This window comes from Sminthopsis crassicaudata, chromosome 2, assembly GCF_048593235.1.
Source record: "Sminthopsis crassicaudata isolate SCR6 chromosome 2, ASM4859323v1, whole genome shotgun sequence".
Lineage (NCBI taxonomy): Eukaryota > Metazoa > Chordata > Mammalia > Dasyuromorphia > Dasyuridae > Sminthopsis > Sminthopsis crassicaudata.
Window position 1 is genome coordinate 137,015,585 of NC_133618.1, and position 144,179 is coordinate 137,159,763.

Sequence of the window (144,179 nt, forward strand, 5' to 3'; positions counted from 1 at the left end):
TAGATGCCATTTTGGTGGTTGAATTCAACCTGAGAGCATTGTTAACTCTATATGATACCTACAATCATTTAAAAAAAAAAAAAAAAAAGTTCAGCCTAACCATTCCTGAAAGAAAAATCAAATTAATGAAAAATAACTGTTCTGTTTCTATATTTATTTGGGAGTTTGAGGGGTTTATTGATGTTTTATTTTTACATCATAAACATGTACAGGCTCCTACTCTGTGAGAGATGCCAAATCAAAATAAAATAACCAAATAAAAATAATAACACAGTGACCTTATTTGAAAGCATATGCAGCATTTCACATATGTTGTGCCCATACCACCTCCGTATTTTAAAAAAATGAGATGATATAGTGGATAGAGCACCAGCCTTGGAGTCAGGAGTGCAGGAGTTTAAATTTAGCCTCAGACACTTGATATTCACTAGCTGTATGATCCTGGGCTTGTCACTTAATTCCAGTTGCTTCACACTTCCCCTCCAAAAAATGAATCAAAAGTCTCTCTCTATCTCACATCCTATCCAACTAAAAAAAGAAAAACAAATTTCTTGTAACAAATATTCATGGTTAAAAAACAAAAATTTCCTCAGTGTGTGTGTGTGTGTGTGTGTGTGTGTGTGTGTGTGTGTGTGTGTGTCTTTTATTCTATCATCTCCCTATAATGGATAGCAATAAAATAATGGATAACATCATTAGTGTGCTAGAATCATGGATGGCCAATATATAGATCAAAACTGTTTTAGCTTTCAAAACTATTTATTTTTACAGTATTATTGTTATTGCATAAGCTGTCCTCTGGTTCTACTCATACCATTCTTCATTGACTCATAAAAATCCTCAAAATTGTTCATTTTTGTCATATTGATATTATAATATAAATACTTTATTCTGTACCAGTTCATATAAATCTTCTTATGTCTTTTTGAAATCATCAATTTCTTTATTTCTTACAGCATCTTAGTTCTGTATAAGTAGTAGCATATGACTTTGATGTTGTCATATATAATTTGGATGAAATAAAGAGCTCATCCATAAGTTCATATATGTTGGGAGGATATTGCTGATGGACCATGAACTGAAACCAGATTTGAACAGGACAAAAAGATCAAGTGCAATGATTTCAATGACTCCAAACTTCTTGAAACAAAAGCCCACAGTTTCAATGGTCTTGTGAAAAAGAGAGCCATTTGTATCCAGAAACAGAACTGTGAGGACTGACTATCAATCACAATATATAATTTTCACCTTTTTTGTTGTTGTTGTTTGCCTGCATTTTGTTTTCCTTCTCATTTTTTTCCCTTTTGATCTGATTTTTCTTGTGCAGCATAATAATTGTGGAAATATGTTTAACATATTGGATTATTTGCCATTTAGGGGAAGGGGGAGAGGGAAGGGAAGGAAAAAAAAATTGGAACATCAGATTTTGCAAAAGTGAATATTGAAAATTTAATCTTTAATCAAAATAAAATAAAATGAGAAAATTAAATTTAAAAAAAGAAACAAAAGCCTATCTTTTAAATATTAACATCTTCTGGCAATTTTAAATAGCTGCAAAGGTCAGAATACCATGCTTTCCAAAATACTTAAACTGTGGGTCACTCAACAAATAATAGAGATATCGATGTCAGGTCTCAAAAGACTACATCATATTACCCACGAAGAAATGTGGAGCAGAAGTGGTATAAAAGATGTTGATGCAATGTATAATCAGAAGTTATGGGCTAGTCAAGTAGCAAAATCAAGGAATGGAGGGATTCAATTAATCCTCTTGAGATTTTAAGAGCTCTAGAGGAAGATCCTTGGAACACTGAGCAGATCCCCAGTGGAGGATTCATGAAAGAACATACAAATGAATCAAATAGGATGAGAAGGCATACGTGAATTATGACTTGTACAATTGGAGAGAGTAGAATCCACTTATATGGGACCACAGATACATCAAAGTATCAAAGTTAAATAGAACTTCCAATTTTACTATCAAAATATCACATCAATACTAATACTTTATTACCAAAGTTGCAACTTGATATCTTTCTCTATAAGAATATGTGTATTTCATTGTTGGTGGAATTGTGAATGGATCCAACCATTCTGGAGATAAATTTGGAACTATGCTCAAAAAGTTATCAAACTGTGCATAGCCTTTGATCCAGCAGTGTTACTACTGGGATTATATCCCAAAGAGATCTTAAAGGAGGGAAAGGGACCCGTATGTGCAAAAATGTTTGTGGCAGCACTCTTTGTAGTGGCTAGAAACTGGAAACTGAGCGGATGCCATCAATTGGAGAATGGCTGAATAAATTGTGGTATATGAATGTTATGGAATATTATTGTTCTGTAAGAAATGACCAGCAGGAGAATTTCAGAAAGGCCTGGAGAGACTTACATGAACTGGTGCTAAGTGAAATGAGCAGAACCAGGAGATCATTATACAGGGCAACAACAAGACTATACAATGATCAATTCTGATGGACGTGTCTCTCTTCAACAATGAGAAGATTCAAACCAGTTCCAATTGTTCAGTGATGAAGAGAGGCATCTACACCCAGAGAGAGGACTGTGGGAACTGAATGTGGTTCACAACATAGCATGTTCACTGTTTTTGTTGTTTGTTTGCATTTTATTTTGTTTTTTTTTTTTTTACTTGTTTGATTTGATTTTTCTTGTGCAGCATGATAATTGTGTAAATATTTGTGCATATATTGGATATAACATATTTCTACCATGTTTAACATATATTGGACTACTTACCATCTAGGGGAGAGCATGGAGGAAGAGGGGAAATTGGAACCCAAGGTTTTGCAAGGGCTAATGTAGAAAATTGTCTACATGTATGTTTTTTAAAATAAAAAGCTTTAATTAAAAAAAAGAATATTTGTATTTGTTGTCATTGTGTCATTTAAGCCATGTCCAACTCTCTGTTATCTCATTTGGGGTTTTCTTGGCAAAGATACTGAAGTGGTTTGCCATTTCCTTTTCTAACTCATTTTACAGATGAGGAAACTGAGGGTCACATAGCTAGTAAGTATCTATGACCAGATTTGAACTCAATTTTTCCTGACCCCACAATCAGCACTCTATCCATTGTGCCACCTAGCTGCCCCCCTGATACTTTTCTATAAAAGAATATATTTATAAGACAGAGCTATCCATGGTTACCAAATATTGAGGCTTTTGATCATAATTAAAACTAACAATATTTCAATAAGATGTGTCCTTGGAACACAACTTCCTAAGCAACCTTTTCCCCAGATTGTTGACTGTGTCTAGGAATGTAATTTCAGTTTTCTTGACTAATGGTGATAAGCTGAATATTTTGTACAATGATGGTGCATCATCATTGTATTATTGCTGGTTATTTTTGCTAGGCAACCACTGGATGAAGATCAAATACTGATGAAATAAGATGAAAAATAATGTTCAAGTCAGCATTGACTTTCACTACAGAGCCTGTCATCACTGTTATTCTCCTATTTCTGGTTACTATAGACATTAGTGTACAGTGTCTGACCAGTCTCCATATTGTATAAATATACCTTTCTCTAGAAAATTTGATACAGAAAACCTGGACTTGCAAAATAGTTAAAGAAAGGAATAATTATTCCCCTAACAAAAGAACTCACTGAACACTTCCTTCAAAAAGCAACATTTCTTCCCCCACCTCATCTGTTAAGAATAATTCAAGCCATCATTTGGGCAAAATGTTCTATGGGTTGCAATATTCTTTAGATACATCATTCTTCTCCCAATTTTATTCGAAGTCCCTAGACTCTACCAAAATGCCTCAGCTACTTCCTCACCCTAGAAGATTCCCCTTACCCCATTACCTCTTTTTCATATTGGTGAGATTTTCCTAGAACTTTCATTTTGAGGAAGGGCCCAGGCATCTCCAATTCTGGTTCTCTAGATTTCACCACCTTTCTATTCCTTAACATGGATATATCCCTTCTCTCCCCATGTTTTTCATGCTTCTGGGTTGTCTTCCCTCTTTAGAATGTAAACTCTTGGAGGGCAGGGATTGTCTTTTTGCTTATGTTTATATTCCTAACTCCAAGTATAACAATCTATCCTTTGAACTACACTGACTATTCGAAGTTCTGTTGTGAACTCCAAACTATGCCATTATTAGAAGTAATATAGTGTCCTCACAAATCTAATTTCTACAGGAATCAAGATATTATCCCCTGATGTCACTGGCCCTCTTTGAAAATGAAGAACAAACACCAGAATGCTATGAATTCAAAGAGCATTGATTTTGGAATCAGAGGATGAAGATCATTCCCTTGACACTTCCTGTATGATCTTTTACAAATCCCTCATTTCCTTGGACCTCAGGTTACTCATTTGTAAAATGTAAGTGGCAGGAGATTAAATGGCCTCTGAGTTTTCCAACTTCAGATCAATTATCCTCTGAAGTAAACTAAATAATCCTTTCTAACTCTAAGTGGAACATAAAACATAACGAAGTCTTTTTTTTTTCTATTTTTTTCCTTTATTATGAATTTAACAATCATCAACAAACACAAATACATGCAAAAACAAAAAGGAAGGTTGTCTATAAAACCATTTGTTACGTGTAATTTGTTTTTTAAAGTGTTTATTACATTTAATACAATGATAACAAAATTACCTTCTTTATGTTCCCTTTTGAACTTTTATCTGTGTATCTTTAATTGTTTTACTGATTTTTTTCTGTCTTTATCAGTGCCTACTAATTCTTCTCTAATCTCCAAAATACTTCATTGTGAGAAAAAAATTAATTAAAGCAACTCGATACATTAGTTATGTCTGAAAATAGAGGTCTCATCCTATAATTCTAGCCCATCACCTCTCTATAAAAAGGTAGATAGAGGGGCAGCTGGATGGTGTGTGAATAGAATGCTGGCCCTGAATTCAGGAGAACTTGATCTCAAATCTAGCTTCAGACATTTAATACTGTCTAGCAATCACTTAATCCCAATTGCCAAAATAAAAAGTAGGTAGAATCTTTCACTATTAGTCTTTTAAAGTGATTTAGTGACTTCATAGTTTGGAGTTGTAAAAGCTGTTATTAAAAAGCTGTTTTTCTTTACATTGTTGTTGTTATCATGCAAATTGTTTTCTTAGTTATTATTTTGCTGTGTATCAGTATATGCAAGTTTTCCCAGGTTTTTCTGAATTTGTTATACTTGTCCCTTCTTATGACACTAATATCTCATTATTCAGTCATCCAAGACTAAGAGGATACCCATTTACCAAGGGAGTAACTGCTCTGGATTCACTCTGGATTGGTAGTGAAATGAAAAACATTATTTTCAGTCCTAGGGCAGACTAAAGAGGAAAATTAGACTTTTTTTCTTAGTTTCTGACTCATTATGCCCCACCCTGTAGTAGAACTCGAGGGTAAAGTTTCTTAAATAAATTTGGCTCCATCTGGGATCTTCCTAAAAGGGATTACAAGTTTTTCTCTAGAAAAGTTACTCATTGTACAAAGTATAGGACAGCTATTTATTTCATCCATCACAAAAGAAATATTTAAAGAACAAAAGACACATAAATGTATATTGAAAATATTTAAAACTGGAATCAGTAAATTAATCAATCAAATAGCACTTATTAAAATCCTATATATGCCAAATACTTTACTAAGCACTGGAGATATAGAGAAAGGCAAAAAATAATTCCTACTCTCAGGGAGGGGCAGCTAAGTGGTACAGTGGTTAGAGTGTTGGGCCTAAAATCAGGAAAACTTTTTGTGAGTTTAAAACCAACTTCAGACACTTTTTAGCTATGAGACCCTGAACAAGTCACTTAACCCTATTTGCATCAGATTTGTCATCTATAAAATGATCTAGAGAAGGCAATGGCAAATCATTCTTTGCCAAGAAAACCCTAACTGAGACTTGAAGAAAGTCAAGAAATGAAGGAGATGAAGAGAGGTATGATTCCAGGTATAAAATAGAGCTGTGAAAAATGCTGAGAATGAGAATATGGAGCATCTTGCTTGAGGAATAACAAAGATATCAGTGACACTGCATTACAGACTATGTTAAGAGCAAAGTATAAGATTAGAAAAGTAGGGAAATGCTAGATTATAAAGAGCTTTGAAAGTCAAAAATTGTTTTTACTGAATTAGAAAAAATAATAACAAAATTTATTAGGAAAAACAAAAAGTAAAGAATATCAAAGGAAATAATTTTTTTTTAATGTAAAAGAAGGAGTACCATCATTTGTAACTTAGAGAGGAAAGGATGATCTTTCCCAATGGTGAAATTCTTAAATTTTATTATAAGGCAATAATTATTACAACTACCAGATACTGGTTAAAAAATAGATATATCAATGGTATAGAATAGACATACGATCTACAATAGCAAAACAAACATGATAATCTTATATTTAACAAATGTAAAGACAAGATTTGGGGGTATGAATTCATTATTTGACAAAAATTGTTGGGAAAACTGGAAAGCAGTATGGCAAAAACTGGGCATAGACCAATATCATACATCATTTACCAAGATAAGGTCAAAATGGATGCATGAAGTAGATATAAAGAAAGATTTTACAAGATAATTAGAGAAAATGAAACATATTACTTATATTTGTGGATAGGTGAACAATTTGTGAATAAACAAGAGATAAGAGAGCAAAGTTAGGTATAAAATGGTTAGTTTTGATTACATTAAATTTGCAACTTTGTACAAATAAAATAAATGTAACAATGATCAGAAGGAAAGCAGAAAATTAGGGGGGAAATTATAGACAGTTTATCAGATAAAAGTCTTATATTTTAAAAACATAAAGAACTTTGTCAAATCTATAAGAATATAAGTCATGTCCCAATTGATAAATGGTGAAAAGATATGAACAGGTAGTTTTCTGATGAATAAACCAAAACAATTTATAGTCACATAAAAAAATTCTCTAAATAATTATTGATTAGAGAAATATAAATTAAAACACCCTTTAGATATCATTTTATGCCTACCAGACTGGCTAAAATGATAGGAGGGGAAAGTGACAAATATTGATGGGACTGTGGAAAAATTGGGATACTAATTCATTATTGGTGGAATTGCAAACTGATTCAATAATTTTAGAGAGCAAACCATCAAATTGCTTATACTCTTTGACCCAGAAATACTAATACTTGATCTATTTCCAGAAATAATTTCCAAAGTAAGATAAAAAGGAAAAGAACTTAATGTATTCTAAACTGTTCATAGGAACTCTCTTTGTGATGGCAAAAAACTGGAAATTATGGAAATGCCCATCTGTTGGAGAATGGCTGAATCAGTTGTGGTATATGATTATGATGGAATATTATTGTGCTACAAGAAAATGATGAACTCAATTATTTTAGAAAAACATGGGAATACTTGGAGGAAATAATGAAGAATGAAATGAGCAGAACCTAGAGAACACTGAATACAGTAACAGCACTGTTGTTTTAAGAACAACTCTGAATGAATAAGTTATTTTGACTATTAAAAATACCCAAATTGACTATAAAAAATATATGAAGAAAGATGCTATCTGCATACAGAGAACTGATAGATAGAAGAAGTGTGTAGAATAATGTTACAGATATATACTTATTTATATCTATTCATAGCTATCTCTAGATTGGAGGGGAAAAGGAAAGAAAAAAGAAATTTACATGATAATTTTGTGTATATTTAAAAGGAATAGTAAGTTATGCATAATAGATTTGCAGCTTCATAGGCAATCATCTTTTTATTGCACCATTATGAAAATGATTGCTTTATTCTATAAATTAAAAATAAAATTTAATAATGATTCAAAAGTGGTAAAGCCACTTGCAAGGGCTTTGGCAAAGGCCCAATTCCATGGGAAGTGCCCCCCTCAAAAAAAAAAATAATAATGGTAGATTTCAAAATGTTTACAGGACATCCAGATCAAGGTGTCTAAGAGTCAGTTGGAGATATGAAATTGGGGTTCAACAGAGAATTCAGAGGTAGACAAGTAGATTTGAGAATTATCTTCATAGAGACAGCTAGGTGGCATAGTGGACAGAGTACCAAAAAGCAACTGAGTTCAAATCTGGCACAAGACACTTAACACTTACAAGGTAACCCTAACTGCTTCATTCAAAAAAGAAGAAGAAAGATAGAGAATCATCTTTATAGGGAGGGTAGTTTAATCCCAATGAGAGCACCAATTGAAATAGTATAGAAGAGGCTTAGTACAGAGCTCTGTAGGAACATAGTAGATACGACTAGGATTAAACTCCAGCAAAGAAAACTGAGAAAGAATAGTCAAATAAAACAGGAATAGACTCAGTATCCCACAAACCTAAAGAGGAGAGAATATCAAAGAAGAAGGTAACATAGAAGTGTCAAACTCAAATAGAAAAATTCTCAGCAGGCTACATATTGACCTCAAAAACCACAAGTTACTATTATCTGTGTTGCATTTTATTTTTTTCCTAAATATTTCCCAGTTACATTTTAACGTAGTTCAGTCTCACTCAGGAGGTTTATTGTGGTTTTGACTTGATGTGAGTTTGATACTTTTGGCAACAAGGGCAAAGACCATAGAAATGTCTATAAAGATGCTGATTAAGAAAAGGCCATTGGAATTGGCAAGTAAAAAAGAGATTATTGATAACTGCAGAGAACCAGATTGTAGAGAGTTAAGAAGAGAGTAAGAGGAAAGGGAGTCAAATATTGTAGACAGCCTTCTCTGAGAATTTAACCACAATAAGCAAGAAAGAAATGGGATGATAGTGGAAATGAATGGATCATCTGAGGGTTTTTTGAGGATCAGGGAGACAGAAATATTGGTAGGAGTTAGGGAAGCAGCCTGTAGGCAGGGAGGGATTGAAGATAAGTAAAAGAATGGGGATGATAGAAAGGGCAATTTGCTGAAGAAGAGATAGAATAAGATCACGTGCATCACTTGACATAGAAAGGGCCACCTCATTATGGGAGGCAGGTGAAGAAGGGAATAATGGCAGAGACATTTGGGAGATGTAAGGTAAAGAGGAGGGAAGAAGTGGGATTCCTCCGCTCTCTGATTCTCTGGGTCATGAAAGCTAAATGAGCTTCTGTGGGTGATCTAATGATATTTTTCAGAAATTTCCTTTTTGATGTAGGAGCATGTAAAGAAATTGTATGCTTCAAAGCAAAATGGAATATAAATGAAAGTTATTGATCTGTGCTATTAAAGTAAGTTTTCTTGCCTGGAGTTCCCTATGCTAATGAAATGAAAGTTAAGAGGAAAACAAAGTTTTGTGTGTGTGTGTGTGTGTGTGTGTGTGTGTGTGTGTGTGTGTGTGTGTGTGTTTGTGTGTTTATATATAAATACAGATAAATTTATACATATATAGCTATATGTTGTATAATCCTATTAAACTATGAATGCCATGAGGGCAGCTCTAGTTTAGCAATCCTCTTTATCATCTCTAGCCTTAGACCATAATCTGAATATTTTTTCATTAATTCAAAGAGAAAAAATAAGAGATTGATGGAATATAGCAATCCCCTGATTGAAAATATTGAATATAGCAATCAATTGATAATTTTAAAAAAACTCATTACCATTTTCTCCAATCTTCTGATGAGCTCAGAATTTAGTTCAATTAGTCCTCAGCCAATAAATTCATGTAGTCCATCATCTTGTTTATGTCCTGAGCTCTGCAAGCATAAGCCTTTGAGATTCCTGGGTCACATCATGACAAAACATTCAAGTACAACTTTCAAGGAAAGCCTAAATACAGTTAAGTACTTTTTAAAATGTTTGCTGAATTGAATTAAGAGAAAGTTCTGTTACCTAAAGGGCTCTGAAGAAAGGTATATCTCCCCTCTTCCTATTATATGTTGCTTCCTGATTGATGATCATTTCCCACCAACTCTGCTAAAAGAGAAAGTCCATTTCTTTATTCCTTTCAACTAAACAAGTTTGTTTTTTTCAACTTTTCTGGTTATATAAGATCAAATACAGAAAAGAATTTGAATTTTTATGAAGAAACAGGTTCTGACTTGCATGTTCTTAAATATTTGCATTTGGATGTCCTGGAGGAGGGTGGGCTAGCTTGAACTCTTCACAAGAACAAACCAAAAATTGCTGAAAAGTTGGCAGAAGATCTGGTTTCTACCTGGTATTCAAGGACTATTAGGGTCCTTGGCACTGATGGGTGGATGAGGTAGCATTCTCCCTGAGCCTGGATACTCTCAACTTTGTTTTCTTGACTTGAAACTGGCTCTTGTTACTATGACTCAGCTCCTGTGTGGCTCCAAAGGCAACCTGGCTGCCTTCCCTCACTCAAAAGGAGGCCAGTGTTGCTTTTCCCTTATAATAAGATAAGGGGAAGTCCACAAACTCTGAAGCAGAATATTCTGAAAAGGTGAAATAACAAAATCCTCCTCCTCACCTACACCCACCCACCCACTCACCCACCCACTCACCCACACACACACCCACACACACACACACACACACACACACACACACACACACACACACACACACAGAGAAAATGTAATGCACTATGCCAAGGCCAATGATAGGATAGGAATATTTCACCAATCCACTTAAAATAGATTTCTAAAGGAAAAAAAAAAAAAAAACTCCAAGAAAGTTTCCATTATTTAGTTATGTGTTCATCAATGTGTTTTTTCCCTCAATGAGGCAAATCCCACTTTATTCACGTCTCCTAAATTCTGTTCAAGCAGCTAGGAGGAACAGTGGATAGAGGGCAAGTCCTAGAGTTAGGAACATTCTGATCTGGCTTTAGATACTTACCAGCTGTGTGACCCTGGGCAAGTCATTTAATCCTGCTCACCTCAGTAACCTGAGGCATCTGTAAAATGAGATGAAGAAGGAAAAGGCAAATCACTTTTATCTTTGTCAAGAAAACTCCAAGTGAGGTCACCAAGTCAGACACAACTGAAATGACGAAAAGACAACTTCTAATATATTCTCTTTATTGTCAATTAATCTAATCTGATCTTTTGGGATTTCCAGGAATCATAGAATTTAGAGCTGAAAGGGATGTTAGAGACATTCAAAATGATCCTTAAGAGAATCATTTCTCTCCAACAAGATTTTAAATTCCTCTGAGGAATGGAATTCTATTTTACGTTCCTTTTGTATCTGCCCTGACTCCGCGCAGGCACTGTGATACAGTGAGTAGAGTTTTAGATTTGCAGTCAATAGCCTTCTCAATTCTTATCATTGATGAACTTTCTGTAATATTTTATATTATTCACCATGAATACCCTCTTCTCTCTGGATTTTCTCAACATTGCTCTCAGTACTCCTGCAGTCTGGCTTCTCAACCAGTCACCTTTGCTGGATTCTGAATCCTGTCCCAACCCTCTAACTATGGGTGTAATCTAAGGCTCTGTGCTGGGCCCATGATATTATCTTCTCTCACTTGATGATCTCATCAGTTATAGTGATCTTATCATCTGTATGAAAATGATTCCCAGATGTATATATATATCTTGCTATAGATCTCAAAAACTCCAGTTCTGCATCATCTGTTTGTGGAATATTTCCAACTAAAGATTCAGTAGGCATTTACAGGGGAGTCATCAAACATTTTAGAGAAGGCCCAGAGAAATTGTACTCATTAGTGCTTCCAATTAGAAAAACAAATGCTTATTTGAACCCCCAGACTCCCACTAGTCCACTATACCAAATTAAGAAGCAGTCCAATTATAAAGTCCAATGCAGGTCTTAATTAGAATTCATTATATTTTGTTGTTTTATGTTGTTTTCCCCAAACCCATCCTTCTTTCTTACTTCTTTATTTTTGTCACCAACCTTTCTGTTTAGAGCCAAGTTTAATGGCTTCAGAGAGAACTAACTTAAATTTTCAGCATGCACAGTTGTTGTTTTTCACTCATTTCAGTTTTGTCCCACCCTTCATGACCCTATTTGGAGTTTTCTTGGCAAAGATACTGGAGTGATTTGCCATTTTCTTCATAGTCCGTTTTGGAAATAAGAAAATAGGACTAATAGAATTAAGTGATTTGCCCAAAATCACACAGCCATTAAGCATCTAAGCATTTATAGGTCAGAAAGTGAAAAATATAATAAATCAGTAGTTGATTGATGATTGTCTAGACTTGAGAAAGTAAAAGAGAAAATGGAAATAATGCAGATCAACCACAAAAGTTTGTCCTAGGGGTTTAGATAACTGTTAAAATCACTTACCTTCAAAAGGGACCTGCATGTGGAAAAATGTTTGTGGCAACCCTCTTTGTAGTGGCTAGAAACTGGAAACTGAATGGATGCCCATCAATTGGAGAATGATTGGGTAAATTATGGTATATGAATGTTATAGAATATTATTGTTCTGTAAGAAATGACCAGCAGGATGATTTCAGAAAGGCCTGGAGAGACTTACATGAAGTGATGCTGAGTGAAATGAGCAGGACCAGGAGATCATTACATACTTCAACAACAATACTATATGATGATCCATTATACACTTCAACAATGATACTGTACGAGGATGTATGCTGATGGAAGTGGATTTCTTCAACATAGAGAAGAGCTAATCCAATTCCAATTGATTAATGATGGACAGAACCAGCTACATCCAGAAAAGGAACACTGGGAAATGAATGTAAACTGTTATTTTTACCTTCTGAATCCAATTCTTCCTGTGCAACAAAAAATTCGGTTCTACACACATATATTGTATCTAGAATATACTGTAATATATTTAACATATATAAGACTGCTTGCCATCTGGGGGAGGGGGTTGGGGAAGGAAGGGAAAAAATCTGAATAGAAGTGTAAGGGATAATGTTGTAAAAAATTACCCATGCATATGTACTGTCAAAAAAATGTTATAATTATAAAATAAAATAAAAATTAAAAAAAAATACTATATGATGATCAATTCTGATGGGTGTGGCTCTCTTCAACAATGAGATGAACCAAATCAGTTCCATTTGTCCAATAATGAACAGAACCAGTTACACCCAGTGTGGGAAACGAGTGTGAACCACTACATAGCATTTCCAATCTCTCTATTTTTTCCGCCTGCATTTTTGATTTCCTTCACAGGTTAAGTATACCTTATTTCAAGTCCGATTCTTCTTGTGCAGCAAAATAATTGTATGGATATATATACATATGTTGTATTTAACATATACTTTAACATATTTAACATGTATCAGTCTACCTGCCATTTGGGGAGGGGGGGGAATTGGAACAAAAGGTTTTGCAATTGTCAATGCTGAAAAATTACCCATGCATATATCTTGTAAATAAAAAGCTATAATAAAAAAAGAATATATTAATAGAAACAATGAGAGCAAATTGGTGACAAATTTAAAGAAAACCTTTCTAATACTAAGGATGGTTCCAAAGTACAATAGGTTGACTTTGAAGATGATGGACTTTTCCTCACTGGAAGTCTTTATGCAGAAACTGGGTGACAACTTTTGGGGATATTATAATAAAGGTGTTTTTTGAAAAAAAATCAGTTATCTTCTGATTCAGACCAATTCCAATGGACATGATAGAGAGAGCCATCTTCAACCAGAGAGAAGACCATAGGGATTGAATGTAGATTATAACATGGTATTTTCACCTCTCTTCTTGTTGTTATTGTTTGTTTGCTTTTTTTTTCTCTCATTTTTTTCCCTTTTTGATATGATTTTTCTTGTGTAACATAATAAATATAGATAAATATGTAGAAGAATTGTACATGTTTAACCTGAATTGAATTACTTGCTATCTAAGGGAGGATGTGGAGGGAGGGAGAAAAATATGGAACACCAGGATTTGCAAGGGTGAATGTTGAAAACTAATTTTGCATGTATTTTGAAAAATAAAAAGCTATTATAAAAATTAGTTACTATCAAACCCCTACTCTATATCCTTTCAATTATCAAGTATTTATTGACTCCTCTTCTAAAACATCTCTTGGACATCATGTACTTTTCTCCATTCATATACACCAGGACTTCTTAAAACTTTTTCACTCACAGTTCCTTTTCATCCAAGAAATTTTTGCATGACTCCGGGTATATAGATACATGGAATAAGTATACAAATTGAATATTTACTTATAATAAATCATAATTTCACAAACTCTACTTTCAGTTATTCGACCCCATATGGAGTAGGAACCCACAGCTTAAGAAGCTTTGAATTATACCCTCTAGTCCAGATCTTCATAATGTTTCTACTAAATTATCTCAATGGTTAATTTTTCTCCATGACTCTCTTCTCATTACTATAATCTATCTCTCATAAAGTTGCCAAAATAATCATTCTAAAACACATGACAGACCACGCCACTTCCCTATTTAAGAAGGAATTGCTTTTCCAGTAAAATACAAATTCCTTTGTTTGACATTCATAGCTCTTCACAAACTGGTTTTAGTTTACCTTTCCAGGTTTATTACATATTACTTCCCCTCATGTACTTTTTGGTTCCAGTCAAATCCAATGTTTCCTGTTCCCCTTGCATTCCATTCCATTTCCTATCTCTGTTGTCTTTTTAAAGCTCTCACCCCATGCCTGGAATTCATTCTCTCCAAACCTCTAAAAAAAAGTGTTATTTTTTAATAATCTCTATCTTCTATGAATGTCAATTCTTGTGCCATCTCTTATGGAAAGACCTCCTCCCCAACCTAACACAGTTCAGTATTCTCCCCTGGTTCAAAATAGTTGATATTTATTTATATATGACTTGTCTCGGACACATACTGGCTGTGGAACTTGGAAGATATCTGTGCCCTAGGCACTTTAAAAATGTAAAGTACAGAGAAGGGGCTAACCTTTGTTGTAACCTTTGTTGTCCATTAGTTCTCTATCCCAATGAAATCACACATCAAGTCATTTTCCCTCTGTATCTGATTAAATATATTCTTCCCAGCAGAATGTGAGCTCTTTAAATGAAAGCAAGGGGAGCATTTATTAATAATAGCTGACATTTATATAGCACCTAAGATTATTAAATTTCACTAACACCAGAGTTCAAATCTCATCTCAAGCACTTATTAGCTGTGTGACCCAAATGTTTCCCATCTCTCTCAAGTTTCCTCATCTGTAAAATGGAGATAAGAATAGTACCTATCTTCCAGGGTTGTTGTGAGGATAAAATGAGATAATATTTATAAAGTGCTTTATAAACCTTAAGATTCTAGATAAAGGTTAGGTATTATTTGATTCTTACAACAACCTTGTGAGGTAGATGTTATTCCCATTTTTACAGATGAGGAAACTGAGTCTAAATAGTTAAGTGACATACAATTAGTTCATCAGTGTCTGAAGCTGGATTTAAAACTAAGGTCTTCTAAACCCCAAGTACTTACCTCTATCTACCATATCACCTGGAATACTGGGAGTGGTGGGGAGATGCTGGAGGAACTCTCGGAGGGAGGAGGGAGACAAATATTTATGACATTATGTCAAGCACTTTCCAAATATCATCTTATTTGATCCTCTGAGATAGGTGCTAGTCTGACTCCTATTTTGCAGCTGAAGAAATTGAAATAAACAGAGGGTAAGTGTTTCCCCCGGGGTCGCGTAGCTCATAAGTTGTTTTTCAGTCATGTCTGACTCTTTATGACCCTTTTTGGGGTCTCCTTGGCAAAGACACTGGAGTGGTTTGCCATTTCCTTCTCTAGCTCATTTTACAGGTAAATTGGATCATACAGCTAATAAGTATCTGAAGCCAGATTTGAATGTTCCTAACTCTAGCCTCTGCCCTCTCTCCACTGAAGATACTCCCTGTCCTCAAGGAATTTACATCCTAATTAGGGCCATAGGGAAAAATAACACAAGAAACAGTGGTATCCAGGAAGGGGCACCTATCTGGTGGTAGACATATAGGGGACGAGGTTAACATTCTAAATTGATTTGTCATATTTCTAGAACTGAATAAGAAGAAAGGGGAGAGAAAAGGAACATCAAGGGTACTCTAAGAGGAAAGGCTGTTTGTTGGGTGAGAAAATGATCAGGGAGCACAGAATGATCTTAAGGGAGAGATTTCTCCTCCCTGAGTTCATGTGGTGGGTAATTGCTGCCAAATATATATTTACTACAAGGCAGAAATTATAGAGGTAAAAACCTAAATTTTATTATTATGTTCAAGTGGAGGTTTCAGGCCTGCCTCAGGGAAAATCTGAATAATTATTCGGATTCTGACAAGGCTTCTTACAGGCAAAATTATGTCAGAATAACAGAAATAATTCATCCACATATTGTAATCTTGTACTTTTCTCTTAGGACATAAAAATTAAAGAGAAGATTGAGCCTATGCTTCTTTCAATTTCATAAAAATTGAACAAAATTAGTTTAAGCAATCATAATTTCATGTACTCTTTAAGGAAACAAACCTCATCAGACAAACTATATAAGTAAACTAGGTCAGGTCACAATTTAAAGTAGAGAATTCAGAAATAGGCTGATTAAAGAAGAGAATTTACATGTCCAAAGACTCAGTTGAGACTGTTGAAAACTTTTTTTTTTTTTTCCTGGCTTCTTATTTAAGAAATGTTTAAAGTTCTAAGGGTCAAATGATTCAGCTAAAGCACTAGGCTTAGAGTCAAGAAGATGTGACTTCAAATTCTACCTCAGTTACTTAGAAGCTATGTGACCAGGACCAAGTCACTAAACCCCTATTTGCCCTAATTCCCCATCTATAAAATGTGTACATACTAGAGGAGGAAATGGCAAACTACTCCAAATATCTTTGTCGAGAAAATCCCTGTTATAAGTCAGATATGCCTGAAAAACAACAAGGCTCTAAGTAAACTTTTATATTCCATGGGACAGGTTTTGGTCAGTTGAATTTAATATTAAGACAAACTTTTAGTTAACCAAAATTTGCATAAAGAATGATACCATATAACAGAAGGAAATAAAAAAAAATTCCCATAACAAAATGAAACTTGAATGGTGTCTATAATAATGGACCATTCACCAACATGGATATTAGAGAAACTGAGAGCAGGAACTATTTCTCATTTTGTCTTGTGTCCCTAGGACCTACCTAAGCACAATGCTTTGTACACTAAGTGCTTATGAAATATTTATTAAATGAATGAATGGATAGATGGATGAAATTATCTAAACTAATTCTCTCATTGTATGGGTGAGGAAATTAAGGCTCAACTAAGTTGTCCATCATCATACTGGTAGTTCTAAACCCTGAGAAATTTAGATGTAAGACTTTCCCACTATATCAGGCTGCTTCTCCATTTATTAAAGATAATTTTCTTTTGAATTTCCTTATATTCCTTGGGCTACAAATACTGGCTTACCAGTATTTACTTAATTTCCCTTAGATCAACTCCGTCATTTTTTAAAAGGAGAACTGAGCCTCAGAGAAGAGAACTGATTTGCTCACAACCATCCAGCTCATGCAGGAGGGTCACCACTTAATAGAAGCCAGGTCCTCTGACTCTCCTTCCAGTATTTTTGAATTTATTTTTCTTTCTTCTTTTTGGCAGGGAGGCAGTTTCTTCTGGAATAGGATTTAGCTGTGATTTATCCTTCCAGAGAAAGGGCAGAGAGCCTTTAAAAGGAAGGAATAATTGACTTCTAAGAGTAATGAAAATGTGGTAAAAGCAAATTCTTGTAAATCATCAATCAATCCATCCTAAGCAGGGATCCAAGGAAATTCCACCTCATGCAGTGTCAGAGGAAATAGAAAGAGCCCTGCCAGCTGAGGAAATCCCCATCATTGCTTCCACTCCCAGAACCTGCTTGTGGTCAGTTTCATTTGTCTTCGCAGGGACTAGAACTTTGTGGCATTCATTCCTTGTTAGGGGATGCTGGGGTGAGGTCCCAGAGAGTACCTCGAAAACACTGTCCTTCCTATCTCCCCCCAGCCCCCACCCCTGAGATTCTGGTTTTTGGACAGGGAACTTGTTTTTAATTTGTAGGACAATATGCATCTTCTCAAGAAATTCTGGGGGCTGGGGAGCACTATGGGAAGAGCCAGATGGGTTGGAAGGGTGTTTCAGAACGTCCAATCTAATAAAAGAAGCCAATAGCAGGCCCGTGGCCCCTTTAAGAGCCTGCCCGTCCCCCGCCATGTGGCCCGCTGACATCAGAGCAGGAAGTGTTTGAGGAAGTCTAGAGCTGGGAAGCAAGCTGTTTAATCCAGTTCCCCGAACCCTGATGTGGTTAGGGGGGCATCCACTGACCTAAGTCCCTCCAAGTGCTCCCCGCCTCCCTCTGGGGATCCCTGTTCCCTGCCCTGACAACTGCTGCTTCCCCCTCCCCAGCCACCAGGCAGGTGAGTCACCTTACCCCGTCCCCCCGGACCCCGAGCTGGGACAGGTGGCTTAAAGCGAAACAGATCTGATCTCCCTCTAATCCCTCATCTTGGTCTTCTCTCCCTGACTTCCAGGGAGATAATCGATCTCAATGGTTTCTGCCTGGAGGTTTGGGAACAAATTTCTCCTGAGTTTGGGAAGTTTGCTTTTCCCACTCACTCTGTTTTGTCTCTGGCTGGTGAAAGTTAAAATCCTAGAGATATTTGTAAAACCCAAAGAGAGAAAATCCAGCTACTGTGGGTTCCTCCACTGATCCTTTTGAAGTGGGTGGTTCAGGTTGGGGGTGGGGGAGGATTCATTCATAAATTCCCTATACCATATAAAAGCATATATGATTTACCAGGAGGTAAGAATTGACTTTAAATTTCCCCTCTCCCCCCCCCCCCCGGGAAAGGGGAGGGGGGAATAAAGAGGGAGTCTTTAAATGGAATTTTAGATGGATTCCTTTGGTGACTGAGGGATCTCTTTGAATGAAGGAGGTGGTAGGCTGGGAGAGATCTTTAAAAGATTTGTTAGAAAAGACTTTCTTTTAAAAAGAAAACAAAACCTACTTGTCCCTTCTCAGTCACACCCAAAGGCAGAAAATTTTCTGTCCTATTCCATGTGTCCAAGGTGTCTTGTTTTTCTTCTCCTCTGATTCCCACAGCAGCGTCTTCAGAATGAGCTGGCCACCTTCTCTTCAGATACAGACTTGTGGGTCCTGGGAAATGAAAGAACGGCTTGGAACTGGGGGATTTGGAAATGTCATAAGGTGGCACAATGAGGTAGGACTTCTTTTGCCTGGGAAGAAATAAACAGTCATGGAGTGAGGGGCATTAGTGCATCTCACACTTCAATTCACTAGTGAGACTCATTCTATTTACTTTAGGTGTTCCTATCCCACCATGCTCCAGGTTTTGACCAAGTGATAGAGTGATCTCATTTGGCGAGAGAGGGACAAGGAGACAGAAAGAACATAGATTAGAGCAGGTTCCTCAGATTCGCTTCCCTTGTCTACCTGTCAGAGGAAACTTGGACATGTTATGTACCTAATTTAAAAACTGCCATTTATTAAACTTTTACTATGTGCAGAGGAAACAAAGAAAAAGTGAAGATCCCTGACTTCAAGGAGTTTATAGTCTAAGATTCAGTGACTGGATTTCATCATAGAGAACAAACAAATACTCTGAGAAAATCCTACCAAAAATTATTTCCTTAGAGTCGTGGTTTACTTTCCACATCAGAAAGTTCAGCAAGTTCTTCACCATAATTCAAAAATCTCGTTGAAATGAGTGGTTGATTGTTTGCCCCTGAAGTTCTTTACTGGATAGTCATGCTCCATGGTTACACAACTCCAAATGTGAAAGTACACTGGGTCTTGTCAGTTCCAAGTGGACAGGACACCTGAATGTTCGGAGGTTAAACACAAACCTTGGAAACATTGCTCAGGAGAGAAGCTCTCATCTCTGGCAGAGGGTCAGGAGTGCAAGCCAACCCTATCCTGTAGATGAAAGGACCCTTTGGAAACAGATTATCTCTCAAACTTACTCAGATCTAAAAAGAATGGTCATACCTGAGATTAACCCCCCCTCCCTCTACCATAGTCTAGTATGAAATTCACATCCCTTCACAGTCACCAAATTATTCTTACATTATAACAGAAAGGACAAGTAAATATAAAAATATTTAACCTGAAATGTTGGAAATGAGTGATATCCTTTCAAAGAGTAAATAAACAAAACATATAGAATCTAGACTCCCTGACTGTCACAGGGCTCTATGGCTCACACTTGTATAGTATCAGCCAGCATACAAAGCCCTTTCCTTACTGTAACCCTGTAAAATAGATAGTATAAGCATTTTTTAAACTAAAGTTTTAATTTTATTTTATAATTAAATCTGATAGGAAATATTCCATACCTAGATAGATTTGCACATTAGTTACCTAAGATATGGATGAAGTAACTTGCCCAATGTCCTATGACCCATTTGTGTAAAAAGTGGGACTTAAACTTATCTTTTGACTTGGAGACCTGCTTTCCATCCACTGTGCCATAGCAACTCTCAAATATTGTAAGTATTATTGTGGCCATTTTACAAATGAAGGAGGTTTAAATTTCTTGCCCAAGATTAAATGGCTACATGGGTTTTATCTGGTAATGTTCTTGCTATTCATCATTCAATTGTGCCCAACTCTTCACAAACCGCAGCACACCAGTGCTATCCAATGGGTTTTCTTGGCAAAGATATTAGTGTGATTTGCCATATCCTTCTCTAGTGAATTAAGGCAAACAGGACTAAGTGACTTGGCTAAGGTCACACAATACTAGTAAGTGTTAGAGGCCAAATTTGATTTCAGTTCATCTTGACTCCAGGCCCAGCACTTTATCCATTGAGCCATCAAGCTGTTTACACGGTAGTACTAGGACCCAAATCTTGTTCAGGTCTCATTGTTTCGCCATACTCTCCATCATAAGTTCCTTTTCAAATTGACCAAGGGTAGTTATTCTTGCTTTAAAAAAGAAAAAAAGGAGGGAAAGGAGGAAAGAAGGGAAAAGGAGAGGAAGAGAGAGAAAAGGAAAGAAAAAGGCAGAGAATGAGAAATAATTTCTCTGAAAGTATTCCAGCTGTCTGTCATATCCAGTTTGAAATGGTCTCCACCTGCTCTCTCCACTCTGAGTGCCCACACAGTTCTAAATACCATTCCTCTGCAGCCACAAAGAACATTTTGGTTGACTTAATCGTGGACATATGGGCAAAGTCTGTAGGCTAGAGATGTGTGTGACTGGAATTTGACCTGCATATTACTATTAAGTTATTTTTCTAAAATACCACTTTCCTACCATACATGCATGCTTGTGACACACACACACACACACACACACACACACACACACACACACACATATACACACCCCAGTTGGTTTTTCTTTCTGGGTGTGCCCTGTTGCCTTCAGCCACCTATATGGGTGCCGAAATACTGAGTAAGTAAGGTTAGGATATGGCTTCCATTGAAAGCTTTCTCATTGGAAGGACTCACCCCTTAGTCACTATGAGGAAGTTTCTTTTTAGAAGCTTCTCTGCCCTCTCTTTGCTTAACTTAAAGGTTCTCCAAAGGACACGTCTAAATCTACTAGACAGGAGCTGGTCTAGCCTCTTCGTTTTTTAGATGAGAAAGCTAAGACCTAGAGAGAAGGGTCAAAATCAAGGTAACAGTGAGTGGCAGAGTCAGGATTTAAATTCAATGACTCTGACTTCAAATCCCATGCTCTTTCCACTGCACCACACTGACTGAGATACTAGAACACTATTTAAGGTCAGCTAAGAGCAATCAGAAAGTGAGAGGAACCAGTCTGGCTCTATGTTCTGGAGCAAAGCACTAGGGTAGGTGCTTCCAAAGGAATCACCAGGGTTTTGAAATAAGCTTTAAACATTGTTGGGGGCTAAGCCTAAACATAGAAAAGTGGAATGACTCTCTTTTCCAGTCCTTCCCATCCCTTAAATACCTTGGTATGATTACATCATTACAGCATACTGATTATGTGTGAATTGGAGAACCATTACATCACTATGCTAAGTACTAAGTATATGTATACTAAAGAACCATCATCTCATCAATTCCACTGAGTTAACACCTTGTTGTAAGTATCCTTCTTTAAAGTATACTTCCCTAGAGTTCTGGCCCTCTACAGTAGGTGTTTAATAAATGTTTGTTCCTTTCCTCCTTCCCTCAAGTAGTTCTAGGTCTTTCAACTTCTATACCTTTTAAAGCAAGGGAGAATTAAGTTTCTTTAAAAATAGGCTTATTCCTCAGAGTTTGGGGATTTTGTTATTTTTTTTTTTAACATAACACTACCATTTCTTTTCATAGTTTCCCATTATTTTTCTCTCTCTTTGCATCTAATGTCATCTGTCACCATGGTCTATTGCCACAATTTTTTTTTATCCATCTTCTTCTTAATCACTCCTACTGTCAGTGACCAAGTTCAGGCCCTCATGTTGCTCTCTTGGGATGTTGTAATAATCATTTAATGTGTCTTCCCCCTGTGTTTCCTCTCATCTCCCACGGATTTTGGATTAGCTGTTCTAATGCAGTGGCTGCTCCAATTGTGAATAATCAGTAGTGGCTCTTTAGACAGAAAGGATCAATTCCTGAAGTCCCTTACCTTGAGAGAGCACTCCTTTTAAGAACATCTAACTTGATCCAGCATGGCACCGCATACCCATAATCTTGCTGCTAGAAAGACTGAAACAAATGGAATTCTGAACTGCAGTGGGCTACGCTGATTGGATGTCTTCACTAAGTCTAGCACCACTATATACTGGTAAAGAGAGGACAAAAGTGACAAGTGGGGCATTGAAACTCCAAATAAGTATGGAGACAGTAAGAGAACACCTGGTGCCCTTGATAAGTCAGGTCACCAGAGCCACCAATGGTCAGGAACAGCACCAGAAATTTCATGCCCTCAAATGGATGATAAGATGTCCAGCTTTATCATCCCATCATAGGTCTGGACCATCTGAATTAAAACCTCTAAGGTTTTAATTCTTGCAAGCTTCCCTTGATAAGAGGTCAATCCTGAATCAATAAACATTATGGAGAATGGAAAAGGTAGTAGAGGAATTTATGAGGCAGGAGTGCTTAGCCTCCTTTTATGTCATGGTCCTCTCTTATTTTGAAGAAGCCATGCACTTCTTCTTTAATGATACTTTTAAATAATTGGAATAAATGCTAAATTTCAGTTAGAGATTAATAAATTAAAAATGTATATATTCCTATCCAAGGTCATGGTTTCCCTGAAAATTATCCTTGGACACAATGGAGAACTCTACACCCCAGATTAAGAACCTCTCATATATCTAAAATATAAGGACCTATGTTGTTAACATTCTTATTTTCAAAATAGTGAAGAAAGGCCTGCAGACCACAGGCCAGTGAACTTGACTTGATTCCTGGTCAAATTCTGGAACCAGTTATTAAAAGAATGGTTAAGAAACATCTGCAAAAGGACTCAGTAATTACAGACTGTCAAAACCAGAAGAAGCCATTGAGTTATTAGGCTGGCAAATCTGGGGAATGCTGGGATCATAGTTGGCCTAGATTTTTGTAAAGCATTTGACAAAATCTCTCATGTTTTTTTCATCATGTTTCTAGTTCATCTTACAGACTAGATGGAGAGATATAGACTAGAAAATAGTACTGTTAGGTGGTTTCAGAATTGTGTTGAATGGCCAGATCCAAAGAGAAGTTATTATGGGTTCAAAATCTTCTTGGAAAGAGCTCTTTAATGGAATTCAGGATCTGAGCTTGACTTTGTATGGTTTAATATTTTTATTACTATCCTGGATAAATAAGAGTAATTCACATTTACACATTAAAAGACCTACTTATAATAAAAAGGTACTTTATAAATGTTGCTTTGAAAAGGATTTTTCTTACAACAACCCCATAAGATAGATATTACAAGTATTTTAATCCCCATTTTACAAATGAGGAAACAAGTATAGAGATGTTTGATTTGCATGCAAGGTTACAGAGCCAGCAAGTGTCAGAACTAAGGAAAAAAACAGATCTCTCCTGACTCCACATCCAGAATCTTTTCTCTATATTACTGGTTCTCTAAAGGCACAGAGGGCATACTTCTCCAACCTAAATCTTAGCTAAACAGATTAGCTATTGTGGCATTGCTAATATTATTGTATGGTTTGGGATTATAACTATATTATAAATATATAATATTCATTCATTGATTTTATATTTAAATAATATATATTTTATTAATCTATTATAATATTAAGGCACAAATATATAATATTAATATAATACAGATTTTTATAAATATATAAGATATTTTATAATTATATCTTTTCATATAAAATAATATAAATAGAAAATAAATGTAATGTGTTATAACATATAAAATATGATTATATAAACAATCTCAGCAGATAGAAGGAATATTGTGTTCAGTTTTCTGTATCATATTTGAGGAAGAAAGTTGATAAGCTGGAAAATGTCCTGAGATGGACAGCCAGGATGTTAAAGGGCAATAATAATAATAATAGCAATAATATTCATTACAATATTATTAATATAATGTTAGGATACCCAATAATTTACTACTACCACCACTACTATCACTACTACTACTACTACTACTACCACTCCTATTACCAGCACCACCACTACTACTAATATCACTACTATTACCACTCCTACTTCAACCACTACTAGAGTGTCATGGGTTGCTTCAGAAGCTAATGAGTATTCCTTTGCTGCAATTCCCTGAGGAAAAGCTAGATAACCACTTATCTTATATAACAATAATACCTGGAATCTATAGAATGCCTTAGACATTCTTAAGGTAGAAGGAAACTGTGTAGCTCAATAGAGTGAAGAGCTAAAGTCAAGAAGACTTTAAATTGAAATTTAAGTTCAAATTTAGCCTCAGATACATAGAAACTGCATGAACCTCCCCAACTTATTTAACCTCAGTCTGTTTTTTCCTCATTTGTAAATGGGGATAACAGCATCTACCTCCCCAGGTTGTTGTGAGGATACAATGAGATGACATTTGTAAAATGGTTTGCAGTTCTTATAGTGCTATATAAATTCTAGCTGTTATTAATATTACTATTCACATCTTACAGATAAGGAACTTGAGACAGATTAAATAACTTGTCTTTGGTAACATAGATAATAAATGTCAAGGCAGGGTGTGGGCCTAAGTCTTTTTGACATTAGATCTAGCACTTTAGCTACTGTGCCATACTAATAGGTGGGAATGAAGGGTGAGATTGTTCAAATACTGATTGGGTTAGACATCCTCTGGGGCCTCTTCCAGCTCAGGATTCTATGAATATAAAAGCATGATTCCTACCTTCAGGAAGTTAACTCTGAAGGTGAGCTGACAAAACAAACACTTATGTGACAAAGAATAATTAGATTATCAATTGAATAATGTTGATTATAACTCAATAGGAATTGGGGAAAATCAGAAGACAAACTGGAGGAGTGGGAGATGGATTTTCTAGAGAGGCTGGGACTTGTCCTGGTCCCTGAAGATTGGATAGGATGTTCAGATGTTATTTCTGATCAGGGGCTACTCCATTATCCACCTTTTTAACCCTTTTGCACAAACTTTTCTTGCAGGAAACAGGAGAACAGATCGCCATTAAACAATGTCGGCAGGAATTAAGTCTTCGGAATCGGGAGAGGTGGTGCCTGGAGATACAGATCATGAGAAGGTGAGTTCTGAAGATTCTGTCCCATCAAAGAGAGTCTCATAAAGCTTAGAGATAATACCAACACTTGTAAGTAACCAAGATCTAGAGTAAAAAATATCACAAGTTCTGAATCTGTGATTTAATTGTGGGAGCAGGTAGAGAGGAGGGCAAGTGATAAGTATAGATTCCCTTTATGATACAAATGAGCTACTCTGTATTTTACAGTTTTATAATTTAGAAAGTTATCTGAAGCAAAGTCATTTTGATTGGTTAAGTGTGCCAGAGGCAAGATTAAAACCCAAACCTTTGGTTGATCATCCATCCCCTTTGCCAAAAATACTTTGAAATAGTCATTCTTGATGTTTCCTTGTCCCCTGTGTTTTTATACAATCAAGAATCCCCAAGTTGCAAGGGACTTTAGAGATTGTCTATTCTAATCCATTTAGGCAAAAATGCTCCATAACATCACCAACAAATGGTTATCTGACATCCATTGGTATTCATCTTCTGAGATGGAATCTATCCATTTAACTTTTAGACAGCTTTAACCAATAGGAAATTTTTCTTAAATCAAGATGCAAATCACCTCTGCCCTTACCTTCCCACTCACAATGGTTTGAATTTTTCCTTCTTAGGGTCAAGAGTAATTCTGTTCAATTTAGCAAATATTCAGAATAAAATTGATTTCTCTTTCATAGGACAAGTTTCTATATGGATGTGTATATATATAGATATATGTGCATATGTCTATAAACAATGTACATATATACATGTATGTAATGTAAGTGGGACATAGATACATAGAGAAAGAGAGAGAGTTCCTTGAATATTGTATCATTGCTCATTAAAATCAACTTTAGATAACATAATGTCAACAGTATCACTCTGGAAATATGGCCCATTAATCATTTCAAAAGAGGTAAAGAGAGAGGGGAAGTTGGCTGAGAAAGCTAGTTCTTCAGGCAGGTCAGGAGGCCTCCCTCAAAGCTAGCTGGTGGTGTATGTAACAACTGCAATTCACATTCATAGAAAGATAAGATAATGCTAAAAATCACCCCTAATAAAACATTCCCAGAAAGGTAGGAGGGGGGAAGGGAGAAGCATGAGTATTATTGGATATGAACTGAAAAAAAAAAAAAAAAAAAAACACAAACCCTCTATCATCTGAGTTGCATTAAATATCTTCATCATTTCATTACACTATAGAAATCTCAAATCTATATATTTTCTTCTTTTATTTTTTTATAACTAGCATCTTTAGTTTTCTAGATATTATTGAGCTTACGTATATTTAACCAGAGTCCTACTCACCTTCTTTGGGGACTATGTTGCATTTTCTTTTGTATCATTTTGACTATCATAGCAATATTTGTATATTCAATAATTGTTTGCTGAATTAAGAGGGAAAACAGCTAAAAATAAGTATAGCACTTTAAGATATGTAAGGCACTTTCCTCAAAGTAACCCTGTGATGGTATTACCATCCTTAATTTACAGATGATGAAACTGAGATTTAGGAAGTTTAAATGATATTATATAAATATATCATATATCATATCTTCTTGTTCAGTTGTTTTTCAGTCTTGTCTGACTCTTCATGATCCCAGTTGGGGTTTTCTTGGCAGAGATATTGGAATGGTTTGCCGTTTCCTTCTCCAGCTTATTTTACAGATGAGGAAACTGAGGCAAATAGGATTAAGTAATATGCCCAGGGTCACACAGAATCTAAATGTATGCCACCAAATTTGAACTCTGGAAAATGAGTCTTCCTGACACCAGGCCCAGCATTCTACCAATGCACTACATAGTGCTTTATAAAATATTATCTTGTGATTCAGGCCAGTTCCAACAGTCTTGTGATGAAGAGAGAGGACTGTGGGAACTGAATGTGGATCACAACATAGTATTTTTCTTTCTTTTGTTGTTGGTGGTCTGCTTTTTGTTTTCTTTCTCACCTTTTTCCTTTTTGATTTTTCTTGTGTAGCATGACATTTGTGGAAATATGTATAGAAGAATTGCACACACACACACACATATATATATAGGATTACTTGCTGTTTTGGCAGGGGAAGGAAGGAAAAAATTAGAATGCAAAGTTTTGTAAGGTGAATGTTGAAAATTATCCATGTATATATTTTAAAAATAAAAAGCTTTAATTAAAAACAAACAAAAACAAATATTATCTCATTTGAACCTCATAACCCTAGAGATAGATAGATGCTATTAATATTCCCATTTTAACAATGAGAAAACTGAGCCAGACAGAACAATTTATCCAGGGCTCAGAGGTAGAAAGTATCTGAGGCTTCTTCATTCTGGTCTAGTGCCCTAACCACTGTACTACCCAACTGCTTCTTCACCTCTCCCTTCAGATGGATTGTTTTTTCCCCTCTGCTAGGATGATTGCTGTCAGTCTCAGGATGGCAGCTCTCAAAGCATGCTGTTGCAGAGAAGCAACATTGCATTGCTTGAGAGTCAGTAGCTTCCTGTTGCTTGGGAACCCAGTTTTTAGACAGTACAAGGTGGAGAGTTTACTTTGTTTGGATTTAGTATTTGGGTACTTGTGCCCGGTGAACTCATTCTTTAGTGTACTGAACTCCCCAAATATAAAGAATATAAAGTTGCATTAGTTCTAACAGCAGTTACCTTTGATGTGTGCTGCATTGGGGAGAGGAGGAATAGTCAGGAAAGACAAGGGATTTGTGAAAATTTGAAAATATGAAAGAGAAGCAGGGTAAAGGTTGATTGTCAGTTGTGGTCCAAACTGATTCCAGTGTTTGGGAATGAGGCGGCTGAGATACTGTGAGAGGACATGCAAAAGGACGTCGGATATACATTGAATAAACAATTCTTAAATGCCTGCTGGATGCCAGAACTGTGCTAAACACTGAGCATACAGAAAGAGGCAAAAGACGGCCCCTGTTCTCAAAGGGCTAATGAGGTCATCTAGTGTGATCTCTAGGCAAAAATTCATTCTCAGACACCCCAAGCCTCCAGAAGAAGGCCTTCTGAAAGCCCTCATTACCCTTGGAGGCGGCTCAGTCCACTTTTGGATGCCTCTAATTTATTTTGAAGGACAGCTGGATGGCACAGGGGATAGAGCACTGGACTTAGAATCAGGAAAACTCATCTTCACTTGTTAGCTGTGTGATCCTGGACAAGTCATTTAACCTTATTTGCCTCAGTTTTCTCATCTGTAAAATGAGCTGGAGAAGGAAATAGCAAATCATTCCAGTATTTTTGCCAAGAAAACTCCAAATGGAATCGTGGAGAGTCAGACATGACTGAACAGTAACAACCAAAGTTTATATATTGATTTAAAATCAGCATGCCTGTAACTTCCTCTTAGTACTTTCATTAGACTATGAGCTCCATAAGAGCCAGGACTGTTTTTGTCTTTTTTTGGATCCCCAGCATTTACACAGAGAGTATGTATTGTCAAAATGGAAATATTAATAATTTTTTTTAGGATTGTTGGGATCAAATGAGATAACATTAATTTAAAAAAAAATTTAAACTATTTTCAAAATATCTGCATAGTTTTCAACATTCACCATTGCAAAACCTTGTGTTCCAAATTTTTTCTCCCCTCCTTCCTCCACCCCCTCCTTTAGGCAGCAAGTAATCCAATATGTGTTATATATATGCAATTCTTCTATATATATTTCTACAGTTATGAGCTAACATTTATAAAGTGCTATATAAGAGCTGGATATATCATTCAATTTCTAAGTCTCAATTTCCTTATCTGAAAATAAACATGATAATATTTGAAACCAGGGTCTGTGGTTCCAAGGCTTAGTTCTCTGTTCCCTGTATCATTCTGTGATTTTTTTGGTGGAGAGAAAAGAAAAGTTATATACAAGGCTACTGCTAATGAGGTAGTGTAAAGAGTACTTAGTACTTCTGTGACCTTTAACCAGTTAAGCCTTTAAAACTCAGTTCCTTTATCAGTAAAATGAGAGAATTGCACTAAATTGAATTCTAAAATCCAGTCAAGGGCTAAATCTGTGATGTCATGGTCTTCTTTAAAAGGCAGTCTATTGGGAAACATAGAAAAATAAACAAGATTCTATTCCTGCCCTCAAAGAATTCTAACAAAAATGATTAGATGTTGATAGTATAGAGATAATAATACATTAGCTTTCTTCTTCTCAGACTCAATCATCCCAATGTAGTGGCTGCCCGGGATGTCCCTGAAGGGATGCAGAAACTGGCACCCAATGACCTTCCCCTGCTGGCTATGGAATATTGCCAAGGTGGAGACCTCCGAAAGGTAAAGTGCTTGGATTAGGGGCCCCTCTAATGTACCTGAAGGGAGCCATGGAGTGAGAAGGGGTGTGTGTGGAGATTTCTTTATTTGAGAGGATTAGGATGACTTTTAAAAATTTCAAAATGAGGAAATTCAGAATGACTAGAATGATTTCTCCCAAATTTCATTAGCTTCTCAAGTGTCCCTGGGCACTGTCCAGTTTGGGGGTGATATAAGATTGCTCTTGCATGACTTTATCTGAAAGTTGTACAACAAAGATGCGAAGTGATTTCTCTGCATCCTGCTTCTCAATTAGGTTGAAAACACTGTTGGGGATTGTAGCCAAGGAATGGGACACCAACTTTGTAAACATTAGGGAAAAGCCTTTTTTGTTTTTTTTAACTTTTGGTGCCTCTTCCCTGTTTGAGTTTCAGAGGACCATATCAAGAGTTTTTTTCTTCTGCAGACCCCAAAAGACCAATAAGAAATTTGCAGTTTGAGCTAGGGGTTAACAGTAGAGCAAGAGTCGCCCAAACAGCTGCCCTTTCTGTTTCTGGCCTTCACCATGGATTTATTGTGTGATAACTGTCTCTTTCTTCATCTGTGAAGGAGGACAGGACTATCTCACCAAAGATCAAATAAATATATGAGCCATTCTAATAAGATAAAAGCATTGTGAAAAGCAAATACTACCATGAAAGGTAACACAGTCATCAGCATTTCCTTGAACGTAATTTTCTCCATTAGTCCAAATTTCACTGAAGTCATCCCACTTTACGCAGAGGGATGGGCTTACTAGGGCACAGTGCCCTGCCCTTTATTCTATCTCTACTCTCCATCCTGGAACACAGTGTTATTCATTAATTTCTTGTGTCAGTCAATTCCACAGAAACTTCCCCATTTGATTTTGTTTCCCTAATTAATCCACTCGTGGGAGGTGGGCACAAGGATGGTAGTTTGTGTCAGAGCAGGATATGAGCAAATCCATGGCATGACAAAGTGGGAAGAGGCTATGGGAAATCAGGAGATCTGCTTATAATGTGGATTTGGGCTTTTTTTTCTTTCTTTTTTTGCCCCTGTTTTGCTAACCTTTGAAAAAGTTCTGAGTATAGACAGGACTTATAAACTGATTTAAAAAACTACTCATTGTTAACAGGTTGAATTACTTGGTTTTTGGAGAAGAATGGTGGGTTTTGGTGGAGTGGAGAGAATATGTTGATGATTAGTTTGGATAGGAATAAGATCAGACTGTAGAAAACTCTGAAATTGAGCCAGAGGGGGAAGCTTAGACCCAACATGGTAGACAATAGGGAAAAACTGAGCAAGGTAGTGACATGGCAAGGTAGTGACATGGCAAGAAAAGCACTTTAGGAATGGTCAGTCTTGTACTGAAATGGCTGAAAGGAAGAAATACTTCAAAGTAAGAAACTTGTCAGGATGACCTGACTTCAAATCCAGTCTCAGGTATATACTAGCTATATGACTTCAGGTAGTCACTTCACCCCTGCCTCAGTTTCCTCATCTGTGAAAAGGGGATAACTATAGCACCTATTTCCCACTGTTGCTATGAGAATTAAATGAGATAATATGTACACAGTTCTTATCACAATGCCTGGCATATTTGCAAAGTGAGTTTTATCAGTTCGCCCAAGATTAATGAAGCCTCTAGCTACTGAATTCTGCTCTGCAGGCTCATGAATAGACTGGTAAATGCCAATTGATTAATTTAAAAGGGTGTGAGAACTACTGATTGTCATCTGCCCAACTTGGTCAGACGCAGTGGTAGAGGAGCCCACACCCTTTAGACTATTTCTGTCTACAGTCATGGTGTTGGTGATTCAGAATTATGGCACCCCTTCCTCTGGACATTACTGGAGCCACACTAACCAAGTGGTATCATATATAATATATTTTTAAATGTTCCTTATCAGTTGCCAAGACAACATACTTCCTCATGATATTCTTTGTTGTTTCCGAAATCCCAGCTTATCTTCCATTAATCCTATTTTAAATTGATGCCTTCCCTTCAGGGCAGTTCCCTAGAGTGCCTTACTGAGAATTATGAACCTTTTCCTGGGATCATAGATCTGGCTCTGGAAGGGAATTTAGAGGTCATCCAGACCAATGCCTTCATTTTAAAAGTAAAGAAATCAAATCCTGGAAGTCAAATCCATACAAGGTCCAAAAAGGCCTCAAAAAAGGTAGAGCTGTCATTCATACTTACGACCCAGGATTCTCTCATTTTTGCTCTAAGTTCAACATTAGGAGAATAGATTTAGAGCTAATAAGGGACCTCAGAGGCCAATTAGTCTCTTATTATTAGATTGTAAATTTCTTGAGGGCAGGAATAGAATCTATAGAATTTATTTTTACCTGTCTCCCAGGGGACTGCCCTCAAAGGTGGGATTGAGGATCACAGATTTAGACCTGGAATGGATTTAGACCTACATAAATCTAATCCAACCCCCTCCCTTTACAGATAAAGAAACTGAGACCCAGAAAAATTAAGGGATTGCCCACAATCATACAAATAAAAATAGTAACCAAACTGGGATTCAAACTGCGGTCATTTGACCCAGATACTCCATCATGCTGTCTCTGAAGGGTGAGGTGACCTCTGTAGGTGGCTACTTGTCCATTTATGTTGATTCTCATTAGCTTCACTACCAGAGGATGACTTTTTTAGATTTTATTCCCATATTCTGGGAAGAGTAAGGGATCCTCTTTATTTATGAAATGAATTGATATTTATGAAGCAATTAGCCCAGTCCTTGGTGCCTAATGGAATTTAACAAATGCTTATGCTCTTCTCTGAGTCTGACATACACCATCTTTGTGTGTCAAGGAGGCAGGAGCCAGAGTTATCCATTCTCTTCTTCCTCTGGGGAGAACTAGTGAGAGCATTCTGCAATTTACATGTGATCTGTTGATCTCTTAGAAGTTTGCCAATGAGTTAGCTTCTATCACTGTCACATAATATGCAGTCAAAATAAAAAATCAAAAAATGGAAAATTAAAAAAAAACCCTGACCACAAAACCAAGTTCTTTACCCATGAACATAGACAAGCCTAGCTAACATGAAACAAGTATAATTATCTGAATTAATCTGTACAAATATCTGTTAGCTTTCTAAGTAAATGTACTAAAATACTAATAAAGTCATATAATGGAAAAATAATAAATCAAATGAGATAAGATTTGTGAAGCACTTAGCACAATGCCTGGTACCTAATAGGCATTTAATAAATGCTTGTTCCTTTCCCTTATATACTGATTAACACCATCTGTATGTTTCAGGGAGGAGGCAGAAATCAGATCTGTCCATTCCCTCCTTCCTTTGGAGAGAACTAGTAACAGCACTCCCTGGTCTACATGTGATCTGTCAATCTCTTAGCAGTTTGCCAAAAATAATAAATCAAATGAGATAATATTCATAAAGAATTTAGTAAAGTGCCTGGCACATAGTAGGTGCTTAATAAATTCTTGTTCCTTTCCTCTTCAATCTAAAGTTCAGCTCATATAGCAAAAGATATAGGGAAACTCTTGTGGCACAGAAAGGTGATTTTACACAAATCAAGTAGGTTGTAAATGACAGGGACCAAATCTAAGTCTAGAGCTCTTTTCTCAAAAGCATTCCCTCTTCCTCCTTCTCTTCCTCCCTTCCTTCTTTCCTTTCTTCCTTTTTTCCCTCTTTTCTTCCTTTTTTCCCTCTTTTCTTACTTTCTTCCTTTTTTCTTTTTTCCTTCCTTCCTTTTTTCTTCCTTCCCTCCTTCTTCCCTTTCTTCTTTTTTCTTCTCTTCTTTCTCTTCCTCCTTCCCTCCTTCCTTCCTTTTTCCTTCCCTCCTTCCTTCTTTCCTTTCTTCTTCTTTTTCTTCCTTCTTTCCTTCCTTCCTCCTTTCCCTCCTTTCTTCTTCCCTCCCTCCCTTTCTCTCTCCCTTTCCTTCCTTCCTTCCTTATTATGAGACTCTGAGTTTAGCTGGGTCACCCTACAGTACACACAGAGATGTAGTCTGCCTTCAGGTCCATACTCAAAGCCTTTCTAGCTCAGAGGGACATATAGCATCCTGATACCATCTATCAATCATACAGTACCTTCCTTAAACAACCCTGTGAGGGAGGAAGAACAACTATACCTCCTTTATAGACAAACAAAACAAAAAACTGGAGGCTTTTAAGTGAGATTCTCATGGTCACTAATAACAATAACCATGATGGAAATAGAGACTGACCTGCAACTTCACTGATATGGGATACACTCTCCTTTGCAATTCAGACTTATATAGTCTCTGAAATTTATAGTACTAAGAGGAAGAGACAGAAAACTAGAAACCCTAGCCAAATCAGGCCTATCTTTGTACAATCCTTGATCATACAGATTGTGCATTACTTGCTCAGAGTCTGTACAGTCAGAATGGGGCATTTAGCCAGCACTTATTAAGTACCTGCTCCTTGCCAAGCACTGTACTAAGTGCTGAGGATACAAAGAATGGCAAAATGACATTTCTTGCCCTCGAAGAGCCTACTGTTTAATGGGGGGAGATAATTTACACACTTCCGTGGACAAGCAAGCTCAATTAGAGATAATAACTGAGGGCCCTAGAATTAAGAGGGATTGGGACAGGTTTCTTGCAGAAGGGAGGACTTTATCTGGGACTTGAAGGAAGCCCTTGGTGGCACAGTGGATAGAGTTCCTGGCCTGGAGTCAGGAAGATTCATCTTGCTGAGTACATTCCTTTCTGATTCCCTTACTAAATGTATGACCTTGGACAAGTCACTTAACCTTGTTTGCCTCAGTTTCTTTATGTGTAAAATGAGCTAAAGAAGCAAATGGCATAGTGCCTGGCACATAGTAGGTGCTATATAAATGATTATTCTTTTCCCCCACATTCGGACATTGGTTAACAATGGGTTCATTCTCATTAACCTTCATCCAAAAATGCACTGGGCAGAATGGGTAGAAATACCAGAATAATATTCACTCTCCAGAATGTTATCTTAGTGGTAAGCTCTTGTGTAGGAGTATAAATGAAATGTGGGTCCATCCCTGGGAATATTTGAAGCCTGTGCAGTTTCTATTCTATAACTGTCCTCTGCTCCTTAAATTAAAGTCTTTTATCTAGTCAATTTGGAATAAATACCTGGGGCAGTTCTGAAAAAGGCTGGAAGAAGAATCTTCTTGGAGAATTGATTTAGAGATAGGAGTCTTTGAGTCATACAATCTAACTCCCTTCTTAAGGAAACTAATCCAAGGTTACACAGATAAGTGTGAGAAGCAGCATTCTCATCCAGATCCTGTACCTCCAAATTCTTTCTGATGTACTGTGTTGCCATCCATGGAGTTGTCACCAAAGAGCAGAGGTGACATTACATTTGGATACAGCCCATTTCCTAAAAAAATCAATAGTGCTCAAACTAGGATATTGAGACTTTAAAGGCAAGACTGTTCAATCTGGGCAGGAGTAGAGTCTGGTATAAAGCATTTGGGAGCTTTCAGATATTTTGCTGTTACCTATAAAAGGCTGATAGTCTGATATTCTTTCTCCCTTTGAAACCCTGACAGTACCTGAACCAGTTTGAGAACTGCTGTGGTCTTCGGGAAGAAGCCGTCCTCACTCTGCTTTCTGACATTGGTAAATTGGATTGTAGAGTATGTTGGGTTGTTGAACTTAGGAGGATGTTGTGTGGGTCAGCTGTAAGCCCTGGGGAACTGAGGAACCATCTCAAAGTATTGTACCCTTACAGAGTGAGGGGGGAAGGGAATGAGGCAGGCTAAGCAGACAAATGCCAAACTTCCTTCTTATCTAAGCTATGAGGAATTATGAAGTACACATAAAAGCTAATTTCCTTTCCCATTAAAATAGTTCCACTCCCTCTTTTCCTGGAAGAGCCAAAGATAACCCAAGCTATCATTTAAGTGCATTTTATTTCCTTGTGATAAATTCTTTCTCTTCCAAAGAAAGGAAATTTATTTATACTAATAACTCATATGTATGAGGAACCCAAACAGGGATCCAGGGAGGCGCTAAATGTTAATGACAGCTTACAGAGGCTCCTCCAAACTTGGTAGCTCCCAGAGGTGATTTGGAAGTTTGAAGGCTTAAGACACTTACTAGCTGTGTGACCCTGGACAAGTCACTATTTGCCCCCAAATAATCATTTAAGGATAATGCATGAGTAAGAAGGAAGTGAGAAAAGAAGAAATGAGTGTCAGTACATGGCACTTTTGAGGAGAGAAGACTAACAGTTCAATAAACTTTCACTTGTCTTGTCCAGGGAGGGGTCACCCTTTTTGCCCTTCCAGCAAACATAATTTGGTATTATGACTGTCTTATCCAACTCCAGTGTTTTGTCTTCCTCCAGTGACCACCAAGTGTGGCTCATTACCAAAGAACTCTGATAAAGGAGTATTGGGAAGCCCGAGAGGGAGTCATTCCGTGAGGGTGGAAGCCCACTATCATCTTGGTATCTTTTCACATGTGTATTGTTTATGTCATCAACATTCCAGTCCTGACCAAATCAACAATATGTTGTGGCCAGTGTTCCACACCCTAAATCACTAAGATGAAGTAGTGACGTTGGAAGGCTTTCTTTGTGCCCTTTTTTAGTAACTTGTTTTGCTATCCAATAAGGTAATTTTAATTTTGTTTAGCTTACCCTAGTCACTATCTTTATTTGGTGGTAATTTCTTTCTTTTTAAAAAAAATTTAATGATTTTTTTTTTCATTTAACAAAGACCTACCTACTTCTTCTCTCACCCCTCCCCTTCACCAATTGAAAAAGATAAAAAAATTAAATCCTCATAACAAATACACTTAGGATATTTCATTTATCCTCACAGCCACCCTGAGAAGTAGTATTATCCTCAATGAAGGATATTGTAAATGAAGATATTGAACTGCACAGGTTAAGTGACATGCTCAGATCACACAACTAGTAAGTGTTTGAGGTCACATTTGAACTCAGGTCTTCCTAGCCTAGAGCTCTATTCACTGTCCCACCTACTTCCCTATTATCAAGCATATTGCGCACATTCAAAAAATATCTCTAGGTCTTCACCCTGAGTCCAATAGTTCTCTGTCAAAAGGTAGGTAAATGCTTCATCATCAGTCCTCTGGAATTGTGATTGGTCATTGCTTTGATTAGAATTAAGAAGTCCTTCAAAAGTGCTTGTTTTTACAATGTTGTTTCTATAGATTGTTCTGGACCTGCTCACTTCACTCTATATCTATCAATTCCTACAAGTCTTCTGAGGTTTCTCTGAGACATTCCTTTTCATCATTTCTTACTTCATTCCATTTATATGCCATAATTTATTCAACCAGTCCCTTAATCTTCCACTTCTTTCCCACCATAAACATATTTTATGCTGCTAAAAATATGTTCTGTACAGCAGGGTCCTTTCCCTTTTTCTCTGATCTTTGTGGACTTGCCATCATTGGGGAGAATCCAGCCTTTTTTTGAAGACTCTTTGGAGGTCTGTCATCCTTCACATATGTCAAAATTTGAGATTGGGATCCAGTGGATCAGAACTGACTATTGTTTTGCTCTCTTCCTTCAGATTTTTAAGAATAGTGATTCTCTGACTTCCTCTGTCCTTGGTTCTTCTTATGATAAAGAAATTCTTCCTTATTTCTACTCCAAATATCTTCTAGATTCATGTAAGAATATTCCTTTTATTCAGTCCTCTGACAATAAGGGGGGGAAAAGCTGGTCAGCATCCTCTTCAAAAAAACTCATCTGCACTTTTTATACTTGATGAAATGCTGAGCAATATCTTTTCCTAAATGGTTTAATGATTACAGAATTAGTACAGACATTTTCCATGCTCTGTATATTCCTAATTGCCTATCTTCACATTATCTTAGGGCTTGTTCCTATCAGTTCAGAATGGATTGCAGAGAATTAAGATGAAGTCAACAAAATGTGTCCAGCTTCTCTGCATTAGCCTGAGCAATCCCCAAATCTGAAATGAACTTCGTCCTCCTCCCCACATCTCAGAAATATTTATCTTCCTTTGAGGTACAGATCAAGTTCTGCCTTTTCTACATATAGCCTGAAAATTTTCTCTGCCTCCTCCAATATTCTGGGAACACACATTCCCTTCATTCCCTACACTGTAGTGTGTTTACATATGTTCAGGAAGTATTCTTTCCTCCCCCATAAAATGTAAGCTCTGAGAACGAGGATTATTTTTATCTTTGTAACTAGTGATTAGCTAGTACATTCTCTTATTTGATGTTGGCTTACATCAAGTTGAATTAATTAAGAACAAATAGAATTCTATGCAATTCTCATTTGTCAAAACATTGCTGTCCTTATGTTTTTATAATTTGAAGAATACGTTGTGCCAGATTTTTTTGTTATTGTTATTGAATCTTTTCAATCATGTCCAATTTTTCATGATCACATTTAAGGTTTTCTTGGCAGAGATATTGGAATTATTTGCCATTTCCTTCTCGCTTATTTAATGAAAAGATCAAGTGACTTGTCAAGAGTCGCACAGCTAGTAATTGTTTGAGGCCATATTTGAATTCACATCTTCCTGACTCCTAATCTTCTAGCCCTCAACACTCTGCCTCTTAGCTACTCTATTCTAGATTTAGGGAAGGGAATAAGCATTTATAAATGTCTGTTTTCTGTCAAGCATTGCACTAAGCATTTTACAAATATTTCATTTGAACATAACAACAATGATAGGGAGTTGGGGCTATTACTATCTCCATTTTGCTAATGAGGAAACTAAGGTGGAAAATAAGTGCTCAGACAGAAGATAAGTGTCTGAGGATGGAGTTGATCTCAGGTCTTGAACTTTAGAATCAGCATTTCATAAGCTATTTGCTTTAGGCTTTCCTTTTTTTCTTGGTTTCCACCTTCAAATTCTAACATTTTGCTTTTTTAATCAAACACTTACTGAATACCAGCTACATATGTGTTCCTGTGCTGTATAGTATAAAACTTGGGCTTCAGTCTACAAGGAGATTATATTAAAGCACATAAAACTAAAAGAATATATCAGTGACAGGTAATTAAATGATCATTAATAATAGGAATTCAAAAAAAGGAGTATATTTAATAGCTAAGATGGTCAATTTTTTTCATGGATATTTCTAAAAATTAATTTACCTTTGGTGTACATTTTTAAAATTTTTTGAGTTCTAAATTCTTTCCCTCCCTGTCACTCCTCATTCCCCACTGAAAAGTCAAGCAATATGATATCAATTATACATGTAAAATCATGTATATTAGCCCTTTGAGAGAATAAAAGACCAAAAAAAAAAAAAAAAAGGCAATGAAAAAATATGCTTTGACCTGCATTCAGAGTTTATCAGTTTTCTCTCTGGAAGTGGATAGTATTTTTCATCATGATTCTTTGGAAGTGTTTCAAGAAAACTTCTTAACTATAAGAGGTGTTCTATCCCAGTGTCAGCAAGTCACTTGAGCCCACCACAGTTAGATGCTGCTGTTTGAAAGCAGGGGCAATTTTTTTTGGTCCACAAGCACCATCTTGGGGAGACAAAACCTCAAAACTTTCTTTAGATGTAGTGGCTGATATAAGGATGACAAGTATTTTTCAGAAATCTTTGGCATGGAACTTTGGAGAAATCATTCCCTATACTTAGGCTTCTTCCAGCATGTATGGGAAAGGAAAATTTTCTTAAAGTAGAGAAAAGTTCAGATATTTGGGGACAGGTTGGTCAGCTCCATGCGTTCTTTCCTCAAGCCTACTATATAGTGATCTATACTCAGTCCCCACAGCCCTCTCTTTGGATGCAGATAGCTCTCTCCATCATATCTATTAGAATTGGCCTGAATCATTGTTGGAGAGGGCCACATCCATCAGAGTTGATCATCGTATAGTATTATTGTTGAAGTGTATAATGGTCTCCTGGTCCTGCTCATTTCACTCAGCATCAGCTCATGTAAGTCTCTCCAGGCCTTTCTGAAATCATCCTGTTGGTCATTTCTTACAGAACAATAATATTCCATAATATTCATATACCACAATTTATTCAGCCATTGTCCAATTGATGGGCATCTGCTCAGTTTCTAGTTCCTTGCCACTTCAAAAAAGGGCTGCTATAGACATTATTGTACATGTGGGTCCTTTTTCTTTTTTTATGACCTCTTTGGGATATAGGCCCAGTAGAGACACTGCTGGATTAAAGGATACGCACAGTTTGATAGCCCTTTGAGCATAGTTTCAAATCACTTTCCACAATGGTTAGATCAATTCACAAGTCCACCAACAATGTATTAGTGTCCCAGTTTTCCCACATCCTTTCCAACATTCATCATTATTTGTTCCTGTCATCTTAGCCAATCTGAGAGGTGTGAAGTGGTACCTCAGAGTTGTTTTAATTTGCATTTCTCTAATCAATTATAATTTGTTACAATTTTTAAAAAACATAATTTAAAGTCTTCAGAAGTAGCATAGGCCACTTCTCTCCTTGAAGGTCTTCAAGCAGAGTTCGAAGGGTCCCTGTCCAGTGGCTAAATGGGCATCAGGGATCTTTTCAATTCTCTAATTCTGTGAAAAAAAATTAACAGGACTTCATGACTAACTGAATATGGTAAATAAAGGAATCAGTAAAAAATTATTCCAAGACAGGCATTGAATGTGACTCCCACCCTCATCCCAATTATACTCTTCCTCTTAACAAAGAAAAGCAGCTAAGCAAAAACAATTTTGTGGCATGGTCTGATCCCATATGAGGATCTATCCTCATAGGTCCTGCTAAGACAGGAGAGGGACAAAATGAGACTATATGTGTAAAACACTTTGCCAACTACCAAGTGCTATAAAAATGCTAGCTAAGGGGCAGCTAAGGGATATAGTGGATAGAGCATCAGCTCTGAAGTCAGGAGGTCCTGAGTTCAAATCTATCCTCAGACACTTAACACTTCCTGGCTGTGTGACCCTGGGAAAGTCACTTTGTCCCAAATGCCTCAGCAAAAAAAAAAAAAAAAAAAAAAAAAAAAAAAAAAAAAAAAAAAAAAGCTAGCTCTCATTATATTTCTTTTTTTTCCAACTCCCAAATCCAAATCTCATATCTATTTATTTATTTATTTATTTATTTATTTATTTATTTATTTATTATTTATTTAGAATTTTTTTTCCACAGTATATATGCATGAGTAATTTTTAAAATAATATTATCCCTTGTATTCATTTTTCCAAATTATTCCCCCCCTCCCTTGACTCCCTCCCCCCGATGACAGGCAATCCCATATATTTTACATATGTTACAATATAACCCAGATACAATATATGTGTGCAAATACCATTTTCTTGTTGCACATTAAGTATTAGATTCCGAAGGTATAAGTAACCTGGGTACATAGACAGTAGTGCTAACAATTTACATTCGCTTCCCAGTGTTCCTTCTCTGGGTGTAGTTATTTCTGTCCATCATTGATCAGTTGGAAGGGAGTTGGATCTTCTTTATGTTGAAGATTTCCACTTCCATCAGAATACATCCTCATACAACATTGAAGTGTACAGAGATCTTCTGGTTCTATTCCAAATCTCATTTTTTAAAGTTAATTTTATAATTATAACATTTTTGACAGTTCATATGCATAGGTAATTTTTTACAACATTATCCCTTGTACTTCCTTCTGTTCCGAATTTTTCCCCTCCTTCCCTCTCCCCCCTCCCCTAGCTGGCAGGCATTCCCATACATATTAAATATCTTATAGTATATCCTAGGTACAATATATATGTGCAGAACCGGATTTTGTTGTTGTTGTTGTTGTTGTTGTTGCAAAGGAAGAATTAGATTCAGAAGGTAAAAATAACCTGGGGAGAAAAACAAAAATTGCTAACAGTTTACACTCATTTCCCAGTGTTCCTTTTCTGGATGTAGCTGATTCTGTCCATCATTGATCAAATGGAATTGGATTAGCTCTTCTCTATGTTGAAGACATCCACTTCCATCAGAATACATCCTCATATAGTATCATTGTTGAAGTGTAAAATGATCTAGTTCTGCTCATTTCACTCAGCATCAGTTGATGTAAGTCTCTCCAGGCCTTTCTGAATTCATCCTGCTGGTCATTTCTTACAGAACAATAGCATTCCATAACATTCATATACCATAATTTACCCAACCATTCTCCAATTGATGGGCATCCGTTCATTTTCCAGTTTCTAGCCACTATGAAAAGGGCTGCCACAAACATTTTGGCACATGCAGGTCCCTTTCCCTTCTTTAGTATTTCTTTGGGATATAAGGCCAGTAGTAGCACTTCTGAATCAAAGGGTATGCACAGTTTGATAACTTTTTGGGCATAGTTCCAGATTGCTCTCCAGAATGGCCGGATTCTTTCACAACTCCACCAACAATGCATCAGTGTCCCACTCTCATTATATTTCATCATCTGTTCTTCCTAACCATTACTGGATTTTCAGTTACTCAGAATTCAATTTTTTTTTTTTTAGTCATTTTGAAATTTATATTGCTTTAGTCTGTGTGTATTTCCTGCTTTTAACATAACTCTACAGCTGGAAGGTACCTCCAAAGCCATTTATTTTGAAGATGAGAAAACAAAGCCCCACTTGAGGTTAAATGACTTTCTCCAAGGTCTCAGAGGTAGGATTTGAATGGAATCCATAGTTAATGCCCTTAATGTATCATACCAATAAGAGCAGCTTTACTACAATTTAGAGTCTCAGAGAGTTCAGGGGGCACCTTAGGATGTGTCAGAGATAAGACTTGGACCCAGATATTCCTGTCTCTTGTGCCAGCTCTCTGCCAGTATCTTGCCTTATTAAGCACTTTATGTTGTTTTTAATTGAACTGGACTTGTGCCAGCCTGACCAGCAGTGCCAATCTAGCATCAAGGCAGCAAATAGTTAAAATATGCCAAAAGAAAGGGGGCCAGATGTCAGGGAGAATTATTCTGATTTTTGAGGGAATGGGAATATTACTAATTACAGTTGCTTGTTTTGCTTTAGTGGGGAGAGGGAGGAGGTAAGCAAGGAGAGGAAGAGTTTTCTAGTCAGCCCCCAGCAATCATGTAGTCATAGTAGTAGTGATGTGAAGAGATCATTTAAAAAGCAGTCACTCAATCAGGAGATTTCCTGTTTGTCTGAAAGTGAGAAAGAGGGAGAGGGGGAAGGAAGGGGGAGAGAAAGGGGAGATGGATGGATCTAGCACACCCCAAATCAACCTGATGGTCATCTGGGAGAGAAAATGCCACCCTAGATCCAGCTGCTCCAAAATTGCCAGGGAGCAGCCAAGATCTGAAAGTCCTGGACTTCAAGCTGGTACTTAGGAAAACCAGGCTAGTGAAAGAGTCATTTAGTGCAGTGAGGGTGGCAGAGAAGTGGTTTTGTGGTATTTCCACAGGGACTTCCTGAGGTGAGCTGAGAGATGCTTACTGCTGAGAAGTCAGAGGAAGAGCTCTTGTCAGACACTGATAACATCACTTGCCACACCCAAGATTCCAGCCACACCTACTACAGCACGGAAATAACAGACCCTCTAAGGATATAAGAACAAATAATTTTTCAGATGAAGAAATTAAAACCATTTCTAATCATATGAAAAAATGCTTTAAATCACTATTGATTAGAGAAATGCAAATTAAAGCAACTCTCAGGTACTGCTACACACCTCTCAGATTGGCTAAAATGATTGGAAAAGCTAATGATAAATGTTGGAGGGGATGTGGGAAAACTGGGACACTGATATATTGTGGGTGGAGTTGTGAACTGCTCCACCCATTCTGGAGAGCAAAATGTAATTATGACCAAAGGACTATCAAACTGTGCATACCTTTTGATCCAGCAGTGTCTCTACTGGGTCTGTATCCCAAAGAGATCATAAAGGAGGGAAAAGGACCCACATGTGCAAAAATGTTTGTTATGGCTCTTTTTGTGGTAGTAAAGAATAGGAGAGGCCTATCAATTGGGGAATGACAGAATAAGTCAAGGCCTATGAATATAATGGAATATTATTGTTCTATGAGAAACGATGAGCAGGCAGATTTTAGAAAATCCTGGAAAGACTTAGGTGAACTGCTGCTGAGTAAAAGGATAGTTATAAACTATCTTTGCATATATTTTGAAAATAAAACGCTTTAAAAAAAAAAAAAAGAAATAACAGACCCTTCCCATTGCCAAACGCAGTTTATAATGTTCTGCTGGTCTTCCTTATACGCATTGTCCCTTGTTTCTCAGAAGTCTTCATAATCATTTCTCCCCATCTTTCCCCAAATATCTCATAATAGTCACTCTCAACAAAACACATTTTTGTCGACTATAAAAATGAGAGAATTGGTATTCCCAGATTCTGACTAGACAGATTCTGAGAACCCTTCCTCTGGGATTAGTAATAGTAAAGAAAATTTACAGTCAATAAAACACTCATCTCCCTGAGTTCCATTGTGACCTCAGACATTCACTAGCTCTGTAACCATAGACAAGTCATCTTACTCTCTTTGCCTCGGTTTCCTCATCTGTAAGTGAACTGGAGAAAGAAATGGCCAACCACTCACTCTGATATCTTTGCCAAAAAAAATCCCAAATGTGATCATGAAAAGTGGCACACAACAACTACAGAGCACTTTAAGAATATTGTCTCATTTGATCCTCACAACAAGAGTAGGTGCTATTATTTTTTTCATTTTACAAATGAGGAAATTGAGGCTGATAGAGATTGTGACCAGCTCAAGCTCACAGGATTATAAGTGCCTGTGGTCCATTTTGACCTTCTTCCTGACGCCAGGCCCAGAGCTCTTTTTCCTATTCTATGATGAAAGAAGGATTTTTTAAAAATTAAAGCTTTTTATTTCCAAAACATATGCATAGTTTTCAACATTTACCCTCTCAAAACCTCATGTTCCAAATTTTTTCTCCCTCCCTTCCCCCTCTCTCCTCCCCTAGATGGCAAGTAATTCAATATATGTTAAACATGTGCAACTCTGAAATAATTTTTTTATCTTAAATAATACTTTATTTTTCTGAATACAAGCAAAGATGATAATTTATAACATTCACCTTTGCAAAACTTTTTGTTCTATGTTTTTTATCCCTCTCTCCCTTTTTTCCTCTTCTCCTAAGAGAACAAGTAATCTGATATAGGTTAAAGATGTGCAATTAAAAGAATTTTTTTTAAGAAAACTCTTAGACTGCCTAAGTAGAAACTATACTTTTTAACCTAGCAATAAGCAATGTAAACAGAATTCTATTTCTATCTATAAATTAGTCCATAATCCAGATTTTTCAAAAATAGACATTTCTTTAGATTAAAAAGAAAGAAAGAAAGAAAGAAAGAAACTTTGTGGTCTAGGAGCTATCTTTAAATCTGGAAAATCAGGATTGAAGTCCCCCTTTTGACTTAGCCTTTGTGACTTTACTTGTAGGTAAATTCTGCAAATTTAGGTAATTCTGTGAAATTAAATTGTTTAATAGTTGCTGATCTATGTTTTTAAAGGGAATTTGGTCATTGAAAGTTTCCATATTCTTAAAAAACACTGGCTAGGCCCCCCCAAAGAAGACATCACCCTACCCCATTTTGATGCTAATACATGAATATGAATGGCCTTGAAGACCCCACCTATAATCTAGAAGGGCCACTTTTCTGACGCCTTAATGAGGAACTGACCAAGGATTTCATGGAAAACCTTCCTGAAATAGCCAGAGGAAGTCCTGTAAAGAAGTCTATAGAAATACTTCTTGATCATTCTAAATATATTTCCTTGTGCTTGAAAAAAGACCCAGTTCTGAGATCTCAAGGGTATATGACCAGGGTCCTTCCTTACTCTAAGAGCTTTGTCTCAGCTTCCTGAGAATGGCTGCTGCGGTAATTCATCTTTCATCAAAATTAGCTCATATTACTCTTCTGGGCTTGGATGAGTCAGGGATGAATAGTTTGATGTAGTAGCTGTTCCCTCTTCTCTGAACTTATAGGAGGCTTCCCAGTGCCTAGGAAACTTTAAAGTGCTATAAATATCAGTTATTTTTAACACCAGAAATCAGGAAACTTAGGTTCTGGTCCCTAGTTCTTTTATGCAATCTTAGATAAGTTACTCAGTCATACTTCTGTTCAACAAGCATCTGTCCAACCTATCTGGAAGGTCACTGTGTGAATCAGATGAGATTATGTAGTTCTTGAAAATTATGACTTTTAGGCAAATACAAGGTATTATTATCTTTAATGGTAATTTCATGAACTCTACTAAAAGAAATAGTAGAGTGGAAATAACATTGGACAAGAAGTCAAAAATCCCAGGTTCTAGGCCAACCTCTGTCCTATACCTTTGATATGAAATAATATTTGAAAAAAAAGTCAGTATCTGGCATATTGTAAGTACAAAATAAATGCTTATTCTCTTCTCCTTGTGCCTCAGTTTCTTTATAAAATAAGACTATTGAAATTAGTGTTCTATGTCCCTTTTGTTCTATTTTTCTTGTGCAACATGCTGAATATGGAAATATTTGGGAAGAGGAAAAAAGGAAGGAGAGAGAAGAATTTGGAATACAAGGTTTTGCAAGGTTTTGTTGAAAACTACCTTTGCATGTATGTGGAAAAATAAAATACTATAAAATTTTTAAAAAAGAAATAGGTGCCTTATATGGGCCCCATACTGATTTAGAAAACCCCAAATTAACATTATCTATGTTGTATCATATTTTTATTTTATTAAGCATTTCTCAATTGCATTTTAACTTGACCCTTTAATTTTCATTTTCTGAACTACTAAATGGCCTATATAAAATGTCTCTTCCTACCTTCCTCATATTTTTTCTACCTTACTCTCACACACACATTTTATTGCCCAATAACACTGATCTCCCGGCTGTTCCTCCAACCAGACACCCTAACTTTGGGCATTTTCAATGGTCTTCCTCCTCATCTCTCCCTCCAGATTTTCTTCAAATCTCAGATAAAATCCCAACTCTACAAGAAGCTTTTCCAATTCCTTTTAATTCTAGTGCTTTTCCTCTATTGATTATCTTCAATTTATCTTGTAGATACTTGTTTGCATATAGTTGTTTGCCATCATCTTCCTCATTAGACTGAGTTCCTGAGAGCAGGGACCTCTATCCTTTGCCTTTCTTTGTTTCCCCAGCTCGTAATATTGAGAGAAATTATTTTTCCTCTCTTATATTAACAACCAATTAGAAATAAGGTCTTTCCCCTTTCTGTTTCCTCATTCAGAAATCAACCCCTGTAGATTCTTCAGAAACTTATCCAACTAGAAAAAAATTAAGTCTGATCAAAAGGTAAAAAACTGGTGAATTCTGGCCCATTCTGTTTTAGCCAGACAAGTCTGGGTGGAAGAGGAGTCCCCTTTTTGTTTAGCTAACCCTAGTCTAGAGTGATCTGGGAAGATAAAACTCTTTGTCCAGTACTGTGATTGGAGTCATGTTTTCTCTCATTAGAATAAGCCCACATCTCCTTACAATATTCATCTTCTCATTATTTGTTAACCAATCGAAGATGATTTCTACCCTCAGATTCACCCCTTTTTCCAAAGGCTCCATAAGTATTCAAGATACTTCACATTAGGTCTCTGATCACCAAGAGGAACAACTGAGCCCATTTTATTGATTAGCAATAATTAGCAAAAATCAATTATAACTTACCCAGAAACTTTGTTTCTCAAAAGTTTTCACTCACCACAATACCGTACCCAGCACATAATAGGTGCTTAACAAATGCCTATGGACTGATTGATTAAACTTCTGGCAATGATAATGACATAGTGTTTTAAGACTTACAAAACATCTTCCTCTTTGATGTACAGGCTTTTGTCATCACTCACTGTGTCCTGAACATAATTATGCCTCATAGTATCCTCCTCAACTTAATACATTCCTTTGTCAAATGCCTTTCTTGTTCCATCTCCTATTTTGTGGTCATTCAGCTTTGCCTTCAACACTTCTACCATAGGAGAATCTCTTTCTCTAGCCCTTTACATTGTTAGAAAATTGAATGACGTATGTTGGTACCTTCATCTGTAAAATGGGCTAATGAGACTGCATTTACCTCATGGCATTATGGTGGGGAAAGCAATTGTAAAAATGGAAGCATTATCTGGAGAGTGACAGCAGCTTACTAGAGAGATGCCCAGTCTTAGAGTGAGGAAGGTCTTGGATTCAGATCCTGCTTCTCTCACGTACTGGTTGTGTGGGAATTCACTTAATTTCTCAGGGCTATGCTGCTCTCCAAATTATAAATTGCAGAAGTCATTGACTGGCATCTTTGGAAAGGGCTTCCTCCCCAGGAATTCCTAATCCTAATACCATCAAAAGTATGTTCAGAGAATAGCTCACATTTTAGGATTTTTCCCATTATTTCATAGCTCAACCTAGAGCTTTTTGAAATTGCATGAAGTGTTAAAGAAGAAAAACACAGAAGGTAGAGGAGTGACATAGTCTCACTTTTGTTCTGTGTAATTTAAAAAAAAATAAAAACAAAACAACTTTTTAAAATTAATGACAAGAATTTCTGACCTTTATATATTCTCTAAACAAGTGCTTCCTTTCCAAATCACAGCCTCAGCACTTAGATATCTTCATGAAAACCGAATTATCCATCGGGACCTGAAGCCAGAAAACATCGTTCTGCAACAAGGAGAAAAAAGGGTGAGTGGAAACTAAAGTCTTCTGACTGACGGTGTTGTATGTGGACTCCATCGCAGGGAACCCATTCTTAGTGGGGAGAGGAAATGTTTTTCTTCCTCTTTATTTATATTTTAATTTCCTTGTATGAAGCTTTGATTTTCTCTGGGACTCCTTTTTAATAGCTCAGTATGAAACTTCTGCAGATTATAGTGCATTTGAATAGGTGGCATTGTGAAGAGACCAAGTTGCACAAGTCTGATAAGGAAAATATTATTTACCTCTTATCCTCAAGGGCCTTACAGTTCTTGGAATCAGACCTCTATTCCCAATTGATGTTGAGAGTCCCCACACTGGTTGCTGTACTGGAAACCAATTGAAAGCCAGTTCTGGATCCTGTTGCCAACAGTGAGACTTTTAGGCATGAGAACGGCTGTATGTTTGGGCCCAAGAGAGATCTGGGTGGCTGGGGATATTTGGAGGAAGTGTCTCCCCACCCATGCAGCTATCTGAGTGTTTCAAGGGAACATAAGAAACTTGTGTCGCTGGGTCAGATCCAGGATCCTGCCTTCCTGGTAGTTATTCTGCTGTTTGTAGCAGCCTCAAAGGCTGCAAAATGGCGGTCCTCCCTGCGCATGGTGGCCAGAAGGATATATTGGTTTAATGTTTGGAATTTAAAGGGATGGTGAGTGAAGTCCACTGCTGGCAGGGATTTGGTCTTTTGATAGCTAGGAGGTAGTAGATAGAGCATTGGACTTAGAGTCAGGAAGATCTGAGTTCAAATATAGCCTCAGATACTTACTGGCTACGTGACCTTGGGCAAGTCATTTAAATCTCAGTTTTTTCATCCATAAAATGGGAATAATAATAGATCATGCCTTCCAGGGTTGTTTATAAAGCTCAAATGAGATAATATTCGTTAAGTACTTTGCCAGACTTCAGTGTTAGATAAACTTCAGAAGCCAGAGTAGAGAGCAAAAAATACAATATAAATGGGACAGTGAAGTAAGTAGTGAATAAAGGGCTGGTTCTATTGTCACGAAGACCTGAGTTCTAATATGGCTCAAGATGCATTCTAATTAGGATGGCTAGTTGATGTAGTAGATAGAGTACCAGCCTTGAAGTCAGGAGGACCTGAGTTCAAATCTGGCATCAGACACTTAACACTTCCTAGCTCTGTGACCCTGGGCAAGTCACTTAATCCCAGTCTCTTCAGGGGAGAAAAAAAGATATATACTAATTATGTGACTGAGCAAGTCATTTGATTCTGTTGCTTCAGTTTTTTCATATGATAATGATAGCATCAAAGTCCCAGGAATGGTTTAAAGATGAACTGAGATGATAATAATAATAATAAGCACAGGCCTGCCACATAATTTATTATTTTTGTTATTTTCCATTGCTGTTCAGTCCTGTTTGACTCGTTGTAACCTTATTTGGGCAGAGACACTGGAGAAGTTTGCCATTTCCTTCTCCAGCTCATTTACAGATGAGGAAACTGAGGTAAATAAGGCTAAGTGACTTGCCCAAGATCACACAGCTAGGGAAGTGCCTGGGACCCCATTTGAACTCAGGAAGATGAGTCCATCTCACTCCTCAGCATCTTCTGCCAGCCCTCTGCTGTAGGGAAGTCTTTGATCCATTAAAAAATTAGCCTGTCATTGTATTTGTAAAAGGTGGGTCCATCTGTACCCCTGTGCTCCTTCTAGGCCCACTACCTCCTCTCATCTTCCCTTTAACCTTCCAAACCCAAGTAGCCTCCCAGCCATCACTCTCCTATATGTGATCTCTCCCTATTAGAATATAAACTCCTTTAGGGCAGGGATTATCTTTGCTTTTGTATTCATATTCTCCCATGATGCTTAATAAATTCATTCATCCATCTAAAACAGCCAGTCATATTTTAATAAAAATAGGCTGCCCTGAGGGCTTCATGTTGACTTAGAAAACCCACAAATTAAAGTGATGTATATTTTAGGTAATTTGTTGAACTTTTCCCAAATATAATTTAATCTGGTTCCACCTGGCTACTGCAACCTTGATCTAAAGGCTAATCTTGAGCTCAAAGAGTTTTGGGGTGGGGATAGGGGAAATGGATATGGGAGTGAGGAGGGACCTAACAAAATCTACTCTTGGGCCAAGAGAGTTAGTTCATACTTAAAACTGCTCTGAGTTCATCTTGAATAAGAAGAGTCCCTTCCCTAAGTCCCTGCCCTACAAAGCCCAATCTGGCCACATGATGCTGACGCCATTTTGGGGGGGGGTTCAACTTGTCCCCGAAGCTCCTACCTGAGAAACAGGTGAGTAAGAGGAGCCATGGGAGGAAACTGGTTTTTTCAGGTGAGAACATGAGCAAATACTGCCTTTGGCCATGCTGGGACGCCTCTGCTGGTATTTTAGGATTACAGTGACAGAACTTTCAAGCCTCCTAAGGTCTCCTGGATGACATTTATTTTGGGAAACCAGGATGCCAAAGGTCAAGCTTCCCAAAGGAGTCAGTCACCTCTGTCCCAGTGTATTGTACTGTACACTCATTCTTGCTAATTGTTCTGACATCAGGGCTCGCTGTATCAGACGGGGGAAGTTCACATTTACGATCTGGATGACTTCACTGTAAATATCGCTTCATTCCAGCACAAAAATGTTTATGCTGGAACAGGGACATGGTCTGTAGTTGTCATAAATCTTGACTGGTTTTTTCTTTCACTCTTTTTTTTTTTTTTTTTTTTTTCAGTTAATACACAAGATCATTGACCTAGGATACGCTAAAGAGCTGGACCAAGGCAGTCTTTGCACTTCCTTTGTGGGGACACTGCAGTACCTGGTAAGAAGCAGGATTGGTCTTTTCTTGTGATATACCATATTTCCTAGAACCCCAGACATTCTCAGTTTATCCCCATCCCAGCCATCTGGATATTTCACAGGAACACAGGAAAGATATCTTGCTGGATCAATCCCATGAACAGTCATCCAAATATTCTGTGCTTTGGCAGCCTCAAACAATGGGTCATAGGGGTCCTTCTGTGAGCCATATCCCAGATTCTCTTAGAAGCCATTTATGATTTTGTCCCTGCCTTAACTCCCAGCGTGGTTGGGAAAGTAATGGTCCAAGTTTCTCCTTCTCTAATCTGAGGAAGTTGGATTTAGTCATCTCTAACATCTTTTCCATCTAAAAAAAAAAGTTTTACTTTTTCACCAAATTCATTTATTGTTATTATCACCTCTATTCACGTATTACCTACTCCATGGAGTAACTTTTTATTTGTCCTAACTGTATCTCACCCATTTTTCAAAGAGGATCATCTCATGATTAGATTTGGGGATCTGATAATTCTGTGAACACATAATATATGTTCAGGGCTCCCCTCATCACACCCACCATCAATTGGTTTTCTGATGGCTATGAGGGCACCCCTAAGAGATTTTGTTGTTTTTAATTTTTTAATATCTTTTGTTTTTGCATCCTTTTAATTTTTAAATATCTCCCTTTTTCCTTTCTCCCCAGTGACCCATTTCTTATGATAAAGAATTTTTCAAAAATACAGTTTTAACAAAATCAACTAATACATCAGCAGAGTTTGACAGTGACTGTAGTATGTTATGGCTAGAGCTCTCCACCTATGCTCACTTGTTCTGTAGGACCAGGACTCTTAATCATTATTATTATAGAGCTTTCAGGTTCAGATCTTATGTCCTTGCTGTAGTCATTACATATGTTGTTTTCCTATTTATATTTATTTACTCTATGTGGGTCTTCCTATGTTTATCCAAATTATTCATATTCATCCCTTCCAGGGATATTCCTTCACATTCACCTATAGTTTGGTCATTTTCTAGTCTATGGAGATTCCCCTTACTCTTTATCTTGTATGGCGGGATGTTCAGGGCATGTCAAAAATCCAACTATCTGGGTACCTTTTAATTATTGCTATCTGACCCCATACCATTTTTCTTCCACACATCTCCAACTTGATATGATCTCTTATCATCAGTTCTAATCAACGTGGTGATAAGACCTGCTTATCTTTCCTCCACACTTTTCCCTATGGGTGGATTTCCCTTCCTAGAATTAGAGTCAAAGAATTTTGGCCTTTCACAGTTGGAAGCAGTTCAGAGAACAACCCATTCTTAAATAATAATCTCCTCTATATCATATCTAACAAGCCATTGTTGAGCCTTCCCCCTCTTTCCAAATTTCAAGTTGCCAAAGGAAAAAGATACAGAAAATTTGTAGCAACTTTCTTGTTCCTGGTTACATAACTAGCAAGGACCTAATGCAGAATTAGCCAAGTCTCACAATTCCCAAGTCCAAGAGCATTCTTTCCATTAGGCCATGCAATCTTGTTTATATACTTTCAAATATAAAATCATTATCATGCTCCTCAATTGTAAAGGACTAGGGATCAGGGCTATGATTTAACTGGTAGAGCTCAGGGAATTCCTAATGAGAAAAGATCTCCCAATGCTGTTAGACAAATGGAGAAGATAACTGACTTGCCTAGGATTGTAATTCCAGTATGTGTCAAAGATAGGACTTGAAGTGGTTTTGAGACCCTCTCCCTACCCACTGTACTCCTATCACTTCATTTACATAGTTTGACTCCATCAGTTCTCTATCTGGAGGTAAATTTATATAGTAGTTTAAAAAGCACTTTTCTCACAACATCTATCCTTCTCCTTTAGATTTATGTTTCTTTTCCTTTTTTTTTCTTTTTTTGCTGAGGCAATTGGGGTTAAGTGACTTGCCCAGGGTCACACAGCCAGGAAATGTTAAGTGTCTGAGACCAAATTTGAACTCAGGTCCTCCTGACATCAGGGCTGGTGCTCTATTCACTGCAGCACCTAGATGCACCAGATTATAAGTTTCTTGAGGACAAGAATCCTTTCTTGTATTTTTCAGCATCAGAAGCAGAACAAGGCATTTGTATACTCTGAGAAATATTTAAAGGCACTTCCTCTCTCTCCTCTCCCCACTCCCTTGTTCTTCTCCATGTTGTTGTTTAAACCCCAAAGGACCCCATATCATGGAGATCAAACTTTTCTGGCACTTAAAAATGCATGCATTTCTTAAAAAAATCATAATTTTAAAATGTTGCCCTTCACCTCATTTAATAAAGTTTTTCTCTATTTAGGGGTGTTGCCCTACCCAACAACATTTTTGGTGGCTTCCTTATCTAACCCATTTCCCAGGTATGACTAACCCACTCATTCAACCTTTGTTGATGGTGATAATGATAATGATAATGACAATGACTTCATTTAAAGAGTAGGGATGCTGAAGCATAAGGAGAACTTATCAGGTGTGTTATACTGAAGTCATAGGACTCTGTGTTCCCCTAATCTTTGTGGAGGGTGGGCCACCTGGCCTAGGGAAATTCCTAAAAATGATTCCTACCCACCTCAATCTCCCAGCTCTGGGAAAATTACCTGCTTCCTATGGGAAATTCTCATTTCCAATTGATCAGGGAATCATCTTTACTGATTTGGAAATTATCCCTTAGTGGCTCTTTAGCCCCAAACCATAGAAGGTTAAATAAAAAACAAGACTCTGTACTCCAAACTTCAGGGTCCACTGAGAGAAAGAGTTGCAAAACAATTAGGAACTAAGACAGAACAATTTAAGGGAAACTGAGGCAGGACAATTAAGGAAACTGAGGCACAACATCTTTACCCACTTCTGTACAAGATCAGGGGTGACATGGCACCTTCTAGTACCTACTGAGGTACACAAGAGGAGAGTGAAAGTGTGAATGTCCTACCTTTCTCCATGAGCTTGGAGAACAAAAGAACTTCTCTTTCCAACTCAACAGTTCTCTTCTCTTCTCAGGCTCCAGAGCTGTTGGAACAACAGAAGTACACGGTCACCGTGGATTACTGGAGTTTTGGGACCCTGGCCTTTGAGTGTATCACGGGGTTCAGGCCATTCCTCCCCAACTGGCAGCCAGTGCAATGGTAAGTGAGCAGACCTGAGAGATGCTTTTTCCTTCATCAACTATCTCCTCTCTATCAGCAGAAACATAGTTGACCTTAAGCCTAGACTATACCAATTTTATAAAAGCTCTCTGAAATTATTTTTTCAGTAGTCCAAGCAGTATTTGCTATATGCTTTTTTTTTTCAAATTTTTGCATATCTGAATTTTATTTAAAGGCAAAATAAAAGTAACTTAGAAACTAAAATAGGATTTTCTTCATGATTTCATTTTATTGACATGGTTGTTGTTTTCAAACTGAGCTTTTGCTTTTTTGTTCTCCTCTCTAATTACAGACTCTCATATTAAAGCATGGAAATAGACACAAACACCCCCTGACTATGTGAAACTGGGTGCTACAAATTCCTCAATAAACTATACATAGGGAATGTTTTACCATATTAGCAAGACAGATATTTTTTGAGTATCCATATTTTTATCATCTTGTGTTCTATTATTAATATTAAAACTTTAAAGATCCATATGCCTTTTTATTTTGGTAATTTCTCACAATCAATTTTGTTTTGAATACAAAGGTTAAATAATATTGTGGAAAGAGCCTTGGGGTCGAAAGCCCTGGGGTCAAGTCCTGGACTATTCCATCTTAAATTATGTTACCTTGCTCAGACCAAGAAAATGTTAATAATGTAGATTAAATTTTAAAGTGTGTTTTGCATATTTTTTGTTTTTCTGGAGAGTTAATTGTTGAACAATTACTAGCACCTCCTGGGTAAAACTAACCTGACGAACCAATGACCTGGATGAGTAAAGATCTAGATGTTCTGAGGAATAACTCTCAAAAACTCTTTCCATGAATAATGCTTCCATGTAGTATGTCATTCTTTTACTCCCAAATATACCATCTTTCCATGATAAAAGAAGTAGACCATGATTCTTGTGAAAGAAATCAGTCTGGAAATATGGGCTTCTTTTCTTGGAAATTTTGAAAGATGCTCAATTCTAGAAGTATGAGAACTTCTGTCATGGACCCAGATCCCAACTTCTCCATGCTTCATGAGATGCCATGGCCATTAACTCATTCCTTGGTGGCCATCCTTCTAAGGGATAAGCTTCTCTGAACTCAGTTAAGCCAAGTTGGGCTTCAGGGGGCCAGACACACATTTTGTTTCTGGACCAATCTTCAAAGCCCTCTAGCCTTAAGAAGGCCCACTAGGGCTTGTGTTCCATGACATAACTTGTAAAAACTCGGGGTCACCTCCAATTCATGGTGAGGGCTATAATGAAAATGTATTTCCTATATAGCTGCAAAATATAAATGATTAAAATTATCCACAGGAAAGGCTAATGTGCTTAGAAAAGTATCTGGCACATAGTAGGTGCTTAATAAATGTTGATTGATTGATTATACAGAGAAACCTTGAATAGCCTATCACTCTTGGCAATTTTCTTTTTAGGCATTCAAAAGTCCGACAGAAGAGTGAACTAGATATTGTTGTTAGTGAAGACTTGACTGGAGGAGTGAAATTCTCAAGCAGTTTACCATACCCTAATAACCTTAACAGGTGAGGTACAACATCATAGACTACATTTAGATCAATCATAGACTAATATCCATCTCTCAGATACTAAGCATCCAAAATGAGCATCTGGAAGAGAATCTTGTAATGGTCCAGAGTATAGGCCATTTGGGGGTAAGGATTGTTTCATTCTCTTTATTTATATCTAGTGCCCAGCATAGTGCCTGGTTCCTAGATGTTTTAATATTTGCTTGTTGAGGGATTTATTGAACAAGTTTTATTCTCTTTCGCTAGGTACTTAAGCAATCAATTTCAGGCTGTCACAGAAACCTCTCATTCATTCAAAAAAATACTAATTAAACGCTTACTGTGTTTTTTGCCCTGTTCTGGTAAGGAAGGGGATAGAAGAATTATTACATAAAGGGTCCTTATGATCCATGGGGCCTAAAATCTATTTGGGAAATAATCAGTCAAAGGATATGAACAAACAGTTTTAAAAATAAAAATTTCAGACTATGAAGGGCAACATGAAAATGTGCTCTAAATCATTAATAGAAAGAAAAATTCAAATAAAAATAATTCTAAGATTTCATTTCATACTATGCATATAGCAAATGTATAAAAGATGGAACTAGTAAATGTTAGAGGGGCTGTAAGAAGGCTAGCATGTGGATGCTCTGTTCATGTAGCCATGAAGTGATTCACTCATCCTGGAAAACAATTTGGAATTGTATGAGGAAAGTCCATAGCCTTAGACTCAATGATCCCCCCACTAGATATATACCCCATGGAAGTCAAAGACAGAAACAAAGGTCCAGTATATATTGAAGTATTCATAGCAGTACTCTGTGGCATTAAAAAAACTGGAAACAAAACAGTTATCTATTGATTGGGGAATAACTGAAAAATGATGGTATTATGACTATAATAGAATAAAATTGTGCAGTAAGAAATGATAAATGTATAAGGAATTCAGAGAAACAAGGGAAGATTTGTATGAAATAATTCAGAATGAAATAAGAACCAACAAAATGAGTAATATATATATTATATATAATATATATGCAAATGAGCAAGATCACTAAAAGAAAATTGAATTGTGAATAACTAAAAACCCATTGAAGGGTCTGAAGATCATATAATGGATCATACCAGAGAGGTGGGGAACTTCTGGGGCAGATATGGTCATCATATTATATATATTTTTGGCTTAATTATTTCAATTTTTTGTAAGGGAAATTTCAATCTGGAAAAGATAAGAAATGACTATGATGTCAGATAAAAGGGCATCAAAACAATGTATTTTTAAGAGATCTAATTGAAAAGCATCACAGGAAGTGATTAATAACAATAGAAGAGTTAAATAATAGGAGATGTCAATAAGCAGTGATTGACAAATGAGTAATATAGAATATATGTGCTATGAGATCAACAGTGGGAAAGTTATTTGGGAAAGCATTTTTTAAAAAGTTTTGTTGACATCTTTTGTCTGCACATCATCTGAGTTTCCCAATATATCTCTCTTCCCTTCAGAGAGCCCTTCCATTGTGATAGAGAATTTTTTAATATGAGAGAGAGATAGAAGGAGAAAGAGAAAGAGAGAAGGGAGGAGGAAGAAGGAAGGGAGGGAAGGAGAAGAAAAGTCCAACAAAATTAACCAATAAATAAGATCATAGATTCTGAGTTGAAAATATCCATAGGAGCTATCTACAGATGAGGAAAACTGAGGCTCAGAGAGGTTATTTGCCTATATCATTGTCACAAAACTAGTAAGTGTCCAAAGCAGGATTTGAAGAGATCATGTGCTGCTAATTCAAAATCCAGCCCTCTGTCCACAATCTTTCCTTACCAACCAGGCCAGAAAATATGTGAATTATTCCATACCTGTAATCATCCACCTCTTCAAATAAGGAAAGGGAGTAAATGCTTCTTTTCTTCTTTGAGGTCAGACTTAGTCATTCTAATTACACGATGTTCAGTTTTTGTTCCTTCTGTTTCCCATTTTTGTCATCTACTTATTTCACTTGGCACTGATTCCTATAATTCTCTGTATTCTTTATAATGTCTGTTTCTTATGGTGCAGTAAATTTCCTATTCCTGTGATAGGTGAAATCTGAGAAAACTGAGGAAGCAAAATTTCAAGCTTCTGAGTATTCCAGTTTATTAAACAATGCATGTTGTGCAAAAGCACAACAAATCAGGACCAGGTCTTCTCAGTTTGGCACTGGATCTCAGATATAGGAGACAGATTTTTATTCATTAAAAGAAAACAATCAACAGGATATAAACCGGGATACAAAATTGGGTAATCTGGTTTCTAATTGGATTAGGGACTTTCTAAATTGGGAGGGAGAGAGTGAACAAGTGTAATTTCCTGAAATAAAAAAAAAAAGAGAGATATTTCACTTCCCACTTTTCCAATCAAAAGAATAAAACAGTAGTAACTGATTGACCAGTATATGACAAGTTTTCAGATAAGACATATGGGGTTGTTTGAGATGTATAATTGTGAGAAAATTCCTTGTATCAATCTTTGGATTTAATTGAGTTTCTGGTTGGCATAATCTAGGATCTCTAAGAAGCAGGACGAGATGGTCCAGCTTCCCAGCCATTAAAGGGATAGGGTCAAACAATTGAACAAAGTTTTCTCACAATTCCTACAATTGAATAAAGTTTTTTCACAAGACTAAAATTGTACTAGACCTATAATTGAATAGAAAGGAAACTGAACTATACCTAAAATTGAGTCACAAGATAAAGTCAATTTGGTTCATACAATTCCCATAATTCTCTCAACATCTTCATGCACCATAGTGGTTTGTTTTTTTTTTTTTCAGCCATTTCCCAGTTTAGACTCATCTACTTTTCAAATTTAGTATATATGTAATATTTCATTCCATTTTTGATGTATATAACTAGCATTAGGAACTCTATGTCAAAGGGTCTAGACATTTTAATCATTTATTAGCACAGTTCCAAATTGCTTTCTGGAAATGGCTAGACCAGTTTATAATTCCAGCATATTTCATTTGCCTTAATTAGAAAATATTTTCTAAAAGAAATTTATCAATACATTTCATTTTAAAAGACAGTTTTTATTTCGTTAAATATTTCCTGATTGTATATAAAATTTTTAACATTTTTTTTAATTTAAGTTTCAAACTTGAGAAGGTAAGCAATATGATTAATTATAGAGATAGATTTCATTTTGACAAAACAGACAGTTCTTAGCAAACACCCAAACAAATTCACCTATAAGATATACTGTGGGAAAACATTTTAGGGCTTGAGAAGCAACTCAAATTGGGCGTTCAGAAATGGATGGAATTTGGATAAGTACACACTGTCTAGGTAGGAAGAAAAATGGGCCAATATATCCAAGAAAAAGCATAAGTAGTGTGAAAAAGGGATTGAGTCATGCCAAAAATTAAAGTACAGTATTTTAGAAAGGATACTGATATGGTGAAGAATATCAACACTAGGAGTTCTTAACCTGGAGTTCCCCTCCTTGAGTATCCATGGATAGCTTTCAGGGAGTTCATGAACTTGGGGAAAATTACATATTTATTTTCCTAATCTCTAATTGAAATTTTGCATTTCCTTCATTTAAAAATATTATTCTGAGACGGGGTCCATCGCTTTCACCATACTGCCAAAAGTGCATATCATTAAAAAGATTAAGAACCCCTGAGCTGGAAGAGAGCAACCTGAATAGTCAGAGGCCTAAAGTTGATGTCATACGAGTTGAAATTGAAGTAATTGAGAAAATTCAGCTTCTAGAGAAAAGAACCCTTAATGGGGAAGATAATAGAGTCTGTAAAAGTGGTTGAAGGCATGAATTGTGGAAAATAGATTAGACTTTGATATACTTGACCCTAATTAGTGAGAATTAGAGTAACAAATGAAAGTTTCAATGAGGCAGATTTGGGCTAGTTGTAAAGAAAATGTCATGTCCTAAAATCGAATGGGCTGCCTCAGAAGACAATGGGTATCCCTTTATTGGAGTCTTCAGATAAAGTCTGCATGATCACTTGATGGGCCTTCTATTAAGGGGATGAATTTCATAAATGCATACCAAGGTCTTTCCTAGTTCCAAAATCTGTGAAATGAGAGATTATGTTAGAATGGTAGTACAGAATAAAAGGAAATATTGGTGAACATTGGAATGCCAAGAGAAGTAGTTTGGATTTGCTCCTATAAGGAGTGGTAAACACTGAAATTTTTTGAGCCTGGAAGTCACTTAAAAAAAGCAGTATTTTAGAGTGATTAGCCTCAGGGTAATGTGCAGGATGGAAGACAGGTGGGGAAAAATTAGAACTTGAGAGTTCAGTTAGGGGATTATTGTAACAGATCATATGTTTAGAGATATTCTGACTATTCCGTTGGTGAGGAATAATAACATCCTTCTTAGATTTCTCCATTAATCTGTTTAACAAATATTTATTGAAATGCCAGCTGTGTACATAATGTTGCATTGCACCGATAAGTCTGAGAGGCCTGGGAGGCTTGACCCTCTTCACCTTTCCCATAAATACAAGATGAGATTACTGTCAGGGATATGTCATCTTCTCCTCCTGTCTACTTCTTGTTCTTTTCTATCTCTCAGTATTCTGATTCAGAGACTAGAAAAGTGGCTGCAGTTGATGTTAATGTGGCAGCCTCGACAGAGGGGCACGGACCCTACTTATGGCCCAAACGGCTGCTTCAAAGCACTGGACGACATCTTGAACCTGAAGGTGAGTGTCTGAGCTTTATGATGTAACTGTGATAAAGCAACTGAAAGAAGTTATGGGGAAAAATATCAGAAATAGCACAAGACTAGGTAACCAGTGAGGAAACCTTTTTTCTCCATCTATCTGATTTGAGTTGGTTAGGCTGCTGAGACTGGAAGAGGAGGAAGAGAGGGAGAAGGGGAAGGAGGAAGAGGAGGAGGAGGGAAAGGAGGAAGAGGAGGAAGGAGGGGGAAGAGGAAGAAGAAGAAGAAAAGAGGAGAAGGAGGAGGAAGAAGGGTAGGAAGAAGAGGAGGAAAGGGAAGAAAATGAAGAAAGGAAGAGGAGGAAGGGAAAAATGAAGAGGAGGAAGAAAGGGAGGAGGGGGAAGAGGAGGAAGAAGAGGAAGAAAGAAGGAGGAGGAAGAAAGGTATTGGACAAAACTAATGCCAAAGCTCAGGATAAGATGGAATACACATATCAACATGAAATACCATAGTATCCAGACTATTTTTCTATCTAGCTGATCACAAGAGGATGGTAATCAATATGGTGAAGGGACTTCAAACTGTGCCATCAGAGGAATGGATGAATAATCTAGAGAGAGAACAAGCCTTCAATCTGGGGAAAATTAAATCCTTATCTTCAAATATCTGAGGGATCATCATGCCCCAAAAGAGGCAGAATCTAAATAATTACAAAAATAGGGAACATTTAAATAGGACTGACAATGTATCCTGGAAGGTAGGTACTATTATTATCCCCATTTTATAGATGAAGAAGCTGGACTAAGTAGCTATTTTATTTGATCCTCACATCAATCCTGTGAAATAAGTACTGTTCTCATTTTATAGAGGAGGGAACTGAGGCAAATTGAGTCAAAGTGACTTGTCTAGAATCCCACAACTAGTAAACGTCTGATACCAGGGGAACTCTGATTGCAAAATCTCCTTTTTCTAGAGGATGCCATCAACTGGGTATGTTATAGGGAGGTTTCAGGTAAGAGGCTGAATTAAATGACCTCTGAGATCCTTCCTCCCAACTTCAAAATCCTATATTCTAAAGGTGCATCCTTGTTTTTAGGAACTCATGAAAGGCAGGTGAAAATTTGAGTCCTGGGGAAGGGTCCAGGCTGATAAATCAGCAGTGGTAGCAAACAGCAATGATTACTTGTCCTGTAGCTTTTCTCCATGACCTGTCACCTTTGGGTTGCAGCTGGTTCACATCTTGAATATGGTAACTGGCACTGTGTATACCTATCCCATAATGGAGAAGGAAAGCTTGCAGAGCTTGAAGGCCAGGATAGAGGCTGACACAGGCATCCCAGAGGAGGACCAGGAGCTTTTGCAGGAGGCCGGCCTGGCCCTGTTCTCTGACAAACCAGCCATGCAGTGTATTGTGGATGGCAAGGTAAGCAAGCCCCGAGGGCTTTGAAACACAACGCTTCTCGACATGATCATCATCATTATCATCATTAGGACTATTTTTACTAGTGAATCTAGAGGCACTTTCACATTTGTCACCAATCTGGCAAGCGCCCTACTGAATTTGTGATATTTATACTTCTCCTCTTCTGTTTTGGAATAAGATGCCTCACATGGCAGGATTTCCTCGAGACACAAATACTTTGTTTTGATTTCTGACTCTTGGGTCATATCTCCTATCAGACATACTCTTCCGGCAATTATTCTTATAAACTTGCCTTTATCCTTCTAAAGGATATGGTCAATTAAAAACTGTCTTATTAAACACTTATTATGTGTTCCATGCAGTTATATTGTAAATAAAAATAGTTAAGATTAGAACCCTACCCACAAAGACCTCACAGTGACCTGGGGAAATAAAATAAATGCATCTTAAGTAGTGATTTTTTTTAAAAAATTTGTTTATTTTTAATATTTTTTAAAATTTTGAGCTCTAAATCTTCTCCTTCCCTCTAGCTTTCCCCTTCACATTGAGAAGGCAAACAATATGATATCAATTATATATGTAAAGTCATGTAAAACATATTTCCATATTTGCTATGTTGCAAAAAAAATAATAGAAAGAAAACAAAATGGAAAATGTATACTTCAGTCTGTGCTTAATTCGTCAGTTCTCTCTCTGGAGGTATATAGCATTAATCATCATGGTTCCTTTGGAATTATCTTGAATCATTATATTGATTAGAGTAGCCAAGTCTTTCCCAATTTATCATTGTTAGAGTATTTGTTGTTAATGTGTACAATGATTTCTTGGTTCTGTTCACTTCACTCTGCATTTAAGCAGTGATTAAACACAAATGTGTAAAAATTAAATGCTAAACTCTAAAGTTCACTCTTGTGGGTCACTTTAAAATTTGTAAAATATATTAATCTTAGGATCCAGGCAGTATGATTTTTTTTAATGGATGAAGAAATTGATGTCTAGAGAGAGATGAAATCATTTGTTCAAGATCTCATAACTTGATTGGGGTACTTACTGGCAGGACTCAAGCTGAAATTTCTTATTCCTAAATTTTCCATGAGACCTCTATACTAGGATGCAAAGCATATGGTACAGACAAAAAAAAAAAAAAAGCAGAAAGATTTGGAACAGAGCCAAATTGTTGTTGGCCAGAGTTACCAAGAAAAGGCCTCATAAAAGATAAATAGATAGTATGTCTTGGATGAAGATTATAGTGGTCAGAGGTATCCAGAGACCACATAGGTGGTGATTAGAAAACTCACTGCCATGTATGCCTTATTACATGAAAGCAGGGGTATTTCATTCAAGAATATCCCATCTTGTTCTTGCCCTTTTGCAGCTAAATGATGACCGAATATTGGACATGGATCTCATTTTTCTCTTTGACAACAGAAAAATCACCTATGAGACTCAGATCTCCCCGAGGCCCCCACCGGAAAGCGTCAGCTGTATCCGTAAGAAAGTTTTCCTGTTCTAAACCATTAGTTGTTTTCATTAAGGCAGAATCTGAGAGACCTGTACGTAGTGACAAGGGTTGAGCCTTAAAACAGGACAATTAGTTTGTATGTACTCAGGGCCAGCCACTAGCCCTTGGGATGGGAAGAGAGTAGTCGTTAAGTAAAACAGTGAGAAGATTGTCTTCTCTAAAATAGGACTTAAACCAAAAAGCTGCTGAATTGATACTCATAGGGTTCTTTCAAAGGCCTGTGATGACCTGGGGAGAGCATTTTGTCTGGGCTCCTAGCAATGGAGAGGTCTCTTAACAAGTGGAGTATGTGACCAAGCCATTGCTACCCTGAGAGAATGTGTGAGATCAATTGTCATTTATTGCACCTTTTCCTTACCAGACTAGGCTGTTTTATTCTGTGAGGACACCCCTCTGATGCTCTAGATGCAGGTCACCCTCTCATAGCTCTGACTAGCCCTGTGGACTGGTAACTTCTTAACTCTTAAACCCTTGAGTATTTATGTTTTACAGTCAGGGCCTAAACCACTGATCCCTTTTTCCCTGTGCATGTTTCCTTCCTCCTGGCTTGTTTATGGTCCCTATCATCAGCATCCTGACCTCCCTCCCTGAAGGTATAGAATCCATAACAAATACCCAGAGAGTTTTGAAGTAAATAAATACTTCAAGTTCCCACACACACCTTTTTTGGATAATGGAAGACTCATTTAATCATCTTCTGTAAGCAGGCAAAACTATACATTTATAGAGCTTGTAATTTCAAATAAGTTAAAAAATCATCAGACTCTGTGTGTGTGTATACTTGTAGTTTTTCTGAGCACATCTTCAAATCAACAAATATTTATTGAGGCAATATCTGTGTATCCATGTTGGTGTTTGGTCAATCAATCTATTATTAAGTGTCTGCTTTATGCCAGGAATTGTGTTTGGTATTAGAGCTACAAAGACAGAAAATTAAGTTGTCCCTGACCTCAGAGAGCTTAAATTCCATTTTATGATTGTCAATAAACAAGCATATATTTTACTAAGCTCTGGGGATAAAAGGAAAAGCAAAGGAAATAATCTCTAGCTTTGGGGAACTGTCTAACAGGAAAGACAATATGAAAATAACTACAATTAGCCTTTCCACCTCTCAAGGTTTAGGGGTGTGGCACTGCCACGATCTGGAAAATTTGTGTAAAATTTAATGGCCTTTCCTTCATACCAGTGAATTTTTTTTTTTCTTTTATGGGATGTTTATAGTACCTTGTTATAAAATTTGGGTAAAATTAGTCTCTGTGTCATCTGTTGGCCTTTGTTTGTTGTCTGTGGCTTCAATAAAATTCCCCCAAAATCCCCATTTAATTTCTTGTGCCAACCCACGATATATTAAAACCATAATGAGAAAGTCAGGATGTAGAAGGGATAACTGTAGTTGCATTCAAGATAAATACAGAGTAAATAGAAGATACTCTTAAATGGAAAGGGTTAGGGTTAGTGACAGTCAGAGATGGGAGAGTGAGATGAAATAACAGAAGGACTTCTGAAGAAGGGAGGATTGATTTGACTCTGGAGAGAAGTCGGGGAAGTTAGCCAGAAGTGAAAAGAAAGCATTTTTGGCATAAGAGCCAGCCAGTGCAAAAGCATGAATATGGTAGATGGATTGTCTGCAAATAAGTTGTAATAGGAACTTCAAATAGGTTAATTTATTAAGTTAGCAAAATGTATAGAAAAGAGCATAGTGTAAAAAAATTGGAAACATAGAAGAGCCAGGTTGTGAAGAGCTTAAAATGCCTAACAAGGGACTGTATAATAGCTAGCATTTATATAGCTCATTAAGGTTTGCAAATCACCTCACATGTGTGATCTTATTTGATCTTAAGCAATACTGTGAGATAGGTGCTATCATTATCCCCATTTTGCATATGGGGAGACTGAGGCTGGGAGTATTTAAGTGTTTATATAGCTAAGTAAGTGTCTGAAGCAGATTTATCTCCAAGTGCACCCTTGCATCTACCATCCCACCTCACTGCCTCTGTATTGATCCTGTTGGTGATAAGGAAGAATACTATTTCCTTTTTTAAATTTAATTTTAATAGTATTTTATTTTTCCAAATACATGCAAAGATAGTTTTCAACATTCAACCTTGCAAAACGTTGTGTTTCAAATTTTTCTCCCTCCCCTAGACGGCAAGCAATCCAACACAGGTTAAACATTTGCAATTCTTCTAAACATATTTCCATATTTGTCATGAAAAATCAGATCAAAAAGAAAAAATAAACACACAAAAGAAAAAGAAACAAGCAAACAACAACAATAACAAAAAAGGTGATAATACTGTGCTTTGCTCCACATTCAGTTTCCATAGTTCTCTCTCGGGATGTAGAGGCTCTTTCCATCCCAAGTCTATTAGAATTGCTCTGAATCACCCCATTGTTGAAAAGAGCCAAGTCCATCACAGTGGATCATCACATAATCTTGCTGCTACTATGTTCAATGTTCTCTTGGTTCTGCTCACTTCACTTAGCATCAGTTCACATAGGTCTTTCCAGACTTTTCTGAAATCAGCTTGCCGATTTTAGAACAATAATATTCCATTACCTTCATATAACGCAGCTTATTCAGCCATTCCCCACCTAATAAGCATCCACTCACTTTTTATTTTCTTCCCATTACAAAAAAGCTCACGACTTCTTTTCATACATGCTCCCTCTTCTGACCTGCTTATTGCCCCCCAAAATTGCCCCATTCTGCTCCCCCTTTTCTCCAAGGATATGAATAGACCCATCTTAAATCCCTATAGATTTAAATAGATATGTTCCATATTGCTTTATTTATTTATTCGTTTGTTTGTTTGTTTGCTTATTTATTTATTTATTTATTTATTTATTTATTTATCTATCTATTTATTTATTTATTTTGTGATAAAGAAGCATATAATATTAGCCATCTCTGCCCTTTGGAAAGATGGGGCCCACACAGACAGCCAGCTAATGACACCCCAAAGCTAAGCCAGGGTTTCCCCCTCACTCCTACCTAGAAAAACACTGGATTCCTTGCCTCCTGTGTGGTGTGGGAGAGCCAGTGGGATGGTGAGCCCAGAGAGGGTTTGCTATTGGAGTCCTGTTTGTGTCTGTTTCCAGTTCAAGAGCCCAAGCGGAATCTCCCTTTTTTTCCAGCTGAGGAAAGTGTGGGGGGTCAGGTATGGCACACCATCCGGACCCTGAAGGAAGACTGTAGCCAGCTGCAGCAAGGCCAGAGAGCTGCCATGTAAGCCCCTCCCTGCCCTCCTCCTTTAATGATTAGCCCCTGGGCAGAGAAGCTCTGTTCATGCTGGCTCTGCCCCGATCATAGCTGAGGTTCAGGAAAAGGAAATTTCCTAGTGTCCTTGGTAAGAAAAGATGACTGGAACATCCAGAATGATGGACTCTGGGTTTGGTACATGGGGAGTGTGGCAAGTGGGAGGCTAATGTTCTTTCCTCCCTGGCTGCTGCAGGATGAACCTCCTTCGAAATAACAGCAGCCTCTCCAAGATGAAGAACTTAATGGCGTCCATGTCTCAGCAGCTCAAGGCTAAGCTGGATTTCTTTAAAACCAGCATCCAGATTGACCTGGAGAAGTACAGCGAGCAGACCGAGTTTGGGATCAGTGAGTGTGGCTCCCTTTACCCTCAGCCAGCCGTAAAGATCATTGCTTATCTTCTCTTATCCCTTTTTTTTTTCTTTTTTTTTTTTTTTAAATAACCCATCCTCATTTTTTTGGCTGAAAACTGAGTTTGATGTCTTTGTCCAATTCCTTTTCCAGCGTCAGACAAATTGCTGCTGGCCTGGCGGGAGATGGAGCAGGCTGTGGAGCTCTGCGGACGGGTAGGAACACTAATTTTAGGTTTAACCACTTTTTAATTTCTACTTTCTCATCAGATGCTTGGGCAGCATTGTCCAAGAAATGTCAAGTTTCCATTACCAGGCCGTCTGACCTTGGCTGGGGAGTGGCTGGGAGGACGCGGATACCCAGGCCGTGGGGGCCCCACTGTGGCCAGATGTAGGGCTTACACCACACTCGGATGTCCGGGTTGGATTAAGGAGCATGGCAGAAGAACAGGTTACGAGTTCCCCTCGGGGATGCCAATAAACCACAACTACATCCAGACATTTTGCTTAATAATAATAACAATAATAGATATTTTGCTTATTAATAGTAATAGCTAACACATACTAATATTCCATGACAAATAGTGCAAATATTAGTACAAATATCTCATTTGATCCTCACAACTAAGTGGTGGGGTGATATTATTATATGAATAATAATAGCTAAAATTTATATAGTATCTACTATACATCATTGGACATGTTTGCTTTGTCAGTCAGTCATCCTTAGCTCTTTTTCATTTTTTATGTTAGGTTTTAATGAAGGGGTGGTTTATCTCTACAAATAACTGTTTTGTTGTTGTTTTTAGTAGACATTAATTAAAGTAGAAGGAAAAATCAAGTCATGACCCACACCCCAAAAATGCTTTTTTCACTCAGCCTGTGAGATCCATAGTACATTTATCATCAGCCACTTTCGATAGATAAGACACTTATCCTTTGTGGAATACTCAAGACTCAAAAACTCAGACTTCAGACTCCTCACCCATGAAAGAAAACTCTGGGTTGGGATTTCTTTTCCAAGCTTTTCTATTAACTTTCTATGTTACCCTTGCCAAGTGATTTCAATACTCTATGTCTTAATTTCGTTATCTGCAAAATCACAATGTACCATTTGTAGGGCCCAGGTACCATGATGATAAATTCAGAGACAGACAAATACTTTGCCCTGTTTCTATGTCCAGGGTTTGAAGGGCATCTACTTATATATATAATTCATAGAGTTAGGGGGTCAGTGCCTCCCAAGAGGTCACATTGTTGTTCTTGAGTTATTTCAATCATGTCCAATTCTTCATGATCTCATTTGGTTGGGTTTTTTTTGGCAAAGATACTGGTTTACCATTTCCTTCTTCAGGTGAGGAAACTGAGACAAATTAAGTAACTTCCCAGGCTTGCACAGCTAGTGTGTGTCTGAGATCAGATTTTAACACAGATTGTACTGACTCCAGACCTGGAGTCTAGGATCTAAAGTGATTAAGAAGAATTAATAATTCTTAATGTCCTGAGTCTCCAGCCAGTATTTCTCCCTCAAGGATATGATCAATTTTATCTTTTGCTAAGTTTTGATGTCTTAGTTCTGTACTGCAGGTAGCCTCACTTGCTCCTATTCACCTTAGGATTGTTTTTATCAGGAAACAGATGTGAAACTTCTGGTGGAACAGATGATGGCATTGCAGACAGATATTGTGGACCTACAGAGGAGCCCAATGAGCCGGAAACAAGGGGGAACCTTGGATGATCTGTAAGTATTAGCCTGTCACCTGTGAAGAGCAGTTTTACCCAGCAGAAGCTGGTGTAGGAGGGAGGGTCATAATAATAATAGGTAGCATTTATGTAGAGCTTTAAGGTTTATTAAATGTTTTACAAATAGTATCTCATTTCATCCTCACAATTATACTAGAAGCTACATACAGATATTATTATACCTATTGTACAGTTGAGGAAAGTAAGGCGAATGGTGGTGGTAGTGGAATTATTGGGTTTGGTTTTGGTTTTTAAGTGATTTTCCTAGGATCACACAACTTGGAAGTGTCTGAGTCAAATCTGAATTTTATTTTTTCTGACTCTAGAGCCTATACTCCCCAGCTTCTTAAACTGTGCTTTGCAACATCTCATAATTTAATGTGAAAGGTCACACAATTATGTTTATTATCAGTAAATGTTTGAATTGTATACCTATTTTATATATCTATATATTCAAGGTCACATAAAAATTTCTCAGGTGAAAAGGGGTCTCAAGTGGAAAAAGTTTAAGAAGCCCTGCATTCTCTATGTCATGTACCACCTATCTGCCTCAAGAGGCAGTCCAATCACCTTCATTTTACAGATAAGGCCCAAATAATACAGATAGGAAATATTAGACAGCATTAATTGAAAATCATTAAATCTAGAAATTATTAATTAGGATCAGAGATGATTTGAGCCTTAAAGGAATATAAGGATTCTGAGTAACGGATTTGATGGAATGCATTCCAAGGCATAAGGGACAGATTGTACAAATGTGTGGAGACAGGAGCCAAGAGGAACAGCCAGCAGTGCAATCCCATCTAAAAGTAGAAGATGAGAAATAGAGTTGTGTGAGATGAGGCTAGAAAGCCAGATTGAAGCCAGAATTGTAGATGGCCTTAATTGCCAGACTTTGTTTAAAAGGAATAGAAAGACTCTAAAAATTATTTGAACAGAGGAGTAACTTGGTGAGCCTGTGCCATATTTTTAAAAATTCACATCTGATTTAATTCTTATAGTAAATCCTATGGGAAGAAAAGCCCTCTACATATTAGCATCTGTTTTGTAACTTAGAAAATCTTAGAAAATTCACCTGGGGGACACTGATAGTTTAAGAAGGATCCCACAGCTGGTTTGTGTCATTAGTGGGGTTTTCAAGTTCTCTATCCACTATACCAGCGGGATCAGCCTCAAATAGAAACTGATCCATGTGAGTTGCATATTGGTTTAGTTTTAAAGAATAATATTATTTATGTTTATCATATTTTTATATGTTTTGTTAAATATTTCCCAATTGTACTTTAATCTGACTCAGGCCACCCTCAGGAGTATCATAGGCTTGCCTGCATGTGTGATACCCCTTCACTGGGTCCCATTGCTGTACCTTAGGAAGGTGATTGTAGCTAGTGCTGGAGAAGTTGGGTTAAAGAAAGAAAGGAGACCAATTATGAGACGACAACAATATTTTAGGTGAGAAGTGATAAGGCTAATGGGAAAAGGTATTTGGACAACAAAATGGCAAAACGGATTTAGTGTCTTTTTAGCTATATTGGAAGAAAGAAATTTAGCCTTTTCCAAAAAAAAAACAAAACAAAAAAAAAAAAAAAAAACAGGATCCTCTGCTTGGGGTAGATGGAAAGAATAACCAGTGATGATGAAAAAATATGATGCTATTTTTGTTTTCTCTGCTAATGAGAATGACCTTTGGACTAGGCAGGGCAAAGTAAAAAGGGGAAGTGATAAATAAAAATTTATTCAAATAGTAAGAAGATTACAATCACAATTCATTCAAATAATAAGGAAGTTATAGCCAAGATTCATTCAAATAATAGGGAGATAATCAAAATTCATTCAACTAATAAGGAGGTGATAACTAAAACTCATAGGGAACTAATAAGAGGATACTTCATTGCCCTTAAAAAGTTTGTCACCAGGTCCAGAGGCCTATAAGCTAGAACAGTAAAGAGAATGAATATGTGATTGCCACCGTTACTGATCTCTGAGAGATCACAGAGAATGAGAGGCTCTCCAGGAATGGAGAAGCACAAAGTTGTCCTGATTTTCCAAAATAGGAAGGGTGGATTAAAGCAGTTTAACTTCAGTTCCTGCCAAGGTTCTGGAATGTATCATCAAAGGGATGATGAGGGAACATCTAGAAAAGGGAGAAGCAATCACCTTGAGGCAGCAGGACTCCATCAAGAACAGGTCATACCTTATATGAATGATGCTGAGTGAAATGAGCAGAGCTAGGAGATCATTATACATGGCAACATCAATATTATATTATGATCAATTCTGATGGACGTGGCTCTCTTCAACAAGGAGATGATTCAAACCAGTTCCACTTGTTCAGTGATGAAGAGAGCCATATACACTCAGAGGGAGGACCGTGGGAACTGAGTGTGGATCAACACTAACATTCTCACTCTTTTTGTTATCTTTTGCTTGTATTTTGTTTTCTTTCTCATTTTTTCCTTTTTGATCTGATTTTTCTTGTACAGCAAGATATTTGTGGAAATATGTATAGAGAAATTGCACATGTTTAACATATATTGGATCACTTGGTGACTGGGGGAAGGGGAGGAAGAGAAAAAATTAGAACACAGGGTTTTATAGGAGTGAATGTCAAAAGTTATCTATTTATATATTTTAAAAATAAACAGCTATAATTAAAAAAAAAGAATAGGTCATATGAGGCTAAGCTGGCAGAATAGGGGAGTTTTAGCTGGCTTTTAGCAAAGTATTTGATGAAACCTCTCATACCTTTCATATGAAAAGATGGACACAGGTGGGTTACAATTAGGTGGATTCAGAATTGGTTAATTGGCTGTACTCAAAGAGTAGTCAGTCATTAATGATTTGATGTTAGCCTAATAGGAGGGCTCCAGTGGAGTGCTTCAGGGATCCCATGCTTGACCCTGATGGTGTTTAACATTTTTATTAATAACTTAGATAAAACTATAATTAACAACTAATCAAAAATTTTCCATTGACACAAGGCAAAAAGAGGGATAGTTAACCCACTGGATAACAGAATCAGGAAGGAAGGAAGCAAGCTTTTATTAAGTGCTTACTATGTGACAGATACTGTACTGAGTGCTTTGCACATATTTGATCCTCACAACAATTATGCCAATAAGACCCCCATTTTATAGTTAAATAAATTAAGGCAGAAACAAATTAATGACTTGCCCATAATTACACAACTAGGAAATGTCTGAAACTGGATTTGAACTAGGTTTCATGATTTCTGGTCTGGTGTTCAGACTTGCAAAAGATGTTGACAGGCAGAGCATTCAGCCTACAAATGAAGTTTAACAGGAATAAATATAAACTCGTACTGCAATACAAAATTTCACCATCACAAGGACAAGATGAAGAAAGCATTTCTAGACAACATTTTGAAAAAGATCTGAAGGTCTTAGTAAAGCTTAATGTAAGTCAACAAAATAAGGAAGTTTGGAGGAATTTTAATCAGCAAGTATGAATTTGTCTTAATGATTTGAAATTTGCATCACGGACAGAATTTATTTATTTTTTTTATTTCAGAGAAGAACAAGCAAGAGAACTTTATCGGCGATTAAGGGAAAAACCAAGAGGTAAAAGGGCTTTATTGATTGGTTTGGATTCCATTACAGATTACTAAATGAGATCCTGGGATGTCTTCCTTGGGAACACATTGAAAAAATGTGTTATTTTCTCTTCTTTCTAGATCAACGAACTGATGGCGACAGTCAAGAAATGGTACGGCTACTCCTTCAGGCCATCCAGAGCTTTGAGAAGAAAGTACGAGCCATATATATGCAACTCAGGTATTAATAACCAGGTGCTATTGTGAACAGGGCAGAGGGTGGAATACCAGGAAGCAGGGGCAAAGGAGAAGAAATACGAGGTGATGTTCTTCTTGCTTTGGGGAGAGCAGCCCATGTTGCCTTTCAGAGTACAATGAATATGCCATTAGGACTCAGCTAATTAAAACTCAGTAGGGATAGACAAGTAAACAGATAAATAATAGAAAGGACAATAGAGACAACTCCTGCTTTTTCCTGGGGAAAGAGTAGTCACTTGGAATCAAACCTGCTTCTGTCCCTCACTGGTTGTGTGACCTTGAACAAATGAGATTCTCTAGGTCTCGGGCTCCTCATCTGTAAAATGGACCTCTGAGGTTCCTTTCAGCTTTAAGTCTGAAGGTACAAACACAAAAAGACCATTTGGAGCAATGCGGCAGGTCAGGGGAATCGGAGTCCAGGAAAGCATCCAAGTTTGATTAAATTGGAGCGTGCCTTGTTCCTTCCTAATATGATGGTCCCAGGAAAGGATTCACCAGTAGGGAGAGGGGGGCACTAGTAGGGGGGATTTTCAGTCTGGCAATATAAAAGGCAAAGAAAAGGAATCGGGAAAATCCAAGAGTGAGGGGAGGCACTTTAAAGACACTTTAGCAATAGCTGATCCAAGATGTCCAACTGGCCATCCTTAAATAACTAGGGGTTATCTATTATACTTTTTTTAAAGGCCACAATAGTTATATTCATGAAGCTATTTAGTACTGGTTATCCATTTTCCTTGCAGCAAAACTATGGTTTGCAAGCAGAAGGCCCTGGAATTGTTACCTCAAGTGGAAGAAGTGGTGAGCTTAATGAACGAAGATGAAAAGACAGTTGTGCAGCTTCAGGAGAAAAGACAGAAGGAACTGTGGAACCTCCTAAAGATAGCTTGTGTGAGTGATGTTAATTAGTCAGCAGGGGAGTGGGGCAAGAGCAGTCACCTTGGAATCAAATCCTGCTTCTGTCATTTACTGGCCTTGAACAAATCATTCTCTCCCTGTCTCAGTTCTTCATCTTTAAAATGGGGGATTTAAATAATAGGGTCTCTGAGGTTCCTTCCAGCTCTAAATTCCACCTCCCAGAGTTGTAAGGATCAGATAAGATAATATATGTAAAGCACTTAGCATAATGCCTGGTACATAGTTGACATTTAATAAAACTTATTATATCCATCCATCCTATAATCCTAGACCCTCTCCCCACAAAATGATACTACTGCTTAATTGTTGCAGACATGGTCAAATCCTTTCCATCCCTGGGCTGTTATTCCCCTGATCTGGGCAGGAGCAGAGGAAGGACCTTTTTTGTTAATGTCTGTCATCCTGATGCCTGTCATTCTCCTTATTAGCCTTTTTCTCAGTTTTATGACCAGACGCCTTCAAACGATCTTTAATTGTGATGGCACTAACAGCAGGAGGAGGGGCTGTCTGGACTCACATTAGAACAATAAAGCTGACAAGGAGGTCACATAACTGGCCCTTTGCTACCAGAAGAGGCCCTTATCTCAGCTGAAAAACTCCCATTCACTCAATCAATTAAAAAAGTACTTATTAAGCATCCATTGTGAGCCAGACATGTTCTCTCTTTCTCCAGACCTGTTTCATTGCTCTTTAATTACCTTTATCAGGCTTCTACCATGCCAAAAAATAAATAAAACCAAACCCTAAAATAATCCCTCCTCATTGTCCTGACTCAGACAATTGCAGAGTTGCTGTTCTTCAACCATCAATTCTGTAACCCTTATTTTCCTTCCTTCCTTCCTTCCTTCTTCTTTCCTTCCTTCCTTCCTTTCCTTTTGTTTTCTCTTTGAAAAAAAATCTTCCTATCTCACCTAGCCTGAAAGTTCATGGTTACCCCTGCGCCCATTTCCATTGTGCACAGCACAGCTTTGTCCTCCTCCATTTTCTGAGGCGGGCCAGTGCCATCTCTTTTGGGGCTCAGCACTTAATGCCAAACTTAGTGCAGCCACTTGATTAACTTATCCCACTATAGCTCAGCCCAAGAAATCCACCAGCCTCAGCTACCTCAGAAGCAGGGATTGTAGGGATGCTCTACCACACCTGGCTTAACTTTCAAGGCCAGGTAGAAAGCAAATCAATAGCCTTGGGAGCTCCCTAGAATGTAATTGCTTTTGTAGAACTCTAGTCCAGCTGTTATCTCTAACACCCCAGGTGCACCATAGGTCCACCCCATTTATTTTTCATTTCTCATAAGTTTATAAGAACTTAAGAAGTTCTGAGTCTTTATAACTTCGTGAAGAAGAAATTGGTTTTTAGTCCCTAACACACTATATTAATGATAATGATGTTAATGTTAGTAATGTTAAGTTTCTGCTTTGGGGAATTCCAGCCTGGGGCCAAATCACCTTCACCATATCCCACTTGGCAAGCCTCAGTTCCCTGTGGCTTACTACCTCCCTCACATAAAATGCTCATTCAGGGTAATTCCCTCCAGGAATACAAATATTCCACTTGGCAGGCCTTGGTTTCCTGCTGGTTTACTACCTCCCTTACATACAGGATAATTCCTTCCAGGAATACAAGAGAATTTGACACACTATTCAATGAAAATCGCCATCCAGGATTTGCCAATTTAGGCAAAGACAAAGAAAGGATTCAAATCCTGCCTCTGACATTTCCTGGTGATGAGACCTTGAATAAATCATCTAACCTCTGTCTGCCTCAGTTTCCTCATCTGCAAAATGGAGATAATTATAGTATCTCCTTTTCAGTGTTGTTGTGAATGAACATTAGTTCATTTTGCAAGCTTTAAAAAGCTATACATATGCTAACTGTTGATAGAATATAGCAATTTCTAAGGCAGAAATTATGAAATTCCCCTGTGAATCAGATCTCAGAAGAGTAATCTAGCTGAAGGCACCTACAGTCTAAGTCAGTTCTGCCTTGTGCACATTGGACATACCCTGGATTTATAGGAGCACACCATTACAAGCTGCACAGAATAAGAGGGAATGGATGGACTGGTTTGGCATTAATATGGCATTAATATTAACATGGCAATAAGTTGGACTTCCAACTTATTGTTGGAAGGATTACCCATATGAGGATGAGATCATAGATTTAGTAAAGTAAAAAGTCCCTGGAGGACATACAATCTGATCTGGATATACTTAAGTGATGAATAAACACCATTATGCTATGATGGGAAATTCCTACATCAGCAACTGATTTGAAACATCTCTCTGGCTTTGTCAGAAATTACCATTACTTTATTTATATTTTACAAAATATCCCAAAACGTTTCATGGGCACCAGAGGCAGAAGGTGCATCTGTCTCCTTCAGACAGTGGCTTACCTCAACTCCTACTTTAATTTGTTTGGAAGCTCATAAATAATTTCATTGTAGACATTGATGTATCAGACTTGTAGTGGGAACTGTTCTCTCACAGGCCACATAACCTTTCCTCATGTCTCAAGGAAAAGCTCATCACCCCATGATGAGATGAAGAAGAAGATTACAGCATTGGACCCCTGAACAGTATGTCAGATGATACCCTTCTCATATTATTCTTGCAGAAAAGCAACAGGCATGGTGGTAATATAGTGAGTTGAATTCAGAACTGTTTCAATGAGTGAATCCTAAATAGTAGCCACTGATGGATCAAGGTCAACTGTGCTATGTTCCAGGGACCTGTACTAGATTCTTTGAAGTTTAATGTTAATATTATTATTATTTTTAAAAATATTATTATTAACCTAGATTAAAGGGGGTAGCATGTTTATCAGATTTGAAGATAAAATAGCCACTTATGATTATGGATGAACAGAAAATATCTGTACCTAACAGTGATAGAATTGCCTCTGATACCTAGTAATGCAGCAGGGTCGTAGGCCCAGGGAGAGTTAGTAGAGATACTCTGCTATAAAGTCACAGCCTTATGTTCCAGGGAAATTATCTAGCTATAGTATCTGAGCCTACATAACACAGACCCAACTGAAGGAAGAGGGGACATGAATAACACACAATTTCTGTGCTATCTTAGCTGGAGACTTGCGTGAGAGATAAACTGTGATTTTTCAGTGCCTGGTACTGTTCTCTCCATACCCTATATGGATTTTCCCCAGCATGACCCATCCCCCCTCCTGGCTTTGGGCCACTATTCTGGGCTCTATTTTATGACTCCTGCCTAATGCTATGGATTTATTTATTCTAGGACACTTTTAGACTTGACTTCTGAGTAGCATTCTAGTTACTCTTTGGGTCATGCAACCTTGGTTCACTCAAATTGTCCCTAATTACCAGATTCCTTCCCCTTAAGAAACAAGAACCAAAAGATATAAGAATTCCTAATGAGCCTCATAAATATATTTTCCAAGCAAGAAAATGAAATGGAATAGACTTTGAAGCCAGTCCTTTAGTCAATAAGTATCTGAAACAGTGCTATAAATAACAGCATAAATCAGTAATTCCTTAATGATAGTAACTCCTGACTGATTAAGGGATTGAATGGGGGAGTGTAATGCAAGGAGAAATATACATTGAGAGAAAGAATCTGGGAAGCATGTACATTTGATTACCAAAGCACAGGTAAACTTTAGGGTTAGAATTCCAAGACAAACTAATACAGGACTCAGGAATGTTAGTTGCATCTAAAACATATGTGGTCCTACAAGTATTTTTACCATTATTCCAAAAGGGTGTCTGAATATTCAACTTTAATTCAAAGAAACAGCTGAAAGGTGATCTTAGTTGCAGGGTGTGTGTGTGTGTGTGTGTGTGTGTGTGTGTGTGTGTGTGTGTGTGTGTGTGTTTTAGAACTGAAAGTTCTAAGTTTAAAACTTAATTTATAGTTTAAAACGTGAGGGTTTAAAGTTGTGTATCCATGATACCCTATCTGGTTATCAATATTTTACTTTTGTTCCTTGTTCTACCACTCAGGCAAATCACTCCTTTGTTCACCACAATTCCCTTTTGGCAAATGGAAAATATCTGCCCTTTTTTTTACCTTGCACTGATATAATAAGAATTAGGATTGATGAAATAATGCTAGAAGAAAGTTGCAAAAAGGCTTACTATCTTTGGAGACCAACCTTTGAAATTTTGTCACATACAATTGGGCAATGGCTGAATCATTTATGGTTTATGAATGTAATATTATTATTCTATAAGAAACAATCAGCAGGCTGATTTCAGAAAGGCCTGGAGAGACTTACGTGAACTGATGCTAAGTGAAATGAGTAGAACCAAGAGAGCATTGTACACGGCAACAACAAAATTATGTGACAATAAACGTGATGGACTTGGCTCTTTTCAACAATGAGGTAATTCAGAGAAATTACAATAGTCTTTTGATGGAAAGAGCCATCTATATTCAGGGAGAGGACTGTGGGGATTGAATATAGAACACAACATAATATTTTAATCGTTGTGGTTATTATTTTTTGCTTGCTTGTTTTCTTTCTCATTTTCCCCCTTTTGATCTTTCTTGTGTAACATGATAAATGTGGAAATATGTTTAGAAGAATTGCACATGTTTAACCTATATAGATTACTTGCTATCTAGGGGAAGAGAGAAAAGGGAAGGGAGGAAGAAAAATTTAGAACACAGGGTTTTGCAAGAGTGAATATTGAAAACTGTCTTTGCGGGGCAGTTAGATGGCACAATTGGATTGAGCACCAGCCCTGAAGTCAGGAGGACCTGAGTTCAAATCTGGTCTCACACACTTAATACTTCCTACCTACGTGACCCTGGCCAAGTCACTTAACCCCAATTGTCTCAGGGGAAAAAAAAAAAAAAAACTATCTTTGCATATATTTTGAAAAATAAAAAGCTTTTATTATTAAAAAGAGAAGAAAGAAAAGTAAAAAAATAATGTCACATAAACACTGTCTAGGCAGAAATCCAAACTGATACTGTCAAAAATCAACACGTCTGATATCTTTTCCAAAAGAATAATTAGTGACTTTTCTTCTGGGGATAGGAGAATATATAATTTCATTCTGCCCTTTACTCCAAAGTTTTCTGTAATTTTTTTTGTCTTCAGAGCAAAGTGCGAGGTCCAGTGAGTGGGAGTCCAGATAGCATGAATGCATCTCGTCTTAGTAATCCTTCCCAGTTGTTGTCTCAACCTCCTGCAGCTCCCTACAGCTTACCTGAGTCAATCAAGAAAAGGTGAGTTGGTTACTTAGATCAGCCCTTGTTGAGGACACGGGTGTGGAGGATTCCCTTTCAGGTATGCGCTAGATTAAATGGCCTCTGGGGTTTTTTGCCAACTCTGAAAGACTCTTACCAAATGTTACATCCAGGTGGGCTTGAGGAAGCCTTGAGAATACAAACTTAGGTTTATTATTGATATAATGTTAGTTTTGTATCTCTCAATTTGAGTGTAAGTTACATGAAGTCAGAAACCCCATTTTTGCTTCCATCTGCTTCCTCCATAGTACGGACAGATAGATGGCTCTCAGGAAAGATGCATTGATCGTCATCTTCCTTCCCACTTACTCTAAAACTAGCTCCCTGTGAGTCTATCATTTCACATTCAGAGTATTGTAGTAGCCTTCTATATGGTTCTAAAATCAGCTAGGTAACATATGGGGATAGAGTGTTCAATTTGGAATCAGAAAGTCCTGAGTTCAAATCTTGACTCAGACTCTTAACAAGCTGAGGAACTTTGGAGAAGTTATTTAAATTCTCTCAGCTTCAGTTTTTCATCTATAAAAAGATAATAATAGCATCTAGCTGTCATGATTATTACGAGAATCACATGAAATAATAATAACAAACTGCTTAGCAAACTTTAAAGAGTCATGTAAATGTTAACTATTATTGGGCCATTTGGGTCTTCTATTAGTTTCCCATTGAGACTGCCCACCAGTCTCAAAATAAATTTTCTTCTTTTTTTAAAATAGTATTTTATTTTTTTCCAATTACATGAAAAGACAGTTTTTAATATTTACTTTAAAAAAATGTTCAGTAATACTTTATTTTCCATATATATGTAAAGATAGTTTTCAACATTTATTTTTGTGCCTTCCTCCTCCCAAGACAGCAAGTAATCTGATATAGGTTAAATATTAACATTTTTCAGTTTCAAATTTTTTCCCTCCTTCTCTTCATCATCCCCCCAAGACTGTAAGCAATTTGATATAGGTTATATATGTACAATCAGAATCATCAGAATCAGAATAATTTTCAGAATAATCTTTCTAAAAGGCCACTTTGATCCAGGCCAAAGTCTTGACCATTCAAAGTATTCTATAATCTGGCTCCAATCTCTCTCTCTCTCAGTTTCATTTTCTATTATTCTTCTGTAAATTATTTTCATGGAATCCTAATTATTTAAATGGTCCCTTTCCCTCGTTTTATAGATGAGGAAACCAAGTCCAAGATAGGTGCCAAAATCACTGAAGCACGTTAGATACAGAATTCAGTCTCAGGTGGCTAGCTCCAAGTCCTGTGTCCTTCCCACTATATCTTGCTGCTTTCATGCTTCTTTCCTCAATTAATTGCCCCAAAATATGCACAAGGTGCTCAACTTCTGAAAATTTGTTTATAATATCCTCCCCACCTGGAATTCCTAGACTGTCTTTTCTGAATGCTACATAGCCTTCAAATTCATGGTTTAAATCCCATGTCCTCCATGACACCCTTCTAGACATCATCTAATATCTAAGTCTCTCTCTGTTCTCTCTTTTTTCTATTTCTTTCTTTCTTTCTTTTTCTTTTTTTCCTTCTTCCCTTCTCTCTCTTTGTCTCTGTATCTCTGTCTTTGTCTCTCTCTCTCTGTCTCTGTATCTCTGTCTCTCTTTCTCTGTGTCTCTGTCTCTCTCTCTTTCTACTATCTCTTTCTTCCTCCCCCCCTCTCTCTTCCTCATATCTTCTCTCATTTAGCACTTTAACTATATGCAGTTTTTAAATGTACATAGTATGTCCCCAGCTAAATTTTAAATCCATAAAGTCAATAATGATTGTCATTATCATCATGGTTATGGAAAGAGTATATTCTCAGTTGAATTTAGAGACACCTAGTTAGAGGCAAGATAATTATTGATTATTAATAGAAACAACCATCATAACTTTTTTGTGTGAGGGGATCAGATTTAGGTGATTTGTCCAGGGTCACACAATTATTCATGTCATAATCATAATTTGCATTCGTGTAACATGTCACAATTACAAAGCACTTACCTATGACTCTCCATTGTCCACTATTTATGCTAATCAAACTCATTTGTGTGCTATTTTTATAATTTTGTATCCCATCTCTCACCATCCTGCCTCTGTAAAGATTGTTATTGCAGTAAATGATCACTGGACCTGGAGTCTGGAAAACCTGAATTTTACAGATGAGATAACTGAGGCAGACTGAGGTTAATTGTTTGGCAGGATCACAAAGCTAGTAAAGTGTCTAATAAGGACACAATATGGTATCTAGTTCTAGAAGTCAGGATACTTGGATTTAAGTTCATCCACTAACAAGTTGTCCTGATCTATATCTGGCCACTAGACCTATATGGTGCTGAATGGAAAAGTGAGGCAGGTGACTTGCACAGCCCTACCTAATTTAAATCCAGTTCACTTGCATGTCATGGTGTCACCTCCCTGATGTCATGGACCTATTCCAAAACGAAGGACAAACAACAATGAGCCTTCAGTACATGACTTCTCATGAGATAACAATTTCCCTAACTGAAAGTGGGGTTTTCTTATTTTTAGTGATTTGTAACATTTTTTCACATTATTATTATTATTGGTCATTTACAGTTTGTTTTGAAAACTGTTTATTCATATCTTTCAACCCCTTACTTATTGGGCCAATGTGGGCCTTTCCCTTTCCCCAAACACTAACATATTCCAAAATAGAGATTTAAAGTTTCACTTGATAGCCCATCATTGCTATGGGAATTGAACTTTAGCAAAAGTTTTACTAGTTAAATGTCAAATAAATCCTTTCAACTTTTAAATTAACTAGGGTTTTCTCTATCTTTTAAAACATTTAACATGTCTGAATTTTGGATTTCTGAATATTTAACAAGAAAAATAAAGGTACCTGTCAATTTTGTCCTAGGAATGCATTTTGGGTTCATGTTAAATGTTCTCATCTCTCTCTGATTAAAGACTTTTCTAGCACATTTTTAGACAGGGTCAAACATTTTAACAGGTTATGAAGACTGAATTCTGTTATCAGTGCTTTAATACAATTTTCTAACAACCTCTTTATTTTCTTTAGTGAAGAATTGGTAGTGGAAACACAGACCCTCTGTACCCAGTTACAAAATGCAATGGAAGACACCATGAAAAAGCAGGATCAGAGTTTTATGGTAACAATTTATTTACAATTTATTTCTCCTATTTTCTTCTTTTCTCCTCCAAAAAAAGAGAAAAGAATGGAGAGGAAAAAAATCTAACAGTACTTAGACACTTAATGACTATAGGCAAATTACATAACAACCTCTCTGAACCTCAGTTTCTTTGCCTGTAAAACCAGGATAATAGCATTTAGCTTACAGCGTCCTTATAAGAAACAAGTGAGATTTTATACACACACACACACACACACACACACACACACACACACACACACACACACACATATATATATATATATATATACATATATATATATACACATACATACATATAGGACTTTTGAAATAGATGCTGTATGTTGCTGTTCAGTCATTTTACTCACATCTAGCTCTTTTATGACCCCATCTGGGATTTTCTTGGCAAAAATACTGGAGTGGTTTGCCATTTCCTTCTGCAGCTCATTTTACACATGAGGAACAGAGTCAAACAGGGTTAAGTGACCTGTCCAGAATCACACAGCTAGTTAAGTATCTCAAGCTGGATTTGAACTCAGGAAGATGAGTCTTGCCGATTCCAGGTCTGGCCTTCTATCCACCGTGCCATCTAGCTGCCTCAGAGACATTGGTATAACAAAACCAACTAAATTCTTAAAATATCAAGGTATCCAAGAATTCCTTTCTATATTGTTATAAATATTATGGTGACATAAATTGATGGTGCTATTGGCAATATCAGTAAGAAAAGCAATGATAACAACAATAATAATAGCATGCATTTACATAGCATTTTGATGTTTACAAAACATTTTTTTACTTATTCAACAATTCTCAAAGTGTGGTTGGAGTCCCCAAAGCTCTTTCAGGAATTTCCCAGGTCAAAATAACTTTACTAATAACACATAATTAGAACATCAAACCTTAACAGTATTTTAATTTCTAATCTCATAGCTATTAATAAACTAGAATGTACTGGCACCAATTTGTAGTGGCCCATGAGCACTGAGTGTTAAATTTTCAGTGTTAGCATTAATATCTTAGAAACTGGCAGATGCTACAAATGAAAGCTTGATTTATTGGTTTTTTTTTATTATCTAGACTTAAGAAAATGATGGAAAAAACATTAATAAGTAAAGTTAAATGTTGAAAGATGTCACAGATATATGGGGATGGGGATGAAGAACTGTTGTTAACTGTTGTTGAACATTTACCAGCACACCACTGGATATAACTTATACAAACAAAAGCTCTTTGGATTCGATATAATTTTGAAAGTTTAAAGGAATATCGGACTAAAATTTAGGAACACTGCTTTATTTTATTTATTTGTTTAGTTAGCTGATCCTCACAATGATGTGAGATAGGAACAGCAGGTATTATCTCTATATTACAGATAAGGAAATTAAAAATCATGGTGTTTAAGTGACTTGCCTATGGCTACATAAGCAATGTGTGGGGAGGATTTCAACCCAGGACTTTTCTATCCAAGTTTAGCTCTTTTTTCCCTAACACCGCAAATGGTATACTGTTTATTGCTGCTTTTATATTTGATTGAATAAAATCTTGCAGGTAGCACTATTGGGTTTGAAGTCTGGCGCTCCTACTTCTTAGCTGTGTGAATTGAATAAATTACATTACCTCTCTGGGCCTCAGTTTTCTCATCTGTAAAATGAACAAGTGGAGCTAGACAGTTACCTGTAGGATAATAGTGCCTGTAAAGCATTTACTTCCTAGGATTATTGTAAAAATCAAATAAGATAGTAACTATAAAATACTTTGTAATTCTTAAAATTATCTATAAATATCAGTTACTAACACTACTGGCACATAGTTTGCTGAGATAGCTAGGATAGCCAGCCTCAGAGCTAGAAAGGGCTAGGTTCAGATCCTACACTGGCATTAGCCATGTGCCCACTGAACTTCTCAATGCTTTTGGCATTGTTGCTGAGAGAAGATGCTGACTTGCATCAGTTGAATTTTCTTATTCAGGAGTTTCCATATCAACAAAATTCTCAGTTCAGTCTCGATTTCTATCCTTTTATCATGACTCATCCTTTCCAGCTCCCAATTCTATGATATTTTCTCATGAGTTTAAAAAGAAATTATTAAACTCCCAAGAAAGATGGTAATAGAACATATGTTCTTTATATAAAAGCAATGGGGAAACATTTTTTTTTTTTCCTGTAAGCAGATGAGACATTTGTTTCTGTTGCAATAGGAACCCAGTGGCTATAATTAGGTTTGTTGAGCTGGGCAGTTTTCAATTTTTAGGGTTTTTTTTAACCATTTTGGGGGAGAAGGAATAGTGAATCTCTGCCATTAGACCAAACAGACCTATCATTAAAAAGCCGACATGTAATTATGAAGAATATTTTGAGCAAAGAAGTCCACTTTTTGCCCCTAAGCAACCCAACACTGCAGAGCAAAGACATGCCCTTAGGGAGACCTGGACAGATTACAAATATTTAAATTTGCATTTTGAAAGAGCACATTGCAGAGAGAAAAATCAAACAGTATCTTTGAAGGGCTAGACGGATGTCATATGCCAAGAGGATTGCTTGGGAATTGATGTTGTCAAGTAGAGTTGCCCCTGCACTTGCATTTAAGACTTTCCTACCTTGAAATACCCCACTACCTGACTGGAGTACTCTGAATACAGTGCAGAGATTCTGACCATGCTAAATGCAGTATGTCCACGTTCACATATTTCTGGAAGAGAAGGCAATTATATCAAGTATTTCATTTCGCTTATGAGAAGGTCTATCTTAGTCCTGAGGAGTGCCTTGATGATCATAGAGAACAACATTCCAAATGCTCGTGTATGCAGAAACATTCTCAAATTCTTCCAAGCACTGGACTAGCTTAGCCAGGACCATTGGGATCATCTACATTGTCACGTCTCACAGGTACACACCTTATCACCATGCAACTGACCAATCAATCCAATTCTCAATCCATGATTAAACATTTTTTCAGTACCTACTAAGTGCCAGGCACACTGATCAGTGCTGGGGTATACAAAAAGAGGCAAAGGGCAGCTCCTGACCTCACGGATGTGATAATCTAACAGCTCCTAACTCATAACTCGTCACTCGCCTCGCCTGTGAATTTTAGCCAGTCATTAGACCTCCCTTGGCATTTGTTTGCTCGTTTCTAAAATGACAGAATTGTCCTAGGCAGCCTCCAAGTTCCCTCTGGGCTTTAAAGCCATGATTCTTGCAGTGATAGCTGGTCCTTTGCTTCTTATTCCATGTCTCATCAGGTATCTTTCTTTCCATGGCAAGTGTTGATTATTTAGTCTTGTAGCAGTGGATCATCCCAGCTATCTCCCTTTTTTAGCTTAAACATATGAATCTACAAACCAGTTAGCTACCTGTTCTTAATTCTTGTGGCTACAAAATCTTTGTATAGATATGCATGACTATCCAAGTTTGAAGGGATCACATGCTTTTTCAAAGCATGTGTGAAGATTTAGCAAATTCTAAATGCAATATTTCCATATTTGGATTAACTTCTCACCATTAAAAATTTTTTCACATGAAGTCACATGCACTAATTTTGTCTCAGAATATTTGGAGTTTAAGGGATAGAAACCTTTGAATTTTTTTATTTTGCATTGCCATCATTTCCAAATAGTCTTATCCCACTACTTACCCAATCCTCACTCTGCCCCCCCCACTATGAGTTTTCCTTTGTAAGAAAGAAAAAACAATTAAGCAAAACTGACATATTGACCAACTAAGCTTAGTATGGCAAATGGAATATTTGGAATGTCCTTTATAACCTTTAGGAACTTCCTTCTTTATTTCATTCAAGAATTATTTTAGCATTTTTGGAAAATCTTCTTCTCAAAGAACTTTGAACAGAGCAACACATACCCACTACCACTACTACTGTATTTGTTTGAATGTGTATTCATACCTTTTGTTTTAATAGCACCTAATATTCCCCCTATGTCTTTTCTTCTTCTCCCTCCAGGACAGCCATCCCATATAAGAATTTTTTTTTTTTTAAAAGCCTTACTGGAACTCGGAACTCCCAAATTTAAGTTGAAAGAAAAAGAGAAAAAAGGGAGGAAGAATCAACAAAATGAATCAATACCTTAAAAAAAAAATCTGAAAATATATAAGGCCTCATCCCTTTCCCACTTCTGCAAAGGACTCAGAGGGGTTTTTGTCTCTTTTCTTTAGGCCCTAGCTTATTCTTTCTAATTTTGTAATTCATTTCATTTTTTAAAAAATTGTTATTCATTGTAAACAAATACAAAATCAGAAAAGAAAAGAAAAAGAATTTTTCATGTATACAGAAGTACATAAGAGAAGATTCTGTATAAAACAAAAAATTTCTATTTTAAGAAATACTATATATTATTTCTTGTAATTCATTTTTTATGATTTGTGATAGTTATCTTTCTGTTTACATGTCATAATTGTAGATATTATTTTCTTGACTCTTACTTTACTTTGCCTCAGTTCATATGCAACTTTCCAAAGTTTTATGTAGCAATAATAATTATACCTAATATTTATATTGAGTTCACTATGTGCCAGGAACTTCACAATGACTATTTCATGCATCCTTCACAACATTTGGGAAATAGGTACTATATTATCTACTTTTTAAAGATGAGAAAACTGAGGCAAATAGAAGTTAAGTAGGTCACACAGGTAGGAAGTGTCTAGGACTGTATTTGAACTTAGGTCTTTGTGACTCCAAGCCAGATACTCTATCCATTATACCATCAGCTTCTATATAGTCATCATATTCATACCACTACTATTACTATTAGCATTAATAATAATAATAATGTGTTAAAGAATAATGTTCTCAGACAAGGAGCACCATACCAGCGTCTTTTGTGCCTTCTGAAAACAATTTTTTCAGAGTTTGGCAGCTGTGAAGGAAAGGGGACAGGAATCAGTATCTACACTGCAGCTAACTCTAGAATTAGCCCATTTGTCACAAAAACAATGACATACCTGTTCTCTAAGTCAGATACTGCACATGGGAGAAACAGATACTAGGGAGACCATAAAGCATACCGACTTGTCGCCAATGTACTGAATAACAAATGTGACTTTAAAGTGGGAGGCACACGTGCAGGACACGTGGGGTCATAGAATTGTAGATTTAGAGCTAGAAGGAGATTTTTTTTTAACAGGCAAGAAACGAAGGCTCACAGAAGTAGGTGACTTTGCGGCAGAGCCAGGACTGGAACTAAGGTTGTTTGATTCCACATCTGCCATTTAAACTTTTTTGTCAGGACACATGCATTTTTATACTTCCTTTTTTACTATTTCCAAAGCTTCATACATCTCCGAAGGTATTCTAAATAGCATTTCCTTTCTCCAGTAAGCAGGGATAAGTGCTTTGTACTAAAAACAACCCTAAAACTGGCCCTCCAGTTTCATCAACATCAAATCTTAAGGCCCAGGTAGGTGACACAGTAGGCAGAGCACCAAGCCCTGGAATCTGGAAGAGTTATTTTCCTGAGTTCAGATTTGGCCTCAGATACTCACTTAGCTGAGTGACCCTAGGCAGCTGCTTCTATTTGCAGAGGCAAATAAATTGGAGAAAGAAATGGCAAACCACTCTAGTCTCTTTGCCAAGAAAACCCAAAATGAGCTCACAAGGAATCAGTCATGACTAAAATCAATGAACAACAATTTAACCTAATTTAAAAGGAAAAACTTAGGTAGGTAAGATTTTTAATTTGGAGACTTGACTAACATACCTCAAAGTAACCAGAATATAATAATAAGATAAATTACTTTAACTGATGAAATTAAACTATTTTCCTGCTAGAGAAAAACATGTTTTTTGATTGCTACCTTTGTAACATGTCTTTGTTGGCTTTCAGACCCTGGATTGGACCTGGTTACATTCTGAAGATGGGGAACAGAATGGTGTGGAGCAGTCACAGATCTGAACTCCTAGGGCTGCTTGGACGGACTTAGCTGAGGGATTCATGTCTCCAGGGCCTTTTTGACCCTTGGTGTAATGATGGCCTCCTGAGCCAAGAGTGCTGTCTGGCCAGGGAGCCCCTGCAATGGTGGCAGTTTAAGTTGTGGGCCCATTGGTTACACTTTGGGCCTGGGCAGGAGAGCTGAAAGACCCTCAAGAAGAAGGCCTTGAGTTTTCTAGCATATAGGGCCATAACCAACTGGCTATGCCCTGGAAGGTGCCCCCAGGCCCTCTGGGATGGGCTGGTGAAGCTCTTTGGGCATCTTATGCAAATGTTCACCTTTTCTGACATCTTGAAGACTGCCTGTCCTCGCCCTACCTATTCCACACACATGTCCAGGGAGATGCTGGGGCCAGCTCTAACCAGGCAGATTGGGAGCATTCATGCTTAGAAATTGGCTCGGTCATTGTTTTGTTGGCTGTCCAGACTAAGAAAGTGTTAACAATGCAGATTAAACTTAAAAGTGTGAGTGTGTACTCCTCTCCCTACGCCACACCTGCCCTGCTGTTAACCGTTTACCAGCAGGTCCCAGACCCGAGTCCTTTTTTTCACAAATTCTTCTCCAGTGTGAAAGTGCTTGATACGGACTCACAGAAGTCTCTGTACTTTTCAACAAAACCTTCATTTCCTCATTCTCCCCCTCTGCATTGCTGATGTGAACTTATGGCTGACTTACTTTGCCCGTCCTTAACAAAACCCTAGAGCTTAGGCTACCAGAGTGAAGCTCCTAGGATCATGTCTTCAGATCAGCTTTGGTTTACTATAGAAGTAGCCACTGTTGGACACTCTTTTGCATGGGGCCCAGTACTATGAAACTGAAAGAGACAGACATAGAACATGGGTAGAGCAAAAAGGGCCTCCAGCAGGATATGGAATGTAGAGGGCTTACAGCAATAGAACTAAGTAACTTCATGGGCAGGAATAGTGAGTTCAGATAGAAACTTATCAGTTAGTGGGTTGAGGTAAGCTTTCCTCTCCCTACCATGCTCAAAAGAGGACATACTTTGCCCCATGCAAAAATGATTAGTTATAATTCTGGAAAGAAATAAAAATTGCATACGGCTTGCTAGCCCTCCCTCCCTACTCCATTCACCTGTGTTTAGTGAATGTGTATTTGTAAATGTGTCTGTCTGCCTTAGTATCTTTTACCTAATCAAGAAAAGTGATTAAATTGATTTTTTTAAGAAATTCTGTATTTTGTCTTATTCACATGAATACTTGAAGTTACACATTCTACTTTTTACATTTTTGTAAAGGCAAGCTCTCTAAACTTAGCAAGACTCAATATATAAAATAATAAAAAAAAATTGAAATGCCACATCCCTCATCAGATCCAGTAACACTGATTGTTCTTTAACTCTTCCTGATTTCTCTATAATGACATAGAATTGCTACCTTTGTAACATGTCTTTGTCGGCTTCCAGACCCTGGAGTGGATCTGGTTACACTCTAAAGATGGGGAACAGAATGGCATGGAGCAGGCTTCAAGACTGCTTCAAGACAAAATTCATATAACATTCCTCATGCTCCTCATCATTGCCATTAGTACAAATTTACTATTGGTGCATTCAGGCACGGACTTAAAAACATTTACTATGGAGGAGGCAAGAAATTTATCATCTAGCTGGGAGAATTACACATAAGCACAATAAAAAATAAACAACAATCTAAATCTCAAATAACTGGTAGCCACTATGAAAGGGCCTCATTGTTGTGGATATCAGCAAAGGCTTCATGAAGGCATTGGAACTGATCCCTGAAAGAAGGGCTGATTCAGTAGGGCCAAACAACATATACACAAAGATAGAGCCAGGGCCTGGAATCAGGAAAACCCAAGTTTAAATCCGGCCTCAGATAGTTACTAGCTGTAAGATCCTAGGCAAGTCTGCCTCAGTTCCCTTACTTGTCTGGTGAGCTGGAGAAAAAAATAACAAACTTCTCCATCTTTGCTAAGAAAATCCCAAATGGAGTCACAACTGAAAACAAGTGAAGAATAAGTGAAGCTGGAAAAGTAGACTGCACCATACTCTGCACAGCCTTCAAGGAAAAGAGAAGTCTGGATTTGATCTTGTTAGCAAGTTATGGAGTTAAAAATTTTTGAGGAGAAAAGTGCTGTTTCAAGAAGATAAGTATTCTGTGTAGGATGGAAGGGAAGACCAAATTAAGAGGCTCTTACAATAATCCAAATATAAACTAATAAAAGCAGGGTTTAAGATGTGGTTAATGAGAAAAGGATGATGCAAGAAACATGAGCATCTGAGTAATAAAATTTAATGGATGATCAACAAAAAATGGAAGTAATCCATTTCCTTTTGTTCTGATGAAACCAAGTTAACAGTAATCCCAATTTGATTCTTCCTTTATATTTTCCCACCATTTTTCCTTGAAAGTTTTCTACTTGTGAGTTTCCAAAACTCCCACCTGAGACTTATCTCTAAAAAGCCATCCCACTATAAGAAAGGAATAAGATGGGTTCATTACCATACTCAGAGTCTTTTCCCTTCAGCACTGGCAAAATTCCCAGTTTCTTTTTAAAGGGGAACCATTACACAATCTGTCTTGGTTTTCATCCGGAGGTAAGAAAATTCGTCAAGGATAAAGGTTGTATTTCACTTGTATTGGGGGAAGAAAGAGAGAATTGGGGGTCTAAGATGCTGTGTTAGCTGGATAACCATGAACTCGGTTCGACCTTGAGACTGCTGAGCAACCTCTCCCTGACCCTCCCTTCCCTCCTGTCCCGAGCCCCAGTGTAGGAGATAATAAAGTATTCCTGACACTCTCAGTGGGGCGCAGTGCCTCATTCTCCTGCATCCTGGGAGCTGGTCTGCCTTGGACTCTCTTCCCCATGCACACATACAGCTGTTAACATCCCAGCTCTCAGAATTCCTGGTTCTAGGGCCCCACTAGTGTGCTATTGCTGGCCCTGCTGCTTTATAGGGATTTGTTCATAATGAAAACAAAGCTAGGCAAATGTGAGTTATTATTTCCAGCTTGGTAGACCAGAGGAAAGTTGTCACTTGTAGCTGCAAGACCCGAGGGTCAATGGTGGGGGAGAGGAAGGGTACAAGATGTGGACATAGCAGGAAATCACTATGGGATGAAAACAAAAGGCATCAAGAAAACTTTTTTTTTTTTTTTAAACAAGTTATCACCTCCATAGCATAAATCAAAGAAAGCTGTTAATGGATGTTAGTCATTCAGTGCCCTGGAGTACTACAATAACAACAAATAATTGTAGCTTGTGTAATTTTATTCTGACTCTCTGGTCTGGCCAATTTTAAGGACATTTTCCCCCTTTCCTTTTAAATTTAAGCAAAAAGGCTTTTTAAAAAATGTTTCTTTAATGCCTGACAATAACTCTATGATGCAGGTACTATTTTTCTCATTTTACTGGAAAGGGAATTGAGACCCAGTTACTCAGGGTCACAGATCTAGTGAATATCAAAGGCTGGATTAGAACCCTGAGTTTCATGAATCCAATCTGGTACTTTCGAGTACACTATGCTAAATCAGGCCCATGATAAATTAGGAAACACATAATTAATAAAAATGACCTTTTTTTTTTTTGGAGGACAGATTCAGCTTTTTTTCTCTCAAATATTTTTAAATTCATTTTTTACATTTTAAATTTATATTTACATGTATTTATAAATTACATTTTATATATTATGACATATTATATAACATAAATTATTGCATATCATATAATACATATGATATATAATATAAATTATATACATAATATAAATGATATATAATAAATTATTTTCTATTTATGTTTTAAATTAAAATTTCTCTTATTAAACGAGAGATGGCCATTCTCTGAGCAGAGTAGTACTAGTATATCACATAAATAAAGAGAACTGTCAGAAACAGATGGGACATCAGCTATGCTGGCAAACTATGCCCTTCCCAATTTATGGGCATCACCGGCAGCCTTTTTGCTGTAGTTCTAGAATTTCCTATGTTAATTAATGATGTCATTTTGCAAATGCTCATTTATCATGGACCTGACTGTCATAAAGAAGTAAATAAGAGTGCCAAAGTTGAACTCAGGTAGACCTAAGCTTCTGACAACATTTATTAGCTATGTATTCCTCTCCCCCCATTCTGGTAACTTAACTTTCTCAACCTCAGTTTCCTCAATTGTAAAATGGGAATAATAATAAATGCCTCACAGAATTGTGATAAGGTTAGAATAATGTAATATGCTTAAAGTTCTTTACAAACTTAAAAGCCTCATATAATTGTCAACTATTAATATTACTGAATGGTCAGAAAAATTTAACAGTGAAAGAGTAATAGTGAAAAGTGTATTTGGATAGGTGGCACAGTAGATAGAGTTCAGGCTTTGTGACTCTGGGCCAAATCACTTAATCTTTGTTTGCCCCAGTTTCCTACTCTGTAAAATGGGATAATAGTGCCCTCCCCCCATTGTGAGAATTAAATGAGATAATAATTGTAAAGCACTTACCATAGTACATCACTGTCACCCTATTTGAGATTGTCTTGGCAAAGATACTGAGCAATTTGCCATTTCCTTCTCCAGCTCATGTTATAGTATAGGAAACTTAGAAAATGAAATGTTACACAGTTGATTAGTATCTGAGGCTGAATTTGAATTCAGGTTTTCCTGACTCCAGGTCTGGCATTCTAACCACTGCACCACCTCACTTCTTGTAAATAAAAAGACAATACAAAAAATAGTTCTTGCCCTCAGAGGGCTTATTTTCTGTTGGCAGAGCTTCTCTTAGTGGAAGTTCAGGTGCAAATCTAGAGATTAATAATACCTTATATTATAAGAAGACAGCTAGATGGTGATGTCCATAGAATGCTAGGCCCAGGGCCAGGAGGACTAGTTTTTCTGAGTGCAGATTCAGCCTGAGACACTGAGTATCTGTGTGCCCCTAGACAAGTCACTTACTCCTGTTTGTCTCAGTTTCCCCATTTGTAAAATAAGTTGGAGATGAAAATGACAAACTATTCCAGTATCTTTGCAAAGAAAACCCCAAGTAGGGACACAAAGAGTCCCACAGGACTGAAACAAAGGAATGACAACTATATAACAGAAAAGGAAAACAATGGAGTTATGCATGATAGAAATATTATAGGAAAGGCACAAGCACAGGGCTATGGTGGGATCTTAGAAGAAGGTCATTATCAAGGGGCAGAAATTGGGGAAAACTTCCTCTAAGTGTTGGCCTTTGAGCTGGGCTTTGACAAGAGATTCAGCAAGACAGGAGGGGAGAAAGTTCAGGGACAGAGCAGGCTGAGCAGTTTCTGAGAAGCAGGAGCCACTGTGTATGTGGGGAGCAGAGACTGTCTGGAAGGCAGCTCACTTGGAAGAGAGTGGGAAGTGTGAGGAACCTGGAACACAGAATGGCATCCTATTCCAGAGGCATCTGAAAGCTCGGCCAATGTGTTTGAACTTTACTTGATAGAAAATGAGAAGCCAGTGAAGATTTTTTTAAGCAGAAAAGTGATATGAACAGATTTATAAGTAAGAAAAAAAATATTTTGACAGTGTTATGAGAGGCTTTATGGCAGGGTAGAAAGAGTGCTGAATCAGAGAACTAGATTCAAACCATGTTTTTGTTACTTACTCTAAGACCTTTCAAACTTTCTGGACTTCAGTTTTCTCATTTTAAAAATGAGGTGTTAGATTAGACCCATGGTTTTCTAAATATGGTCCAGGGACTTTTGGAGGTCTCAAAAACCCTTTCAAAGGGTCTACAAATTCAAAATTAGTTTTTATTTCTAAAATGGTAAATATCTATAAACATAACTCACCTAAACAAAAATGCTTGGGCAGATCCTCGATGATTCTTAATAGTATAAAAATATTGAGAACAAAAATTTGAGAACCACTGGACTTGATGATGTCTAAAGTCCTTTTCAGTTGTGATCCTCTAAAAAATAATTTGGAAAGGAGGGAGAATGGAGGCAGAAACATGTTAGAAGCCTACTTGTTGAGGCTGGGAAGGGGACCCCAGAAACTTGGGGTCACAAACCCATGTTGCAAGTTGTCTCAAAAGAATTTTCAAGCTTGAACCCATTACAAGTCAAGGAACAAAGTTTTATTGTAATTGTAACACCAACTGAAGAGGGCTAAACCCCAGAATAAACTAGCAAGGAATCAAGAGAAAGGAGATAGATTTATAGGACAGAGTTGAATTAGAGCTTCATGTTACTTATTTGCTAATTTTATGGCTTACAAGAAGGTTTGAGATATGGTCTATTCACTGTTGTCTCAGGAACTTGGTTATCACTGACCAAGTTATCTATCTGACAGTCAGTAATGTTTGTAGGACTATTCTAAGGCCAGAAGACTTTGAAATCATTGATATACTGATTGTTAGAACAAGAGCACTCTTAGGTCAGAGGGCTTCAGGATCATTAATATATCTTCCCTAAAAATCTAAAGGAGGCAATATTATTACATTCCTAGGCCAGAGGACTTTTACAATTATCGATGGACAGATTGTTAGAACAATAGCACTCTTAGGTCAGAGGACCTTAGGATTACTAATACATCTTCCCTAAAATCCAAGGGAAGAAATAGCATTATATTCTTTTGCAATTATTGACAGACAGGAGAACAAGAGCACTCCTAGGTCAGAGGACTTCAAAATCATTGTTCTCTCCCCTAGAAGCTATATTACATCATACTGACATTGTAGGAGGTGGGTATTAGTGAGAGCTTTTAATAAAATGGTGGCAGCAGGGAAACTGGGGGAGAGGTGTGTGTGGAAAGAGAAAAACTGCCTAAGAAGAGGCCCTGAAATCCTGATTAGAAAAGATAAAAAAAAATAAAATCCTGTGCTGTGCCAATCAAAAATGGGATCAGGCCCAGGAGTGGTTGTTCCAGCTTGGACAAGAAAGGGAAATGCAATCTTTAGCCAAAAAAAGTGTTAGAGAGGTAGAAATGATAGTGATGGGGGTGAACTCTGAAACTGTGTCCCCTTGGAATCTCAGGTCCTCCTCTGGGAAAGTATATCTTCCCAGACAAGTTAAGTGGCTTCATTCAATTGCAGATCTTGTCAAATCACCCTTCAGTGATTGTTTAGGGGTGGCCTGGATCCTCTTCAGAAAATTCCCAGACTGTGAGAAAAAGTCTTCAAAATGATTTTATTCAATTGGAGATCTTGGTCTGATAGTCAGCTCAAACTGCTCCCCATCCCCCAGGCCAAGATTACCCATAAAACAGGGGTCTGTTAACACACTCTTTGCAAAATTCCTCATTAGGAATTTTCCCACTAAGGGAGCTTCTTTTTAGTGAACAATAAACTTTCCTTTTCTGTCATTCAAACTTTTCGGGTTAATGAATTCTTTCAAGTTTGACCTGTGCAGCAGACTAGAGGGGATTCCCCATCTCAATTCTCACACTTCTCCAATACCAATAGACCCGCATCAATAGGACTTGGTAACTAGAGATGAGAGATTAGTGTCAAGGACTAAAATGTAAATTCATGGATTGAACGTAGGAATCTAGATGCACATTAGTGGCACTGAAAAGTCAGAAGAAACAGTTTTGGGGAAGAAGATAAGGGTGGGTTGGAGAATGTTGAATTTGAAATACTTAAGAGAACTTCAGAGATAAATAGCTTCCAGGTAATTGGCAAAGCAATTCCAAAGTTAAGAGAAGACAACGATTTTGAAGTTATTTGCATAGAGGTAAGGAGATCCTATAGAAAAAAACAATGAGTAATGTCTACATTTAAGGATGGTAATAAGAAGAACTGGTCTAAGAGGCAGATAAATTAGAGAAGGAGAGCCAAAATAAAGCGGTGTTTCTAAAATATCTATTCTGCAAAGCCTTAACTTTGACTAGGTACAAGTTTTTATACCTTGGGCAAACCTGAAGAATAGGGCCCTCAAACCACTTTGTAATTCGTGTTGTGCTAATGATTTAAGTAATTAAGATAAATTCCTAGCAGCTGGAGAGTGAATTAATTAGTTACTCTACTGACTCACAGATGGATATTATTAACAATCACTCCAACTAATAGTTTCCTGTTTTAACTAATTAACCTTGTTAGCTGGGTGCTAAAGTCAATTGTTTCTAGGCTATTGAAGGAAGTTAAATTTTTACACCTTCTAGTGCTCTGGGGAAAAGCCCCAAACACCTCCAACTTGGTTGTAGAGTAACCCAAAATATCAAATGCAATGAATTTCATTCTTTAATTAAGACAGATTCTTCAGTGGTTACAATTATCAACTTTTTCCTCTTTGTACCTGTTTCTGAGATTATGATTAAAAGGTACAAATACAGTGCTACTGTAAGGTCCTTTTATTTTGAACAAATACTATATATAATAACTGGAAATGTGAAGAACTTGTGATATTATAAAATTGTAAGTGAAGATTTTGGAAGACCACTTCCCTGGAGGCATCTGAGAATTATTATTAATTTTTATTCAGTCATGGTAGTGTTCTGGTTGGTTTTCTGGAGGTCTCTGGACCAGGCTTCGTTTCAGCTGAGTAATCACACGAGAATAGCCAGGGATAAAGTCCAAATGACTTTATTGTCACAGTCTGTCTCCTTGCCTGGGGCCTGGCCTAGCTTTCTGGAGACCCTTGGTCTCAGTGGAGAAATGAAGGACAGGCCAGCCACCACAGTGGTGTGAGATGGAATGATGTCTCTCCTTGGCTCTGAGACCTTGAGCTCCAGCCTCCAGTCCTCTGTCTTCTCCAAATCTGTCTCCCAGTCCTTGTTGGCTCTTATATACTCTAATAATCACATCATCATAGGTGTGAATCTTGTACAACTGTATTAAGTACTAAGTACATGTATTGAACTAGAGAACTATTAATCACCATGCTAAACTAGTTAGCCATTGTCTTGTCAATTCCTCTGAGTTAAGACTTTTCTCCAGAATTCTGACTCAATACAAGTCATTTCCAGTTGTGAACGACTTCTGATGTCATTTGCAATTTTCTTGGCTGGAGTAGTTTGATGTTTCTTTCTTCAGCTCATTTTACATATGAGGAAACTGAGGCAAATGGAATTAAATGACTTGCCCAGGGTCACACAGCTAGTCAGTATCAGAGCCTGTAGCTGAACTCAGGAAGATGAGTTCCTGACCCAGGCCCATGAGTTCCTGACCCAGGCCCAGCACTATATCCACTGTACCCACATAATATTTGATCAAATAATTAATAATAATAATAACAGGGCTTTAAAATTTGCAAAGAACTTTACATACACTTTACATCAGCAGCACTGTAAAGTATGTACTGCAGTCATTATTCTTATTCAGCAAATGAAGATTGTAGAGTTTCAGCAACCTGCTAATTTAGACTAGAAGGCGCTATCTTCACGGGAAATGCGCAGCTATTCATGGCCTTACATTGTATCTGGCCTCTCAGCTGTGTGAATAAGTGGAAAATAACAATAATAATGATAATAATCTGCACCGACTCTCCAATTCATCTTTTAATACCAGTATTCTTCCATTTGTGCTACTTGTCCGTGAAGATGCAATAAAAGGATATCAGAGAAATCAGAATTGCAGCAACCTAAAGGGCAATCATGGAGAAGCCCATAATGGGTATAAGTAGGTGTGACATACCACTGATAAAGTGTGTGTGTGTGTGTGTGTGTGTGTGTGTGTGTGTGTGTGCGCGGGCGCGCGCGCCGCGCTAGTGCTTGTGCAAGAAATGATGTAAAAACTCTTCTCCGGGAAGTAGCTGATTACATCCGGAGGTGGATGAGTCATGTTGTGGGGCCAGTTTGTCCAGATCACAGGACTGGGGGAGGGAGAACAATGAGATTGGAAAGATAAGTCATGCTCATCATCCATACTAGCCAGCTGACCAGAGAAAGGCAGCATGAGTCACTTGTCCTTCCTGAACCTCAGTTTTGTCTTCTACAAAATGGAGGTGACAAAAAGCACCTGCTTCACAGAGTTGTGAAGATCAGGTAAGAGAACAGATTCAGTCACATACTGGCCACATGGTCTGGTTGACTCACTTAACCTCAGTTTCCTCATCTGTAAAATGGGGGCTAATTAATAGTACCTCTCTCATAGGGTTACTGTGAGGATCAAATGAGACAATATTTGTGAAGTGATCGGCATGCCGCAAAGCTTCGTGTAATTTATGATGTACGGAAAGGGCTTTGCAAATCTTAAAATGCTCTTTTTGTTTTAGTACCAGCTAAGTGGCGCAGCAGAAAGAACATGGGGCCTGCAAATCGTCCGGCCCTCCCACAGTCTGGGGGACCGTGAGCTGGACCCCGTGTAGAAAGTTGCAGGACCGCTGCCTGAGCAGACAAACCAAAAGCCCGGACACACTGGAGGAGGGAGAGAAAGTGTTTTCCGTTGAGTGTGAAGGGATTCGGGAAGCTCTGGCGGAGGAGATGGAATGAACGGACTCCCAGCACTGAGGGGAAAGGGATGCATGCTGGCGTCCTCCCGCAGAAGGCGGACCAAGCACGCTGGTAGTTGGAGAGCCAGTTTGATAATCCTTTTTGGTGAGGAAATTAAAAAGGACTTTACACGGAAAGAAATAATCGATATTTCATCCCTCAGACATTAGGGAGTAAATGTCAAACCCGTCCCCAAGTACTTTCTCCAAGGACTAAATCCTTCCTTACTTTTTTTTGGGAGGAGAGAAAGAGGTTTGGAGATTACTGGATATTTCTAAACCACAATCAAGTGATCTGTGATTTTTAAACCGAAACCCAGCTCCAAGGAACAGCGCTAGGGAGAATTTGTGTGAAATTTGCGAAAAGGTGACGTCAGGCTCCTGTAGGGAGGGACCTATTTTTGCCCCACCCCTTCTTCCAGGAAAGAATTCCAAGTCGCGAGAGCCCCCTCGCGGTTTCTTTCGGCTCCTTTTACTCTTTAATCCTCCCTCCTCCCAGATCCGCTTTAAAGACATTTACTGCGCAGGCGCAAACATCTCAAGCTTCTTTCTCTTTTTCTCCTTTCTCCCCCTTTACAAAATAGGAGGGGGAGGGGGAAGAAGGAACCATTCGGTGACTCCTCCTCCGAAGAGCTCACGTTCTACGTGCTGACGGAGGCGCATGCGCAACCCTAGTCTCCGTCTGTCAGAGCGTACGGGTCGCCATTGTTACCTCTTCTGATTGCCGGGCTCTCTAGGAGCGGAGGCACGGCTCCTTGTCGGAGGGCAGCCCTCACTTGCCCTCAGCGAGTTCTCCACCGCCCCGCCCGGCGTTCGTAGACCAAGGCGGGGAAGGTCCCGAGCTGGGACTCCAGCCCATTCCGCCATGAGCAAACGGAAGGCGCCGCAAGAGACTCTCAACGCAGGCATCACCGACTTCTTGACGGGTCAGACACTGGGCGCCGAACTGCCCCCTCTCCCTGTTCCCACCCCTCCCCCCAGGCGCAACTTGCATCCTCTCCCCCCACCCCGAAGGGCCCCCTGCTGATACCAACCAGATCCGACGGGGGTTCTCGGAAAAGCCAATCGCTCTGATCCTGTCATAAGCATCATGTCAATTAACCTCGTTACGTTTGGAGGGCCGAGGCCTAGATCCCTGAGCAAGGGGCTCTACCTGCCCCTGCCTGACTAGTCACCTCACCTGTCAAACCGGAATGATGTCACCCGCAGGCGCTGCTGCCCTCGGCGGGAGCGCTGTGGAGAAAGCGCCTTGTTACTTGTAAAGTGTTTTTAGAAGTTCGGACCCGGGGTGTGGAGTCAGGAGCTGAGTTCAAGTTCTGGTGTCTGAATGATAGTAATGACATTTATATGGCTCTTTAACATTTGCAAAGCACTTTACAAATAATATCTAATTTCATCCGCGTTGCAACTGTAGCAAGTTTATTTATTATCCCTGTTTTAAGGATGAGAAAAATGAAGCAGAGGTTTAGGGATCTGACCAGAGGCTGGATTTGAATTCAGGTTTTCCTGACTCTGTATCCTCTAGCTGTTTACCTTACTAACCTCAACTTCCTTAACCTGTATACCATTGGAAGGATACTTACCTACCTCCATGGGTGGGATAAATGCTTTGCAAACATGAAGCACTTTATAAATGTTTCAAGGCCACCCGTTTGGCCTGGTTCTGTCCTGCCCCAGACAGCAGTGGATATGAGTCACTGGGTGCAGGACAGGCATTTTTGCCCAGTCCTGGAACAAGAGGTCCACTTGCCACAGATTGCCTGTTAAGCATTCAAGCTCATATATTTCTTCTTGCTTTTTTCAGAGCTTGCAAATTATGAGAGGAATGTGAATCGGGCGATCCATAAGTACAACGCTTACAGGTAGGGTGGTTTTTGGTCATAATTGGTGTCGCAGAATGCACAATTTTGTCATGTAAACTAGGAATCTAAGAGACCAGAATTGAATATGATTGGACTGTCTTCAAGAAAATTATTTCTGGTCAACTTTTCTTGGATAAACTTGGCCAGAACCTTTTAGGATTTTCAAGAGACGTGATCTTAGGTAGGATAGATGTTAGTAATGATGAAAACACAATCAAAAGCTTCTAGTTTTAAGATTTTTTTAGTCTACTTTATTGGGTTTTTTTGTTTTGAAAAGGTAGAATTGTAAATAGATTTTTATAGATTGGCTATACATATTAAGTACTATCCAATATCTTGGTAGGACCTGAGAGAGAAAGAAAGATAAATATGACATCTTTCCTGACCCTTAAGAATCTAATAGAACAGGAATTCATATACAAAGATAGATATGATACAAACTTGATATATATAATATAATATTGATTTAGATATGTTATGAACTTGATAGATCTTTGACCTCCCATCAGCAATGTAGATAATATAACAAGTATCTTCATTCTTGTGCATGTTCTGCAGGTCTTTCACAAGGGACCAAACAGTGTATTTTCTTTGAATCTCTTGATTCTTTGTCAGTTCCACTGGAGCCCATAAATCTTTAACACCCTCAAAATTGTATATCTCCAACATGGACTTGATTTAATACTGAGAGGCTTAGAGCACGTCTTAATCCAACAGTAAAAAAGCCATCCAGAGTTTTTGAGCAATGATATAATGTGATCTGATCTATGTATTAGGAGGGATTACATTGACAGCTGTATATAGGATTTGAAAAGGAGAGAGAGACAAATGGGGTTATTAACCTAGACAAAAATAGAGATAAGGGCGTACAAAAATTTGATTGCTATAAGAATGAGAAAGACAGAAAAGACAAAGTGTAAAATTAATACCTTGTGACAATCTTAAAAACAAATTTTGGTCTGTGGATGTAATGGAATATATTATACCATAAGAAATGACAAGGAATTAGTGGCTAGAAAGCTGGTCTTAGAGGTAGAAAAATCTGGGTTTAGAAGTGCTACTTCTGGAATACACTAAGCAACCCTGTGAATCATTTAATTTCTCAATGATGAAACATTTAATTAAATTAGCTTCCAAACAGTTGTTGATTTATATTGGTGGAGGGAGTTTCTTCAATGGGAGTTCCCTACAGTAGCAATGAAATTATAGGCCTGGGCCAAAAAAAAAAAGAAAAAAAGGAAATGACAGACACAGAGAAATAAAGGGATAATATATGAATTAATACATGCTGAAAAAAATCAAATCAGAATAGCATATAAATTGTCTGTAGTTAGATTAGAAAAGGTAAAACTATATATAGAATTTAAAAGCCAACAGAAAAGTAAACTTGACTTTTTTATTGTCTTATTAAAATTAATGTTCTTTTTTTAAAAATTGAAAATGGCCTTTTTCTTTCATGTTTTTATTTTTGTGTTTTCATTAATAGTAATTTAGATTAAAGCTTAGAATACATTTTTAAAAGCATCGTTGGTGTTATTAATCTTTATAAATAAATTCATAGAGTAAGGCCATAGCAGTGTCATCTCCAAACTTGAAGATGATCGAAGTACTTCCACAAACATACATGGCAATGAAAGTTCAATAAATGGTTGGTACATCATATCTGAGAATCATAAAAGTTCTGTTTTAAGGAAGAAAAGATTATTTTGGTGGAAATTGAGGTGTTTGAATATTGCCTAATTAAAAAAAAAAAAGGTTAAAATCTGATTTTGTTGGGGTTTTTTTTTTTGTTTGTTGTGGATTGTTTTTTTTTTAAATTTTTTTGTTTTTTTTTTAAAATTTTTATTTAATTAATTAATTATTATTATTATTATTATTATTATTTTTTTTTTTAAAGAAAAGCAGCCTCTGTGATAGCCAAGTATCCAAGCAAAATAAAGAGTGGAGCAGAAGCAAAGAAACTGGTAAGATTTATAACCAATTAAAATGAAGAAATATCCTAATTTGCATCATATCCAGATATTAAACTAAAGATTATTCATTTTCTTGGAATGACTTTAACATATCATCCAGCTTGTTGAAGCAGCTAAAATCCAAAGATTAATTTTAAAGATTTTTTTTTTTTTTTAAATAAATAAAAACATTTAAATGCTTTCCAAAAATCACTTATGGAATAGATAGTAATATAGTTCAGGAATCAGCAAGGTATCTGTTTTTGTATGGCCCATGAGCTAAAAATGGTTTTAACATTTTTAAATACAGTACATTTTTTTAATGTAAAAATATTCTCAGTTCATGGATCATACAGAAATAGTTGTCACCTATCATAACACATAGAGTACTAAATATCAAGTCAAAAAGACTTTCAAATTCTACTTCTAACATTTTCTAACATATCTATGACTTTCAAATTCTACTTCTAACATTTTCTAAGATATCTATGCTACTGTGAACTTAATTTCCTGAGTCTTTGTCCTCATCTTTTGTAGTACTTGTGTTACCTTGTAATACTTGTAGTATCTGTGTAACATGATTGTTATAACCATGGTTGTGCAGCAGCATAAGGCAGTCAGGTCATATGGCTAGTAAGTGTCAGGTATCTGACCTGAATTTGAACTCAGGTTTTCCTGACTCCAGAGCTAGTACTCTATCTATTATTCCACCTAATTGCTTCATATTTCTCATTTCTTATGGCACAGTGATACTATGTTTAACTTTTATAACACATTTATTTAGCTATTTTCTTTGTTTCCAGTAATTTGATACTCTTATTAAGGATATTATGTGTTCATGGAATTTTTTTCTGTCTTTGACTGCCTTGTGATTTAATTCCCATAATAGTTTTATGGGGTCAAAAGGTGTACACAGTTTAGTTCCAAATTGTTTCCCAGAATGATAGACCATTTCACAGCTCTAGAAGGTACATTGGTGTGCCTTTTGTTCTTTGGGGCATTTTTTTTTTTCGTATGCTGACACTTTGCATTTCTTCTGAAAATTGATTGTTCATGTCCTTCTTCACTTATTCTTTATGGAAAAAACTCCTATTAAGCATGAGATGAGTATATTTTTAGTGAAAAAGGGAAAAATCTGTATTATCCTGCTACTAAAAACCAAAGTTCTTGAATTTTTTTTCCATATTACTTTTTTTTTTTTATTTTTAGCCTCTCCTTTTTTTTTTTTTTTTTTTTGTTGTTGTTGTTGTTTTTAACAGTAACTTGAACTTAACCTCCAGTGAACTTAAGAAGTTGATTTAATATTTTAATTCAGGAGATCTGTTTTCTCCATTTTCAATAATTATGGGTTTTGATGCATATTTCAATATCCCTCAGAGGAGATGTTTTTAGTTGGGGCAGCATTTTGCCTATTCTTTATTCAAGACCTTTTCAGTGATGGTGACTTATTTTCTTTTTTTTCTTTTTATTTTACTTTAGTAGAAGTCTACTTGTGTAGACTTTAAAGGTTGCATATTTTACTTATGTATGCATTGCCTAACACATAATACATGCTTAATAAATACTTATTGACTAATCTTTGTCTTCAATTTAGGATGGAGTAGGAGCAAAAATTGCTGAGAAGATTGATGAGTTTTTAGCTACTGGAAAATTACGTAAACTGGAAAAGGTAATCTTCATTTAATTTGCTTAAATTTTTTATACTTTTATTATGTATTCAGAATTGTAATGTCTTATAAAAATATTAATAAGATTACTAAAAGAAAGAGAGATATTATTGCTAATGAAATCCATTAATAACATTCTTTAAAAATGTTTGTCATTCTAATAAGATATTCACTTTTTACTCTGTTTTAAGAGATGGCTTCATCTGCTATGATCAAATGATTTCAAATGTTCTCATTGGCACTCCATAGGACAGAGTATAAGAATATATGCCCTAAGTGAAGAATTGTTTACCTCAAATAGTTTTGCAACTTTATTTCAGTCTTACAAAAATCAGTAGCTTTGTCTCTTCTGATTCTTTATGTATGAATCTTTTTTATAGATTTGGATAAATTGGAGATAGGAAGTCTTCAGGAGGTTCTGTAACTGGCTCTGCCAATTTAGGAAGTTCCTTTTATTATCCATTATACTTGAATGTTTTCTCTCTGCAGATCCCAAAATGTCACTTGAAATGGCTATGCATATCTGTTGATTGACTGATGATTTGGATAAATATAACATAGGAATGCCCATTTTATCTTTTCAGCATGAAATATTACATAATTTATTAATTAATGAAAGGTAATATTTCATAAGGTAACTCAAATTCACATCTTTTTTTTTTTTTTTTTTTTTTGCAGATTAGGCAGGATGATACAAGTTCTTCCATCAATTTCCTGACACGAGTTAGTGGTATTGGGTAAGATACATGTAAAATCATAGTTTGTTTTGTTTAATTTATTTAAAGAAAAGTTTTTCATTAATTTTATCAAAGTAAGCCACTTTGACACTGAACAAAGTAAAATATAGCAATGAAATATAACATAGGAATGCCCATTTTATCTTTTCAGCATGAAATATTCTTCCAGATTCAAAAGACAAAGCTTTAAGTACTTTCACTAGACATATTGCTACATTATGTGTTTACCTGTTTTCGGTAGGATACATTTGCTGTACAGACACTGATTATGTTCACCTTTTCTTGATGACTACCCTAGAGTGACAGGTACCTCATATTCTAGGAACTGGCACTATAGGAGACAGAAAAGAACATTGGATGGAGGAATTTGAAGGCCTGGATTCAAATCCAAATTTTAGTTTTAAATGACTCTGGAAAGTTGCTTAGTTTCTCTAATCCTCAATTTTCTCATCTTTTAAATAAATTTATAATGAGCAGAACTGGATGATTTCTACATTCCCTTCTAGCTCTAAATCTGTGAATCTGGGACTATCTAGTCTAAGAGTTCTTAACTTGTAGTCTGTGAACTTTTTTTTTTTTTTTTTTAGCATGTCAATAACTTTCAGTATCATTGGTTCCCTTTGTTTTATTATTTATCATTCAGTTTCTTATTTTTGGCATTTAAAAACATTCTTCTGAGATGAGGTCGGTAGGCTTCACAAGGTTGCCAAAGGAATCCATGGTTGGAGGGGGAAAAAGTTAAGAAATCCTGTCAATTTATAGATGAGAAAAATGAAGTTCAGAGAGATACAGTGATATGCACAAGATCATATAACTAGTGCACTGGGACTAGAATCCATTTTGTACTTTTTGTATAATCACTGTCTTGCTATTTTGAATTTGAATTAAGAATATAGTGATTGTGCTTTTATGAACTATTCAAATGTAAGACATTGTCTTCAACTCCAATAAATGACCCCAGACTATTACACACTCATAATTCTCATGACTACTTTATTATTTTCCATTTTTCCTCTTTACTTACCTTCTGCTATTTCCTGAATTCAGCATGCTATCTTCTGCCTTTATTCATACCAGTATTTTGTAAACCTGAAATATACTCCCTATTTAGCCATGCCTTTTAGAGTCTTTATCTTTCTTCAAAGCTTCTTGTATGCCACATCTTCCTATAAGCCCTCCTTGATCCTCTTCCAACTCTTTGACATTTTAGTGAAATCTCCTTCCCCTTTATAACTTTGATTTTTCCTTGCCCATTCACTCCTTACTTTGTATTATATTTATTTGCATACACATTGTATTTCCGCCCCCCCCCAAAAAAAAAAAAAAGTAAACTCTCTGAGGACAAGTACTATATTACACATTCTTATCCCTCAAGCATAGACTGATAGCTGATCCAACATGGACCTTCTTCAGTTTCAGAATTGATGACTATGTTACTTATGATAGAAGTTAGAGTAAACAGTAAGTTATTGTAACTCTTTAACTTAAATAGCAACTCTTAAAAATTGTTTATGAAGATATATAACTGTATAGCATTCTGTTTCAAAGACATAGTTTTCATTTTTTATGTGTAGTTTATTGTTTCCTTTCTTTGCAGTCCATCAGCTGCAAGGAAGCTTGTAGATGAAGGAATTAAAACATTGGAAGGTGAGTGTAAACTATTAGTTGTCATTTGTAAGCTAAATTTTAAAAAAATTATTTCTCTTTATTTCATTAAATATTTCCTAATTACATGTGAAAAAATTTTAATCATTTTTTTAAAATGTGTGTGCCAAATACTCTCCTTAAACTTCAATTTACTTTGAGATTTCATAAATTATTCTGTAGATAGCATTTTCCATCTTGTGGCTTCAGGAATTATATTGGATTGTTGTCTTAATCTGAATAGTAAACCGAATTTGTTCTTAGGAAAGGCCATTAGTATTACATAGAATGTGAAAAACCTATGTATGCACAAATGATAGATGTGGCTATAGCTCTACTACCAAAATCTAAGATGTAGTATTCATATATATTTAGATACGTATAAGCTTATAACTCACAGGAAAGAAACTAATTTGGCAGTAAAATTTACTGGCCAATATAGTTTCTGATCATATATTTCTTAAATTTAAGACTGGGGGAAAATGCTTTTTTTTCTTTTAATAAAGGAAAATGGAATATTTTATAATATTTTTGTGCTAGTTTTAAGTTTGTAAGTTGCCTTTTTTCTTTGTATAATATTTTCAGGATTATTAAGTCTTTACAAGTAAGAGAATTAAGGTATGTCAGTGGAGAAGGCTTTAAAAAAGACATCGTTATTGGAGAAATTGCTGATTCTTGGGAACAATCCCAGATTTGTTAATAGCAAAAGAATGTGCTTAGAAACCAGAAACTAAATCAATTTTAAAACTTTATTTAAATCTCATGTAGAAAGCCACAAAATATAATGTAATCCTTTTCGAACTTTTCAAGGGTGTGATTTACGTTTGACAATAACACCCAATTATATTCAACAACAACTTTTAACTCACTGATTTGGAACTTAACAACTGTTTATGTCCATGTTTTGGTTTTTAACTATTCAAAAACTGACTAGCCCAATATGCATGCCCCTAGGAGATCTAAGAGAGAATATAGTTATGAGAAATTATCCAAACCCTAAAAAGTATTCAGTAATTTAAAACTAAGTAAAAGTAATTAAGACACATGGAACATTTAGAAACAATATTGTCATTGATAGCTGAACTATGTAAAACTGATTTTAGAAATTCAGTGCTACAGACATTTAGAAGAGGAGAGCAATCTCTTTGAGCTGGAGTTTTCCAGAAAAGGGGGGGTGTCTTTTTTAAAAAATATATATTAGATATATACAGGTATAGGGAAAATATTTTAATATGGGAATAGCATGAACAAAGTTGTGAAGATAAGACCACTGTTTGTGACTTTAAAGTTAGAGGGGGCAAGGCCAGATTACTAAGACTTTTGAATACTAACTCTGGATTGGATGATTCAGAAGAACCATTATAGGTCTTAGAGAGGCAGCTCCATAGTTCAGTGGACAGAAGGCTGAGCCTGCAAAATTAGGAGGAACTTGAGTTCCAAAAGGTCTGACATTTAATGGCTGGAAAACCTAGGGGCAAGTCACTTAACCTCTCTGCTTTGGATAAAAGTAGATATTTCAATGAATAGAATGCTAGAGTCAAGAAGACCTGAATTCACATCTAGCCTCAGACACTAGCTGTGTGGCTTTAGGCAAATCACTTAATCTCTGTTTTAATCCACTGAAGAAGAACATAGCAAACTACTGCAGTTCTTTGTTAAAAACAAACAAACAAACAAGAAAATTGTGGTCATGAACAGTTGGACATAACTGGACAATATAGATTCTAGTGCAGTAAAATAGCATGATAAAAGTGATATTTTAGCAATATTAATCTAAACAGATAAATGTTGGGTATTTTGGAGAGGAAAGAGAAATAAATATGCTTGAGGCTATCAATTATCTAGAGAAAAGTGAGAGAAACTTGGTCAAGAGAGATGGTATTGATAATAGATCCTCAGTTAATAAATAGTCAAAGGATGTGAACAGGCAGTTCTCAAAAGAACAAATTCAAGTTATCAGTGGCCAGAAGAATAATTAGAAATGTAATATAAAGCAAATCCATAGATTCTATCTCAACTTAGATTGGCAGAGATGACCCCAAAAATGGTAATGACAAATCAAAAACATGTACATTAAAACATTGTTAATAAAACTGAATTACTTCAGCTATTCTGGAAAGCAATTTAGAATTGTACCCTCAGAGCCATCAAACTGCATATTCCTTGATGCAGCAATTCTACACTAGTGCTATACCTTAAAGAGATCCAAAAAAAGGACAAGACCCTATTGTACAGAAATATTTAAAGCAGTTCTTTTTATTGTGGCAAATAACTGGAAACTAAACATATGTCCATCAATTGAATATTAGCTGAACAAATACTACTGTGGCACAAGAAATGATGAAAAAGAAGAGTTTAGAGAACCTTAATGACACTTGTATGAACTAATGAAAAGTGAAGTTAGTAGAACCAGGAAAATAATCTCTAAAATCACAACATTATAAAGACAAATAACTCTGAAACACTTAAGCACTGATCAGTGCCATAACCAAATACAAATCCAATGGATTGATGAGGAAGTAGGCTACCTACTTTCTGATAAAAGGGTAACGAATTCAATATGCAAAGTAATAGAAACATTTTTAGACATAGTCTATATAGGAATTTATTTTGTTCTATTTTTTTAGTTATAAGAATTTGGTTTTTCTTGAAGAAAATATGTGTTGTGAATTTTTTTTTAAGTTGAAGAAAGAAGTAATGGGGATAGGAGAAGAAAAATCTATTTCAGAAAGTATTTTAATGGAAGGAATGACATAGCTTAGTGACAGAATGAATATAGTTGGCCAAGAAAGGAAAGAGTCGAGGTGACTCCAAGGTTTTTGGCTTGAGAAGAATGTACAATTCACCGAAAGAAATGAGAAAGTTGAAAAGGGGAATAATTGTGAGAGAAAGGTAACGAGCTTTGTTTGAAGTTTCTTTAATGAAGGGACTTAAGACACCCAAGTAGAGATTCCTAATGATCATTTTAAAATATTATCTGCTGTACAGATCAGGTCAGGATGGGAAATGTAATTTTGGGAATTACCAACATACAGGTGAAAATTGGTACAGTATAATAGAAAAAGTAACTGGACTTTGAGTCAGAAGATGTAGGGATTAATTCTGTTACTTATGGTTATAAACAAATCATTTAACTTTTTAAGTCTCTCTATTATAAAATGTGAATAATATTAATTACTCTATAAGGTTGTTCTGGAGAAAGTGATTTGTAAACTTTTAAAGGCTTTAGATAGTTGTGTGCTGTAAAGTCAAAATAAATGAAATCGCTGAAGAAGAGAAGGTAAAGAAGAGTAGAGAACCTTGAAAGAAATCCATAATTAGATATTTGGATAAGAATCCACAGTGTTGTTCTATATTCTATTCTGAGGAATTAGTCTAATAGTTTGCTAATTTCTTGAAATTGTTACACATTTCTTTCGGTGAATTGTACATTCTTCTCAAGCCAAAAACCTTGGAGTCACCTCGACTCTTTCCTTTCTTGGCCAACTATATTCATTCTGTCACTAAGCTATGTCATTCCTTCCATTAAAATACTTTCTGAAATAGATTTTTCTTCTCTTATCCCCATTACTTCTTTCTTCAACTTAAAAAAAAAATTCACAACACATATTTTCTTCAAGAAAAACCAAATTCTTATAACTAAATAAATAGAACAAAACAAATCCATCATAAGTACAGCATTTTGAGATAGTATGGTTATGAAATGTCTTATTTTTAATCCCATCAAAATATTTTTATATTTCTTTTTTTAAATAAGTTTTTGAAAGATCATTTCAGTGAACTAATATTTTGATTAATTCTTATTTAAACCAAGGTGATTTTTCTAAAGTGTTAAGTTTTGCTTTTCAATTTTTTTTCCTGTTTCCTACATAGATCTTAGGAAAAATGAAAGCAAATTGAACCATCATCAGCGAATTGGGCTGAGGTGAGACATCTTTTTTTGACACTTGAAATTTGAAGGTTAATTCCAAAATTGTGAGATTTCAGTAATTAGTTGAACTCCATAATTTTTTATTGCACAAATGCCCATTATTACTATATTCTGCTACATACATTTCAGTGTTTTCATAGATTTAGCTATTTATACAAATGGATATAAACATATACTTATACATTTAGAAAGACTCATTTTTAAACCAATGTAAGTACTCTTTATACCCACACAAATTACAACCCTTTCATGTTAGTGAATCTCCCTGAATTTAGACTGGTCCTAGCCTGACAGTTTTTGCCACATTGACACTTGAAGCCTTTCTAACTTGTTAAGATATTCCAAAGCTTGCACTTTATTGGGGTAACCTTCAAGAACCCACAGTCACTTCCATGTCTTGTTGAGTCACTAAAGAAAGGCTTTAGGATGTATGTGTGTGTGTGTTTGCATGTGTATGTTCAAGTATACATACATATACACACGTACATGTTTGGTTATATGTATATACCCATAAGTGTGTATGTGTGTGTCTACATACATAAATATTCTCTCAAATATGTATTCTCCTTTACTAAAATCCTTCTCTGGTATCTTATCATGGCATTGATATTACTTTGGTTCTAAAATGCTATTCTTTGATTAATACTACCAAACTGAAAAGACATTCACTTTTGGTCTCAATGATAAAATTGTAAATTTGTTATTCAAGACTCAGCTTGAGTTTATAGAGAGTCTTATCATTTACTTTACTGCATAATAATTTCATAGTAATCATGAGTATGACTACTTACAAAATTGTAAAAGATCTGTTTTCTGGATCAGTGGGCTACCAACCCACCTAAACAAATAACATCTTAAAAAGCTTTGTGTGTGTGGAGTGGTGATTATGTACACATACATACATACACAGGTTGGTTGACAAAGCATAAAGTGAAATGAAAAGTTTGATAGCAATGTGGGAAGGAAATAAGTTCTAGTTACTCAAATATTAAGTGTATTGAACAATTACAGCTCACATCTATACAGGTCTTTACATTTCATAGAACACTTTCCTTAAAGCTATCTTAGGAGGTGCCTCATACAAGTCTTATCATGTCCAGAAGCTTTGTGAAGTTAAAGGCCTTTTCTAATTACATCACTAGTAAGTAGTAGAGGCAGAAATTGAAGCTCAAATTCAGATTCCAAGTTCAATGCATCACTGTCTTGGAAAATTACCAGTAATTTCTTCTCTCCTAAGGCCTGTCCTTCTTGGTCTTTCTGCATCTTTTAACCTTTGACTACCTAATTCTCTTAGACATTTTTTCCTCTGTTGGCTTCTTTGACACATTGACTTCTAGTTTTCTTCTTAACTAATCAGTTATCAAGGCCTTCCAAGTCTACCTACTTCACAAGATTGTTATAAAGGGAACAGAAACTTAAATCAGTGTATAAATTTTAATTGTTCTTATCGTCAGCATTAGTGACTAAATTTTTCTTGGTTCTACATGCTTCTAGAAAGGTTTAATTTTATGTTAATACGCTATATAAAAAGTTGAAACTATTTTTAGAAAATGATGTAAGCCTGTAAGCCTTCTCTGATTTCCCCTTCATGAGATGTGGATACTTCACAATATAAAATAATATTTGAAACTGTAGAATATACTTGATTTTAGAATATTCCATCATTCCTTTATCTAAACATATTTGTGTTTTAGATAGATGTCCTTCTGTATAAATTTAACCTTTTCCAGGTTTTCTTCCTAGAAGTGAGCAGTGTTGTTAGGCCATTAATTTACAAGCTTTTATTCAATAATCTGAAATGTTCTAAAGAACCTGGATTTCCTAAGGGAGCATATTAATTGATGCCTTTCTGAAGCCAATTGGCATAATAAATTGGCAGATACTGGGGAAAATATTTTGCATAATTTCACATGTGGTTTCTTAATTGTAGATGGGGATAAGGGAGAGAATTTTTGTTTTGAATGTAACTGGGGAAAATGCTAAAGAAACAAGTTGCTATTACTTAATTAGTTCATAATGAAGTTAATTTTTATGTAAAATTTGGCTTATGATAAATCTTTTAAGGGAAGATCACTTAACTGTCTGTGCTTAATTTTAAGGACAATTGAAGCTCACTGTCTTTAATACTTTATTTGTGGTAGATATTTTGAAGACTTTGAGAAGAGAATTCCCAGGGAAGAGATGTTACAAATGCAAGTAAGACATACCTTTATTGTGTTCAGGTGGTGTGAGAGAAAAGTAACTAAAGTAAAACAAAACATTTTTAGAATTTTGACTTGCCTTTTTTTCCTCTTGCTTAGGATATTGTTTTGAATGAAATTAAGAAAGTTGATTCAAAATATATTGCTACAGTCTGTGGAAGTTTCCGACGTGGTGAGTGATTCCCAGTCCTATAATGCCATATAATGATAACTGGATTTCTCTCTCAGGACTAAGATTTTTAAACCCCAGCAAAGTCATTGAAACCCAGTAGTATTGGCTTGAAGAAATGAGCAGTTGTTTCTGGTTGATTAGAATCTGCATTGGTTAGATTCAAGGAACAGTTACCTTATTTTTGTTGTAGGATGATGATATAACAGTTATCACAGAATCTATAAAAATAATATTAGGAAACTGACCTGATCTTATTCAGCAACTTTTACCTAAGAAGAAGAAGTTAGGTAGTCAGAAATGAAATTGGTAATTGCCATAAGAATCTAGTATAGGATAAGCCAGAAAAAATAATACCATAGCTTCCTTTTCTTAGACTTAAAACTTAGAAATAGCAGTTTAGAAAAGGGACTAGAAGTTAGGAAGAGAAAGATCATTTCCATTCTTCCCCAGGTACACAACTGGGAAGGAATGTGGATGAATACACCAAGAAAAAGTATTATTACTCTTTCCATTTAGGCATCTACCCTGGACATATGATCAGATATCCATTTAACAGAATTATTTGCCTACCATTAGGAAAGAATTCTATCTTCATTCTGTTTTCTCCTGGAGTTGTAACCTTTAAAATAAAATAACTACAGCAAGCATCCATTGACCAGACTCTTAAGCAGTTTTAAGTTTAGTGGGCATGGAGGGAATTCACTGTTTTTAGGAGTAAGGACAAATGGTAAGAAATTCAAACTGATAGGAAGAAATTATTTTAAAAAGCAGATCTAGGATGTGTCCTAAAATCAGTACATATTCAATGTAATCTCTTCCTTATTTGCAGTACTGGACAAAGATCATTCATTGATGTTTAGGATGAAGATCCTCAGTCACCAAAAAAGCTTATGTTCACAATGCTGTACTTACCAGGACAGGAAAGTGTACCAATATATTTATGAAAAATTTCCAACCATAAGGTTTGAACAAGGGTTTTTTGGTTAACATTAATTTATCCAAAATACATGAATGTTCCACTTAATTAAGATTTTATATTTTGAAGCTTAAACCAAAAGTGCTTTCTGTAATTGTTTGTATAAAACTAGCACATTTACTGTTTTTATCCCAGCAGCATCAGTATACTGACAGCATCAGTATTTACCTAAATAGTTAGATAGTTAAGATCTTTAAATTTGTTTTGAATTTTAAGAAAATTAAAAAAGAAAGTTAAGCAAAAAAGTAATATCTTCTTGTGTCATCAACCAGGTTCCTATGTTTATTTGATTTCATAATTTTGCATTAATAATTTAATTTAGGGGCAGCTAGGTGGTGCAGTGGATAGAACACCAGCCCTGAAGTCAGGAGGACCTGAGTTCAAATCTAGCCTCACTTAACACTTCCTAGCTGACCCTGGGCAAGTCACTTAACCTCAATTGCCTCAGCAAAAAAAAAAAAAGAAGAAGAAGAAGAATTTAATTTATTGGTCTTGGTGTTTATATTCACAGGTGCAGAGTCAAGTGGAGATATGGATATTCTCCTCACCCATCCTAGCTTCACTTCTGAGTCAACTAAACAGGTATCTAAATCCATCAGTTAAGTTCAGTCAGTTTCTCATGAAAATACTTATGTTTGTTTCTACTTGTTAGTATTTGAGTAGTTATAGTAGGTCTTATTCATGAGAAGACACTAATTTAGGACAAGATTTTTTTTGTGCTGAGTTCAATGTCAAAGAAAACAGGTAAGGAAATTAGTATTATAGTTGGTATTTCATGAAAGGAAGATTTTTTTCAGTTAAAACAAAGTTGATATTAATGAAAATGCAGATGACACAAACCTGGGGAAGATATAATTGATACACTGGAATTACAGGATCCATAATGGTCTTAATGACCTAGAACATTGGTTTGAATTGAAAAGAAATTGTAAAGTTTTATATTTGAATTCAAGAAATCAGCTTCATAAGCTAGGAAGACATAATTAAGTAGCAATTTAAAAGAGATCTGGACTGTGGCATTGAGATCCCTTTCAACTCTGAATTATGTGATTTCATGAAAAATGCCATCTTTTGGAGATTCAAATATATTAAATTCATTTTGGAAAATGTGAGCTTTAAACATCATCTAGTTTATTAATACAATTTATTCAAATATTAATGAATTGTGTATACTTCCTGGTTTGATGATTTTTTAAAATGAGTATTTATTTGTATTTTTGCTGGAGAAAAAAGTACTTAAAGAAGAAGATAAGAATGCCAGATGTTCTTTTCTAGGTCTTCAGAAAGATACTTTTTAATCCCTCGTCATTAACTTCTAACCTTTTCTTTTTCTCCTTCATCCTATAGCCTAAGCTATTGCATCAAGTTGTAGAACAACTGCAGAAAGTCCACTTCATCACAGATACTTTGTCAAAGGGAGACACAAAGTTTATGGTGAGATTTTAGATTTTTTTTCAGTAACATAAAAAAATTAATAATAATTTCTTCACAGAAACCTTCCCAATAACCAGCCTGATCAGTTGTAAGCCAATCTTCTTTGAAGTTTAATATTATCATAGGCAAAAATGGCATTTATAGGTCATTTAGGTCATAAATTTATTTTAAAATTTGTTTGAAATTTCCCACTTGTGATCAATCTTTAGTGTTGAATTAGATAATCAAAGGGTAGCAGTGAGGTGGCTCAGTAGATAGAGCGCTGGGTCTAGCGTCCGGAAGATTCATCTTCCTAAAGTCAAATCTGGCCTCAGACACTTAGCAGCTGTATGATCTGGCCAAGTCATTCAACTCTGCCTGCTTCAGTTTCCTAATCTGTCAAATGAGTTGGAGAAGAAAATGACAAATCACTCCGGGATCTTTGCCAGCAGGACCCCAAAAGTGGTCACGAAAAGTCAGGGGTGACTGAATAACAATCAAGTGATAATCAAGCTAATCAAGGGAACTCTTCAGGGTTTCTTAATGCAAATGCTATTTCTAAGATGACTTACAGAATTATTACCATTAAATTCATTACAAAAATTTTCTGCTAACGTCTTAGTTTCATGCTTCGTTATAATATGGAGGTGACCCTGCATTATTGGCAGCTAGATTAGTAGATGCATAAGTCTTGGCAGGTTCTATGGAAGTAGAGAAGCTTTCAGTATGTAGCTAATAATAAATTGCATGTCTTGTATCCAAGGACGTGTCTAGTCAGGTTCAGAAAGTCAAGGTTGTCTGCAAGAGCTCAAAGTCCATCTGTTTAGTTATAGTAGATTAAATATCTGTGTCAGCAGAAGTGCCTACTCTGGTGAAATTGCAGCATTCCTAAAGTTCATCTTGAATTTGGAATTTGGGGCAGATCTCTTCCTTCATAATTCAGAAGTATCAGTTAGAGCAACACAGGAAAAAAGGAGTAGGAATCCTTCAAGAAGACACTTGAGGGAAGAAGCAAGGAATGCAAACAAGGCATGATTAGAGCAGGAAATGGAAGCACTAGAGTCTTTCACAATGAAACCAACTCTAATCAGTCATTCTAATCCCTCAGTCTTCCTTGAGATTTAGGAGAAAAAGATGCCAGAAGGAAAAAACTATATGTGGATTAAAATAGATTATCAAACAATACTTCATAAGTATCAAAGGAAAGGCTTTTTCATAAATCCAGAAAATCCTTTTCCTTTTTGACTTGTTAGTATTTATAATCATATTCTTCTAGCCTTTATTTGGAAGTATAAAACCTCTGGTCTAAATTCCATCTGTTTCTTAAATTAATTTTCCATTAAAATTCCATAATTTATTCCAAAATTTCCATAATTTAACACATAAAACCATCCTTCTTTGTAAAAGCCCTTTAGAAATGAGTTAGCTACACTATATAATTACTCAGTTATTGTAGTTAAATTTCCAGAGATTCTACTCTGTACAATAACAACTCAGTAGTACTGATAACTATGTCCAGAGTTGTTCAGTTGACTGAATAATAAAGGCCTCATAAAGACCAATAACAATGAGACTCACAGGATCAAGTGTGTATCTGTAAGGATGAGGAAAGCTTAACTTTGCCCTTCTAAATGTGAGTGGGATTGTTTTGCCTAGGGCATCAGAATGTGTTTGAACAGGGAAAGGGGCTATCTGTTTTCAGGACAGTGGAAAAAGCAATAGACTAGGAAATGAGATATAGACTGTAAATTCCCTCTATTGATTTAATTTCCTCTTTCCAAATTTTAGTTTTCTCATCTTTAAATTAGCATCATATCCATTCTGCCTGTTTTTGTCAAAGTTGTTATAAAACTCAAATGAGTGATACCTGGAAACCACTTTGAAGAAAATACAGAGGATGTGTACATCCACATTTTATGTATTATTTTCATTATAATATACCAGTAATTTCTTAATGTCCTTTTCTTAGTCTTCCTTTGTTAGAATTCTTATAAGGTGCTAAGTCAGTGGAATTGATAGACAATGGTTGTTTAGCAGGGTGCTTAACAGTTCTCTAGATGTACTTAGTACTTACTACAATTCTACAAGATTCACACCTTTAAGAGAGCATATATAAGCTAGGAGCCTCAACCAGAATAGACTTCGGGAGATTCACAAGCCAGAGAAGGCAGTCAGGCAGAACAAAAGAAGACAGAAGTGGTGACAGGCTGTCCTGTGGAGGACACTAAATTCAAGATCCGGAAGGTCTCCAGAAAACTAGCCAAACCCTAAAGGATTTGGACTTTAATTCCTGGCTGCATTTGGGGTAATTATTACACTGAACTGAAACGAAGGCTGCCTCCAGAAGCTCCCCAAGAAACCTACTCTCAGAGAACATTACATTTTTTGGAGAAGAATATTACAGTCCTTCTTTCCCTTTCTGAATTACTTGGCACTTGCTTCCCTCCTCACTCTGTACACTTTCTCTCAAGTCTTTGTGAGTATTCTTGGAGACTTTTTTCCATGTCACACCCACTAACTGTGGTCTCCCTCAAGGCTCTCTCCTAGAATGCTTCTCTTTTTCCTCTATAGGGTCTGATTTGTTGACATCCAGTCTCTTGTTGATTTTTATTGTTTCTCTCTACATGACATCTCTCTCTCTCTCTCTCTCTCTCTCTCTCTCTCTCTCTCTCTCTCTCTCTCTCTCTCTCTCTCTATTCCTTTCTCTCTTTACAAGTTTCTTATACTTTATTCCCCACCCTACATGTTGTGATCCCTTTCCTCTGGCCTACTTGTTCCTTGTATACAACATTCAATCTCACTGCCTTGGCATTAATTGCTCTTCTCTAGATCCGGACCTTCTCTCCTCTGCCTTTTTTGCTTCTTGGAAGACTCAGCTCAAATCCCATGGTCTTCAGGTGGTTTTTCTAGTCCCTTAGCTGTTAGTGTTTTTCCCTCTGAGATCACTTACTTTCTATCTATATTCTTTATATAATTTTTATGCACCCCTTTGTCTCTTCCATTGAAATTCAAGTTCCTTTAGGTCAGGAGCTGGTTTTTTTGCTTTTATTTGTTTCCCCATATCTTAACATGGTGTATGGCACATTTAAGTGCATAATAGATGTTTGTCGACAGGTTAATATTCCAGAAATAAATTGTTAGAACAGAGGAAATCTCCTGAGGAAGACACTGAGGAATGGAAAATAAGAAGTGAGTGTGAAGTAACAGGAGCAAAATGGAGAGAATGACTCTCAAGGAGTAAGAGAACAGGTGGTAAAACAATAGAAGAGATGTTTTAGGTTCTCTAGACCAGGAATTCTCAAACTACAGCCGAAGGCCAGATGCAACCTCTGAGGACGTTCATGCGGCCTGTTGGGTTATGGCAAATAGGCTGAGGGGCAGAGACAGAGTGTGAGTTTTTGTTTTTACTATAATCCGGCACTCCCAACAGTCTGAGGGACAGTGAACTGGCCCCCTGTTTAAAAAGTTTGAGGACCACTGCTCTAGACTATCTGACTTTCAAGTAAATTCAAATTTAAAAGATAGAATTAAACTATCAAAATCCTGTTACAGACCTTTCCCCTGACCTCTTGATGGTATAACTTGTAGGCTGGCAATCATGAACATTTTTTGACTTATTACTTACTATAATAAGGTAGTTTGACATTGTTCCTAAATGCCTATTAAGTTATGAGCATCTTTGTTGTATTAGTTATCCTCTGGACTTGATGTAAAAAAAATTTTTTTTAATTCCTGCAAGCAGCAGTAATCCAGTTTTTAAAAAGCTTTGACTCTTCCAACTCTTTTTGTTTGTTTGTTTAATCAGAGTCTAGATAATCTAGATTAAACTGTTTATTCTATAGCCATATCATTTAGAAGGGAAAAAAAAAATGAGCTTTTCTCCTTTTTAGATTCCTCTTATTGACTGACTGTAATCAGCTAAACTGTAGTATTGAGTGAAAGCTTGGACTTTAATAATTTCTAAAGAATAGGTAGTTAGGATTTCAGCCATAATAGAAGGTACCTAGAATCCCCTGAGGAAATGAAAGAGGTTTTATTTCATACACTCAACATGAATCCATCCAATTGAAATGCCAAATAGAGCTAATCCATTCAATCCAGTTAGGAATTTACAATAATAGACAAATTCTTTGACACTAGCACTCTAGCAAAAGTGCCGGAAATCAAATTAGCCTTTCAGGAAGGGAGCAATGCCATTAGATAAAATCCTTTTACTAACTTAATAAACAGCAAGTCTCAGGAACAAAAACGGCCATATCCGTAAGGTATTACCTTATGGTAATTCCAGATGGAAATAATTTCTAATCCAGTTGAGGATGGAAGTTGAGTTGAAACTTGTTAATGTCTCAGGAAGATGAACTTCATGTTGTGAAGCTAACCTTAAATTTTATTAACCTTTAGCCTCTCTAAATTTTTGGTTTGTGTACTTATTTTATATGCCTATTAACCCAAGGTCATGCAAAAATTTCTCAAGTGAAAAGCAATCACAAATAGAAGCCCTGCTTTTAAGCCACTATGTGGAAAGGCCTAAGTATGGTCTTCTAGATGAAGATTAGACTAAATTCTACCCCTGGTTTTGATTGTTGCTTTTTTTTTTTTTAGCCATAAAGATTGGATGGATGGATGAAAAAAGCATTTATTAAGTATTGTTACATAGAAAGCATTGTGCTTTAAGTGCCTGGGATTTAAATAAATAAGTCTTTTCTTTCCAGGGGCTCACATGGTAATGCAGGAAGACAACACATAATGGCATTTTTCAGCATCAAAATAAAATGGAAAGGTCCCATGAGATACAGCAATAAAGCAGATGATAGTGCATTATCTTTAATATCAGTTCCAATAAAATCTTGTCAGTTAAATCATTTTACAGTACCCAGGACTTTGGTGGCAAGAACTTTTGGACATCTTTAGTAATTGTACTTGAAGTTCCTGAAAAAGTAGTTGCCAGGCCACATTTTCATGGGGATTGCTATCCAGTGGTTAAGATACAAGAAAGTCCAGTAGACTGGGGCCCTGCCATTTCTAGGACTCTTGGATTTTGGTCAACTGTTGGTATTGGTGGCAAGGAAGGTAGATCCATTCTCTGGAGATGCGTGCCCCCTGAGGGATGGCTGTGAAGCACAAGCTGGAAGCAGGACTAGTTGTCTGAAGGGCATTTCTCTTTCTAAGACTACTGGGTTCAGAGCCCTGAGCTGTCTGTCTAGATTTCAGGAGGTAGTGCTGATGATTTGATTCTCTCGTCATAGGCAATCTCCCGCTTTCCCTTAGAATGCCTTGCTGCTTCAGCGATGCTGCCTTGCATTAAGTTTGGTGGGAACAGCAGGTCCCTTTACAGGATTTGCTCCCTCAGATATACTAGAAGCAGGACTGGGTGTCTGGGAGATACTTATTCCTAAGGCTCTTGGGGTCAAGGTCCTGAGCTATCTTCATTCAAGTGTTACTGGGAGCAATAATTGCTTAGATGTTGGCAGATTGACTTGCCTGGTATAAGCTATAAGCTATCTCCTGTCTCTCTGATAGAAAACCTTGATGCTTCATATAAGTGATAAATAAAAGAATTTGCCCTGTAATTTATATATGTCAAGTTTTAGATGCTATTAGTTGCCTTGTTAAGTTCTATGAGAAAACATTATTTTGAATCTACCTGCTTTATAGTTTTGGTGAAGCTTTGCTTTGTTGGTTTTTTTAAAACATTAATATGAAATTGTTAGAAAATATAAATCAGTACTCTTGTAGGACTTTCTGCTTAAATTTCTGGAAATGACAAAGAATTCATTTTATGTATAAATGTGACTAGAAAGGCATTGTGGGTTCATACCTAAAAAGTAATAAAATACAATAGTTTCTTTCAGTGTATTGAAAGTGCACTTATTATATTTTCTACTTTAAAGAAACTAATGTTTCACTATCTATATGATGCATGTCGTTTCAGTCTTATGTTTTCTTTGGGGTGGAATGAATAATAAAAATTTGTGGAAGACAGTTAAATGTATTGCTTTACTTTTTTATTCTTTCCAGGATAAGGACAAAAATAATCCCATTATTCTCTGCCCTGGTATGACAAAATCTGGAGTATTGTGTTCAATTCTAGATGACATATTTTAGGAAAGAAATGGATAATTCTGAAAAGAATCCAAAAGAGAATAATCAGGATGGTAAAAGGCATTGCGTTTTAAGCATGTCAGTGTTAGTTTAAAGAATTAGGAATATTTAGTCTAGAGAAGAAGAGGAAACATTATAGCTGTTTGTGAAGGACAATCATCTGAAAGTATGCTTCAGAGATCCGGTGGGGTTGAAATCATAGGGAAAAAGAGTGCTGGGCTTGGAGTCAGGAAGTCTTGAGTTTGAAACCTGTATCAAACATTGAATAGTTGTGTAAACAGAGGCAAGTAATTCCAACCCTCTGTGCCTCAATTTCCTCATCTGTAAAATGGAGATGATAATACTTTTAGCACCTAATTCTAAGAATTGTGAGACTCAAATGAAATAATATGTGTACCTACCATGCCAGACATTGTACTCAATACTTTATAAATATTGTCAGATTGAACCTTACCAACAATTCTGGGAGGTAGGTATTATTATTACCCCCATTTCACAGTTGAAGAAACTAAAACAAATAGAGTCACACAGCCACTTTGAATCCAGATTTTAATTCAGGGCTTCTTGGCTCCAGGCCAAGGTCTCTATTTATTGAATCACTAGCTACATATTCTAGCTTAGTTGGAATGGAGAATGGGTAAAGATGAACAGTATTCTTTTTACTTAATTTTTAATTATTGAATACTTTTAGGGCTTTAATAATTTCTCATAACTATCTTCTCTTTTATGTCCCCTAAGGGCATACATATATTTGGTACTCTGTCATTTATTTTAATAGTTAAAGATTAAAATATGGACATAAACAGTTAAGTTCCAAATCAGTGAGTCGAAAGGTGTTGTAGAAAATATTTGAGTGTCATTATCCAAAGCAACTCATACCCTTGAAAAGTATGAAAAGGAAGTTGAAGTCACATTATGGGAAATCTTAAATACAAACTCAAAGGACTTGTATTTTATTAATGAAGTAATGACAAGCCACTGATGATTTTTTTCAGTGGTTAATGACCTTACCCTATATATCAGGGAAATAATTCAGAAGATAGTAATATAAAAATAAAATAACTCATAAGATAATAAAACTGAAGGTTCCAAAAGTATAGATTCAAACATATGTACTTTTTAAAATATGTGATTAAAAATAAGCATTAAATTATTTAAATTACCTTTTCTGGTTTTTAACATTTGTTTGCTTTCAGGGTGTTTGTCAGCTATCAAGTGAAGATGAAGAAGTTGCATATCCATATAGAAGAATTGATATCAGGTATTGTCCACAATCTGTCTCAAACTACTTAAACAATTTTTTCTCTTTGTTTCTTCTTCTTATCCATTTCTCTTCTAGTAAGTTAACAAACCCTGGACTTTATTTCTGTTTTCAGTAAGATTTATTTGTAATAAAACAACAATTTTAAAACACCATATATCCCTTCTGCATATATTGTTTAGTATGAAAACATATGTAAAGAAATCTCATTCTAAACTCTGATTTTTGTCATTAAACATATTCTGATTTTTGTAGAGAAGCTGTATGTCACCTTTTTTCTTAGCACCTAAAAAAATTCATGTCTGAAGGTCAAAGGCTGTTGGGGTAAAACATTTAAGGATGTTACTATTTCATTCTTCCTTTATTCTCAACAGGACATTGCCTTCTGGCTTACTACAGTGACTCTCACTAGCTCCCTTATGGGTATATTTAAATTCAGATCTAAGGAAACTTCTTGGCCAATTTCATTTTCATGGCACTCCATCTGTCCTTGAACATTATGCTACCATAGGCATGTTATTTCATCTCTGGAAACCTCCATTTCCTCCTCTCTAATATGGGCATGATAGGAATGGTACCTCAAAGAGCTTTTGAGGAATGTTGTCAAAGGCTTTAAAGCACTACATAATATGATGTTTTTATTATTAGTAGCTTTTTAGGTATTTTCCCCCTTAATATTACTTTTTTTAAAAATCCTCATATATATCATATTAGATAAGAAAAAAAATGTTGTCCTTTTTCCCCCCCCCCCATAATTTTAGATTGATTCCCAAGGACCAGTATTACTGTGGTGTTCTTTACTTCACTGGCAGTGATATTTTCAATAAGAATATGAGGGCCCATGCTCTAGAAAAGGGTTTCACAATCAATGAATACACAATCCGGCCATTGGGAGTCACTGGTGAGTATTGTTCTTTTGTTGAGCATTTTAAGCAACAAAAATCATTATAGAGAAATGTTATTCTTAGCAAGTTTGATCTGTTAGAAAACCTTCCAGTAAATGATAAGAGTTCATTTAAGCAAGACTCTGTATTAATGTCCTAAGAAGGCAGTACTCAGTATTCATCCCAAGAAACATTCTCATCTCCATCAAAAAGCATAATGTCCATTAAGGTAATCTTTAAAAAAAAAAAAAAAAAAATTATATATATATATGTAAAAACAATTTTAATGTACATTTTAAAAATTTGAGTTCCAAATTTTCTCCCCCCTTCCATGAGATAGCAAGCAGTTTGATGCAATCATACAAAACATTTCCATATTAGTCATGTCATAAAAGACATAGAAACTCCCCTCCATCCCCAAAACATGCATATGCACACACAGGCATACACACCCATACAATAAAGTAAAAAAATTAGTATGTTTTGATCTGCATCCAGATTCCATCAGTCCTCTCTCTGGTTGTGGATAGCATTTTTCATCATTCAAATCCTTTGGGATTGTCTTGTATCATTGTGCTGCTAAGAATAGCTAAGTCAGTCACAGGTGATCATCATCACATAATGTTGCTGTTACTGTGTTCTGCTCATTTCAGTTTTCATCAGTTCATGCAAGTCCAGGTTTTTCTGATATCATCTTCATTCATTCTTATAGTACAATGGTATTCCTTTACAATCACTATTTGTTGAACCTTTCCTCAATTGATAGGCATCTCCTCAGTTCCAGTTCTTTACCATCACAAAAATAGCTGCTATAAATATTTTTGTACAAATAGTTCTGTCATTTCACAACTCCACCAATAGTGTATTAGTGTCCCAATTTTCCCATATTCCCTCCAACATTTATCCTTTGTATTAGCCAATCTGATTAGGTGTGTAATGGCACCTCAGAGTTAAGTTAATTTGCCTTTCTCTAATAGTTATGATTTACAGCATTTTTTCCCCACATGACCATAGATAGCTTTGATTTTTTTTCTTTTGAAAACTATCTGTCCATACCCTTTGACCATTTATCAATTTGGAAATGACTTGTATTCTCATAAATTTGACTTCATTCTTTATATATTTGAGAAATGAGGCTCTTGCTATAAAAAATTTTTTCTAGCTTTCTGCTTTTCTTCTAATCTTTGATTGCATTGATTTTATTTATGCAGAATCTTTTTAATTTAATGTAATTTAATGTAATGTATCCATTTTATATCCCATAATGCTGTCTCTTGTTTGGTCACAAATTCTTCTGTTTTCAAAATAACTTTTTTAACACTTGCAAGTTAACTACTTTTTTCCCTATTAGTTTAAATAAGCATTTTTAAAGAATCTTAATCTGCAAGGCACTATGCATATACAATTATAAACACAAAAATAAATATAGTCTTTTTTTTTTTTTTAGGAATCCTTCAAAAGTGTATATTCTGATAGAGTATTTGACATAGACATAATTAAATACAAGAAAATTTGAAAAGAGAAAAAACACTTAGAAGTTGGAGATCAAAAAAGTTTAAAAAAAAAAAAAAAGTTTTACAGTAAAAAACTGCACCTAAGCTGAATCTTAAAAAAAAAACTTAAAATTTTCAGAGAGATTGTGAGGAGAGAGTACATTCCAAGCAAGGGGATCAACCTGTACAAAGCTAGAGGCAGGAGAGAAGTGCTGAGTTTGGGGAAGAGCAAGGAGGTCACTTTAACTTGAACATAGAGTATGTGAAAAGATATACTATGAAATAAGCCTGAAACTTTAGGATGGAGCCATATTGTGGCTTTAATGGCCTGAGGAGTTTTTAGCCCAAAGGCAAATAGAAAGCCATTAAAAATTGAATAAGAGAGTGACAGAGTCAAACCCATGTTCTTAGGAATTTGGCAGCTATGTATTACCTAAGTAAGACTAAAGGCTATTGCAGTTTTCCAGATAAGAGATGATGAGGGAGGGATTCAACTAGAGTAATGGCTGAGTGAGGGAAGATAAAGGGAGAGATGAGAGAGATCAATCAACAGACATTTATGTATCAGGCATGTAAATACAAAGAACAAAATCATTTCTACTTTGTTAGCTTACATTCTAATGTCTCATGAAGGTAGGCTTAACAGTACTTGGCAACTGGTTATATGTGGGGGATGAATGAAACTGAGCTATAGAAATTAAACTCCAACTCTAAACTCTAGAAATCTTTTTCCTCCTTCATTTTACAGGAGTTGCTGGAGAGCCGCTCCCAGTGGACAGTGAAAAAGATATCTTTGACTATATTCAGTGGAAATACCGAGAACCTAAGGACAGAAGCGAGTGATACGTTTGTCAGTGCTACAAACCACCATATAGCAATCTTTAGTTCTTGAACTTTATGATGTAAGAATCCTTACTGTTTATAAATGATAGCTTCCTTTTCACTCTTTTAGGCTTGTGATCATTAAAATATCCAGCACAATCAAGTGGTTTTATTCTTATTTTATTAGCAAATAGATAACTTAAATATACACATTTTATTCATGTTTATTCTTTATGCATGGTTTTAGATAAATGCCATGAAGGGAGAAAGAAGGAAAACTAATTGAACTCTTAATTTTTGAACTCTCTTAAAATTTTTACTCTGCTACTTTTTTGCCCCATTTTTCCCCCCTGAGGCTGGGGTTAAGTGACTTGCCCAGGGTCACACAGCTAGGAAGTGTTAAGTGTTTGAGATCATATTTGAACTCGCGTCCTCCTGAATTCAAGGCTGGTGCTCTATCCACTGCACCACCTAGCTGCCTCCTTTTTGCCCCATTTAAGAAGGATTTCTCAGTACTGCTTCCTAGACTGTAACTGTGCTTCTGCCAAGCTACCTTGTGTCTGGACTTCAAGAAACAATGTCATCTTTTAGAAATTAGGAAATTTTTAAAGTCTATTTCATTCTTCATATTTTAAGTCCTAACTAATATTTATAAATTAAACAGCTGCAATTTCTCTTGAAACTAGCACCAGTAAATTGGCTTCTAAATCAAACTAGTTTATCTTTCGATGTTTACAATGAGTAAATTATGTCCTCTTCACTTTTTCTTGGCATTATCATTTAGGTATAAATGATCGAATTTATGGATAAAGATCGAAGGCAAGGTTTTTTGAAGTGAAATGTGTATTTTCTGCTCTAGAATTCCTTAAGAGTTAAAATTCCACAACACACACACAAAAATAAGTCATCTGCTGAGTAAAACTCTTTTTTCTAATACTGTATTTAATTTAAATGATCATTCACGTAACCATGATGATATGGCATTTGTGCCTTAGTGAATGACAAATTGGTATCAAAACAGCAGGTGTTTGGTTTGCCAATATTTGCAGGGATTATTTTCACTGTAAATCTGTAGGAATTAGTTTACCTTTGCCTTTAAGACCCCTTCACTTTGTTTCCATTTCTGTCAAGGAACCACTTAATGATTATTAATTGAATCACCAGGTTAAAACTACATTTTTTTTTTTTTGTTTTCAGGGACTTCAGTGTTCATGTACATTGAAGAACACAATCATCTCCTTTTCCACCATGGTTTACAGTAGTAATTCCAAAGTATCATGTAGTTAAGTCTAGCTTTAACTTATTTCAAGTGTTTCATGATCCTATTATAAGAAATGTCTATATTAGTGGCTTTAAGAATCAGTTTTGAGTTTTATGTTTTGAAGTATTTAAAAACTAGATTTTTTGGCAGACTCTTAAACGTGAATGTTTTTGAGGCCCAGTACTTTGACTTCGGCAAAACAGTCCAGGACCACAGTCACAGCGCTGGAAAATTTCTGGAGCTTGAGCACCATCTTTATGACCACGTCTAGAACAAACTTGCCCCTCCAAGAGGACTGGCTTACAAATTTTTGTCCAAAAATGACGAGCACAGCAAAGTCCAGGATTACAGTCAAAAGTTCGTAAACAGCTTTCACCTTCTTGCCCTGTAGAAAAATCAAGATAGGTTTTTATTAACACTACACTTGTGTCAAAAGGTGGTGGTGGTTTAGTCATTTTTCAATTGTGTCTGACTCTTCCTGATCCAATTTGGGCAAAGATAATGCACTAATTTTCCATTTTCTTCTCCAGCTCTTTTGATAGATGAGGAAACTGAGACAAATAGGGTTAAGTGACTTGCCCAGGGTCTTTACTTGTTTGAGGCTGGATTTTGAATTCAGGAGTCTTCCTAACTTCAGACTAATATCCTCTGTGCCATGTAGCTACCCTGAAATTAATATGTGTTTTATTGCCTTTTTTTGTTGTTGTTGTTAAACATTTCACTATTGCATCTCAATCTGATTCCCAATAGGAGTTTTCCAGACTTTAGAATATATATATTTCTGTGTGTATGGATATATAGCTCTTGAAATATATCCATATATACATATATATGTGTGTGTGTGTGTGTATATTCACACATACAACATACATATATATTATTAAATGGTTGGTAATGTCCCTTCCAATTCTCAATTTATATGATACTTTAAGTTTCCATGGGATTAGGAGTTGGATTAAATATCAAAACTAGACTAAAGCTTTCATATCTAAAAATTTTCATGAAAGTAGTTTTAGTAATGTGGTTTTATGTTATTATTTTAGAAGGGAAAATATTGCTATCATTTTTCTCATAGAATATATATTCTGATAATAAAGTTACCTCAGAATTCCATGGAACAGTTTAGGAACTTCTATTTTAGTAATATTTATTATAAATTAAAACAAGGGATCATCTAGAAAAACTTATATAACTTGATATGGTTTGTTTTTCTACAAATATAAAAAGAACAGTGCCTTTACTAATGCAGTCCAAGGACCAAAAGATGTAAACTGGTGGATTCTCTCATCAATGAATAATGTGTAATTAGAATATCCATGTTGTACTACACTGATTTCTTTTTTAATTTCATGTTCCTTACCCCTTTAACCCAAATTTGCTTTTTATTCAGCAGAACTGGGTTAGATAGAAGGCAGAAAAAAAAAGTTTTGAGTAATACTGTACTGGAAAAGATGGGTTTTATTTCATTTAGTCCTTAACCCCAGAAGCCTAGAGGGGGGGGAAAAATCATTTGACTAATACTGTGTTAATTGTTTTACCCTTACCTTTGCTGCCTTGAGATTTGTTAGTGTTGAGTTTCTTTTTGGGTTTGCTTTCTTGAATTGGATGCTGAGTTGTCACCTTAGAATCCAAGACATCTTGGTCATCATTTCTTTCCAGAATTGGGGTTGTCTCTTCAATGAGGGTGCAAACATCTGAGGGGCAATTATTCAGGGGTAGAGTTATTACATTTTGGGAGAAGGCACATGACCATGTTATAACAAACTTTGTCAGTACCTATGTTTTCTATTTGTTATTTCAAATACTTGTTGCATGTTTCAGTACTTAAAAAAGCATAATATCAGTTAAAACATCTTCCAGTGATGCAGAACATAGACCAGATAGCATTGAGCTGTATTGACCAAAAAACTGACTCCCTCGTGGTTTAGTACATTTTGTATTGCCTAGGTAGTATGTAACATCCTTGACAACGAAGACTATTTATTTTTTATCTTTGTTTCCTTTACATGGTAAGTGTTTTAATAAATGCCTATTGAATTCACACACACACCAGTCTATGTAATCCATACTTCTGCTTCTGGTCCATTGGCAAGAACCCAGGGTCACTTCCATCCTATGGTGATGCTTAGAAGAGGATTTTAGTGGAATATTTTTTTTACATGTCCCAGGTAGTTAAAGTCAGTTTTGTAATTGAGTGAAATGTATGAAGTGTATATCATGAGGAAAAGGAATAATTATACAGCATTTAATTTTGGGTCATTAAATGACAAATTACATAAATACAGCCAAGAATAACTCATTAAGAAATGTTTAAGTTAAGGAAGTATAAGTTAAGTGTAATAAGAAATCTTAACTTTTTAGAGGAGCCCTTAAAGTGTTCTCGTATATGTGCTGTACATGTGCAGTGTCTTCTAAGAGATACATATTATTGAATGCACCACCTCTGCTTGGGTTGCTGACAACTTACCATTGACACAGAGAGTCCCTGGGCAACACATGCTATTCCGCTGGCATCGTCTCCGTAGCCCCCGGCATATAGCACAGAATGGCTTTTCGATTCTGGATTTGAGGCAGAATTTATTGGCACCACAATCATTGTCATTCAAGCACTGTGAAGAAGCCTGTGGAGTAAAAATTCTTCCATGAAATACAAAATATGAAACAAAAAAACAATCAGTATTTCAAGTACCTCAAAGGACTTAAAACAGAAGGGATCTTAGAAATTATCTAATCCAACCCTTCTTGTTTTACTAGTGAGGGAATCAAGACCTAGAGAAGCAAAGCCAGAATAAAATGCCTATATTTTAAAATTCACTCTACCAAGTATTTATTAAACAATTCCAATATGCCAACTTTATTCCAAGAGACCACATTTGCTTTCTTAAAATGATTAAATTTCACACGGTTATGGTGTTTGTCACTGTAGCAACTTCCACCATTCATGGAATTGCCATTTGCTCTTAGTGAACCTTCCCGAAAATTTGGGGCTTTGACTTTGTGGCAATGCCCTCACATGTAGTAAAGGATGCCAAGGAACAAGATGAATTTAGTTCTTTATCCTTAAAATGGAATCATAGAATTTCTTGTTTTCAATTGTTTTCTTTCCTGGAGTTTTAATGTACTTTAGTTTTATTATCGGAATGAGTCTCAGCATCTCATTGTTCAGTGGCCCAGATTATTAAGTTCACTTTATGTAGAAAAACAAGCATGTGTTTCACTGTGTGTGTATCACACACAGACACACACACACACACACACACACACACACACACACACACACACACACACACAAAACAATTTGATGCCAGAGTGAAGGCAACACATTGTATTCTTAATCCTATTGCCTGTGCCAAAGCCCTCTCCCTTCCAGATAAGAAACTAAACTATGGATTTTAATTTCATTATAAGACCCGGAATTTCACCAATGAGGCTGAAATAGAATGCCCAATTCTAAGCCTTCATCCCCAGTGCAGACTTTACCTTCCGAGGGTCTTGCATTTCGGCAGAACTCTTGATGGTGTTAGAATCCAGAACCAAGGCTCCCAGGGGAGCGCACACATAGCTCAGTCCCAGCAGGAAAACTACCACCATTCTCCAAGGATCCAGATCTCTAAAGAGACTTGCCTACAGATTTCACTCACCGCCTGACCCTCTACACGTGAATTCCTGCAAACTAATAATTAGTTTTTCCAAAACATAAAAATATAAAGTCTTACAAAGCTTCTGCAATAAAAGACAATTTCAAGGCTAAATAACGTGTGTGAAATGTGATGAATGAAACCTGACCAGGAGACTCCTTCCTGGAGTATTTATAGCCAGATGTGCCCATTTCTCTCATCCTCCCCCCAACATTTCCTTCCTCTTCAGCCCACACAGGCTTCAACAAATCCCTTCAAATCTGTTTGATCAATAGTTCAAAACAAGGACTCAATAGAGTGAGAGAGGAGGCAGGGCTGCCGCAGCCTCTTCTCCTCCTGGGGCTGAATCCCTCCTAATTATTGCATATCAAAGTGAGTTCAAAGGGCTCAAAGAGGAGCAGGATGTCTGTATCAAAGGCAAACTCTGATAATCACCTGCATTTCCTACCTTCAATAATCCTTTGCAAAAAAAAAAAAAAAACCTAAGATCTGTTTTCACAGCTAATTGTGCTCAAAGAAAGAATGAATCATATTGGCCTGTATTCGAAAGAGGATGCCAAAAATTAATGAGTTACAAAATATACAGAGAACCTTTAAACTGGGTCTCAAATAGTGAAAAAAGTAGAAAATACTTTCTGATTCGCTCCCCATCCAGATGTAAAAAATCCTACCAGTTTAAAAACAGCTGCCAGAATAACACCTGTTCAACTAAATATCAATTTAGAAAGAAGATACACGTTTCTTAAATGGGAAAAAAAAATTGTTTGAAGTTAGTGTTAATTCACAAAATGAGATTCATAAAAAAATTCTGATGTTATAAATATTAGCAAAAATCCATTTTTTTTTACTCATATACCATTTTGGAAAGAACTAACAGCCATCGGTTCATTTTACATGTGATGTAATTTATATTGCGTTCTCTCAAATTGAATTAAATGGAAGCAGACCACTTATGCTAGCTGATTTCTTAATTACTATCTTGATCCATTTCTAAACTTCCTAATTAAAAATTTCTTTTCTTCAGTTTAAGCTCTTTTCTATCATTCTTGAGAAGTTAGATCACATGTCTTAAGTACTTTAAGTTTGGAGTCTAAAAAGAGGTCAGAGTAATTGCTACTTTTCCTCTTCATTTTCTTTTTTTGTTTTTCAGTTTAAATTCATTCCAATATTTAGAAGTGTTTCAAACTGAATTCAGCCTTTATCACATTTTAATTTATGGTTTATGATTAAAGAACATTTTCACAATATAGCAATCCATTGGAATTTAAGCTAAATATTCCTTTATAAATATGAGATTTCTCCATTTTAAAATCCACGATAAATAAAAATCTGTATAAAACTGGATTATACATGGTTGCACATAATCCAAGTCTTAATTGTATGACTTTCTCTCCTTCCATATCCTTACTGAATTATTTACTGTTTATATAATGTATTGGTAAACTATTTATGCTCCCCCAATTGGAGAAAATGTACTTTGATGGGAAAGTAAAGGTGTGGCTGAAGTGTGCTTCATGGTTATTCTATGCTAGGCAATTAAGAGAATAATAGGGAAGGCCCGAAAGGTTTTATCTCTTCCTTTCATTCATTTAACATTTACTTATTACTATGTACAAGTTCTAATGCTAAAGACTGAAAGAATTTTAAAGATAAATAACAACAATCCCTTCCCTCCGAAAGTTAAAGCTAAAAGGAAAGATGAGATGTATATAAATAAACATGATACAAAGTAGAGTGTAAAAAGTGCCAAAGACCAGTTCCAATGGTGACAAGAGCCATCTGCACCCAGAAAGAGGATTGTGGGAATTGAGTGTAGATCACAACATAGCCTTTTCACTCTTTTTGTTGTTTGCTTGCATTTTGTTTTCTTTCTCATTTTTCCCTTTTTGATCTGATTTTTCTCGTGCAGCAAGATAATTGTATAAATATGTATTGAAGAATTTTACATATTTAACATAGATCACTTGCCATCTAGGGTAGGAGGTAGAAGATAAGGAAAGAAAAAAATTAGAACACAAAGTTTTGTAAGGGTGAATGTTGAAAATTATCTCTCTCTGTGTGTGTATCAAAGAAAAAGTTTTGATTTTTAAAAAGTGTGTGTATATATATATATACATATAGATAGATAGATAGATAGATAGATAGATAGATAGATAGATAGATAGATAGATATAATAAAAAGTTTTAATTTTTAAAAAGTGTCCAAGAATAGTGTAAGTGCTACCCAAATTCTGGTTGAGGAAAAAGGGAAAGCTTCATAGAGGCAGAGGCATTTGGAAAAAATCTTAAAGCATAGATATAAATTCAACAGGAGAGATCAAGTGTAGATAATCTAGATATATAAAACACTTCAGAGTCGAGGAGGAAAAGAAGCACAGCCTCTGCAGGAAAACCTGTCAGGTTCAGGTAGAATAGAGGATAGGAGGGGTAGAAGATAAACTAACTTAGACCCAGATTGTGAGAAGTCTTAAAAAGTGAGATAAATATTGTAGTCAGAATCATGGGTTTAGTACTAGAAACTAAGCCCCAAAGAGGTTTTTGATTTGCCCAGAAATTGCTTGGTAGTAATTAGCAGTTAGTATTTAAATTCAGTCATTTAATATGGGAGTCATTGAAGATTTTTGAGCAGGAAAGTAAGGTGTAAGTAAGTACTCTAAGTAAGCCCTTAGAGACTCAGTAAAGGATAAACTGTTTGTGCTAGAGAGGAGAAGTAGTGGATTGGGAGGTTTATTGTAGTAACCCAGGCCCAGAAGTAGAGAATGTACGAATTGAAAAGACACAAGGAGACATCAAGATCTATGGAGGCAGAGAGGTATATAGAGCACTGGCCTGTGGTCAGATGGGTTCCAGTCACATGTCTGTCATTAAAAGCTGTGCTATAAAGAACCATAATAGGTGGGACCAGTGGGCTAGGGAGGATTTTTTTTTTTAATGACATTTTTGAAATTTAGATGTTTAGTAGAACGGTATTACCAATGATGCTCTAGAGCCAGCCTGAACTTTCAGGAGCCATTTATTAAATTTTTGTCAACATTTATACCTTAGACATGAGAGTCTGATTTTTTGTTTATTGATTGTGTAGAATTAAGCAATAGTTAATAATGCAGATTAATTTTTTAAAAAAGCTGATTGTTGGATCAACTAGATGCCACAGAAGAAAGAGTGCTGGCCCTGTAGTCAGGTGGATCTGAGATCAAATCTGACCTCAGTCATTCAACATTTATTAGCTGTGTGACCTTAATCAAGTCACTTAACCCCAAATGCCTTGCCAAAAATAAATTAATAAATAAATATTAAATCTTATTATTAAATATTTACCAGTGCTCTCCTGCATGTAATCAGAAACTTTCTCCTGAGATGAATAACTTGGGTATGAGTTAAAGTCAGATTCTCTGGCTCATTACCACTCTTAAGTAGAACATGGAAACTTCAGTATCAGTGCTCCTTTTACAAGTACTCAGTCTCACAAGGCCTCTGAATATAGGATGGCTTTATTCACAAAGAAAAGGGCAAATAAAGTCCATAGAGAATCACGCAATTACCAGTAAATTAACCTACCCCAGAGAGCAATATTATCTTTTTAACTTATAATAGTACCATGGGTATTATTATATTATGGGTACTATTATATTCCTATATCATACTATTTTCCACATGAGTTCTCCCCTTTTCTGTATCATTCTTTCATGAAGCTCTCTGGTCATTGCCCTCTATAACTCTCTTATAAAATTTCTAGTGGCATCTTGGATACTCTTGCTGATACCATTATTCTCTTCTCCCAGTTGATGTAGGTGCTCTTGCTCCTGCTGCTATTCTTCATCTCCACTGACCTCCACTGTCCAACTCTGATAGATGGTACTCACTATGAACTTCTCTGTTTAGCTTTTAAAGTCTTTTATAACCTAGCCTCAGCCTATCTGTCCAGTGTCATTGAATATTACTGCCTATTGCTTCCTCTGCAATGCAGTCAAGCTAGTCTTCTCTATGATCCTAATTCAATATTCATCTTGTCAACTTCATGCTTTTGCACTGCCTATTCTCCACGCCTGGAAAACATTCCTTCCCCCACTTTTGCCTCATGGAATCCTCTTCCTTCAAAACTTAGTTCAAACACCATTTTCTATGTGAAGCTAAAATTCCTTCCAAAGAGCCTTTAATTTAACTACTTTTTAATATTTATTCTGTTTGTGTGCACAGTATGCATGTATGTGTGTATATATGTATCTCCATCCTGTGCACTCCCTATACCTCTATTCTTTCTCTCGATTTCCCCTCCCTCCTCTGTCTCTCTGTCTGTCACCCTCTTCCTCTCCTCTCCCCCTCTCTTTCTTTCTCCTTCCCTCCCTCCCTCCCTCTCTCTCTGTCTCTGTCAGTCTCTGTCTCTCTGTCTCTCTCTCTTCCTGTCTCCCTGTCTCTGTCTCTCTGTCTCTATTGATCATTGACTCTCATAAATTCAATAATCATCTCTATGCAGATTAGTCACACATTTTTAATGCACCCTCAACCTCTCTCTTGACTTCCAGTTTCACATTTTCAATGGATCAGATTTTTTAAACAGGATTTCCCATAAACATCTTAAAATCCAACATGTTCAGAATTGAACTCATTCCCTTTTTTCCAGAATCCTCCCCTCTTCAGAACTTCCCTATTATTGTCAAATAATAGGACACCATCATAAATTCAGGCTCACAACCTAAGGGCCATTTTGAACTCCTCATGCTCAGCCCCTCTACAGGCAACCTGTGACCTAACCCTATTGATCCTATCTTCATCATTTCCTTTGTTTAATCCCTCTTCTCTCTTCTAACTAGCTGAGGACACAGGACCTCATCACCTCACGCCCGTGCTATTGCAATAGCTCACTGGTTAGTCTTCCTACATCAAGTTTCTCCTCCCTCAAATCTATTCTTTACTCAGTTGCCAAAGAGGTCTTTGTAAAGGGCAGATTTGTCTTTTTCACCCACCTACTTAATAAAGTTCAGTGGCTCTCGATTATCTCCAGAATTAAATATAAAAATCTCTTTTAAAATTTCTTCATAATCTGAACCCTTCTTACCTTTCCAGTCTTCTTGCACTTGATTCCCTCTCACACAACAACTGGCTCCTTTGCTATTCTTCACCCATGCCCCTCCATTTCCCTATTCTGCCTTTCAATGACTTTTTTCCCCCTTTCCTAGAATATTCTCCATCTTACTCTCAGCTTCCTGGTTTACTTCAAAACTCAGCTTTTCATGGTCCTGTTCAATGTCAGTGCCCACCTTCTAAGATCATCTCCAGTTTACCCTGTATAAATATTTTAGATGCAAATAATTGTTTGTATATTATCTGCCTCATTAGACTATAAATTCCTATAAAGCAGGGGGTTTTGCCTGTTATGTTTTTTTGCTTATTTTGAATCAACCCTTATGTCTCCTTGTGCTGCTTTGTATTCTTCATGTTCATCACTTTTTGTTCAATAATATTTATTTAATAACATTCCATCACATTCACATACCACAAATTATTTAGCTATTCTCTAATCAACATGTACTTGATTCCAGTTATATGCTAAAATAAAAAGTGCTGCTTTAAAAATTTTGGTATCTATGATCTATGTCTATCATTATTTCTATTTTTGATCTCCTTGCAGTACATGTACTAGCACTAGGTCCTTCTCTCAGTCAAAAGAGGGGAACATTTTAGTCACTTTCTTAACCACGCTATTTATTTAATTTATCAATTATCAATGATTTTATCATTCCCACTTAAATGTTTTCCTGGATTGTGATTTCTAGAAACTCATGCAAGATGAAATCACTTCTATAACTCATACTTCTCACCCTGGTTGTAGGAATTCATCATACTCTCATTACTATTCATATTTTCCAGATAGATTGTAGACTGTCCTTTGCTTCTTATCTCCAGGACTGTCTGGCACACACAGTAGGGAATAAATGTTAGACTCTGACTCTGATTTATTCAATATCTACTAGAGAAGTAAAGCCTGTTTCTTTTATCTCTGTTTTCCTAAAGGGTATAAAATTTTGCCCTCCTGGTTACTAAGAAGCATGAGGATAGGACTAAGAAATAATTGGTCTCCTCTGCTCAAAAATTCTTTTTTTATTATTTATAAAACATATACATGGGTTGCACATGTCTTGTAAATAAAAGGCTATAATAAAAAATACAATAATATGCATGGATAATTTTTCAGCATCGACAATTGCAAAACCTTCTGTTCCAGATTTTCCCCTTCTTCACCTCACCCCCACCGCCTAGATGGCAGGTAGTCCAATGCATGTTAAATATATTAAAGTATATGTTAAATCCTATATATATATACATATTTATACAGTTATCTTGGTGCACAAGAAAAATCAGATCAGGAAGGAAGAAAAAACTGCAAAAGAAAACAAAATACAAATAACAATAGAGAGAATGATAATGCTATGTTGTGATCCCCACTCAGTTCCCACACTCCTCTCTCTGGGTATAGATCATTGAAACTGGCCTCAATCATCTCATTGTTGAAGAGCCACGTCCATCAGAATTGATGGTAGTATAATTTTGTTGTTGCCTTGTATAATTATCTCCTAGTTCTACTTACTTCACTTAGCATCAGTTCATGTAGGTCTCTCTAGGCCTCTGAAATCCTGCTGGTCATTTCTTACAGAACAATAATATTCCATAACATTCATACACCATAAGTTAATCAAACATTCCTCAACTGATGGGCATCCACTAAGTTTCCAGTTTCTTGCCACTACAAAAAGGGCTGCTACAAACATTTTTACACATGTGAGTCCCTTTTCCTCCTTTAAGATCTCTTTGGGATATAAGTAGAAATACTGCTGGGTCAAAGGGTATGCAAAGTTTGATAACTTTTTGCTCAAAAATTCTTAATGGCTTTGTATGAGTCAAAAATAGGCTCTTTAATCCTCCTCAGCCTTTGAATTATAGGTTCCCTATACCTGTAGTGCTCTTCCCCATCCCATCTCTACTTGTTCAAATCCCATCTATCCTCCTCAAATGCCATCTCCTCCATGAAGCTTTTTTGGACAGCTTCATTTCAAGCAATAATGACTCCTCATCCTCTCACTTCAAAAAAGCATCTCATATGTATCATGTATCACTTTTCATTAAAATTATTGTCATTTATTCCTATTATATTGTGAACTCCATTATAACCAGGCTCTGTTTTACTTAATTCCAAAGCCTAGCACAATGTTCTGCATATAGTAATAACAGTGAAAGAGACCAGACCTATAGTGCCACTGGTATAATGAACTCCCAGGTGAGGGAAAAAATCCTTTAAAACCCTTTTTGAAGCACTTAATACATGTTTAAGTTGAAGTTAGAATGGGAAATGAAGAAGCAATCAATCACTTTTTGATCCAAAGTACAGATCCTTTCTCTTCTCTAACCTGCCCCTTGGATTGACCCACCTGAACTATCTCAAAAGGGCAGCTAAGTAGCATAGTGGACGGAATACCAAGCCTGGAATTCAAATTTAGCTTCAGACACTTAGTAGCTGTGTGATCCTGGGCAAGCCAAATATCCCTGTTTGCTTCAGTTTCCCTATCTATAAAATGAGTTGGAGAAAGAAATGACAAATCACTCAATTTCTTTACTAAGAAAACCCCAAATGGGGTCACAAAGAGCAGTGGGAAAATGATTCAACAGCAACAGAGTTGTTTCTTTAAAAAAATTGTCTCCTAATAAGAAAAAGTTATTTTGAAAAGAACTCATTCTACAAACTCATTCTACTCTCTGGAAATTTTCTTTTGGAATAAGACTATTTCTTCTGGAATGCTTTTTTGAGAACTCTGGTCACCATTACTAACTACAGAACCCCATTGAGCCTGCAGAAAGCTACCTTAATCTAGGATCCCAATTATTATAGGATTAAGGTGGGGGAAGAAAAAGAGGAAAGGACCTGGGGGAGAACTCTGAAAGGTTTTAAAATGTTCATTTCTGCTTGAAAAGTATTTTCCTAGTTAATAGTTTCAGTCTACTAAAGTTCACGACTCTGACTCCAACAGTAAAGTACTGTAGAACATGCACAGACAGCTCCCCACCTTAAAAGCCAATGGGGACAACAAGGCTGCCTTAGAGTGTAGCTCCCATTCACAGAGAAACCCAGAGCTTGTAGAACAGGAGCAGAACACCAATCCACCATCATTTGCCAGAGAGCCAGCATCTTGACTCCTCCTGGCAAGGATTATAAATTCAGGTGAGTTTTTCAAATAGATCCCCTCAGATCTATTTAGAAAGGCAAAGGTACACTGAAATTGAGCAATCTTGATCATCGTTTAGAAGCAAGGCAGTTCCTAGAAACAAATGTGCGCCCAGCTCCCCTTTTCCAAGGCTCAGGTTTCATTTCATTTCCTGGAGTCAGTCAGCCTGCCCACAGAGAAGAATTCCAGACTCATTTTGAGAGCTGTACACCTGTAGCCTGCAGAATTACAGCTGCTATCACTTAAGTCAAAAGCAAGATGTCAAGACAGGTGATTTATAGTTCACTTAGGAATGGAGATTTTAATTTTGTTAGAGCTTCTAGATCGAAACCATTTTATTTGCAATAAACTTTACTTTTCTCTAAAGAAAAAAAATCATCAAAGAAACTAGAAAAGTCACTCCCTGGCAGAATCTCACAGGAATTAATGAGTGAAGGTAAAGAGATGAAAAGGGACAGCCTATCATCTTATGGGAGTAAACAGAACAGGGCTGCCTGACTATAGGAGGTCAGGAGGTATTTATAATAGTGTGAAGCTAGAAGATTCCAGACTGGGGGATGGGCCACCACGTTGGGGGCTTAAGGGAAGACTGCAGCGGAAAGGGACAGATAAACATAAAAAAAAAGGAATAGCAGATAGTGGGAGGTTTCATACTGATTAGGTAAGGCTTCAGATTCTTAAAGTAAATGGAGGAGGAGTCCAGACAGGGAAATCTCCCTTCTCTGGTGAGAGTTGCGCAAATAGTCTTACAGCTAGATTGCACATTTGATAGAGCATTGAACTTGAAGTCAGGAAGACCCAAGTTCAAAAGAAACTCAGAAACAAAATTGTGTAACCCTGAGCAAATAACTCAATCTCTGTGTACCTCAGTTTTCTCATCTATAAAATGGGGAAAATATTAGTAACTACCTCCCAAACTTGTTGGGAGGATCAACTCACATTTTGTAATTTGTAAATTTGTAAAACACATTGGCAAAGGAAACAGAATTGTTACCTATTATTGTTATTCCAGTATCAACACAATAGCTAGACCAGGAGCAACCACAGAAACAAGCTGCTTTCTAACTTGATCCTTTTGAGGACATGAACTTCTAAATAGATTCCTATCTACATTTCAAACCTTATTTAATAATACTTGATGTTTATAACACACTTTAAAATTCTCCAAGCACTTTACAAACATCTCAAACCAGTGAAGTAATTATTATGGGAACTATAATCTCCTTTTTATAGATATGATCTCCATTTCAGAGAGTTGTTAAGCATCAAAGGCAGATCTCTACTGATTTCAAGTCCAATATTCTTTACACAGTAATATGCTTCTTCTCTAATTATTTTACTATAGTCTTTTTCAATGCAACATTCTAGTTATTGTTATTTATTTTATTTTAAATAATATTTAATAAATATTAATAAAATTTGTTGAATAATAAACATTATTGTAATTATTTTATAGTTATTATTAGCTATCATTAGTTACTGCTCTGAAGTCTCCTGCATCTATGCAGAAAATGAATTTGTGCAACAATTGCTGGTATATGTATCTATATGTCATTTCGCAGAACTCTGCTAGCATAACCTTAGAACACCCAAGGTCATCATGATACCACAATGAAAAATGAGAGTAAGATGTTTGTGGAAGAAGACATAATAAATTATACCTCAAAGGAGAATGTGGTAAATATGTAAGAAGGATACCAAGTACTATATAGGGAGATGGAATGAAAAATGATGTAGTAGCATGAAGCAAGCTCCATGCAAGCCCACCACTTCCAACCCAGCCCAAATAAACCAAACTCCTCTAATGGATCTAGACAACACAACAGACCAAATCCTTATTGGGAAACCCAAGTATTATGTCAATTCAGAGAGGGATGGTAATACTTTCATCTAGGAGAATTAACGAAAGCTTTATATAATTATATTAGGGGAATGGCATCTGTGCTAGGTTTTGAAAATGAGTAGAAACAGGTAGAGATGAGGAAGAAAAAATATTTGTGAGTCTACCTGCCAAAACATAAACAGGAACTACATAAACACAAAATTATAAAATTCATACAAATAAAGATCTAAATAACTGGAGAAATATTAATTGCTTATGGATAGACTAAGTTAATAGAATAAAAATTATAATACTATCTAAATTAATTTACTTAACCAGTAACAAATCAACAATTAACAATCAAACTATCAAAGAATTACTTTATAGTGTTAGAAAAAAATGATAAAATTCATCTGAATGAACAAAAGGTCAATATTATCTAAGGAATTAATGGAGGGAAAAAAACATGAAGGAAAGGAGTCAATAGTACTAGATCTCAAAGTATACTTCAAAGATGTAATAATCAAAACAATTGGTACAAAATAAGATAGAGAAATTCCACTATGTTTCCCAATTCCAGTTCTCTTCCTTATAGCTAACTAACTCTTTTAGGGTGCCAAGTCCCTTTCAAGATTTATTTTGCCAGCTAAGGGCCTGCCTCAACCTCATGAAGTGCTCCCTTTCTATTAGATAATTGTGAGTTCCACTAAGGAACTTGTCTTTCATATGCTCTCCCATTCTATTTCATTTTTACCATTCCCAGTGTCTATACTGTATCCCTTCATTTTGTCTTTAACCTCTTCCCTAAATAAATCTACCTTTTGCAAAAGAAAAAAAAAAGTAGAGAATAGTTCATCAATGGAACAGATTAAGTATGCAATATATACAGAAGCAAATGAACCTAGTAATTTAATTTTGATAAACCCAAAGATTCTTATTGCAGTAAGAACTCACTATTTGACAAAAACTTTTGAGAAAACTGGATAGTTGGCAGCAAAAAAAGTAATTGGCAGAAACTAGGAGTAGAGTATCATCTTATACTCTATGACAAGATCAAAATGTGTATATAATTTTATACAATAGGAGAATAAAATGAATAAATTAGTAGAGGATGGAAGAAATTACCTGACAGATCTATGAATAAGGAAAAGAGTTCATGACCAAAGAAGAAAGATACACAAAAGATAAAATGGATAATTTTGATTACAAAAAAATTAAAATGTTTTTGCACAAATAAAACATGTGGCTAACATTAAAATAAAATGGGGAAGGGGAAATCTTGGCAGCCAGTTTTTCTTATAAAAGACTCATTTCTCATATAAATAGGGAAGTGAGTCAAATTTATACAAATAAGAGATATTTCCCAATTGATAAATTGTAAGGGGCTGAAACACTTGAGTCAGTGGGGCAATCGAGCACTTGAGCTAATTACTGATTGGGCAATACTCTATATGAATATGCTTGGAAAATGGCCCTTCCCACTATCCTGTGCTGGCCCAATCATTTGGTGTATACAGAGAATTGTGGGAGGGACTAGGAGGTTCAGGGAGACTAGCCAGGGTCACTTCTGGGAGAGAGATGAGGCAGTGAGGTCGCAGAGATCCTCTCTTCACTTCTACCGCTGAAGACCAAGAATAAAGACTTTTGCTTATCCTGACTCCGGCTGATTCTAAGGTACCCAGGGGGCTAGCACGGTCACCACAATAAATAATCAAGAGATATGAATTGAGAGTTTTAGAGGAAGAAATCAAAGCTACCAATAGTCAAATGAGAAAATGGTCTAAATCACTAATTAGAAAACCTCAAATCAAACAGATCTGAAATACCAAATCACACCTATCACATTGGCTAACAGGATAGGACAGGAAAATGAGGTTTGAGGAGAAATGATGTATACTAATGCATTATTAGTGAATCTGGAAAGCAAGTAGGAATTATATCCGAAGGACTATAAAACTGTTTATCTGCTTTGATCTAGCAATACTTCTGTCAAATCTATGAGGCTAAAGAAGGAGGACAAGTATCTTTATGCATAAAAATATTTATAATAGTTATTTTTGAGGTGGAAAAGAATTGGAACTGCAGGGATGCTCATAGGTTGGAGAATGATTAAACAAGTTGTGATTGGTGGTACAGTGATTAGAGGAACAAGCCTGGAGTCAGGAAGATTCCTCTTCCTAAATTTAATTCCTGTCTCAGACACTTTCTAGCAGTGTGATCCTTAACAAATCACTTAAACGCTGCCATAATCCATTGGAAAAGGAAATGGCAAATCACTCTAGTATCTTTGCCAAGAAACCCAATGGAGTGTATGGCCACGGGGTCATAAAGAGTTGGACAAAACTGAAAAACAACAAGATTAAGGGAAAGAATGAGGGGACTCAAAAACAAATCCAAGGTTTTGAACCTTAGTGACTAAGAGAATACCACAGGGTAATCAAAAGAAAGCAGATCAGTTCAGCTTTGAACATGAGTTTGTAGTATAGTGGACTATCCACGTAGAAGTGCCCAAAAGGCAATTGGGGATAATGCTCTGGGACCTGGGAGAAAAATCAAGGATGGAGGAAAGATTTGAAAGTTATCTGCATTGAAATAACTGAAAACTGGGAAGACACAAGGAGGTTATGGAAGAGAAAGTATAGAGAAAATAGTGTCTAGGAGAGAACCTTAGAGAATCTGTTTCATGTAAAAGAGGAAGAATAGATAGTAGCAAAGAAGGCAGAGAAGGTATAGTCAGAGAGGTGATAAGAGAACCATAACATACATTATAGTGTAATGTCAGGTAAGCCAGGTCAGTTTGAATCAAGAAAGGACTAGCCAACAGGTTCTAAAGAGATCCAGGAGGAGTGCTATGAAGAGACTATTAAGTTTAGTGGTTGATTTTTGGTAGAGCAAGCTCAAATAGTGGTGGGAAATCAAGTGAGGTTGAAAAGGTGTTACAAGATTAGAAGGAGAGAGTGGGGTATGATGAAATAGAGGCAACAGACTACTCTTTCAGGAAGTTTGACAGCAATAGGGAACAGAGACAAAATGCTTAATCTTTGGGGAAGAAGGATGGAAAGCAGAGTTTTCTTGCAGAGGAGATTGGGCCCTATTTGTAGGTTTAGGGGAAAACAACAATAAAGGAAAGCTGAATATGTGAGAAACGAAGAGTACGGCCCTGGAAGAGGAAGAAAGAAAAGAAACAAGGGCCCAGAATTAAACCAAGAGAATAAATTGAAGTGTTAAATGTCTAAGACCACATTAGAACTCAGGTCCTCCTGACTTCAACTGCACCAACTAGCTGCCCCAGACTCATTTTTTAAAAACCAATATTTTAATAGTGGTGTTATATGTCTGCAATTCAACATCTCTGAAGAATTAAAAATGAGTATCACTCAGAGATCAGTAGAGAGGTATGATGGGTATGGTCCGACTACAATATGTAACAAAGAATTTTTAAAAACTGGAATGGAAGATATCAAGAAAATTTATGACTAAAAAAAGATGGACTCCTCACACAAGAAAAACTAGTGATGACCATTGGACAGACTGGTATTCTTGTGATGTCAGTGAGAAAGGTCTCTGGCACATTGATTGGCCCCTTTGTGGTGAATTTTTGGAAAAATATGAATAAGAGTATACAAGGTGGGCAGAAGTGGATAGTTTCCAATCTGCATCATTTGATGGAAAATCCACATCGAGGAATTCACAGATGTATTTGAGTGTTTGAGTATTTTGAATTTTACAATTTCAGGTAGATATTTAAAAACTCAGAGGAAAGAGAAATGGAAAAATAAAGGGGTAAGCAAAGGTGAAAAGAATTGGGGTTGTTTAGCTAAGAAAAGGATCCAAGAATTGTCTGAAAGCATAGTACATTATTACTATTAAGTCTAAAGACAATATAGCAGCCTCCCAGTCCATATGGTTCCCTCTGCTATTTTAAGGACTTGTATTGAATGGTTAGTAATATATTTTCAATTGCTCTAAGTCTCCAATTTA

The 144,179-nt window shown here is 36.4% G+C and overlaps 3 protein-coding genes across 6 annotated transcripts; 2 read left to right on the forward strand and 1 right to left on the reverse strand.

Moving 5' to 3' along the window:
* Positions 1-18,048: 18,048 nt before the first annotated feature.
* On the forward strand, positions 18,049-88,964 carry IKBKB (inhibitor of nuclear factor kappa B kinase subunit beta). 2 transcript variants are annotated; one of them, XM_074287359.1, is made up of 22 exons: positions 18,049-18,226; positions 18,913-19,030; positions 25,399-25,493; positions 29,631-29,748; positions 35,285-35,354; positions 48,234-48,322; positions 51,033-51,122; positions 54,126-54,250; positions 55,683-55,790; positions 60,352-60,481; positions 61,670-61,864; positions 63,240-63,354; positions 66,489-66,615; positions 66,842-66,993; positions 67,150-67,211; positions 68,612-68,736; positions 72,270-72,319; positions 72,433-72,532; positions 73,290-73,437; positions 78,550-78,677; positions 81,736-81,826; positions 87,672-88,964. In XM_074287359.1, exons 2-22 carry the CDS (start codon positions 18,926-18,928, stop codon positions 87,738-87,740), a joined length of 2,292 nt encoding a protein of 763 aa, XP_074143460.1. In that variant the 5' UTR covers positions 18,049-18,226; positions 18,913-18,925; the 3' UTR covers positions 87,741-88,964. The 2 variants fall into 2 exon arrangements, with proteins under 2 accessions (XP_074143460.1, XP_074143461.1); XM_074287360.1 differs by having other exon boundaries at positions 68,627-68,736.
* Positions 88,965-98,811: 9,847 nt separating this feature from the next.
* Positions 98,812-126,579, forward strand: POLB (DNA polymerase beta). 3 transcript variants are annotated; one of them, XR_012486006.1, is made up of 15 exons: positions 98,812-99,070; positions 99,949-100,006; positions 101,904-101,970; positions 103,553-103,627; positions 104,304-104,362; positions 105,960-106,009; positions 109,880-109,931; positions 112,079-112,133; positions 112,238-112,310; positions 113,798-113,868; positions 114,634-114,720; positions 121,998-122,062; positions 122,824-122,963; positions 125,188-125,341; positions 126,459-126,579. XR_012486006.1 is itself a non-coding variant. In XM_074287361.1 (14 exons), the coding sequence occupies exons 1-14, from the start codon at positions 99,010-99,012 to the stop codon at positions 125,280-125,282; spliced, it is 1,008 nt and encodes a 335-aa protein (XP_074143462.1). In that variant the 5' UTR covers positions 98,812-99,009; the 3' UTR covers positions 125,283-125,420. The 3 variants fall into 3 exon arrangements, 2 of the variants coding, with proteins under 2 accessions (XP_074143462.1, XP_074143463.1); XM_074287361.1 differs by lacking the exon at positions 126,459-126,579 and having other exon boundaries at positions 125,188-125,420; XM_074287362.1 differs by lacking the exons at positions 122,824-122,963; positions 126,459-126,579 and having other exon boundaries at positions 125,188-125,420.
* Positions 126,567-130,227, reverse strand: DKK4 (dickkopf WNT signaling pathway inhibitor 4). Its single transcript, XM_074287363.1, has 4 exons — positions 130,003-130,227; positions 128,990-129,143; positions 128,067-128,216; positions 126,567-126,907 (listed from the first exon to the last, which is right to left on the reverse strand). Exons 1-4 carry the CDS (start codon positions 130,111-130,113, stop codon positions 126,657-126,659), a joined length of 666 nt encoding a protein of 221 aa, XP_074143464.1. The 5' UTR covers positions 130,114-130,227; the 3' UTR covers positions 126,567-126,656.
* Between the last annotated feature and the right edge of the window lie 13,952 nt (positions 130,228-144,179).

Coding starts and splice junctions, on each gene's coding strand:
- IKBKB (XM_074287359.1), top strand. CDS start 18,926: ATGAGCTGGCCACCTTCTCTTCAGATACAGACTTGTGGGTCCTGGGAA. Junction 25,494..29,630: donor GAGATACAGATCATGAGAAG/GTGAGTTCTGAA, acceptor TCTTCTTCTCAG/ACTCAATCATCCCAATGTAG. Junction 67,212..68,611: donor CTGTGGAGCTCTGCGGACGG/GTAGGAACACTA, acceptor TATTCACCTTAG/GATTGTTTTTATCAGGAAAC.
- POLB (XM_074287361.1), top strand. CDS start 99,010: ATGAGCAAACGGAAGGCGCCGCAAGAGACTCTCAACGCAGGCATCACC. Junction 112,134..112,237: donor AAGAGATGTTACAAATGCAA/GTAAGACATACC, acceptor CCTCTTGCTTAG/GATATTGTTTTGAATGAAAT. Junction 112,311..113,797: donor CTGTGGAAGTTTCCGACGTG/GTGAGTGATTCC, acceptor TTATATTCACAG/GTGCAGAGTCAAGTGGAGAT.
- DKK4 (XM_074287363.1), bottom strand. CDS start 130,113: ATGGTGGTAGTTTTCCTGCTGGGACTGAGCTATGTGTGCGCTCCCCTG. Junction 129,144..130,002: donor AAATGCAAGACCCTCGGAAG/GTAAAGTCTGCA, acceptor TTTACTCCACAG/GCTTCTTCACAGTGCTTGAA. Junction 126,908..128,066: donor CAAATCTCAAGGCAGCAAAG/GTAAGGGTAAAA, acceptor ATTTTTCTACAG/GGCAAGAAGGTGAAAGCTGT.